Source organism: Notolabrus celidotus, chromosome 21 (assembly GCF_009762535.1).
Source record: "Notolabrus celidotus isolate fNotCel1 chromosome 21, fNotCel1.pri, whole genome shotgun sequence".
Classification (NCBI taxonomy): domain Eukaryota; kingdom Metazoa; phylum Chordata; class Actinopteri; order Labriformes; family Labridae; genus Notolabrus; species Notolabrus celidotus.
In genome coordinates this window covers 28855766-28991891 of record NC_048292.1, presented here as the reverse complement: position 1 = coordinate 28991891, position 136126 = coordinate 28855766, and the positions used below count along the sequence as shown (strand labels likewise).

The window sequence follows — 136126 nt, the reverse complement described above, 5'->3', positions numbered from 1 at the left end:
TAATTTTATTTTCTGTATAGCGCCAGATCAAAGCACAAGTAATTTAAGGTTACCTCTCTTATAGATCAGGGCTATACTTTATTCTTTTGTTTAACAGACTAAATAGCCTTATGTTATTTATCTTATTTACATGACTTATCTACATCGTTGTGCGTTCATATTTTCCACTGCTCTCTGTATCGCGCACAACAGAGTTCAGCCCCGATGCGCACACAGAAACACAAAAACGTGCATGCACACACACACACACACACACACACACACACACACACACACACACACACACACACACACACAGACAGACAGATGAGCACACTCCGTTTAGTGGATATAGAGTCAAGAAAATAATTTCACATCCAGCACAAGAAATGCAGAAAAAGATCTCTCGGTGAAACGACAACAGTGTCCGACAAGTCTGTCCTCATCGTTTATGATGTTGCTTCTGCTGTCATGGTCACAGAGTTTCAGAATTTACAGAGATGTGGTTACTAAATAGCGTCATATTTTATGTGAAAAAAATTTGGACAAAAATATATTTCTAAATGGGTTTATTAATATTTTATCTATTAATTGTGCTATTATGATTATTTTTTTTAATCTAACGTACAAATATAACAACCTCATAGCCTCAGATCATTCAAAGTCTGCCCTTTTCTTTTTCATGACATTCTTTCTTTTTTTTTTTTTTTTACTAAACCTGTATCACATGGAGAGGAAGACAGAGAGGCATGGGGAAATGAGGATTTGGGGGGCATAGACAGAGGGTAATAAAGAAGAATTATGAAATGGTAGTATCATCCAACTGTTCAGTAACCATAGAATTTATTTTCTGTAACTTTCATTATGTATTCTCAGGTTGCCATGGTTGGAGAAATTGGAGGTTCTTCGATAGATGACGCAACCCGAAGAATGATGGCGTTTATAATGTCACCTGACCTGGCACTGCAATACAACCTCTTTGGACGTCATGGGAAGAAACCCTTCAGGGAGCTACGTCTATTTGATCTTGTTTACGGTAGTTCTCTTTAAAATTAAGTATCTAATAGGATGGACACTTTATGTCCAAGGTTTGAAAAATGATTTAAATGTTAGGTTAAAAGTTTATATTCAAAATTTAATTGGCTTTCAGACTCCAGATATTGATTTTATAAATGCATTTGGCCATGTAAATTGGTTTGCTGTGTGATCAAGCAACTTGACCAAATTCAGTACTCTGCACAAGATTAGGTCCTTACAATGCTGATTTTGACAGCTATTAAAAATGTAGGTGGCTTTCACAATAGAGGCCTGGTCAGTTTATATCAAATGCATTTTTTTTCATGGATTTAATGACTTGAATGCATTGAATTAAACTTATAAAAATCCAAAATACAGGGCTTTATAGACTACCCTATGATGTCATTGTGATTTCAAATGGTAGTTATTGTATTTCATATTATGATGCATGTCATCTTTTAGTTGCCTTGAGTCTATTGCTCTGATTATCTAAGAGAAAATAGATAATTAATTGTTTGTCTGTCAGAATTACTAGGTTGATACTTTTTTCATTTATTTCTAGGAGCACTGAAGAAGAACATCCTTACAAAGGACATAAACCACAAGGATGCGGAGAAGGCTTTCTCAAAATGGTTTACAGGAGCTCGGGACAGAGGGGGCAAGCGGGCCGTCAGAGCACAGAGGGAGTTCAACAGAAGGGGTGAAACACAGGCTCTTCAGTCTCAAGATGAGACACAAATCCAATAGAGGTCAACGATCTGGTACTGGAGGTAAAAGTCTATATACGGACAATTGTTTGTATACGGATTTTTAAAAATGTCAGTTGAGGGTTTGATTGGCAAATTTATTTTCAAAAACTAGAGCTAAAAAAAATTGGGTGGGCAGCGTTGTGACTGTCCTCCTGTGTGAAGATTTGTGTGGGGTTTTTTTGTTCAAAGTTGGCAATGTTCATTTTCTGTTCAACCTTGTCACTCTTTTGTACCATCTGTTCTCAACATATGCAGTTTGTGTATTCACTAGTTACAGTGGGGTAGTTTAACTCAGACGGTGATGATGACACTGACTCATAGTCCGCAAGTTGTTCTGCCTATATAGCCCAAAACCTCTTATTCACACTGTTTTAAGTCAAACCAAAGCTCTACAAGGTTGAAATTTATACTTTTTTTAAAAGAACAGTGAAGACCTAACTATGGTAAAAGTAGTTAAAAATAGTTCCCATGCCTGCCATTGTGGTTTCTGTTATGTATTCCATGATATTTTGAGCAGTAAAGCGAAAGCAGCCATTTGCAATGCTTACAATGCCCAATGTTTATGCAGTAAAATGGCTAGTTTTTCATGATGGGACAGTTTATATTAAATTCAAGTTTGTTTTAAACACAGCTGTGTGTCATAGTTTTCTTGTGAATTTTAGCACCGTTTTTTTTAAAGTGCATTATTTTACATTTTTGCCATTGTTTCAGGCTAGGAATCTGCTGACCTGCACCTGATGCAGGTAGTGCTGAAAATTCTCATACAAACCAACTTTCTAGTCTGTACAAATATCTTTAGTTTTACACAAAAGTACAAAAAATGGGTATCTGTTACTGAATACTGACTTAATTAACATGAATTTGTATTGAAAAGAAAATCTTGTACTTAGCATTTTATGACCTGACTTAAATATTTTCTTTGGTGTTTAGGGACCCACATGTAGAGCAGTATGGGAAACCCTAGCCAAATCAACATGGAACCCATTTTGAAACTCTGTTGGCCCCCTCCTTGAGGCTCAGTGAGATCTTTATTTCCAGGCAGTATTTGGGGCCTATATGGGTCTTATATCAATTGCCCAGATAGGCCCCATGTAGAGCTCGGTTAGATCGCAGTTGAGGCCCGTATAGACAATCCTAGGTGGGGCCTCCGTGAAACCTGCAGAGAAACCCACTTAGAACCTATTTTTCAACCCACTTGAGCCCCACACAAGGCCCAGTGAGATATTTGTTCAGGCAGAGATGGGCCCTCTATGATTCCCATATGAATTGCACTGATAGGTCCCATGTCAAGCCCAAGTAGATCCCACTTTAGACCCATATGGGGGATTTAAAGGTGGGGCCTCTATGGAACCTGCGGACAAACCCACTCTATACCCATATTTGCAGCCCACTTGGGCACCACGCAAGGTCCAGTGAGATATTCCTTCAGATAGAGATGGGGCCTATATGGGACCCATATGAAATGCCCAGAGAGGCCCCATGTAAAGCCCGGATAGATTCCACTTGAAGCCCATATGGGCAATTACAGGTGGGGCTTCTATGGAACCCGCGGACAAACCCACTTGGGACCCTTATTTGCAGCCCACATATAATCCATCTGGGGCCCACATGGAAATGCTGGCTGGGTGGTGGTGAGAGGCTTTGTTCCATTTCTCTTTGCCCAACCTTCCTGAGACTGAGTGATGTCTTTTGGTGGCATGGGTTTGAGGAGCAACTGCTCTGAGAAGTTGTGACACATAATGTGTTCTCTGTATCTTCCCTGTAAAGAGCCATACATTTTTCGAACAAAAGTCCCTGCCCTTAGTCTTCTCTGATTTCTCAGAATTGACTGTTTAACGATCCCAAACCATCTCTCCACGTGACAGTTTGTGTCCCTTGTTTTACTTGGCCCAAAGGTGTCATCTTCCTTGTCAGATGCATACCTTTTCAAATTCCCAAGCAGCAGACCACTCCAAAGGGGGAAAATGCCAAGGTAGTTCTCGAAAAGGACATCAACAATGCCTGGGCAGAAGTATGGGTTTTCCTCATCATGTGGACTCCCAGCGTCCGCTTTTTCTAACTCTCCTTTTACCTCCTCCAACACCCTCTTGAATTCATATGTGAAGGGAGATCTGCCAACAATTGTGTGGGCATTTCTTCTTTCCTCATCGTCATCCTCCTGAACTAAGGGGCTGTCTTCTAATTTCTCCACCTCTTCACTGTCTGTCAGCCTATCCTTGGATTTTTTTACTAAGTCCTGCAAGGCCTTGAGATCTGTCTGGACATCATCGGTGTTGTGCCTGGAAGTGAATACACTGCACATTGAGCGGAAAATTTTGAGTGCTGCGGTCATGGAGGTTGTGTTTTGCAATCTGGCGAATGCAAATGTTGCAAAATCCCGATTGCCTGAGTGACAGCTTTGAGCACGTGTGCAGAGCATAGGTGTAGCACTGTAAATGTCTTGATGTCCTTCCATGTCTTGACTTTTGAGCAAATGGCAAAAGCCCGGTCCAAATAGCTGACAATGCTCTCCCTGTTGAATGAGAGAAGAACACTTTGGAGTAGTGCCCAGCTGTAATCTGTTTCAACTTGATGTATTCTTATTTTTGTGTACTGTGCCAGTTTGTGGAGGAACTGCATTAGCCAGAATGTGATGGGTGGTACAGAGTGTTCATTTGTAAGCAATTCACAGACTGGGAGAGGAGGTGTACTCTTACCTCCTCCAGGAAGAGTGAGAGCATAGTACAGCAGCCTTTTAGTTTGACCAGGAACTTTTGAGGCAACATTACCAGTAGCATCCAGGTACAAGGTCACTCGGGTCTTCTTTCTCAGGTGTTGCACAATTATGCTAACTCCTGTTTCAGTGTACATATGTACACCAAAGGGGTCAACTTGCAAGTGCTGTATGTACCCAGGCATCTTATGAAAATTGAAATCACTTTCCTTCATGATATTTTGTGTGAGGAACATCTCCATGAAGACATCATCATGAAGTCTTTTGCTTTTTTTAATTTCTGAACTAATGACTTTAAGAACATGTTTGTTTAGACTTGGAGTTATGTTTCCTGAAATCAGTTCAGCAACTGGTGTTTTCTTTAGTTTTTTGTAATAGAATTGGCTCACTCCTTTTCTCAGAGCTTTTCCAATTCTCCCTCTCCTTGTGTTTGCTGCTTGTCTGAATTTTTTTTCACTGGTTTTGTGTGCAATTTTTCCTCTTTGCAGTACAGAGATCTTCACGGGGGTCTCTCCAGCTGGCTCCCTTTTCCGTTGAAAAGAAAATTTTGCACCACAGGATGGGAATGTACAAATTGCAATGATATTTAGATATGGACTGTTTACTTTACGGCTGTGAGGAGTTTTAACATGTTGGCTCTTGAAAGCAAGGGTGCAACAGGGATTTCTTTTTCGGAAACTGTTGTACAATATGTTGGTCCATGGTTGCCTCAGTTTTGTTGAACCATGCAGTGGAACAATTGTTTTCCATTTTTTGCTCTTCACTGTAATTGTGAACTTCTTTGAAACTGCAGGCATCTTTCTCCATTGTTTTTTATTACATGCTTTCTTAGGTAGGGCTCCTCTCTGCATGGACACCTGTTCTTGTTCATTTTCTGCCTTCTTCTTTTTTATGTCCTCATCTGATGCTTGTTTGTCAGAAACTTCTGTCTGCAAAGACACATTTTCTTCTTCATCGTCTGATTTTTTCTTTTCTATGTCTTTGTCAGATACTTCTGTCTGCAAAGACACATTTTCTTCTTCGTCGTCTGATTTTTTCTTTTCTATGTCTTTGTCAGAAACTTCTGTCTGCAAAGACACATTTTCTTCTTCATCAACTGTCTTCTTCTTCTGTTTGTCCTCACCTGATGGCGCTTCTTGTTGTTTGGTAATCAAATCCCTCACTCCATGTCGATTTTTTGTCCAAATAACCCACAACCAGTGACGGTTTTTCTGATTATCGTCATCAAATAGACTTCCAGAAAGTTCAGACCAAAGTTCTGATGAATAACTTGTATCTCTGTTTGGAATGTTAGCATTCTTCATTGATTTCACTAAAGCTTCCAGTCCACCTGCCATTGCCCATAGGTCTTTCCTTTGAGCTCTGCCTCCTTTTTTAACTCTTCCCATTGTCTTTAAATTGTCACTAATCTATCAAAAAAGAGAAGAGCAAAAACTATATCATATTGTCAATCTGAAGTGAATTTGTGTGTAAAATTATTGATACACAAAATGACAGCCGGCAATTTAAACAAACATTGGGACAAACAAACATATGAACATATCTATACATAACTAAGCTCTGAAACATTCTGCAACACTTTAATAACAGTACACATATTAAACATTAACTAGTTGTACATTAGCATGTATATTAGTATAATATTGGCCATCATTAATTAGTCTCAGTGATTGCAATGCACGTACTAATAACTTATTCTGTATTAATACTCTATACAATATAGAACATCGTACAATAGCAAGCGCTTTCCATGGATAATTCTGTTTCATGTTGTACATGATTTGCAGTGTAAAACTGGTTTGCTCAGTGTAATACACAGATTAGAATAGAATAATCAATCTCCTTTTATGACAGTTTGTAATTATGGTCTAGGCTTATGTAACTGAACACAAAAATACCAGCGTTATTAGTGTCCATATAAATCTAAATTTAGTCTCTTTAGCTCTGAACATATTCCTTATTGTAAAGTGAGGTCTTACTCATAAGTATTTAGCCAGTACTGTGAAACTTATTAACCCTGAGATCGTTTCCTAGTGAATTATTCATGACCAAGACCTCACACAGGACATACTCAACATATTCAGAGTAAAACTGGGGGGGGGGGGGGGGGGGGGGGGGGGTCACACAATAATCGAGACCTTATTTATCATTATTGAGGGGAGAATGACTGTTCCACTGACCCACGAGGTGCAAAGCATATTGATATCAAAAACTACCATACTTAGTATCAATAAACAGTAATCATCAGATTATTGTGGGGAAACTCCTCACCAATACTGTGGAATATGATCATGCTTAATAAGGCATTTGTGCTTTGTAATATCTAATTAAGGCCAAATATGCTACTAACATACACACTATTAAGCATTAAAATTTGGAAAAATGTTAATAATTTCAATGAAAACACATTTAAAGAAAAGGTTACTTACATATAACGATGGAGTTGGACAGCAGACAAAACTTTAAGGTTATCCAAATGACTCTTGAGGATTGCTTAATCATTATAGTTGCTATGCAAAATGAAAAGGGATGGCTCAAGGAGTCAATTGAAAGGTGCTCCTGATTGGCCAGTCACCCAAGGTTTCGCTCATATGATTGGGTAAAGTTTTTGGAATCCAGATAAGTCTTAAGGATTGCTTTTTCATCATTGTTGCTATGCAAAATGAAAAAGGATGGCTCCGGGAGTCTGTTGAGCTAAACTGAAAGGTGCTCCTGATTGGCCCTAGTGGCTGACATGAATTCCATTGTTGAAACTAGACTGTAATAGTCAAATACTGTGGTTATTCCATGAAATATGTCTTATAGTAATAAAAGAGCCTTTGTAGGAAACTTGACTGTAAAACAGTGAAGTTACTGAATATTATTTGCAATAAGAATTCCCTAAAATTATGACAAACTGTTTATTCTCAAACCAACTGTTTTAGTACAATCAGGAAGACATGATGAAGGTTTACAATGACTTTCAGGACACTAACCTGTATAACAGTGAAGTTATTGAATATTATCTGCAATAAAAAATCCCCATAATTATTACAAACTGTTTATTCTCAACTTAACTGTTGTAGTACAATCAGGAGGACATGATGAAGGTATGCTGTGACTTTCATGAGTCTATACTGTATAACAGTGAAGTTATTGAATATTATCTTCAATAAAAATTCCCCCAAATTATGGACAAAGACATATTCTCAAACCTAATGTTGTAGTACAATCAGGAGGACATGATGAAGGTTTGCAGTGATTTTCAGGACACTAACCTGTATAACAGTGAAGTTATTGAATATTATCTGCAATAAAAATTCCCCAAAATTATTAAAAAAGACATATTCTCAACTTAACTGTTGTAGTACAATCAGGAGGACATGATGAAGGTATGCTGTGACTTTCATGAGTCTACACTGTATAACAGTGAAGTTATCGAATATTATCTGCAATAAAAGTTCCCCAAAAATATGACAAACTGTTTATTCTCAAACCTAATGTTGTAGTACAATCAGGAGGACATGATGAAGGTATGCAGTGACTTTCATGCGTCTACACTGTATAACAGTGAAGTTATCAAATATTATCTGCAATAAAAATTCCCCAAAATTATGAAAAAATACATATTCTCAACTTAACTGTTGTAGTACAATCAGGAGGACATGATGAAGGTTTGCAGTGACTTTCAGGACACTAGTCTGTATAACAGTGAACTTTTTGATTTTTTTTCATAGCTTAATTTTTCGGCAGTACACTTTGTAGACGGTCCCTGCCCACTCGCCTCACCACCGGCAGCGCATAGAGACCAATGTTATTTGCACAACACGAGAGACGGCCTATATTGATGAAAATTGTGTTGTAGCTCGTTGTCTGTCTTGCACTGATGGGAAAGAGGTATATTTTGTGCTTATACCTCCTTTCGTTAACAAGCTATTGATCCGAGAAGCTCGAATCTGTGAATATCTTTCTAACTTTACCCAACTCCGGCAGTATCGGTGTAACAACAAGAAAAAATGGAACAATGTAGAACTTCATCTTAACATATAGTTGTTTGATTGCGACAATCGGTTTTGATCTTATGAGTGAAAAACAATGTGTTTAGGCAATATATATCTTATTCTTCTTGTAATGGTAGCAAGTAGCACTGTTACCGCAGCAGTACTGTCCCATTCATAGGCCCCGTTACCACCGCAGTTCTCTGACAGTTCTGCCTTGTTTAACATAATAAAGGCATCAGTGTATCATTTGTCTTCATAAACATCAGGTTAATGTTTGGAAACTGTCCATTGTACTGTGTTCCCTCTGTTATATTGATAGAAAGTCGATTACCGTCCAACATTTCTCTGTACTAGACATTTCACAGCGTTACTTTCAATAAAGAAGTCAGTGCACCATTTACGACCAGCTTTAGAATTGAAGAAATATATCACCCAACACTATGAGAATGTATACATAGTGCAAATAGCCTACTGTAAATGAATGAGCTTTGAGTCCTAATTAAACGTCGAATAAGTTGCAGTGTTTTCTGTTACACTGACAACCATTTTAAGACTCCCCGACGTAAGTGGGCTACTACCATTTTATACAGTCAATGCCTACTACACAAGATAGTGGTCCAGTCTATGAGTTACCCAGCTTTCTATTACTACCTTTCTAACTCCTGAAAGAGTTCACCCAACATTGTAATGTTACATACATATATACATACATGTTATAAATCCTGTTAATTCATGTGTTTAAAACTCTACCAATATGTAGTTTGTGACTTAGTTAAGTTTTTTTTCTAATTGTTGTATTACAACAGTACAAAGCCAATGCACCCGATTTAATATAAAGCAATTACTGTATATTACTGTTTTTATGTATTAATATCTGCATTCATGTTAAAAATAGGCAATGTCTTCCAAGACAAAATCGCACAAGGCAATGTCCGACTCAGAGTGGATGTCCCGTCTGAGAAGGTTTGCCAGCACTGGGTCCTGGCCTGCAGGTGAAGGCAACAGGCCTGCTCCCAGGCAGAAGAAATGGTTTGAGCTGTATCAGAGGGTATGAGTTTATTTATGGACCAGTATACAATTTACTCTTCCTATACATTTTACCCATAACTTGTAACAAATACAAAATAAGGTTCATTAGTTAACTAATATAAAATTGGCAAACTTTCTATCAGATCCATAAGCTATACACTGTGATGATTATTCCATAGTCAATCAAATGTGTGATTATTGCTTGTAGATTGAGAAATGTCCGATGCAGACTCATGGACAGAGGTCATTGTTTGGGCAAGAGAGGAAGTGCCAATGTGGATTTCATCAACCAAAGGTAAAACTATTGAGAGTGTTTATCTGAGACAGTGTTTGTTTATGTATGTCGCTACAACAATTAAAACTGTGTCTACTCTGTCTTGGAATAACAGCCATCCACACCAAGTGTTGCTCCGCGGACTGGAGGGCAACCAGCTGCAGCTGTGGGTCAAGTCCAAGGCCCTGTGGGGCAACAGATTGCAGCAGCAGGGGACCCTGTCCAGAGGGTAGCAGCTGGTCCTCTGGTGGGTTCCGTAGCTGTTCAACAGGCTCCACCATCCAGTCCAGCCCAGAGTGCTCCAGTAGTACCAGGACTGAGACCTGAGGGCCAAAAGACACGACCCATTTTGAGTTTGGCAATGGTAATCAGACAATTAATACAATGCATAAACTGACCCCTGCTATGAACACAATATTTACCTTTATGTATATTGGACGATAGTTTGACTATAAAGTCCTCAACTTAGCCCTGACAAAGCCCTCTGCTTTGTTGTCTTTCAGTTTACTAAGCCAAGATTTGGTGGAGCGCATGTTGCTGCTGCAAAACCAAATCTTAGCAAAGCCAGAAGAGTAACCAAGGTAAATAAAGATTTTATGCAACGTTTAAGCTTGAGACATAATTGTGGTAAGTAACTAATACTGAATGCTTTACAGACCCAAATCACAGTCACAGACCCTGCTGAGGAAAGTACCAGTGCTCCTTCCAGCACTCCTGTCTCAGTGAGTAATAAAGATTATACTTACTGTTGTAAAGGTGTTATTATACAAACTTTTTATAAAGATATTAAAAACCTTTAAATCCACTTGAGCCGAAATTACATTTTAAAGCAGTAACAATATCATTATAGTTTTTTATATGGAGTGCTTGTATAATTTCACAGATTTAATGCTGTGGTGAATTGCTTGTAGTTTTTACTAATCTGAATATAACTCCTGCTGTGTGTCTCAAGGCTTCAACTTCTCAAGCAGAGAGCCAGGCGCCAGCACCTGTCCCCAGTCCAGCACCTGTCCCCAGTCCAGCAGCTGTGGTTGCCACTGTGTCTGTAAGTAATTTAACATTTTTACATCATAGTGTGCCAAAGCTCAGGAGTCTCTTAAACCAATATAAACTATATTCTGCTTTTTTTATTTTAAAGTCTGCTGCTGACACTAGGACAGAAGCACCAGCTTCAACCTCCCCCCTGCCCCGTTTGTGGTCAGAAGGTTTGCCGCCCGAAGACCACAAATGGATTGAAAAATCTATCCTGAGGACGGGGCCAAAAGGGAGACTGCAGCTTCAGGACCATCTGAAGCTGTGGCACTTTCCACCTCAGCCGAGTCACCTGTACAACCAGGCTCCAGCACCAGACCGCTTCTTTGCCCATCCACTGTTTGTATGGATGCCATACAAGTTGTGGAAGGTGAAAGTGGTCTGTCCTAATGCAGCCTGTCAACAGCACCAACTCACAGGAGCAGGGCTGCATAAGAGGGCACGGCGGGTCCTTGACGTGGACAGGACCTACAATATGGTGACAGAGACACTGACCTGCACCAAATGTAGAGCCACCCACGTGTCTTGGAGCCAAACTGTCCTCAGGCAGCTGGACTTGGCTCACAGGTCTGAATTCCGGGTGATCCTGACCCAGAAGTAAGTATTAAATCTTTTCTCTCTTGCCTTGTCAACAGAATTATGTAAAACAATTCCACTGATACACCTGTCTTTGACTTAGATATGCCTGTGACATCCGGGTGATCCGCTTCCTGCGGGAGAGAGGTCTGGGTAACAGTCCAACACGGGTTGTTAAGCAGCTGATGGAAAACCACTCTGAGGAGTGGCTGCATCGGGTTGCCAGGTACACCACAGAGTGTGTGGACTTTCAGCAGCGCCCCGGACTGCTGCCCATGACTTTCCCTGAGCCCCCTGAGCCTTCTGTGGTGCCAAGCTGCAAGTGGCTCCTGTCTGTCTACAGCCAGGACATCTTGACAAGGCTCGAGGACATCAAGGCCAGGATAACATCCACCTTTGGCACAATTTTAAAGATGGACTCGACCAAAAAGGTTTAAATTGTTTTCACATTCTTTAATACAGAAACTGATATTATTAACTACTCACAGTAAATTAATATTCATGAAAATAATCACTTTTTTACTTCTTTTTTTCCCTTCAGATCACCAAGAAGCTTGCCGGCATGGCTAAAGGGACAGCTCTCTGGCTCACCTCCGTGGGGAATGAGCATGGTCAGATTCTGATCAGTGTGCTGACCGCTCAGGAGGGAGCTGGCCTGGACATGATGGCAGCAGACCTGGTACAGCGTTACCAGAAAGCTGGTGTCCATCCCCCTGTTGCCCTGTATGTGGACTGTGGCTGCTGCTCCAACGCTGGGGAGACCAAGCTGGAGGCCAGATTCGGTGGGTGGCCTGACCTCATCGTCAGGCTCGATATCTGGCACTTCATGCGCAGAATTGCCCTGGGATGCGCAACAGATGCTCATCAGTTGTACCCGGTCTTTATGTCACGCCTGTCAGCGTGCATATTTGAGTGGGATGCAGCTGATTTAGCTCTGTTGCGTGAAGCAAAAAAACAGCAGCTTCAGTCCCAGGGCATGGCAGTCACAGATCAGGACATCAACAGGCATCTGTCCAGGGGGGAGCTGGCCCTCCATTGTCGGAGGAGAACCCGGGGTGAAGAGGCCACCACCCAGATGCTGGAGGAGCTGCTGCAGGGGCTGACGGGGACCAGTGGCAACGACTCTCTTGGAGTTCCCCTGTTTGACATGGACAGGATGGAGCACATCTGGCATGTCCAAAGCAAGCACATCAAATGCATCCAGGACCCGCCAGGTGTGTCTCTCTACACAAAAACAGGGGAGCTCACTAAGGGAGGTGTGCGGTTGCCCACATTCAGGTGCGCCAGGGGCTCTACATCTTTGGAGTCCTTTCATTTGCACCTCAACCGCTTCATCCCAGGTTTGTGTCTGTAATATACAGTATGTTTGTTAATGTGTTATTTAGTCCAGCAATAGCACAAATTGTAATAGTCATTAATGTATTTTATTACCAAGTGTTTTAAGAAGTGCTGTTTAAACAAAATGTTACTTACTTACTTACTTACCTACTTACTTACTTATTTACTTCTAGGAACCAGTGCCAACAGCCTGAATTTTCAGGTTTACTTGCTTGAAGGACTCCATAGGTGGAACCAGGACCGTGGTAGTGCTGCCCTGTCGGCTGGACCATCTGCTTTCCGCAGCTACTCGGGTGACCTGCTTCACTGTGTGAACAGGAACTATGAGAAGCTGTTTGGCAGGAAGGTGGTCCCAGAGTTCTGTCCACCCTCCCCTTACACTGGTTAGCATTATTTTAATAAATTCAAAATTCAACTCATTATGAAAAAAATAATTTGCACAACTTTGTTAATGATCCATCTTACCTCTGTTGTTTCAGGAGAGCTCATAGGGCTGCAGTATCTGTTCCGGCAGACTGGTCAGGCACTGCAGGATATGCACCCTGATTCGGAGGAGACTGCTCAGATGGTGGAGGAGCATAATGTGGAGGACAATGAGGAGGAAGATGAGGGGTTTGCCGAAGCAGCAGAGGACCCAACAGTGCTGGACCAGGAAGCTCTCCATGCCCCTGCCACTCTGACTCCTGGCCTGAGCTCTAGTGTGTCCACAGCTCAGCTCACCTCCTCCACAACAGCTCCTTGCAGTTCCTCCAGCCAAGCTTCGAGCACCTCCTTCATCCCAGCTCCTAGCACCTCCTTCGGGACAGCTCCCAGCCCACTGGCCATAGCTCCCTGTAAGGCTTAAAAAATAAATCTTAGTATTATTGAAATTATGATATGGCTAGGTGCAGTGCAGTGAAAATAAGAATTATGTTGCAATCATGATAATGATTCCTCACTATTTTTGCAGCATATCGCAGTTGTTAAATTTGTAATATTGATGGCTGTTTTTTTCATATTGTGCATCACTAGCTCCTGGCCCATCTGCAGTAGCCTCTGCTTCGTCATCTCTGGTCTCAACTTCATCCTCTGAGACTGGAGTTGATATGCAGCCTCATGATGATGATGTGGTAAGTGTCAGTGTGTTAAAAGTTATGCACCTATATTTCATCCAATGAAGAACAACATAAATGTGTCGGTAAAGGTCCCTGTAATTTAAGGATTTACATTAATACTTTCAAAAATATTTCATATTTTGAACAGGCTGTGGACGAGCAGAATGTCCCTGGCTACCAGAACGTGGACAGACTCGCTGAGTTTTTGGTGGAGCTTCGGAGTCAGACGTCCCTGTGTCTCACCAACCAGCAGGCCAGCACCATCAAAGGCCTGTGGGACAGCCTCAACGAGCGGGACAGGCAGCGGGTGGTATATGCTGCTCGACACCAGGACAGGCTCCTGACTGGAAGGTTTAGAACACCGAAGAAGCCCTCAACCACGCCTGGTGTGGAGAGCACTGCCCGCTGCCTGTTAGGTGCAAGTAGCGCGCCTGCTCAGTGGCCTAACTGCTGTCGGTTGGTGGAGAACATTTTCATTCGACTCTGCAGCATTCACCAAGGCCCAGTGAGGAGAGGGAAGACAGCTGTCTCGAGGTGGTCCCTTATCTTGAGGGATTACCACAGGATAAGGCAGCTGGTGCTAGGTAACTCTCTGGTGATGCAGCAGACAGCCATTCAGCTGGTGGAGGTCAACCAGAACACCCTGATCCAGTGGTTCAACTCCAGGCAGAAGAGACAGGAACTGTCTGTGCTGCTTCAGGGTGCCGTCCTACCTCCAGCCATCTCTGAATCTGCAGAGCCTCTTCAGGAGGCAAGAGTGCTAGCTGCTCAGCCTGCACCAGCGCAGCAGGAGCACCAGTACTGGCTGCCAGAGAGCACAGCTGGTCAGGCACAGCAGAGGCAGAGGGGTCCTAGTCAGGTCCCCCGCACCATCTTACCGAAAACACCGGGCAAGAGGCCTCTGTTTGCCGGCCCCCCAGCACCAGCACCCAGTCTGACAACCCAGTTTGTCTCTCCACCTGGACAAAATGTCAGACTAATACAAGTGCCAGTTATATATCCTGTGGCAGTTTTCCCTCAGACAGGTGCAGCTACAAGCCAAGAAGAAGCCCCACCCAAGAGGCCATACAGGAGGACGGTGGAGGCTAACACCTGCAAAAAGTGTGGCCAGTTCAGGAATGCCGAAACTGGCCACAGCCAGTACTATGGCAAAGTGTACTGCCCTGAGTTTGAGACCCTCACCAAACAGCAGTGGCTGGAGGAAATGAGGAAGAAATTCCAGAAATAGGCTGATCTTGTAAATAATAACTAAAATGGCACACTAAATTAAAACTGTAAAAATTGTATATAGTTGTAAGTATTTATGTTTATTTTTGTTGTTTTGTAAGTTATGATAGTGTGCAATAAATTGTTATATTTTCTACAAACAAACACAACTACAGAAAATGTGTCTTTATTGAAAATTGAAGTAAACAACACAAAAAAACATTGACAATGATGTTTACAACAATCACCAACAGTAACATGGTGCATAATTTACGGGTAAATAGTCTGAAGATAAAACATGCAAAATAATCTGCTTTGACACAGAAAAATAAAGATGCTAAGAGGAGGCATTTTCAGTTCCATGTTGAAGGTGGTCTCCAGCAGACATGAGAAAAAGTCCTCTATGAAGGTCTAGGGTTGGGGAACTGCTATTCAAGTCTTGTGATGAGGCAGCTTCCATTCCTGCAGAAAGAGGAAAGAAGTAAAAATGAATTATTTACTGTAATGAAAATATTCAGAATTTTAAAAAGTATTCACAATTGTATTCACAGTTCAGAAGAGGATTAGGGCCACTGAAAAAAAAAATTAAGTTCAATATTTTTTTTTAAATTCTTCTTTTAAATTAAAGTCAGAATTCTGAGATTAAAGTCAGAATTCTGACTTTAATCTCAGAATAATAATTTTTTCAGTGGCTCTAATCCTCTTCCGTATCACAGTGATACATAATAATGCTTTCTAAAACATCAGCTTATTTACACTCATTTAATGAGGTTTCCTTGCGCGCACTCAGTGACCTATTTTCTGAATGGGGGAACCCCTTTGCCCTTCGACCCGAAAGCAAGGTCCATATAAGGCAATGTGCGTCACACAGCAGAGAGTCATACTGCGGTCTCAGCTTCCTTCAGGTTCGCCGGTTCGTATCCCGCACGCGGCGCATACAAAGTATCAAAGTTTACTAGTTTTCGAGGAAATCACTTTTTAACACTTTAATTGCGGGGAAACGGCCGAATTTTTCGTTCCTTTCTCTTTTTCTCGTTTTTCTTCTCTTTTCTTCCCTTTTTCTTCCCCCCCCTCCTCCCCCCTTCTCCCCCTTCTTAGATGGCCGATTGTTCCCCAGCTTGAACGCAGCGCCTTAGACCGCTCGGCCATCCTGACTAGATGGACATCGCGGTCACAGGGCGAGGGCGCGGCACGCCGACACGGTCACGTAACAAACCTTTTGGCTCCATTCAGGGTGCAGACTGCTACTGTTTTCACCTGGCAACAACAAGAACAACCTTTTGGGCTGGAGGACGAAGACATCGCTCCTTGCAGTGGGGAGGAAGACTAATGGAAGGCCAAAGCAGTTTCTACAAAAATCCAGTTGCAGGTACCTGGCTTTGCTCATGTGTACAACTTGAGTACCAATTGCTCTGCTGATATTACTAGTCCTTTAGTTTGTGAACACAGCTTTGGCTTTGCTGAGGTTTCTGGTCGCTTGGACTTAAGCTCAGTCCTGTTACAGGGCAGTATCTGTCGCAACAGTAGGTAGGCTGAAGTCAAGTGAGAAACATGTTCACAACTGCGTGCGCACCCTTCAAGCTGGTTCCATGGTGTAATGGTGAGCACTCTGGACTTTGAATCCAGTGATCCGAGTTCAAATCTCGGTGGGACTGCGAAGATGTTAGATGTTTGTACAGCACACTGTCTTGTTTGAGTGGCAGTTGCAATATTGCCTCCTCTTTGTCATACACTAAATTGAGACTTCAGAAATGCTTTGTTTCGGACTTGGTTCCAGAATGCGTTCCTGCAGCTTCACGACCGTCCCACACCTACTCCTTACGACTGGCCACTTTCTGATAAGTGCGGCAATCTCCACTGGAAACAACAGCAACGCATCAAAGTGTTTCCGCCCAGTTTCGAACTGGGGACCTTTCGCGTGTTAGGCGAACGTGATAACCACTACACTACGGAAACCGGTGTTTTTGTTACAGTTGGTCGATGATTCATGTCATGCGCTCGATCCCCGGTGAGTCTTGATGCTGCGCAGCGGTGTAGTCCAGTTTCCTGTTGTGGCTATTTTCAGATTTTTCCCCCACCCAGCTTTGTGCACAGCCATCCTGAAGGAAGCCCCCGTAAGCGCCACCGCCCTCATCAACACATACAGTCTGCTCACACAGATATTTGAGAGCATCGTGAAAGACTGCGTATGTGTTTCATACACAACGAAGGCACGAAAAGCCATCAAGAGGAGACGAATGCACCAGCCCTCAGTTGCTCTTATTATGTGACAACGATCAATATCTAACACAAGAAAGAGTTCAACCCAACTGCTTGGCACCGGCTGCGACCCTGCCTCCCACAATGCGCTTTTGTGGGCTCTTCAGTAAAGGGGGAACTAAGGCTCCGGACCTGCTGTGTGTCGTATATTGGACCCCATAGTTGGCCATGCCTCCCTCGGAATGTCTGCACTGTCCTGGTAAAGACAGGAAGACCGCGGTCGTGTGCCAGGGGCCACAAGGGCACGCGTCCTCGTTAGTATAGTGGCCAGTATCTCCGCCTGTCACGCGGAAGACCGGGGTTCGATTCCCCGACGGGGAGACTTATGCTTCCTACCAGCAGCTAATTGTTTTACCCACAAGGACAGGGGCTTCAAGCTCGTGCTGCTCTCCAGCCGAGGTGAGCTGAGGAAGGGTTAACCTTCCCTACTACAATGGAGGCAATCTAAATCAAATTGCCAACCAAGCAGTCATCAATGTACCGTAAGTAAAGCAGGATGAGTTCATTGGTTCATCCCTGCCTTTTGCCTTCATCAGCAAATTCCAGTCCAATGTGTACACTATGCTTTACATCAGTAGGGAATGCATGTGCTGTTAAGAGCGACTACAGTTCCATTTGATGGTTAGTACGAGCCGGAATTTACAGTGGCCTCTGAACCTTTCAGGAGGATCGGCTGACCCGATAACCCTTGGATTGTTCAAGGGCTCACTGGTGCTGGGCACCTGTGTTGCTTGCCGTCCGAACAGTCGCAAGGCACCTGCGACACCTAAAAAGCAGGTCCCACCGAGATTTGAACTCGGATCGCTGGATTCAGAGTCCAGAGTGCTAACCATTACACCATGGAACCATCGCATGGCTTCCAGAGACAGCTGTCGAACACGGTCTTACATGCCATCAACATGTATGGTTGTTACTGTGCACACAAGAGACGGTAGGCACTAAGAAATACCAGTGAAACAGAGGACCGCATGAAAAAGCAACTTTAACTGGCTGTCTAAAGTAACGTGGTCAGCTACGAGGGCTGAGGCTGAGAGCAGCATGTTCATTCTTTGCTGAGAGCAACACGTGCAAAAAGCAGGAGTCAGAGGCCACACAAACGGCACCGTCTGAATTTAGCGTGTCAGGCACGCCCGCCGTACTACAAGCACAGTGTTTTATTGTCTTCATGCCGCCTGCCGTGTAAAGACTTGATGAGTAATCTCTGTCAGCATCATGTGGCAGACAACAGTGGCAGGGAAAAGCACGTCATGTCAGAAGTGGGATTCGAACCCACGCCTCCAGGGGAAACTGCGACCTGATCGCAGCGCCTTAGACCGCTCGGCCATCCTGACTAGATGGGCAGCACGGTCACAGGGCGCGGCACGCCGACACGGTCACGTAACAAACCTTTTGGCTCCATTCAGGGTGCAGACTGCTACTGTTTTCACCTGGCAACAACAAGAACAACCTTTTGGGCTGGAGGACGAAGACATCGCTCCATGCAGTGGGGAGGAAGACTAATGGAAGGCCAAAGCAGTTTCTACAAAAATCCAGTTGCAGGTACCTGGCTTTGCTCATGTGTACAACTTGAGTACCAATTGCTCTGCTGATATTACTAGTCCTTTAGATTGTGAACACAGCTTTGGCTTAGCTGAGGTTTCTGGTCGCTTGGACTTGAGCTCAGTCCTGTTACAGGGCAGTATCTGTCGCAACAGTAGGTAGGCTGAAGTCAAGTGAGAAACATGTTCACAACTGCGTGCGCAACCTTCAAGCTGGTTCCATGGTGTACAGGGAAATTACTAAAATAGTAACAAACTTCCCAACATGAACCCCTGAAGAGAAACTGTCAGTTCTCCTGGGGGAAGGGTCAGCAGCTCCTCTGGCTGCTAAATATGCGTCTGCCTGTCACAGCCTGAGGGACGCACCATCCCATAATATTTGATTTCAGGTGAAGGTTTTATGAGCGTGCAGCATCAAGTGAGGGCATTGAGATATGCTGTATGGGTGACACCATCGTTCATTAATGCATATAAAATATGTAATGAATATATATGTAATGTATGTGTATGAATCGTATGTTCTTTGGCAACAACATATCTTTGTTAATGCCAATAAAGCAAGTTGAATTGAATTGAATTGACCCAGTTTCTTACCGTTTTGAGTGACAGGCTGCATCAGTAGCAGTTTATCAACATTAACTGTGTTTTTTTCTCACATCACTCTGTGAAAAGAGGCAGGAAATAGAAACTGCTCAAACAGAATAAAAAGAAAACAAGAACATCTTTATTTTAGTTTCAACTCTGACTAATACTCATAAAATCAGTGAGGAGATAACTCTGTCACAGTCAGAGTGAAAAACACAAAACATGTTTCCGCCCGGTTTCGAACCGGGGACCTTTCGCGTGTGAGGCGAACGTGATAACCACTACACTACGGAAACTGGTGCCACATGCTCTGACGTCACACCACCCAGTGCTTGACCTGAAACAACAAACAAACACAAAACCACCTCAGACAGGTATTCCTTACTTTAGAGAAGCTTCAATAATGGACCCAGTCACAAAACATGCTTCTGCCCGGTTTCGAACCGAGGACCCCCGGACGGGTCCCCCTCATAGTAAAGCTTAACTTCCTTAACTTTTCCCATTCATTCTCTATGGTAGTTCTTATCACTACGGATGTAATATATTTTTGACCACATGTGAGATTTGGTGCTGTTTCCCCTTTCACAGATGTAAAGAGACCCAGTCTCTCAATCCTGTGTGTTGTTAATTTAGAACCCTGAAATAGAATAACACATGAAAAAAAAACAAATAAAAGTGACAGGTCAACATTTAATGTGCCTTTTCTCACAGCCTCTGTGATGTGAGGCTGAACATAGAAACTGGTCAAAGGGAATAAAATGAAAACACAAAGACAGAGCTTTGTTTTTGTTTCACTGATGCCTCATACATTTAAAACAGGTAAGAACATAACCTTTAACATTTAGAGTAAGAAACACAAAACATGTTTCCGCCCGGTCTCGAACCGGGGACCTTTCGCCGTGTTAGGCGAATGAGCGTACGCCAGTTTTCTCGCCAAGTTTGTGATTTATAAAAAACAAACTTGACGTGAAAATGTGACTTCTGATAAGCAAACTCTGACCCAGGCGTACGTACATTTTAGAGGCAGGGGGAATTGGTGACGCAGTTGGTGAGAGGGAGAACTGAAGTCAGATTATATTCTAATGCCTTTCACACATTTCATTCATTGAATAAGAACATATTTACAGACCCGCGTCACCATCATCACTAAAATCTACATATTCTATTTGAACGTGTGTTTGTTGTGAGTCCTTTCCAATAAGCTGTCATTAAAAGATAAAAGCGTGACTTACAGTTCATCAAATATTTCATCAGCTTTGTCTCACCGTCACATTCCTCTGAGGTGTAGAGGAAACACACGGCCGTATCCTAACGTGTTCGTCGGGAGGTAAAACCAAAGTAACATCAGAGGACGTAAATCAGCCGCGGAGCAAAGTGACAGTCATGTTTTCAATGTTTCTAACGCTGTACAGAGTCACTGAGTGTAGTTATACTTTAATAAAGACTGCTGTGCAGAGTCACTGAGTGTAGTTATACTTTAATAAAGACTGCTGTACAGAGTCACTGAGTGTAGTTATACTTTAATAAAGACTGCTGTACAGAGTCACTGAGTGTAGTTATACTTTAATAAAGACTGCTGTACAGAGTCACTGAGTGTAGTTATACTTTAATAAAGACTGCTGTACAGAGTCACTGAGTGTAGTTATACTTTAATAAAGACTGCTGTACAGAGTCACTGAGTGTAGTTATACTTTTAATAAAGACTGCTGTACAGAGTCACTGAGTGTAGTTATACTTTAATAAAGACTGCTGTACAGAGTCACTGAGTGTAGTTATACTTTAATAAAGACTGCTGTACAGAGTCACTGAGTGTAGTTATACTTTAATAAAGACTGCTGTACAGAGTCACTGAGTGTAGTTATACTTTAATAAAGACTGCTGTACAGAGTCACTGAGTGTAGTTATACTTTAATAAAGACTGCTGTACAGAGTCACTGAGTGTAGTTATACTTTAATAAAGACTGCTGTACAGAGTCACTGAGTGTAGTTATACTTTAATAAAGACTGCTGTACGACGCACACGGAGCGCAGAGACACGTCCCCGGCTGCCTCACACACTGATCACATCTTCATCACCTGCATGTGTTTACTGTGTTACTGAGAACAGTGTGAGTAAAGACATGACCAGTTCTCACAGTTATTATCTTACATATCATCATAATCAGTCAGAGCGCAGGCCAAGCTGCCCGTGATGAAACCAGCACATTAAACCTTATATCCACAGATCAAACTTCTGTCAGATAATATCAGAGAGGAGATCTCTGAAGGACGTGAGCTCTCTGTAATGTGAAATAAAAAGTCTGTTTCCTGTAAACATGAAACACTGCAGTGAGACCTGTGCGTAATGATAAATGATGGATGCTCTGGCACTGCTGACGGATACACGCTGCAGCGACGTGCAGTCACTCCATATTTTTATTTGTATTTCTTTTGTGTCCCTCCTGCAGTAAGAAGCAAACAATGCGTGCTCTCTGAACTCCGCTTCATTCACGAGGATCACGGTTTGTGTGTCAGAAACTTTATTCTCTCTGTCTTCCTCTCTGTTGTTGCCGTGATTCACCGTGAGAACCTTTGATCTTCCGGCTCATTTGTCTGCATCTTCATTCATAACGTGCTTTGCATTGACCTTATATGGTTGAATGTTGGCGTGAAAAGGGCGGAATACGAGGCTGATCTACGTGCGCAATTCCCAAGGTGGTTTGGGATTTATAAACGAAACATTGTGTAAAGTTTGCGTGCGAACGGTTTTATAAATCAGAATTATTTTTGGCGCACGCCATTTCCGGGTTTTTGGAGTACGTACTCTTTTAGTAGAGATTCTACGCACTCTTTTATAAATGAGACCCCTGATTGTGGTTCTTAATGAACACTCAGGTACAAACTGGGTCTCTTTAATCGGCCAAAGGGGGAAACAGCGCCAAATCTCACCTGTGGTCAAAAATATATTACATCCGTAGTGATAAGAACTACCATAGAGAATGAATGGGAAAAGTTAAGGAAGTTAAGCTTTACTATGAGGGGGACCTGCCGCGAAAGGTCCTTGGTTCGAAACCGGGCAGAAGCATGTTTTGTGACTGGGTCCATTATTGAAGCTTCTCTAAAGTAAGGAATACCTGTCTGAGGTGGTTTTGTGTTTGTTTGTTGTTTCAGGTCAAGAACTGGGTGGTGTGACGTCAGAGTATCTGGCACCAGTTTCCGTAGTGTAGTGGTTATCACGTTCGCCTCACACGCGAAAGGTCCCCGGTTCGAAACCGGGCGGAAACATGTTTTGTTTTATTCACTCTGACTGTGACAGAGTTATCTCCTCACTGGTTTTATGAGTATTAGTCAGAGTTGAAACTAAAATAAAGATTTTCTTGTTTTCTTTTTATTCTGTTTGAGCAGTTTCTATTTCCTGCCTCTTTTCACAGAGTGATGTGAGAAAAAAACACAGTTAATGTTGATAAACTGCTACTGATGCAGCCTGTCACTCAAAACTGTAAGAAACTGGGTCAATTCAATTCAATTCAACTTGCTTTATTGGCATTAACAAAGATATGTTGTTGCCAAAGAACATACGATTCATACACATACATTACATATATATTCATTACATATTTTATATGCATTAATGGACAATGGTGTCACCCATACAGCATATCTCAATGTCCTCACTTGATGCTGCACGCTCATAAAACCTTCACCTGAAATCAAATATTATGGGATGGTGCGTCCCTCAGGCTGTGACAGGCAGACACATATTTAGCAGCCAGAGGAGCTGCTGACCCTTCCCCCAGGAGAACTGACAGTTTCTCTTCTGGGGTTCATGTTGGGAAGTTTGGTACTATTTTAGTAATTTCCCTGTAGTGGGAATCACTTAGTAAAAAGAACTTACTCTCTATCTGTCAAAGGGGGAAACAGCTCCACATCTCACATGTGGTCAAAAATATATTACATCCGTAGTGATAAGAACTACCATAGAGAATGAGTGGGAAAAGTTAAGGAACTTAAGCTTTACTATTGTGCTGTTTAATCTGACTGTAGTAGAGTAATATCAGCACTTGTTTATTTTTTTAAAACACTGTGAGAACAAAATAAACAAAAAAACAGCTTTAAATGTATCTTCAAATCTACATAATGAGCTTGACCAGTTTTCATCTTCTTGTTAATCTCTCAGAGTCTTCTCTGCAGAAAAAGCGGCCTGACTGAAAAGAGGCAAAGAGACAGACGTGCGCCAGATTTCAGAATGTGGCGGGGCCTCGTGCCCCGCCACATTCTGGCTGCAGGCTGCCTATAAGTGGCTGTTTTGCACCTGATACTCTCGCTTACGGCCATACCACCCTGAACACGCCCGAGTGCGCATGTGCGGAGCGGGAGCGGAGGAGTCTGTGTGTGTGTGTGTGGGAGGGCCGTGCAGAAAGGAGAACGGAAAAAAGGACAGTTGCTTTTTTTTCAATTAACGTCTTTACTGAGGAGTTTGTGTATTTTCCACCCCCCTGGCACCAGTTGGTGTTAGGGGTGGTTATTTGTCTTGTTTCTGTGTAAACACCATGGAAGGGAGGAGGACGGGAGAAAGCCATGGGGGGCGCACTGGGAATGCTGACGTGGCGGACTTCCAGAAAGTTTTGACAGTCTTTGCCACGGTGGAGGGTGAGGACACGCTCACAACGATGGAGGTCCTAGGGGCAATCCAGAAGGACTGTGGTGTGGTGGTCGGTTGTCGCCAGAGAGGGCCAGGGAGACTGGAGATAACGATGGGGACGGAGGAGGGGAAAAATCGACTCCTGGACGGAATTAAACTGGGGGACACCATGATTGCGGCAAGAGAAATCAACAATGATGAGCTGGTGGTGTCATTTCTGAGTCTGCCTGTCTATGTCTCCGACCAGGAAATTTTTGACAGGTTGGCAGAGTGGGGTGTGAGGCCGGTGTCCAGTGTGAGGAGGAGAATGTGGCCGGGGACGGAGGTGGCGGATGGGACGCGCTTCCTGAAAGTGAGGTTTAATGAGGAGGTGAAGTCGCTCCCTTACTCAACAAGATTCTCGACCCTGGAGGGCATGGAGCACTTTAGGGTCATTCATGACAGGCAGGTCAGGGTCTGTCGGCTCTGCATCAGGCCGGGACACATCCGCAGAGACTGCCCGGACTTTCTTTGCTTCCGCTGCGGAGGGCAGGGACATTACGCGCGGGAGTGCGTTCAGGAGGAGAGGAGGGAGCGCAGGGAGGATGGCGCAGCAGCTGCTGGAGACGGAGACGGAGAGGTGCAGAGTGATGGTGGTGACCAGCCCGGAGCGGAGGAGACCGGAGAGGCAGGAGGCGTGGAGCCGATGGAGGATGACGGGGACGGGAGCGTGGAGGGAGGTGGAGGTGTAGCAGAGCACGGAGAAAAGGCGTGCGAGGAGCGCAGCGGCACGGCGGAGACGGAGGAGCGCAGCGGCGCGGCGGAGACGGAGCAGCGGGGCGCCGGAGAGGAGGAGGGGGGACAGGGAGAAGGACAGAGACTGGGGCACGGAAAGACTGACACAAGGGGTACAGGTAAGACAGGGGAGGGAAAGGGGACACTCGGGGATTCTGTATTGTGTGATACCTCTGACAGCGAGGGGGGTGACATCCATGATGTCATAAAGAATAGGAAGAGACCCCTCGGGAGCAAAGGTAAGAGAGGGGCCAAGGTCAAATTTAAGCCGGCATAATAATGTTGTTTGTCTTTTTGTTTCTGTATGTAATGGTGTCGATCTCCTCTTTCAATGGAAATGGGCTGAGGGGACGGGAGAGGTGGGAGCAGGCGCTGAACATATGTGGAACGGACATTGTGTGCATTCAGGAGACACATTGGGATGGGGAGTGTGTGAGGGAGGTGGAACGGGTATGGATGGGACAAGTGTTTGTGAACAATGGTGGGATGAGAGCAAGAGGGGTGGCTATTTTAGTGAAGAGGGGAGTGATTGAGAGAGTGCAGACGTGTGTGGATGATGGTGATGGGAGAATGATTGGGATTAGTTTTGAGTACATGGGGAGAGAATACAGACTACCTTATTCAGGTCAACATGTTACTGCAGATTTGAAGACTGCAATGTAACCATTAACGTAGAGGTCAGGGATGAAAAAAGTCTTACGGCAGGTGTGACTTTCACAGGAGAGGTGTGGCATAGCAGAGAAGAAATAAAAAGACGGCCAGTAAGAGCACATGCTTGAAAATCTTCAGCAGAACAGCTTGAATCCAAATGACCAAGGACCCTGTATTTGGAGTCCTTGCTAAAAAATTCCAGACGAAGTGATGGAATCTGGTTGCAGAGACAATGCAACTTCAAAAGAAGTTTTGAAAAACATTGCTTGGGCCCAAAGGACAATTACACGACCACATTCAAATGAATTAACAAGCCTTCAAGAGATGCTGAAGGAGCAAACTGGAAAAGATGAGGTTCTACAAAAGGTGTTGATGGAGCCAAAAGGGATAATGCTGTGGTCCAAAAAACAGTGTCTGTGTTTTTAGACAGATCCAAGGGGAACATTGTTTATTTGGATGCCACAGGCAGTTTAGTTCAGTGAGAAAGTGCAAGCAGCAAGTCATACTGTGTGTATGGGCTGGTTGTCAGAAATTCAATAAAAGGAGCCTCAACACTTGCTGTTGCAACATATATCCCACTTGATCACACCACAGCATCTATAACTTACTTCCTTCAAGCATTTCAAACAGACCTCATCAGAATGTATGGGAGCCGGGCCAACAGAAGGCCTGTGATGATCATATGTGATGGCTCCATCGTGCTAATGCGGTCCATTTCAATAACCTTCTGCAGAGCAAGTCTTGAAGATCTCTTGCAGAAGTATTTATGTCTTATCACAGGACAGCATCCCAACTCCAAATTTGACCTCCCAATTCTGCACAGATGTCTCAGTCACGTTATGAAGAACGCAAAGGATCTGTGCAAAGAGCAGTATGTTTTATTTTTTAAAGTATGATTGTTTTTTTTTATATGTCTTTCAGAAATTCAACTTATAATCAAAATGAAAAAAGAACAACAACTAAAATAACTGTGTTTGTGATTGCTTTCTTTCCAGAATACCAAAACACTACAAGCTGGGGATGCATACATTTGGACTCCTTGCGTGTTGCTCCAGTCTAAAAGAGATGGATGATGTCCTTTAAAAGTGCAGTTGTAGTTTTTTGTGGTCCTTGCAGTGAGGAAAATGTTGAGAAGCACTACAAAAATCTACACATGCTTTTCAAACAGAAGGGGGCCTTTGATGTTGTAAATGACAAAAACATAATTGCTGAAGACTACAAGGTAATTCAGAGAGTGAAATCATGCAATTTATATAAATATGTATTAGTAAATATAGTCAAATCAATATAAGTACATGTTGAATACTAACTTAACCCATAAATCTGTAACTATTACCGTTTGATAATATCAATAACTTACAATGCTTGTCTTAGACAGGCAGATAAGCTCTATTGTTAAAACAAGCTTCTTTAAGCTAAGACTACTAGCTGACTTTGATTTGATTACTCCTAATAAGGTAAGCTAAATCTAACATTATTTCAGGTGTATTAGGTTTGCTTTTAAGAACTGTATTTTTCACTGTTTCTTATTTAATTCAAAGGTGAGGTGTTTATTGTGTTCCAAGGAGTTGGGGTACAATAACAACACCTCATCCATGCTAAGGCATTACCGTGCCTTGCATGAGAATAAGGAGGAAACTAGAGCTTTACCCAGCCAAGGTAAGTCATTACAATATTACAAACGCACTATCACAATTTTTCCATGTTGACTTTTGTTTATTGTGCAAAAAAAGACAGGTAACAGACACTGTATTTATTCTCTTTTAACCAGCCACCAGAAAACCAGAGCTGGATGAAGCCCTCGTCTCCATGATAGTGAAGGACACACAGCCCTTCAGTGTTGTGGATGACGTTGGATTTCGGACATTTGTGTCCAAACTGGATCCCAATTATATTCTCCCTACAAGGCAGGTATGTATGGGTGCATGCATGAAACAAATGAGTACTTTATTGTATGTCTCACAATTCAGCACTGTATATGTTTTCTTTTAGGCTCTGAAGGCCATGGTGGAGGCCAAGTATGAGTCAGCTAAGGAGAAGGCTAAGGCTAAAGTGGAAAAGGCGGCTGCTGTTAGCCTTACATCAGACATGTGGACATCCATCCACATGGATGCCTACCTGGCTGTGACATGTCATTTTGTGGGAGAGAACACCAGGCTGGATTCAGTGCTGTTGGGAGTGCAGGCATTCCCCCAATCGCACACTGCTGAAAATATAGCTCGTGTGAAAGCCTCCATGATGGAGGAATGGGGAATTTCTAATAAGGTGACATGTATGGTCGCTGACGGTGCTCCCAATATGGTTGCGTGTGTGAAAGAGCTGAAGCTTCGGCACCATATTTGCATAGCACACACACTGAATCTGGTGGGGAAGAAGGCGCTTGACCAGCACCCTGTGGTCTCTGGCATTCGGGCCAAAGCAAGGAAGCTGGTTGGCTACTTTAGAAGCAGCACCACTGCTAAGGTATGCTCCTCCCCTTTATTACAATTTATAATAACGCTAATAGTGTGTCTGTGTTCCTACTGCAGTGATTTCATGGCCTTCTCATCTGTATCTTTAAAGGAGAAGCTTACACAAGTGCAGTTCCATCTGGGGATGGAACAAAAGAAGCTGATGCAAGAAGTGGAGACCAGGTGGAACAGCACTTATTTGATGCTGCAACGTTTGGTGGAGCTGAGGGAGCCAGTAGGAGCAGCGTTAGCTGGGCTACAACATGACCTGGCCTTTTTCACATCAGATGAATTTAACATTGTTACAGGGTGTCTGGCTTTGCTGTCTCCCTTTTATGATGCCACTGTAGAGTTGTCAGCAGAAGAAAACGTGTCTGCCTCCAAAATCGTACCCCTCTTGAAAATGTTGGAGCAAATGCTTCAGGAGGAGGTGATAAAGCCAGCACCTGCAGTGGTAGTCCAGATGGGAGAGCAGCTCATCAGGCTACTCCGGGAGAGGCTTTACACTTTGCAGTCGATGAGCATCATGTCCCTTGCAACACTCCTGGACCCCCGATTTAAGGTCATAGGATTCTTCAGTCAGACAAAAGCTGCTGAAGCAATAAAACGTCTAACCTCTGAGTGTGCCATCATTAGACGCTCGGTACACAGCAGAGAGGAAACCCCCCAGGCTTCTACCTCTCATGATGTCACTGGAGGTAATCTATTATTTGACATTTTGAGATCAATTATTCATATTAGAACACTTACTAACATGATCTGTGGTTTCCTCTTAGGTAGCAAACTGTGGCATCGTTTGGACGCCAGTGTCATGGAGGCAAGAAGTTCTCAAAATGTCACAGCAGATGCCACTGTGGAGGTTCAGCGCTACCTTGCAGAGCCCAATATAAGCAGGATGGAAAACCCTCTTGAATACTGGGAGAGGCAAAAAATGTTGTACCCAAATTGATATAGTCTTGCTCATTCATTTTTGTGCACACCAGCATCATCCGTACCCTGTGAAAGGGTATTTTCCAAGGCAGGAGAAGTTGTGTCCAAAAAAAGGAACAGGTTAAAACCCCAAACTGTTGAGAAAATGTTATTTCTAAATAACAATGAATAAAATCTCCCCTGTACATCATTGTCCAAGTTACACAAGCATATTCAGTGCCTTCTTCCTAGTTCCACAAGCACTTTCACTATCCTCTGACTAAAGTGACAGAAAAACATTATTACACAACCTGCCATATCATATGATACTACCATTTGTGGTACATTTACACACAGCATACATTCAAAATATATTTTATCATACACATATATGATCATTTATGTAGATGAATTATTTGGTCATACATTTTTTGTAATTCATAGTAATTCCCATAACAGACACACAAATTCAATGCATCACACATGTGGTTAAGATCCAGCTGCCTGTGATTATACGCTTGGCCAGTAGGTGGTGTCGTGTGCACATGAAGCTTCGAGTAATGAACCCTTTCTCGAACCAATTGGCTCAAGTGGTTCCATGCCTCATGAGGCTTCATCTCGCCATCACTAGTAGCAGGCAGTTTCAGAAACAGCCTTAGTGTCCTTTTATTGAGGCCAGCCTAAGGCTCACCTGTGCACTCATCATGCTGTCTAATCAGCATCTTGATATGCCACACCTGTGAGGTGGATGGATTCTCTGGGCAGAGGAGAAGTGCTCACTAACACAGATTTAGACACATTAGTGAAGAATATTTGAGAGAAATAGTCCTTCAGTGTACGTAGAAAAAGTCTGAGATCTTTGAGTTCAGCTCATGAAACATGGGAGCAGAAACTAAAGTGTTAAGTTTAGATTTTAGTTCAGTGTATTTATATTTTCAGATAAAATGGGAAATAAGGGGAGTTTGTATTAGTGTTATTGATTTGATGTTTTGAAGGGTGACTTGTTGTATAGGAGGGTGGTTCAGGGTTTGCTTTACTCTCTTTGTAGGATCTGTTAGAAGTAGAGCTTCTTTTTATTTTTCAGGGGGTTTTTGTCCGGGGTTGTATGTGAAATGTTTTTCTGTTTGTTAATGTAAGTAAGATTATTAATATTGTTGAGTGACTATATGTTGAAATGTTATTTTTGATAATAAAAGATAAATAAAAACACGGCCCTTTGGAGGAGAGTGAGGCGTGGTAGCAGCAGACAATGAGATGCTACGGCTCGGAGTGTTGTGAGATTGAACAGTGTGAAAGTGAGTTTTTTTTGGGGGGGGGTCTTGATGGCTTTAAACAAAGAGAACAGATGGATTAACAAATGAACACAGGAAGACTTGATAAAGACAGCTTCTGTTCATCTGTTTATTGAATGATCACTGTTAGCCTCTATAGCATTGGTCAAGGTAGCGCCTTGTGCTCCTTTGATTCTGCCAGCGTCTGATGTCAGACTGCACAGGTGAGGACATGATGCTGTTCTTCATGCTTCCTGTAGATCTGGACCATGTGTTTTTGTTCACAGAGCAGAGACAGCAGGTGTTCCCAGCAGGGGAACCAGCGTGGGGCTCAGGATATCAGCACACATGAGTCTGATTTTTTAAGAGTCAGAGGGTACAGCTTCAGTCTCCATTCATCACTGCCTCTCTGAGATCAGCTTCCCCCTGTACTCACTCACAGAGACAGAGAGAGAGAGAGAGAGAGAGAGAGAGAGAGAGAAAATCCACCAGACCTTTATTAAACGGTCTGTTTGGACCAGTGTTGTAGTACTCGAGTCCAGGACTCGGACTCGAGTCCGAGTCGAGTCACGTTTTGCAGGACTCGTGACTTGGACTTGGACTAGAGCACTGATGACTCGTGACTTGACTCGGACTAGAGCACTGATGACTCTTGACTTGACTCGGACTAGAGCACTGATGACTCGTGACTTGGACTTGGACTAGAGCACTGATGACTCGGACTTGACTTGGACTAGAGCACTGATGACTCATGACTTGACTTGGACTAGAGCACTGATGACTCGGACTTGACTCGGACTCGAGCACTGATGACTCATGACTTGACTTGGACTAGAGCACTGATGACTCGTGACTTGGACTTGGACTCGAGCGCTGATGACTCGGACTTGGGGTCGGACTCGAGCATCGACTGCAAAAGGACCCGGATGATAGAGAGGAGGACTCGGGCTTATATATTGATCCAGACTGTTTTAATGTTCATGTTAGATTTTGTATGTTTCATAAAATGTATTCCGTTCAGAGCGAGGGTTGGCATTAGTGTTCGCCTGCATGTTCACGTGACGTCTGCCAGGATTAAAAGACGCTACCAGCCGTGCATTTTACTTTCAAAGATTTCACAGTAAATGCAGCGAGAGCAGAGAGACATGTTGGAGATTTAAGAGACCCATCAAGGAAAGAGACCAGCTCAAACTTTAACAGACATCTGTACAGGATGAACCCAGAGAAGTGAGAGAGATGTTAAAGTTACTGAGACCGTTCATCACTTTACTGTGTTAGTGTAACGGTAATATTAGAGACTAAAATAACTAAACCAAAGTTATTAAGTTGTTTGATTTATTGTTAGTTTATTGGACACCAGCAGTGATCCCAGTGCAGCAGAATCTCTGAGCGCGTCCCCTCATCAACTGAAGCGCGGCGCGCAATTACGCACGTCACACAGCGCTGTGACTTCATTCATAAATTAATCTCCACACACACCGGCTGGATGTCATTAGAATCTCACTGCAGTGGCAGTCAGACCTCGTCAATTTACTAAAATAGAAACTGAAAATCAAACCGGCCACAGCGCTGGAGGAGAGCGGATCGTACAGGATCAGACACATTTTAAATGTCCAGTAAAAACTTCAGATTCTCTGAAGTCTTATTAAACAAGATAGATCCTCATTAAACAGTCTGTAGTGTCCTCGTGCTCTAACGTCTTCTGGTGAAAAAAACAACAACATTCACCTCTCCCTGTGTCCGCCCCTCCTATCTTACCTGCCCATCCAGGTGAAAACCATCAAACTATCAAAATGAGACTAAAATAAAATAATTATAATTCACATGACATTGTAATGAATTCATGTCATTCGTGCGACTAACACCAATTGCTCAATTTCTGTGATTTGTGCTGCCAGACCACTACTCGCGTCTATTCCTGTCTCTCCATTTATTTGTGTTTGGTGTGAACACACCATAACAGACTCTCTGAGAGTGAGCCAACATGTTCATGAGGTTCTTAAACATAAGACATGCAGTAAAAGGTTGACACAGCCACCTCAGCCTCTGACACTTCATCAGGTCTGAAGAGTCTGATAAAAGAGGTTGATGACAGCACATGTGGCCCGACACAATAATCTACAACGTCTGAGAGATGGTGTTATTCTGCCTTCTAGCTTTGGGCAGAGAGTGCAGGACCTCTGAAGGTGAGCTAATGAGTCAGCACAGTGCACAGGAGCCCAGGGTTAATATAAGCTTCTCACACCTGGTTCCAATCAGAACCAATCACACAGACACACACACACACACACACACACACACACACACCTGAGGATGATCCTCTCACTGAACTCAGAAGCTGTGTCTCAATTCAGGGTCTGCATCCTCCTGAGGCTGCATTTTGAAGGCCGATTACGTCACAACGCTGCGCGAAGGCTGTCCCATTTGGAAGGCTCCTTCAAAAACACCCGGATGCAGCCCACAAATGCGGCCTTCTTTTCCCTGTTCTAGAAGGACACATCGCTACTATCCTTCGCGGCCTCATATATCCCAAGATCCTTTGCGCGCTGCTCATTCATGAACATTACTATCCAATATGGCGGCACCTAGCGGGGAAGAGAGAGACTGAGTGGAATTCACTTTTAAATGTAAGTATTTGGATTTTACTCTTTTGAACATCCAACGCCAGATATGTGAAGCTTCAAGGGACCTTAACACTTTAATGTTTCTGTTAAAATACGTGACGTTAGTAATGCTTACATGTAGCCACGGGACTAGACTGTTATACTTCATATTACATATAAATGGACTAAGATGACCAACTTTAGATGAGGGTGTGAGCCCTGCGTTATTTCCAGACTGTTAAACTGTAGGTAAAGGTTTGCATTGAATACTGAGCTGACTTCAGGATTATTACAATTTTTATTATTATTGTTATTTGGCCATATAAGAATCCTTGTGTCTGTTGACATGACAAAACGTGCTTTACATTTCTTTTGTTTTTAGGGAGCAAGGATCAAACTGAGAGATTCATAAACCTGAGGGATCAGAACGATCATTACGGGTGTAAAACATTCAGCCACTGTTAGATGGAGGTTAGTCAATAATTATGGAAACACTTTATAATAATGGATCAGTTTTCTTAGTGAAATAATGCTGAAGTCATGTTGAAGTAATGCATGACTCATGATGAACTTCTGTATGAATTAATAAGTAACTCCTGTTGTTCACCATGAACTAATGATCCTGTCTGACTTCATGTAATGACAACGTGTTTAATACATCATTAGTTAAGGTATGGTAATTAACAGTTACTTCATACATCAGTTCAGATTTCACCAAATTTGCTGGACATACAAGTTTTTATTTTTAGGATGATTGAATATGAACAGCCTCTCAGGCAGAATTTTAAAATGTCATAGTTCTGAGAACATACTGAATGGTGTGTGTATATATATATATATATATATATATATATATATATATATGTACACAATATATGTATATATACAGTATTTACACGCATATGTGTGTTTATTTAACAACATGTGTCTTGGCCAGCAGGCCAAAACAAATGGGAAAACCTGAAAATAAAATACAAAGTGTATACAGACATGGATGATGATATTGAAGCTACTATGTTTTTTAAGATGTTTTTTTTTTTCAGAGCTGGCAAAGAGAAAATCAACAGAACACTTCTGAAAAGGTGTATGACAACATTCACATCACATAGTCATATTTTCAAATCTCCTGTCAGCTTTTAGCACTGACTTAATGTAGCATCTACGGACAGCAGAAACCTTGACGTAAAGGTGAGGGCGCGAACAATTGGTGACGCAACCCGGAAATCCTCCGAAGGCCAGACCGTCTCATTTCACAACGGTTAATGTGGCCCTCGAACGTGCCTCCGAAGGACTCACCTCCGAAGACCGCGTAGGCTGCGTCCTCCGAAGGATGCAGCCCCTGAATTGAGACACAGCTTGTGTCTACTCTGTCTTGGAATAACAGCCATCCACACCAAGTGTTGCTCCGCGGACTGGAGGGCAACCAGCTGCAGCTGTGGGTCAAGTCCAAGGCCCTGTGGGGCAACAGACTGCAGCAGCAGGGGACCCTGTCCAGAGGGTAGCAGCTGGTCCTCTGGTGGGTTCCGTAGCTGTTCAACAGGCTCCACCATCCAGTACAGCCCAGAGTGCTCCAGTAGTACCAGGACTGAGACCTGAGGGCCAAAAGACACGACCCATTTTGAGTTTGGCAATGGTAATCAGACAATTAATACAATGCATAAACTGACCCCTGCTATGACCACAATATTTACCTTTATGTATATTGGACGTTAGTTTGACTATAAAGTCCTCAACTTAGCCCTGACAAAGCCCTCTGCTTTGTTGTCTTTCAGTTTACTAAGCCAAGATTTGGTGGAGCGCATGTTGCTGCTGCAAAACCAAATCTTAGCAAAGCCAGAAGAGTAACCAAGGTAAATAAAGATTTTATGCAACGTTTAAGCTTGAGACATAATTGTGGTAAGTAACTAATACTGAATGCTTTACAGACCCAAATCACAGTCACAGACCCTGCTGAGGAAAGTACCAGTGCTCCTTCCAGCACTCCTGTCTCAGTGAGTAATAAAGATTATACTTACTGTTGTAAAGGTGTTATTATACAAACTTTTTATAAAGATATTAAAAACCTTTAAATCCACTTGAGCGGAAATTACATTTTAAAGCAGTAACAATATCATTATAGTTTTTTATATGGAGTGCTTGTATAATTTCACAGATTTAATGCTGTGGTGAATTGCTTGTAGTTTTTACTAATCTGAATATAACTCCTGCTGTGTGTCTCAAGGCTTCAACTTCTCAAGCAGAGAGCCAGGCGCCAGCACCTGTCCCCAGTCCAGCACCTGTCCCCAGTCCAGCACCTGTCCCCAGTCCAGCAGCTGTGGTTGCCACTGTGTCTGTAAGTAATTTAACATTTTTACATCATAGTGTGCCAAAGCTCAGGAGTCTCTTAAACCAATATAAACTATATTCTGCTTTTTTTATTTTAAAGTCTGCTGCTGACACTAGGACAGAAGCACCAGCTTCAACCTCCCCCCTGCCCCGTTTGTGGTCAGAAGGTTTGCCGCCCGAAGACCACAAATGGATTGAAAAATCTATCCTGAGGACGGGGCCAAAAGGGAGACTGCAGCTTCAGGACCATCTGAAGCTGTGGCACTTTCCACCTCAGCCGAGTCACCTGTACAACCAGGCTCCAGCACCAGACCGCTTCTTTGCCCATCCACTGTTTGTATGGATGCCATACAAGTTGTGGAAGGTGAAAGTGGTCTGTCCTAATGCAGCCTGTCAACAGCACCAACTCACAGGAGCAGGGCTGCATAAGAGGGCACGGCGGGTCCTTGGCGTGGACAGGACCTACAATATGGTGACAGAGACACTGACCTGCACCAAATGTAGAGCCACCCACGTGTCTTGGAGCCAAACTGTCCTCAGGCAGCTGGACTTGGCTCACAGGTCTGAATTCCGGGTGATCCTGACCCAGAAGTAAGTATTAAATCTTTTCTCTCTTGCCTTGTCAACAGAATTATGTAAAACAATTCCACTGATACACCTGTCTTTGACTTAGATATGCCTGTGACATCCGGGTGATCCGCTTCCTGCGGGAGAGAGGTCTGGGTAACAGTCCAACACGGGTTGTTAAGCAGCTGATGGAAAACCACTCTGAGGAGTGGCTGCATCGGGTTGCCAGGTACACCACAGAGTGTGTGGACTTTCAGCAGCGCCCCGGACTGCTGCCCATGACTTTCCCTGAGCCCCCTGAGCCTTCTGTGGTGCCAAGCTGCAAGTGGCTCCTGTCTGTCTACAGCCAGGACATCTTGACAAGGCTCGAGGACATCAAGGCCAGGATAACATCCACCTTTGGCACAATTTTAAAGATGGACTCGACCAAAAAGGTTTAAATTGTTTTCACATTCTTTAATACAGAAACTGATATTATTAACTACTCACAGTAAATTAATATTCATGAAAATAATCACTTTTTTACTTCTTTTTTTTCCTTCAGATCACCAAGAAGCTTGCCGGCACGGCTAAAGGGACAGCTCTCTGGCTCACCTCCGTGGGGAATGAGCATGGTCAGATTCTGATCAGCGTGCTGACCGCTCAGGAGGGAGCTGGCCTGGACATGATGGCAGCAGACCTGGTACAGCGTTACCAGAAAGCTGGTGTCCATCCCCCTGTTGCCCTGTATGTGGACTGTGGCTGCTGCTCCAACGCTGGGGAGACCAAGCTGGAGGCCAGATTCGGTGGGTGGCCTGACCTCATCGTCAGGCTCGATATCTGGCACTTCATGCGCAGAATTGCCCTGGGATGCGCAACAGATGCTCATCAGTTGTACCCGGTCTTTATGTCACGCCTGTCAGCGTGCATATTTGAGTGGGATGCAGCTGATTTAGCTCTGTTGCGCGAAGCAAAAAAACAGCAGCTTCAGTCCCAGGGCATGGCAGTCACAGATCAGGACATCAACAGGCATCTGTCCAGGGGGGAGCTGGCCCTCCATTGTCGGAGGAGAACCCGGGGTGAAGAGGCCACCACCCAGATGCTGGAGGAGCTGCTGCAGGGGCTGACGGGGACCAGTGGCAACGACTCTCTTGGAGTTCCCCTGTTTGACATGGACAGGATGGAGCACATCTGGCATGTCCAAAGCAAGCACATCAAATGCATCCAGGACCCGCCAGGTGTGTCTCTCTACACAAAAACAGGGGAGCTCACTAAGGGAGGTGTGCGGTTGCCCACATTCAGGTGCGCCAGGGGCTCTACATCTTTGGAGTCCTTTCATTTGCACCTCAACCGCTTCATCCCAGGTTTGTGTCTGTAATATACAGTATGTTTGTTAATGTGTTATTTAGTCCAGCAATAGCACAAATTGTAATAGTCATTAATGTATTTTATTACCAAGTGTTTTAAGAAGTGCTGTTTAAACAAAATGTTACTTACTTACTTACTTACCTACTTACTTACTTATTTACTTCTAGGAACCAGTGCCAACAGCCTGAATTTTCAGGTTTACTTGCTTGAAGGACTCCATAGGTGGAACCAGGACCGTGGTAGTGCTGCCCTGTCGGCTGGACCATCTGCTTTCCGCAGCTACTCGGGTGACCTGCTTCACTGTGTGAACAGGAACTATGAGAAGCTGTTTGGCAGGAAGGTGGTCCCAGAGTTCTGTCCACCGTCCCCTTACACTGGTTAGCATTATTTTAATAAATTCAAAATTCAAGTCATTATGAAAAAAATAATTTGCACAACTTTGTTAATGATCCATCTTACCTCTGTTGTTTCAGGAGAGCTCATAGGGCTGCAGTATCTGTTCCGGCAGACTGGTCAGGCACTGCAGGATATGCACCCTGATTCGGAGGAGACTGCTCAGATGGTGGAGGAGCATAATGTGGAGGACAATGAGGAGGAAGATGAGGGGTTTGCCGAAGCAGCAGAGGACCCAACAGTGCTGGACCAGGAAGCTCTCCATGCCCCTGCCACTCTGACTCCTGGCCTGAGCTCTAGTGTGTCCACAGCTCAGCTCACCTCCTCCACAACAGCTCCTTGCAGTTCCTCCAGCCAAGCTTCGAGCACCTCCTTCATCCCAGCTCCTAGCACCTCCTTCGGGACAGCTCCCAGCCCACTGGCCATAGCTCCCTGTAAGGCTTAAAAAATAAATCTTAGTATTATTGAAATTATGATATGGCTAGGTGCAGTGCAGTGAAAATAAGAATTATGTTGCAATCATGATAATGATTCCTCACTATTTTTGCAGCATATCACAGTTGTTAAATTTGTAATATTGATGGCTGTTTTTTTCATATTGTGCATCACTAGCTCCTGGCCCATCTGCAGTAGCCTCTGCTTCGTCATCTCTGGTCTCAACTTCATCCTCTGAGACTGGAGTTGATATGCAGCCTCATGATGATGATGTGGTAAGTGTCAGTGTGTTAAAAGTTATGCACCTATATTTCATTCAATGAAGAACAACATAAATGTGTCGGTAAAGGTCCCTGTAATTGAAGGATTTACATTAATACTTTCAAAAATATTTCATATTTTGAACAGGCTGTGGACGAGCAGAATGTCCCTGGCTACCAGAACGTGGACAGACTCGCTGAGTTTTTGGTGGAGCTTCGGAGTCAGACGTCCCTGTGTCTCACCAACCAGCAGGCCAGCACCATCAAAGGCCTGTGGGACAGCCTCAACGAGCGGGACAGGCAGCGGGTGGTATATGCTGCTCGACACCAGGACAGGCTCCTGACTGGAAGGTTCAGAACACCGAAGAAGCCCTCAACCACGCCTGGTGTGGAGAGCACTGCCCGCTGCCTGTTAGGTGCAAGTAGCGCGCCTGCTCAGTGGCCTAACTGCTGTCGGTTGGTGGAGAACATTTTCATTCGACTCTGCAGCATTCACCAAGGCCCAGTGAGGAGAGGGAAGACAGCTGTCTCGAGGTGGTCCCTTATCTTGAGGGATTACCACAGGATAAGGCAGCTGGTGCTAGGGAACTCTCTGGTGATGCAGCAGACAGCCATTCAGCTGGTGGAGGTCAACCAGAACACCCTGATCCAGTGGTTCAACTCCAGGCAGAAGAGACAGGAACTGTCTGTGCTGCTTCAGGGTGCCGTCCTACCTCCAGCCATCTCTGAATCTGCAGAGCCTCTTCAGGAGGCAAGAGTGCTAGCTGCTCAGCCTGCACCAGCGCAGCAGGAGCACCAGTACTGGCTGCCAGAGAGCACAGCTGGTCAGGCACAGCAGAGGCAGAGGGGTCCTAGTCAGGTCCCCCGCACCATCTTACCGAAAACACCGGGCAAGAGGCCTCTGTTTGCCGGCCCCCCAGCACCAGCACCCAGTCTGACAACCCAGTTTGTCTCTCCACCTGGACAAAATGTCAGACTAATACAAGTGCCAGTTATATATCCTGTGGCAGTTTTCCCTCAGACAGGTGCAGCTACAAGCCAAGAAGAAGCCCCACCCAAGAGGCCATACAGGAGGACGGTGGAGGCTAACACCTGCAAAAAGTGTGGCCAGTTCAGGAATGCCGAAACTGGCCACAGCCAGTACTATGGCAAAGTGTACTGCCCTGAGTTTGAGACCCTCACCAAACAGCAGTGGCTGGAGGAAATGAGGAAGAAATTCCAGAAATAGGCTGATCTTGTAAATAATAACTAAAATGGCACACTAAATTAAAACTGTAAAAATTGTATATAGTTGTAAGTATTTATGTTTATTTTTGTTGTTTTGTAAGTTATGATAGTGTGCAATAAATTGTTATATTTTCTACAAACAAACACAACTACAGAAAATGTGTCTTTATTGAAAATTGAAGTAAACAACACAAAAAAACATTGACAATGATGTTTACAACAATCACCAACAGTAACATGGTGCATAATTTACGGGTAAATAGTCTGAAGATAAAACATGCAAAATAATCTGCTTTGACACAGAAAAATAAAGATGCTAAGAGGAGGCATTTTCAGTTCCATGTTGAAGGTGGTCTCCAGCAGACATGAGAAAAAGTCCTCTATGAAGGTGTAGGGTTGGGGAACTGCTATTCAAGTCTTGTGATGAGGCAGCTTCCATTCCTGCAGAAAGAGGAAAGAAGTAAAATGAATTATTTACTGTAATGAAAATATTCAGAATTTTAAAAAGTATTCACAATTGTATTCACAGTTAAGAAGAGGATTAGGGCCACTGAAAAAAAAAATTAAGTTCAACATTTTTTTTTAAATTCTTCTTTTAAATTAAAGTCAGAATTCTGAGATTAAAGTCAGAATTCTGACTTTAATCTCAGAATAATAATTTTTTCAGTGCCTCTAATCCTCTTCCGTATCACAGTGATACATAATAATGCTTTCTAAAACATCAGCTGTACGTAATTATTTAATGAGGTTTCCTTGCGCGCACTCAGTGACCTATTTTCTGAATGGGGGAACCCCTTTGCCCTTCGACCCGAAAGCAAGGTCCATATAAGGCAATGTGCGTCACACAGCAGAGAGTCATACTGCGGTCTCAGCTTCCTTCAGGTTCGTCGGTTCGTATCCCGCACGCGGCGCATACAAAGTATCAAAGTTTACTAGTTTTCGAGGAAATCACTTTTTAACACTTTAATTGCGGGGAAACGGCCGAATTTTTCGTTCCTTTCTCTTTTTCTCGTTTTTCTTCTCTTTTCTTCCCTTTTTCTTCTCCCCCCTCCTCCCCCCTTCTCCCCCTTCTTAGATGGCCGATTGTTCCCCAGCTTGAACGCAGCGCCTTAGACCGCTCGGCCATCCTGACTAGATGGGCAGCGCGGTCACAGGGCGCGGCACGCCGACACGGTCACGTAACAAACCTTTTGGCTCCATTCAGGGTGCAGACTGCTACTGTTTTCACCTGGCAACAACAAGAACAACCTTTTGGGCTGGAGGACGAAGACATCGCTCCTTGCAGTGGGGAGGAAGACTAATGGAAGGCCAAAGCAGTTTCTACAAAAATCCAGTTGCAGGTACCTGGCTTTGCTCATGTGTACAACTTGAGTATCAATTGCTCTGCTGATATTACTAGTCCTTTAGTTTGTGAACACAGCTTTGGCTTAGCTGAGGTTTCTGGTCGCTTGGACTTAAGCTCAGTCCTGTTACAGGGCAGTATCTATCGCAACAGTAGGTAGGCTGAAGTCAAGTGAGAAACATGTTCACAACTGCGTGCGCAACCTTCAAGCTGGTTCCATGGTGTAATGGTGAGCACTCTGGACTTTGAATCCAGTGATCCGAGTTCAAATCTCGGTGGGACTGCGAAGATGTTAGATGTTTGTACAGCACACTGTCTTGTTTGAGTGGCAGTTGCAATATTGCCTCCTCTTTGTCATACGCTAAATTGAGAGTTCTGAAATGCTTTGTTTCGGACTTGGTTCCAGAATGCGTTCCTGCAGCTTCACGACCGTCCCACACCTACTCCTTACGACTGGCCACTTTCTGATAAGTGCGGCAATCTCCACTGGAAACAACAGCAACGCATCAAAGTGTTTCCGCCCAGTTTCGAACTGGGGACCTTTCGCGTGTGAGGCGAACGTGATAACCACTACACTACGGAAACCGGTGCTTTCGTCACAGTTGGTCGATGATTCATGTCATGCGCTCGATCCCCGGTGAGTCTTGATGCTGCGCAGCGGTGTAGTCCAGTTTCCTGTTGTGGCTATTTTCAGATTTTTCCCCCACCCAGCTTTGTGCACAGCCATCCTGAAGGAAGCGCCCGTAAGCGCCACCGCCCTCATCAACACATACAGTCTGCTCACACAGATATTTGAGAGCATCGTGAAAGACTGCGTATGTGTTTAATACACAACGAAGGCACGAAAAGCCATCAAGAGGAGACGAATGCACCAGCCCTCAGTTACTCTTATGTGACAACGATCAATATCTAACACAAGAAAGAGTTCAACCCAACTGCTTGGCACCGGCTGCGACCCTGCCTCCCACAATGCGCTTTTGTGGGCTCTTCAGTAAAGGGGGAACTAAGGCTCCGGACCTGCTGTGTGTCGTATATTGGACCCCATAGTTGGCCATGCCTCCCTCGGAATGTCTGCACTGTCCTGGTAAAGACAGGAAGACCGCGGTCGTGTGCCAGGGACCACAAGGGCACACGTCCTCGTTAGTATAGTGGACAGTATCTCCGCCTGTCACGCGGAAGACCGGGGTTCGATTCCCCGACGGGGAGACTTATGCTTCCTACCAGCAGCTAATTGTTTTACCCACAAGGACAGGGGCTTCAAGCTCGTGCTGCTCTCCAGCCGAGGTGAGCTGAGGAAGGGTTAACCTTCCCTACTACAATGGAGGCAATCTAAATCAAATTGCCAACCAAGCAGTCATCAATGTACCGTAAGTAAAGCAGGATGAGTTCATTGGTTCATCCCTGCCTTTTGCCTTCATCAGCAAATTCCAGTCCAATGTGTACACTATGCTTTACATCAGTAGGGCATGCATGTGCTGTTAAGAGCGACTACAGTTCCATTTGATGGTTAGTACGAGCCGGAATTTACAGTGGCCTCTGAACCCTTCAGGAGGATCGGCTGACCCGATAACCCGATAACCCTTGGATTGTTCAAGGGCTCACTGGTGCTGGGCACCTGTGTTGCTTGCCGTCCGACCAGTCGCAAGGCACCTGCGACACCTCAAAAGCAGGTCCCACCGAGATCTGAACTCGGATCGCTGGATTCAGAGTCCAGAGTGCTAACCATTACACCATGGCACCGTCGCATGGCTTCCAGAGACAGCTGTCGAACACGGTCTTACATGCCATCAACATGTATGGTTGTTACTGTGCACACAACAAGAGACGGTAGGCACTAAGAAATACCAGTGAAACAGACGACCGCATGAAAAAGCAACTTTAACTGGCTGTCTAAAGTAACGTGGTCAGCTACGAGGGCTGAGGCTGAGAGCAGCATGTTCATTCTTTGCTGAGAGCAACACGTGCAAAAAGCAGGAGTCAGAGGCCACACAAACGGCACCGTCTCAGTTTAGCGTGTCAGGCACGCCCGCCGTACTACGAGCACAGTGTTTTATTGTCTTCATGCCGCCTGCCGTGTAAAGACTTGATGAGTAATCTCTGTCAGCATCATGTGGCAGACAACAGTGGCAGGGAAAAGCACGTCATGTCAGAAGTGGGATTCGAACCCACGCCTCCAGGGGAGACTGCGACCTGAACGCAGCGCCTTAGACCGCTCGGCCATCCTGACTAGATGGGCAGCACGGTCACAGGGCGCGGCACGCCGACACGGTCACGTAACAAACCTTTTGGCTCCATTCAGGGTGCAGACTGCTACTGTTTTCACCTGGCAACAACAAGAACAACCTTTTGGGCTGGAGGACGAAGACATCGCTCCTTGCAGTGGGGAGGAAGACTAATGGAAGGCCAAAGCAGTTTCTACAAAAATCCAGTTGCAGGTACCTGGCTTTGCTCATGTGTACAACTTGAGTACCAATTGCTCTGCTGATATTACTAGTCCTTTAGTTTGTGAACACAGCTTTGGCTTAGCTGAGGTTTCTGGTCGCTTGGACTTAAGCTCAGTCCTGTTACAGGGCAGTATCTATCGCAACAGTAGGTAGGCTGAAGTCAAGTGAGAAACATGTTCACAACTGCGTGCGCAACCTTCAAGCTGGTTCCATGGTGTAATGGTGAGCACTCTGGACTTTGAATCCAGTGATCCGAGTTCAAATCTCGGTGGGACTGCGAAGATGTTAGATGTTTGTACAGCACACTGTCTTGTTTGAGTGGCAGTTGCAATATTGCCTCCTCTTTGTCATACGCTAAATTGAGACTTCTGAAATGCTTTGTTTCGGACTTGGTTCCAGAATGCGTTCCTGCAGCTTCACGACCGTCCCACACCTACTCCTTACGACTGGCCACTTTCTGATAAGTGCGGCAATCTCCACTGGAAACAACAGCAACGCATCAAAGTGTTTCCGCCCAGTTTCGAACTGGGGACCTTTCGCGTGTGAGGCGAACGTGATAACCACTACACTACGGAAACCGGTGCTTTGGTCACAGTTGGTCGATGATTCATGTCATGCGCTCGATCCCCGGTGAGTCTTGATGCTGCGCAGCGGTGTAGTCCAGTTTCCTGTTGTGGCTATTTTCAGATTTTTCCCCCACCCAGCTTTGTGCACAGCCATCCTGAAGGAAGCGCCCGTAAGCGCCACCGCCCTCATCAACACATACAGTCTGCTCACACAGATATTTGAGAGCATCGTGAAAGACTGCGTATGTGTTTAATACACAACGAAGGCACGAAAAGCCATCAAGAGGAGACGAATGCACCAGCCCTCAGTTGCTCTTATTATGTGACAACGATCAATATCTAACACAAGAAAGAGTTCAACCCAACTGCTTGGCACCGGCTGCGACCCTGCCTCCCACAATGCGCTTTTGTGGGCTCTTCAGTAAAGGGGGAACTAAGGCTCCGGACCTGCTGTGTGTCGTATATTGGACCCCATAGTTGGCCATGCCTCCCTCGGAATGTCTGCACTGTCCTGGTAAAGACAGGAAGACCGCGGTCGTGTGCCAGGGACCACAAGGGCACACGTCCTCGTTAGTATAGTGGACAGTATCTCCGCCTGTCACGCGGAAGACCGGGGTTCGATTCCCCGACGGGGAGACTTATGCTTCCTACCAGCAGCTAATTGTTTTACCCACAAGGACAGGGGCTTCAAGCTCGTGCTGCTCTCCAGCCGAGGTGAGCTGAGGAAGGGTTAACCTTCCCTACTACAATGGAGGCAATCTAAATCAAATTGCCAACCAAGCAGTCATCAATGTACCGTAAGTAAAGCAGGATGAGTTCATTGGTTCATCCCTGCCTTTTGCCTTCATCAGCAAATTCCAGTCCAATGTGTACACTATGCTTTACATCAGTAGGGCATGCATGCGCTGTTAAGAGCGACTACAGTTCCATTTGATGGTTAGTACGAGCCGGAATTTACAGTGGCCTCTGAACCTTCAGGAGGATCGGCTGACCCGATAACCCGATAACCCTTGGATTGTTCAAGGGCTCACTGGTGCTGGGCACCTGTGTTGCTTGCCGTCCGACCAGTCGCAAGGCACCTGCGACACCTCAAAAGCAGGTCCCACCGAGATTTGAACTCGGATCGCTGGATTCAGAGTCCAGAGTGCTAACCATTACACCATGGCACCGTCGCATGGCTTCCAGAGACAGCTGTCGAACACGGTCTTACATGCCATCAACATGTATGGTTGTTACTGTGCACACAACAAGAGACGGTAGGCACTAAGAAATACCAGTGAAACAGACGACCGCATGAAAAAGCAACTTTAACTGGCTGTCTAAAGTAACGTGGTCAGCTACGAGGGCTGAGGCTGAGAGCAGCATGTTCATTCTTTGCTGAGAGCAACACGTGCAAAAAGCAGGAGTCAGAGGCCACACAAACGGCACCGTCTCAGTTTAGCGTGTCAGGCACGCCCGCCGTACTACGAGCACAGTGTTTTATTGTCTTCATGCCGCCTGCCGTGTAAAGACTTGATGAGTAATCTCTGTCAGCATCATGTGGCAGACAACAGTGGCAGGGAAAAGCACGTCATGTCAGAAGTGGGATTCGAACCCACGCCTCCAGGGGAGACTGCGACCTGAACGCAGCGCCTTAGACCGCTCGGCCATCCTGACTAGATGGGCAGTGCGGTCACAGGGCGCGGCACGTCGACACGGTCACGTTACAAACCTTTTGGCTCCATTCAGGGTGCAGACTGCTACTGTTTTCACCTGGCAACAACAAGAACAACCTTTTGGGCTGGAGGACGAAGACATCGCTCCTTGCAGTGGGGAGGAAGACTAATGGAAGGCCAAAGCAGTTTCTACAAAAATCCAGTTGCAGGTACCTGGCTTTGCTCATGTGTACAACTTGAGTACCAATTGCTCTGCTGATATAACTAGTCCTTTAGTTTGTGAACACAGCTTTGGCTTTGCTGAGGTTTCTGGTCACTTGGACTTGAGCTCAGTCCTGTTACAGGGCAGTATCTGTCGCAACAGTAGGTAGGCTGAAGTCAAGTGAGAAACATGTTCACAACTGCGTGCGCAACCTTCAAGCTGGTTCCATGGTGTAATGGTGAGCACTCTGGACTTTGAATCCAGTGATCCGAGTTCAAATCTCGGTGGGACTGCGAAGATGTTAGATGTTTGTACAGCACACTGTCTTGTTTGAGTGGCAGTTGCAATATTGCCTCCTCTTTGTCATACGCTAAATTGAGAGTTCTGAAATGCTTTGTTTCGGACTTGGTTCCAGAATGCGTTCCTGCAGCTTCACGACCGTCCCACACCTACTCCTTACGACTGGCCACTTTCTGATAAGTGCGGCAATCTCCACTGGAAACAACAGCAACGCATCAAAGTGTTTCCGCCCAGTTTCGAACTGGGGACCTTTCGCGTGTGAGGCGAACGTGATAACCACTACACTACGGAAACCGGTGCTTTCGTCACAGTTGGTCGATGATTCATGTCATGCGCTCGATCCCCGGTGAGTCTTGATGCTGTGCAGCGGTGTAGTCCAGTTTCCTGTTGTGGCTATTTTCAGATTTTTCCCCCACCCAGCTTTGTGCACAGCCATCCTGAAGGAAGCCCCCGTAAGCGCCACCGCCCTCATCAACACATACAGTCTGCTCACACAGATATTTGAGAGCATCGTGAAAGACTGCGTATGTGTTTAATACACAACGAAGGCACGAAAAGCCATCAAGAGGAGACGAATGCACCAGCCCTCAGTTGCTCTTATTATGTGACAACGATCAATATCTAACACAAGAAAGAGTTCAACCCAACTGCTTGGCACCGGCTGCGACCCTGCCTCCCACAATGCGCTTTTGTGGGCTCTTCAGTAAAGGGGGAACTAAGGCTCCGGACCTGCTGTGTGTCGTATATTGGACCCCATAGTTGGCCATGCCTCCCTCGGAATGTCTGCACTGTCCTGGTAAAGACAGGAAGACCGCGGCCGTGTGCCAGGGACCACAAGGGCACACGTCCTCGTTAGTATAGTGGACAGTATCTCCACCTGTCACGCGGAAGACCGGGGTTCGATTCCCCGACGGGGAGACTTATGCTTCCTACCAGCAGCTAATTGTTTTACCCACAAGGACAGGGGCTTCAAGCTCGTGCTGCTCTCCAGCCGAGGTGAGCTGAGGAAGGGTTAACCTTCCCTACTACAATGGAGGCAATCTAAATCAAATTGCCAACCAAGCAGTCATCAATGTACCGTAAGTAAAGCAGGATGAGTTCATTGGTTCATCCCTGCCTTTTGCCTTCATCAGCAAATTCCAGTCCAATGTGTACACTATGCTTTACATCAGTAGGGCATTATGCATACCCCTGCCTTCAGCTATCACCAGCCTGGCTCTAGCTTTCTGACCCTCAGCTGCAATGTCCACATATAGCACACCCAAATGAGGTATTGGCTGTCCTGTGTACGTCCTGAGTCTGATCTTTGACTTGCTGATAGGAGGTAAGTTAGATCCCCATGTCTTTCTGTAGGTCTCTTCACTGATGACAGATGCAGTCGCCCCTGAATCAATCTCAAACTTAATGTCCTGCCCCTCCACAGTGATCGTAGCATAATATGGTTCAGGCGCTTCCTCATCTGTTTCCACTCCGAACATGTTGTAGGAGCACACTGCGTCCTCAATGTCTCCCTCCAGGTGATGCGTGGCTGCCTGAGCCTGTGGAGCTTTTCCTTGCCCCGGCCTTGACTTTCCCTTTGAGCTTCTGCACTTTTTAGCTAAATGTCCTTTCTTATTACATGCATGACAGACAGCCTCTTTAAATTTACAGTCATTTGCATAGTGTGCACCTCCACACCGAAAACATTCCACCCGTTTGGCATATTTACCAGGCTCTTTCCTGATGTGATGCACTGCTGCTGACTGTGATCCAACATGTCCTTTTTTTATCCTTAGCGTCATTAGCAGCCATTTCCATGCCCTGGGAAATTTCTAGGGCTTTCTTAAAAGTCAAAGGTGGGGTTTCCCCCAGCAGGCGGCGTTGAATGGCGTCATTATTTATGCCGCACACCAGTCTATCACGGAGCATGTCATCCAACACTGCTCCGAAATGACAATGTTCAGACAGCTGCCGCAGCTCTGCTACAAAATTTGCAACAGACTGACCTGGCTTCCTGAAGTGGCTGTGGAATTTAAACCTTTGTAATATCTCAGAAGGCCTTGGGTTGTGGTGGTTTCCCACGAGCTGGACCAGTTCATCGTATGGAATGTCCCCTGGTTTCCGCGGTGTCGCCAAGTTCCTTATCAGCTTATAAGTCTTTGCTCCACACGCACTCAGAAGAATAGAGCGCCTCTTAGCCTCTTCTGTAATTCCATTTGCAGAGAAAAAGTGTCCCAACCTCTCCTCATACTCAGTCCAGTCTTCGTCCCCCTCCACGAATTCACAGACTGTCCCAAAAGTAGCCATCTGAACGCGAGGCTCCTCACCGTCCTCGTCACTCATGTAGCCGCCTAGCTAACTAGCACTATTTAGCCTAGCTCCTGCTAAAAACACAACAAAACGGGGTGCCGGGACGCACAACACCGGTTTACCTCGTCGCCAAAAATATGTGGTAACTTATGTTAAGGAAGGAACCACAACAAGGTCTTGTTGTAATATGGATTCTTTATCCATGAAAACAGCAGAGTAATAATACAGACGGTAACATTGAGCTGCATAAGGTGAACGGAGGAATTCTGCGATGCCTTCAGGTACTCCACATGAAAATAGGAAAAACTTACTCTTCTGAACAATACTATGGAACAACAGCTCCATCTAGTGGGTGCAACACCATGGAGCAGGTTTAACATACTAATATTTTGTTCCATGTTACAACAATGTGGTTTCACAAACTCCTGAGGACCAATTAAAAAAATCTAAGGACCTTGCTCCATGATGAATGGCACAGGTGCATTTATGATGTGTCAAACTCCATTATGCTAGTTAAATGATGGTACATATGGGTTCAAGCAAAATGATAAAAAAAAAGGGTGGTATTTATAATCCTCACAACTTATTGAAATGTTTTTGAAAAACATTGACATTGTTAAGAGTATTATCTCCCATTCCCCTCCTGTATCACTGGCATACTGTAAACGCTGAAGGACAGGTTATGGTCCTGGGCATGCCTCCATATCCAAATATTTGTCCAATCAACAGCTCATTTTTGACAACTAAATGTTAAAACATTTAAATTTGAACTGAGGAGGTAAATAATACTGTTGAAAGTCTGTGCGTATAAGGTGGACAAAATGTTGCGAAATGAAAAAATGATCAATAATGTTAAGAAAATTAAGTAATAGCTTAATGAAATTACCTGCTGTGACCTGCTGAAAGCAAAAGGACAAACCTTAATCTTCATGAGAGATAATGTGCATATTTACAAAACAGATTTTAAGATTAAAATCATTAATTAATGAAACCTCCTGACTGCTTGACAGGATGGATCAGGTGTTCCTCATACAGATAGCTTAGGTTTATATAGGGACAAAGTTTTTAATAAAGCCTGTTCAATTTTGACCTATTACATATTGGCTTAGCACGGTAAAACTACATACAATTCAATTAAGAAAAAGTTTTTGTTGGTTTGTTAGTGCAGTCCCTTTTTACTGCCTCGTGATATCAACAGTTCTTTATTGGATTAGACCATGCCCTTTCCTACCAGCAAGAGCAAGGGCACACAGAGAAGCACAAGCAGATATACTACTTACACAACATAGACGCTTGGCCTGAACATTTAAATAAGTGTATTTAAAAACAAAATAACACTTGTGCGGCAATTCCATGGGTTGGATATTAGTCTATTAGACCTATTTCACAGGAAAATAAATCTGAAATAACCCCAAAAAATCGAACAATCTATCTAATCTGACATCACTTACCATGCTGACAATAACACCACAGCTACAGCTGTCCTGCTGCGTTGGATGGGTCAGGACTCCTCCCTTGCATTTTATGTCCACCCAGTCTGTTTTGCCATGGCATGTTCTCCTCATTTTCAGGTAGTCACTGAATGAAGTTGAACATGGAAGATATGAAGTTGTTTAGCCCAAAAATAAGTACTTTTGATACATAAAAATTAGAAGTGTTTGAACAACGGATATTCTTATTTATGTTAAGTTATGAATGTCATTTCTAAACCATAAAACTACACAGAAAGTACATATAATTATATCTTATATTATAAATATAACTACTTACACTTAATTTAAATCATTACAAAATAATAAAGGTCAGCGGGGAAATAATAAGCCTCTTGTCTGTTCACAAGCACAGACGTCGAACCCTGTGATTATTTTCTATGCCAAGTGTGAGCTCTTGCCCTCTGGCAGAAGACATGTAATGTTGTAATGTGAATTTGACCATAACAATACATAATTTCTTTATGGTAAATTATTTTGCAAAATGCTACTTAAGGCTTCAGGAACTGTGTGATAGCTTATTTTTATTCAAACTGTTGCAGTGTAATAAACATAATATGTATAGTAGTGAAATCTGTGTAATGGTGTAGGTATGTGCTGATTTGTTATATTTTGGAAATCACTGCACTGTAAAGGCTGCATTGGAGTCCAAGAAGTGTTTGTTTAAGCAACAGACATCTGAGTGTGTTCTATTCTATTCTACTTTAACTGTGAGATCTTTGTGTAACCCTAAAGGAATGAGTAATAGCAGAGATCCATCCAACAGATAACATGGAGAATTACAATGGGGCAAGTAAAAGATGCTCTTCTGTTCATATAGTCCATACTGACAATCCTCTCCCAAGATCCTTGCCATTTAACAGTCACTCAGCTGGAGTAACTGACACCACTACATTTTCTCAGCCTACTGCAACATACACATTTGTGATTAAGCTAAACAATACAAGTAGCATACAAAAGTCTTGTATGTGTATGTTGAAAAAATACCTCCATCTCTTTGCTGCATATTTGGATTCTTCCTCCTCTTTTGCACTTGGGCAAGGATCCACCAGAAAGACAGTCTGGTTGACTGCATTTATGTACTGAAAATGATAAATAAGTGAGGAAGTTCTTGACAGTAATTACAGATTTTCCAAAAAGACAAACACATTAATTTTAGATACAGTAATAGATCAATAACTCACCAGAAGCTTCCAGTGGTTATTGTTGACATTTACAAAAGAAATAATTCCCTGGTAATTGTCCATGTTGATCTTACAAAAAGGAGAGATTTTAATGTTATTGAAATGTTGAAAATTTCTACAGTACAGAACAGTTGGCAAACTACAGCTTAAGTATTGCTCACACACACTGGGGCATCTTAACTCTATGGTCCAGTCACTCCTATTACCTTGCGCAAACTTTGCCGGGCCACTTGGTCTCTTGGACCAAACAGAATGACACCCGCCACATAGTGGTGAAGAAGGTATATGGTGTTCCCCAGCCCCAGCTCCTGAGTATACACTTGGAACAAGCTTTCAATAACCTTGAAAAGGGAATATGGGAAAAAGAAAGTATTCATCATTGCATAGTATTAGAAGATATGCATTACAATGTTTGTTTATGTATCTATGTATGTATGTATGTACTGTATAAATATATATGTGCATATATACACACACACGTGTGTATATAAAGTACATACATTCATACACTTTTTGTAAGAGGTCATTTTTCAAAAATGGTAAACATACCTCTCCTGCCAACCACTGGTGAGGTCTCAATGTCAACAGCTGGCTGTGTCTGATGAGAACTGAGTTTCCTTTTGTTTGTGTAGGGAGCAAAGCAACCACAACCTCAGAGCTTTTGTTTTTCCAAACTGAGGAGAGCTGTGTCATAATCAAAAAGAAAAGCAAAAAAGGATTAACCATACTGTTAAAGAGAAGTACAAATATTTGAAAATAGTCTTTATAATATACCAAATAATTTCTTAATATAAATTCCAATTTTTTTATGAATTATGCTGTTTTTAATGTATAAATGAGAGTTCACAGGCCTACCACTTGCTCTGGAGTTTGGTGTGTTTCCTGGTATAGAGTTTTCAGGAGTTTCTTTGGTGGAACACTGGATGAAGTACTGTCAACTTTTGAGAGAAGCTTTAAACATGCTCTCTCAATTGCCTTCACAGTTGGTGTGTCATTATTCACAAGATGTATTGTGAGTGGTGTCATGGATGACTTGCGCAGATCATGGAACTCTTTCACATTTCTGACGATGATTTCTGCACATAGTTTCAGGGGAAAGTTGAAGATGCCAGAACTCACGGCAGGAATAGCAACGGACTGAAAGTTGTGGTGATCCACTGTTTTTAAAATGTTCCGCATAGCCAATGTCAAATCTTTTTCAGCAGCGGAAACCATGTCTGATGTTGGCTTTTTCATCAAACATGGGCCCACTACATGTATTATTTTTTGGCATGGCAGACTTCCAGCATTTGTTATAATGGCCTGTCCAGTTTGCAATGTGCCAAAGTTAGCAATGAAATTATTGCACTCTTCTTGTATTTCAGGCCCCCCAGCCTTGCTCAGGGCGAGTGCAAGACCTCCGAAATGTTGAAGGTGACCATTGGCAGCATTTACAACAGCATCAACGCTGAAGTTAGTCAGGTCTGCTCTCCAAACACATACTTCCATGTCATTAGACAACTTCCTCGAAAGTACCCTTTCTTGAAGTGGAAGTTGTGCAATAGCAGTAGCTCCCACTTCAGCTGATTCAGCCTGTGTTACTGAATCCCAGCCCTTGTACCCCTGCAGGGTTGATCTGGGCTCTTCTGTTTCTGCATGTGTGTGACCTTCAGTCACAGAGGCATCACCCTGTTGAAAGTGTGAAACAATTCTTTTCTTTTTCTCAAAATTTAGTTCTAAACTTATACATTATTTTCATGTGAGTACACATAGTGTATTTGAGAAAGGCAAAGCTTTTGTGTCTATAGTTGTCATACAGACAAGATGCACAGCACTCTGGAGCAACAGGCCAGCTCTTTTCTGCAGAGATAATGGGCATTGTTAGAGTAATTGCAAAGGGAAAACCACTTTTATTGATGGTATACCTTCTTATCAGATTTTCTGAAGGGGAACGGCTTTCGTATCGCTGTCACATATCGTCCCCGTTTCCTCTGCTGGCGTTCCTTCCATTTTTCAATTTCAACTCTGAATTTCTACATGAAGAAAAAACATTTATTAATAGAGGTAATAATTTATCGTGAGTTTTGGAGCCCACATCGACTAAAAAAAGGAGTGGGATAGAAGAAAATAAAGCGTCATTGAAATTTTTTGTAACCTTTTTTACCATGTTCCATTGTATCAAAAAAAGTAAAACTAAAACCCTGTATAGGTGAAACATTACTTTATTGATTAGTCATTGGCTAGATTCTGATTGTGAAAAATGTTTTGCATTTCATGACTTCATATCCTACATTTCACTTTTCATGTGCATTTCAAATTTGGCCAGGGTGTTAATATGGAAGGTGGCAAATATTTGTAGAGCACTGATGCACAGATGTGAGAGTGCGATACAAAGACAATTTGCTGAAAGTACGTAGTCCTTTGCTCAACATCTGAACAGCTTTAAACATTTTTAGCTATATGTTTGATTTAACATTCTGACAAAAACTCACTTTTTTGTTCAATTAGAATGATATGTGAATATTATAGCCTTACACTTAAAAAATAAACATGCTTTCAAGTTTGTTTTATATGTAATGATGAGACTCCAGAGAATTGATGTTAAGGAATGATTTCAATATTCCACCAAAATCTATAAAATAGTCATTACATCTTTTATAACATTAACAATTAAATGTTCAAACCTTGTGTTTTTGCACTCTGTTGGAGTCCTCAAACTCCAATAGGAGGGCGTTGTGGGACTTCTGGTACTGGACAACAAAATCGTCCAGTCTTGTGAGCCTGTGGGAACTGACTGAAACGTATCTGTTTCAGGTCTCACTGGCTCTTCTCCATTACTCCCTGAGTATTGTTGTCCTGTGTAATGTTCTGGGAAGATAATTACACTTTCAGAGTTATTTGGAATCTTAAGAAACAGTAAAGCACTATAAGAACATAAAAAACTACACTTAGGAATCAAAAATTCCAATTACTTGTCTTGTGAGCTTTCTCAGGGCATCATGTTTGCGTGTACTCTCTTTGTACACCTTTCCTTTGCCATGTCGTCCAAGGTTCCCTAAGTATTGGAATAATTATTGATCTATCTTAGTAATTTTTCATGAGACACGCATGTCATTTTGGTAATGCTGAAAAAAGATGTTCTGCTTTTTCAAATACTACTTACCAAGCATTATCCCGCTCCACAGGGCTGCGTAGGGCAGAAGGTAGTTTGTCATGTGAGCCACAAGTCCTTCACAATAGTAGACATTAGGCTCACCAGTGACGTCAAGAGGGGCTGTTCTTACAACTTTGCAGTAATGTTTTGCAAAGTTGTTCGATCCCTTGATTGTTTCCTAAATTCAAGAATGAAGTTTCATTAGTTGTTTGTTTGGAATTGTTAAGTCTCAGAGAGCTAATACACAGAAAACAATGGACAATATGTTATCAACTTGTTCTCTATGATGGATAATTGAAGTAACAATAATATTACAAAATCTGCCATATTATGAATGTAAAAAAAAAAATTAAAAAAATGACAAGCAAAATTAAACTTAACACATTAGACACTGATCATGTCACAGTATTTTCAGTGAGTGCAATTAACTAAATAAATAAGGTGTAATATTAAATAAATTAAGTGTTGTTGTATCTTTACTTATGCATTGTGCAGTTATTCTAAAATATAATGCACAACATTATAGCTGCATTCGTTTTTATCATGCATAATTAGAAATATAAATATTACTGTACTATCACTACCTCAAAAAGCATTTACCTTTAGGTCTTCAGTGCTTTTTTCTGACTCCTCCACTGGCAAGGTAGCTCTCTGAAGCCACAACTGAAGGTTATGAAAATGTTTTTCAACATTTTCCCCACTTGATGGACTAGAAAACACGACTGTCGTGCTTTCTACTAGTCCATCAAGTACCTCCAAGGAGGTGGCAGTAGTTAGGAGCCCAAGAACATGCATCGCGAGATGGTAGTGTTTTGGTGCACTGGGGGTTTTAACACAAGAAAATAATGTTAGATGATTCAGAAATGTTCTATTTGAATAGCAATGCTAATAATTCCTTAGTGTCTTTTTAATACCTGTTAATATACTAATACTAATTAAACTATGTAAGGGTTTTAATACATACTTTATCAAGGTAAATAAATTTGCCCTGTTAATCAGTGCTTTTGTTGCAGTGACTTAATACAAAGTAGGAACACTTTCTTGTACAGTTTTATGGTATATTTGGGGTACTGTGACCAAAGATATATATTTTTCACAACTTGTAATATATGAAGCCACCCACATGCAAATACACACACGAGTTGAGCTGTTATTACTATTTATTGATTTTTGTTAATTTTCCTGTGTAAATTAGTAGTATGATATCGTAAGTGTTTTTAATTTGACAAAAAAATAATCTTTCAATAATAGTAATAATTGGGATAATAATTTAAGCTTAAAAGTGTCTTTTCAGCAGTCATAGATGATTTCATTATTTGTATATGTACACAAATCTAGTGTGATTAATTTTAATTAGGCTCTTGGAGAGCCTTATTAGTGCCTTTCTAACATTAATAAGATTTTATTGCAAGGCCCTACTATAAGGTGCTCCTATTAAATAATCAGCACATACATGATAATAATTCATGAAGATAAGGCTTTATAAAACACATCTATGTCTACTACGAATTCAAATGCAAAGTCTTTTAAAGGCAGAGGGGGGATCGGACTACTCTGTGTTATTCAAATGCTGTTCTCTACAATTCCCACATTACTTGATTTCAACTGTGCTCTCTGCATAATCATTTCATGCAGTGTGAGAGATAGATTATCTGGCTTTTTTTCTCTGGTACATCTAAAAAGTGTGTATTCATTACATCTCCTGTCAATAGCTGATTTTGCAGCTTGGAAATGTCACTATATGTGTTATACCATGCACAGCACACTGTTAATTAATGGAGCCTAAAATGCTGTATTAATAGAGAGTTATACTTACTAGTTCCTACACATGTCCTTCACATTCTTCATGAAGTGGATCAGGCAACGATGAAGAATGGGCACCTCGAAATCCTCCTTTGTTGCCTTCCCACTTGCAATCCTGTAGTAATGGTTGATGGTGTCATTTAGATTTTTTTTGGCAAATGACAAACATATTGCCTTCATCAGCACCATCGAGCCATCGCACATCACCACAAGTGGAGGCCGCATGCCTTTTCTACCACAGGACCTGACCACATCAGTCAGGAAGGCCTCCAAAAAGTATGTGACTGAGGCAGTCGTGTGGTCACAAGTTAGATATGTGGCAACCGGCAACGGTGATGAGTCTTTCTTTGGATTCCTGACAACAAGCTCGTATCCATAATATGGAGGAGAGACCTTTTCCTTCTTCAGAATGCTGCCAGTTGCAACCAGATAGATGATGTCCTCCCGGCATCTCTCAAGGTACACGATGATGCTCCGCAAAGACCATAACATCACACCTTTGGGGTGTAAAGCACTTTTTGAAGCACATCTTCTTTTTTTTTTTTTTTTTTTAAAGCATTATTTGCAAACTTATCACTTCATTACTGTGCTGTCGGCTTTTCTGGCGTGTCTCCCATGAGATGGTCTTGAGCACCTGGGGGGTAGGAGCCTCATCTCTGCAGCCAGATTTGATGACCTCTTCATCTAAGGTGGTCAGTTTCTCCAAGTACAAAGAGCGAGGCAACAGGTGTTGTAGGTTTTTCCCTATTTTGGGCCTTTCATCTGCTCTTACTGGTCTTCTCTTCAGCTCTGTACTGTTGTGGATACTATGACCACCTTGAAATTCCACCTTAGCCTTGAGGTCCAGTGTACTGTCCACAGTTACTGTTACGCACACCGGACAGTCATCAAATCGACAGTATGCCAGACACCAAAAATAAGGACCAGGTTTTTTGGATCCCACAGTCTTCAGCCTGTGCCGTTTAAAAGCATATGAACAATAAGGATGGATGGTCCTTAATCCCTTTGATATTATGTTTGTCCACTGCAGTCCTTTAGAAAGTCTTTTTTTTGCCTTTGTGTGATGGTGTGCCAGTCTTTTCTACTTATCATGAAGTATGATGGCTTACTGGGGACTTTAATTCTGATGAACCCAGAGTCATCCGATTCAGTTCCCTGAAATAAAAAAAAATGTAGATTTGTATTGCTGTACTGTACTGACTTTGCTACAGTGTAAGCAAAATAACTATTTTTTTTACATTAGTTTGTGTGTGTGTATTTCCTCATGCATAATTTTTTTGTGGAGATGTGAATTCAGTGGTAGCAATACATTTATTTATTTTTTTACTTTATTTTTCAAGTGTGTTACACCAATGTGACATACAGCAAGGTAATCTCTTTGTACATAACAGTTACAAAGTAGACACCTAAACAGAACAAAACAAACGGAACAACAAAAAACAAACAGACAGACACATAGGTACAAAACCAATTTCCCCACAGAAGTATTTATATATGTAGTACAGTTGGCAGTGAAGAACTAATTAATCGCTATCCCAAATTGAGGATATGCATATATATCCATATACATACATATATACATACATGTACACATACATATACACATACACTCACATACTCACATACTCACATACACACACATACATACATACATACATACATACATACATACATACATACATACATACATACATACATACATACATACATACGCACATACATACACATCTGATATAAGTAGGTGGAATTTGATTTCATAGACAAAATGCAGTGTGAGTGAGAAATAATACATTGAGATAGCTTGTTTAAGAATACCAAGATCTAATACTTTTTAATGAGTTGCCAACTGTTGGAGACGAAAACACTTACAGAGATATAAAAAAAATAATAAAATAAAATATATACATAAAACAATGATATTAATAGTAGTAATAGTAATAGTAATAATAACAACATTGATAATAAAGAAATAAAATAAAAAAACAAAAATAAAAAGGAAAAAAACGAGGAAAATTGTGCTCCCCGTGTTTGGTTGTTCACTCTTCTTAATATTTATGACATATGTAGATGAGTTTACTGTACGAAAGTTTAAGAAAACAATTTATTTTTATCTACTTATTTTTTAAATCATTTTACAATAATAATGAAGAAATTTTATGATTTTATATGTTAACTGTTCCATCACTTTCACATTCTCAATTAAGTCCCTCCATTTCTCTACACTTGGACTTATCCTCTGGAGCCAATTCCTAGTGATGAGTTTAAGAGCCGTTATCCTTAAAATTCTAGCGAGATACTTGTCTTTAGTTGTGACTATTCCCTCTGGCATTCTTCCCAACAATATAAAGTCACCATTGATTTTAGTGTCTTTTTTCAGAACGCAAGTCATTTCTGTGCAGATATTCTCCCAGTACTCTTTTAAAACAGGACAAAACCAGAAGATATGGCTAAAGTTGGCATGATCTTCTCCACAGTCCCTCCAGCATTTTGGTGTTACTGAGTTTTGAAATTTGGCTTGTTGAATGGGGGTTATGAAAAAACGCATCTGGAGTTGCCATGCAAATTCTCGCCAAAACTGTGAAGCTATTGTCTTATGTGTTGATAGACTTATATGTTCCCAGTCAGTATTTGGTAGGTTCACGGTAGCAATAAATTAAAGAGACATGGTTTCATTTTTATGCATGTCCTACAAGCTCGGCTGGTATATAATTTCACACTTTTGGTAGTCTAAATATTTTGTCAAATACTCACTGTACATCCTGTAAGCAAGTGTGTGAGCTGTGAAATGTTGGAAAGAGTCTGTCATTGATGTTCTTGAGCCAATCTTGTCAATGTTAATTATTAATGTAACAACGTAACAAAAGAGCTATGTTTATTTTAAATTGTAACTAGTCTATGCTGTTTGACTATAAAATTTTAGAATTAGGTACAGTGCCCTACAGGTTAAAAAAAGTGTTAATCAACCAGTTAACTACCTGCACGGAAAAATATAGGTATATACTGTGATCACAATAAAAATAAAAATAATAATAGAAGCACAATTGTCAGTAAAAGTAAGTAACTGATGAGACTGAGATGTAAGAAGAAGACAACAAAGAGGAGTTGTTAGGCTCGAGATCTTTAATTGAAACATAGTCATGATACACAGAGCAAAGACTCACCTGCTCAGGTGTTTGCAGGAGATCATCATCATCTGTGCTGCTCTTACTGTGTAGTAAGGACTGTGGGACTGGGAACTGATGAGATTGAGGATGTGAGAAGAAGACAACCAAGTTGAGTTGTTAGGATTGAGATTTCTATCTGAATCATAGTCAGGATACACGGAGCAAAGACTCACCTGCTCAGGTGTTTGCAGGACATCATCTTGGTTCCTCTTACTGTGTAGTAAGGGCTGTGTAGCTGGGAACTGATGAGATTGAGGGTGTGAGAGGAAAACAACCAGCAATCTTCATTGTAAGCAAGTAGTGACCAAATACAATCAGAAAATACATTTTGAATGATTAAAATGTGCATAGGAATGGTAAATGCCCATCAAATATATGGGTTATTTAATCAAATTCATAATTACTGCTATAATAGTTCCTTATATGTACAGTTATGTAGAATGTATGTAAGTCAATTCTTTTTTCCTCTAACCATGGTCTATTTGTTTGATTCTGTCAGGTGTATGACCATGTTACTCACCTACTGTAGTGACAGCACTAATCTAAATTAAGATTAGACAGACTGATTTCCATCCAATAGAATGATTCACAAGTCATGCAACACTTTTTTGAAATAAAGCTTATCTGTTTCTCTTATCAATACCCAGACAAATAAGACATAACTTTGCTGAGAGGGAAGTGCATTCTCTAGATTGTCTACAGCAAATTCAGTGCTAAAAGTGATGATACATTTTTTTTTTGTTGTTGATAGTGAGAACATGTGTAGGCCTACTTATTTCCAATTTGAAAACTGATAAGGAATTGATAAAGACTGTCACCAATAAGCAGAATCTGCAATGTCAAATAAAATGTTATTACCTAAAAGGCATTTAGTTTTGCATCTCATTTGAAAGAATGGTTTTAATTGAAAAAATAATCAGATAGTATTGTCCAACTTGTGTTTATGTGTATAGTTTAACTGTATGTTACAATGTCCCACTTGCCTTAGAAATTATTTTTATTTTTCTTACAAATTAATAAAATATGTGTAATACCAAAATTTCAATTTAGCCACTTTCTGCCAAAACAACAGACACGAAATCTAAAGTAAAATTAAGCTAATCCCCATTATTGATCTATCTTTGTAACTTAAAATTGACATTAAAAATGTTTAAATACACACCTTATGGGATCCATATGACTTGAGAAGTCTGTACCGATTATTTTTGGTATTAGGAATCAAAACTTCGGTACAAACTTGACCCCAGATGCCGTTGGGGTTTGTGGCATGTTCATCTAATTTTAGACGTTTCTTTTGCAGATTTTCCACCTTTTCATTGATTTCTTCATTTGAAATTCTCTTACTCTTGTTCTGTAAAAAAATGAAAGAAGTCAATATAAATAACATATCTGGATGTTAATTCTTACACTGGGTTATTGCTTTGAGGTACTATAATTACATTACTCACCCCAAATAACTTGAATACAAAAAGTCTGTGTAAAAGAAAAAAAAAGGGGGGGGAGGAGATATTAGGATGTAAGCATAGGTGATCTTACTGTACTATGAAAAGAGTTTCCTTGGTAGCAAAGTTCTTTTGCCACCAAGTTCTTGCAAACTACTAAAACATACTTAAAGAGCTGACATTAATTCTGAAGTACTTGATGTTGTGCAGTACAATGGTAATATTGTTGCACCAATGGCATATCTGTGTAATCAATATAAACATTGTAAAGTCATAGCCCTTGATGTTTCATGTACATTAATTATGCAGTGGTGGACCGCTGCATTTAAAAAATATAGGAAAAAATTATCATTTCATTTTGGATTAAAACCCACACAAACCCACAGACAGACAGGCGGACAGGCGGACAGACAGACAGACAGACAGGCAGACAGACAGACAGACAGACAGACAGACAGACAGACAGACAGATAGATAGATAGATAGATAGATAGATAGATAGATAGATAGATAGATCAAGACCAGATATGACTTTTTTTGTCAAGGCAACGTTATGTATTATTGATTACTTGACCATATATTAACATGTGATGACACCAATTAATGCTTAGTATGGAAACTAAAACAACAACGTACAGTGATAAAAAAGTTAATATATAGCCCCTGCCACAACCTCAACCAAAGAAAAAAAAAATCATACCATAAATAGACATATTTCATCCTTTTTATTCTTTAAAGTGTGGCCTGAAAATCAATCTTAAGCCTTAAAAAAAATCGAAACGCATACTTGTGAGGAAGCTAAATAAACTAAGCCTATTACAACTACCGGCATAAATGATTCGAATAATTAGAATTTTAGAAGTGTGTATTCACAAAACCATACGATCAAAAGGAACAGTCTACATCCATTAGGCTACTGGCGTTACAATGCTACAGGATCACTTTTAGAAAAGTGTTGTTTTATCAAGAATCCATGGAACTGACGTTTACCTGGGCCTACCCCTCCCCCACCCTGGCTATAACTTTAATGTATTTAATGGTGTTAAATTATAAATATCGGTTGATAATGATCGAAATATTACTAATAAACATAGGACAGCAGCATGTGTAACAAATACATTAAAAGCCAATAGTTTCAGGCCTAATTTTAAAATCAGTGCACTCACCCTTGCTGTCTCTTCGCCATCATTGAAATCCATCTGAAATTCTAAACTTTGGTCATACCACACAATTGCTCAATATGAACAAAACATTCTGACATCATCCTAGGGTTTGTTTGTTTTTTATTGGTTTATTTTATTTTTGTTTGTTTAAACAATACATTTTGCATACTGTTCAAAAACAGGATGACAGCGGACTGGGTCACCCAGAAAGGGTTATATTGGATTAAGAAGAGAAAAATAACCCAGTAAGGTTGTCTGCTATCAGTCTGAACCGAAATGAGTCAGTGAAAACTTGAATTTTTTCAATTACCTAACTTTGAAAATATCCCAAATAGTCGCTAATATGTAGTGTTTCAAGTGTGTTTTATTTTGAAATGACACATGAGATCGAGCTGTGACAGGAGGGATTAAACCATGACGTTGTTTACTATCAGTCTGAATTGTATGGAAGCCCGTTTCCGCCAGTTAAACATTTTTTTTAGGAAAAGTAAACAACATTTTTTTAATTATGAGATACTTAGTAATAACAATGAGACACTAAGTCATATTTATCAGATGGTGTCTCGTAATTACGACTTAGGCCAACCACCAATAACAAAGCTTATGGTTGTTTTGCTTGTGTGAAAGTGACACTTTACCATGTTGTTGGTCTTGTATCATCTATCATTACAACCATTGCCATATTCTGCGTAGTCATTTTTCTTTATTGAGAAGGTTTCGAAAAATGTAGTACTGTACTGCTACTGTGTGTATGGTTCACAAACATGTGCTTCATGAAGCAGAAAGTTAATTAAACGCCTCACATTACTGTCACCTTTAAGTAAAAAAGATTCTAAGGCCTGATCAGCCTTAGACCTTTCTACAGGAAAAAACACACAAAATAACATACCCATAATGAATCAGTCATATATGTACTCAAACATAAGGCCTATTTCAATGTTTCTGATCTTCCCTTATAGGTACAATTATTAATCTATAGTAAATACACCTATAAATCCATTAACATAAAATTATCAGTGAAGATACAAGAAGGGGAAAATTTAGACCTATCTCATAATTATGACTCAGCATCTCATAATTATGACTAAGTATCTCATAATTTTGACTTTTTTCTTTTACTTTTCTTTAAAAAAAATCTTCTAAATGGCAGAAACGGACTTCCATAGAAATTGAAATTAGTCAAGAGAAACTGAGATCTTTTTTTTTTTCTTTTTACTTTATTGTCACAGTTTCCAAATAACAGGCTATTTACAAATACAAAAGAAAAGCTTCACCATTAGGTTGGGCCCCGTCCAACACACAGAATGACATTAGCAATGCAGTTCCACACAGGGTGGAACATGCACACATCAGCCATACAGTGCCACTAACAATCATCCTCATTTACATACAGGTATAAACAGGTAAACATACGCATGTACACATAACAATGCATACCCACATACACATACCTGTATTTCTTTTGTCAATATAATTTATCAATATATTTTCGATTTTACAAAGTCAAATGTGTTGAAAACAGAGCACCATACAACGCTTATTGAAAGACACTTGCAACAAACAAATGGTACACATTAGTATTACAGTTTTTCTCAGTCGCTTTGGTACATTTCTCAAATCATCCTCGGCATTTGCAAAACAGTAAGTGCATTTCTCAAAACAAGTCTTACAAATAGCAAAACACCATGGATTACCTACAAAAGCCAGTATCTTGCTCAAACTCCTTAGTTCATCTCTCAAAAGTAAATATGTGTGTCAATGAACATGTCAGTGCCATCAGAATGACTAGTCCCTGTGTCATTGTGTACGGATAAGACAGTCAAACTGCTGAGTCATGTTGTCAATATAACAGTGTACTCTGGAGGGATGTTCTGATGTAAACTATGGCTAAAGTTTTGGTGACAGTTATATATATATATATATATAAAATATATATATACACTTGTCAGTTGATGGTACAAATGCTTGCTGAGGGGATCTCACATTGCCTCATGTTCCCTTTCTTGATGTATGACATACAGTACATGCATTGTGCTTTCAAACATGACACTAGTCTGTACCTCATGCATTCATCACTGTGGGCCTTTATGCTCGAAAAAGGAAACTCTTCTTCACATCGGACACATTTCTGGGGTGGTCCAGCCAGCTCATTACTGCTTCCTGGTTGACCTATCTGTAGAGGACAACAAAACAGCATTAAGTATAACAATTGAACTGTCACTCAAAGACTACAAGAGCACTTTTAAATTGAAAAACATACAGGCTCCAGGTTCAGGGTCCTTTGAAGTGGGCGAATGAAAATGGTAGCATGTCCAATCTGAGTTTGTGGATCTTTTAGATGGCGAACATGGTAGCCTTCATTGGGACAGGGGATGAGGACCAGTTGACGACTTCTGGTTGTTCCCGAAATTTTGAGAAGTTCAAATCCCCCTCCCTGTCTAAGTGGAGGGAATGCTTCAAATAGAAAGTCTCTGAATTTGTCTGGATTCTCCTGACTACCTGAAATAAAAATACAGAGAATATAGTAGCAAGTGCAATCAGAAGAAGTAATATTTGTATTAAATAGGACTATTTCATTCAAATAACAAATAATAATAATAATAATAATACCTAAGTTTTATATAGCGCTTTTAAATAACTCAAAGACGCTTTACAAATAAATAAATAAATACAAATAAAGACATACAAGACAGGCAGACGACAAGGGAAGAGGTGGAAAAAATGAATGTGAGGGGAATGCCTGTTTGAAAAGGTAAGTTTTTAACTGTTTCTTAAATGAATGAAGTGAGTCAGAAGCACGGATGTGTGGGGGGAGAGAGTTCCAGAGGGTGGGGGCGGCTATGGCAAAGGCCCGGTCCCCCAAGGTACGATGCTTGGATTTAGTGATGGGAGTGAGGAGGTTGGAGTCAGAGGATCGGAGACGGTGAAAGGGGTGGTAGTACTGGAGAAGGTCAGTGAGGTATGGGGGGGCCAGGTTATTGAGGGATTTGTACGTGGTGAGCAGGATCTTGAAATGGATGCGCTGTTTTACATATAAATTTACATATGTACAAGACATCCTCCAAAATACAATGTACATTTTTTGTCATAATACTGCACAAACCTTGAAATGTCAGACGCTTGTCTCCTAAACCTGCAGCTGCAAGCCTCTGTTCGGCAAATTTGGTTGGGACAAGCATTGCATTTTTGTCACTCAGACAGCAGAAGTTGTGCGTGTAGGAATGAATTTGTGAAGCAACAGCAATGGAGCGCCTTGTTGTTGACAACCTTCTCCCTCCTTGGGTATATGGACCAAACAATCTCAAAACTTCAGCTAGGATTAAGTGAAGACAACAGGCATTAATTACTGTGAGTACATTTTAATAACTGCACAATATTAATGAAAACCATGAGGTGACCAGATTTCAGAAATGAAAATTGGTAGGCACATTTCAGTAGTCAAAATATTGGCAAGATATCCAGTTTCATTATCTTGGAGAGACAAAGGGAGACACTTTTCTTTTTAAGTATTTTTTATCAAGGTAACTGTAAGGTAAAAAAAACTGTGGTTAAGGCTGCCTGATACAATTGAGTATTTCTTGATTATCTTAAAAAATTGTCAGAAAATAATAGTTCCATGTCATGGTGCCATAAATGCCTCATTCCATGAAAAAGTAAAAAAAAAAAAATCTGATTATTGGACACAACTGAGCAAACAAAAATACAGGTTCATAAGAAATGTGCTAAATGTCAAAAGTTTTAAAATGTACCTTTTCTTGTCTTCCAAGGTTTAAGGTGAATTTAAGAAGGCCAGTATTACAACACTAGTTTGAGATTTTGTGAAATGGTAAAACATGTTGTCTCAGGTAGGTATCCTTTATTATAGGGTATTTATAGGGTATAATAATGCAAACTTCAATACCATCGTCGTATTACTCCAGCCATATAACGACAGATATCATGGACCTTCATCTGATTGAGACATCCTATTATTTTTGGTTATCACACGCATTCACCGATATTTAAGACTTTAGCCAGTTACTACCAGCTAGGGCACGACACGACATCCCGTAGTTAGCTCTAAAAAGGCGGGGGAATCTGCATCACTACATCAACAATGTTGCATATTACCCAACAGATCTATAATATTATATTCAACACAATATTCAAAACACAATACACGCATTCTTCAGTTTAGAAGAAGCTTAGTTTATGACTTTATATTACAGATGTGTTAAAGTTCAAAAACCCACCGTCCAGAGGGTGTCTATGTGAGGGTGAAGGGGAGGACTGACGGGTACTTTCAACGTTTGTGGCTCCTGGTGCTGCACAAAAATACAGTGAGTGTCACATGGTTGACAAAGTCCATTCAGTTGACTTTATATTCAACATATGCAATGACCTCTAAACTTATTTGACTGAGCAACAAAGTTGTTACTTACTGTTTTCAAGCTGGTTGGCTAGCTCCCGCAGCACCTCTGGAAGCGTCCTGTCACTCGCCATTGCTAATGCGAAAGTCTGAAGGCAGTTGAGTTGAATCGATTGCTTCTGTCTGGTTTGCCCAGTAAACCAATCCTGCTTCAGAGTGGAGTAAGGACCGCAAACTTAATTTTCATATATACTTTTCCTCTGACAAAATTGACCCAGAAATACATAAATGAATACATGTGGAAATACAGAAATACGTGAATGAATGAATCAATAAATAAATGAATGAATGTGGAAATGCAATGATAGAAAAATGAATAAAATAAAAAAAATCTAACATATATATTGAGAAATAAATGTGTTGTGTATGTGCATGCGTAATTGAGAAAATAAATAAAAAAATTAATATAAAATATGGTAACAATGAGAAAGAATATAAGCATTAAATTATTTATTTATTCATTTAGGTATTTATTTCGGAATTCATTTATTTATTCAAGTATTTATTCAATTATTAATACATTTATTTCTGCATTTATTTATTCATTCACTTATTTATTTATTTCTAATTATGTCATTTTTTTTCCCTCATATGAATCCAGCGATCCGAGTTCAAATCTCGGTGGGACCTGCTTTTGAGGTGTCGCAGGTGCCTTGCGACTGGTCGGACGGCAAGCAACACAGGTGCCCAGCACCAGTGAGCCCTTGAACAATCCAAGGGTTATCGGGTCAGCCGATCCTCCTGAAAGGTTCAGAGGCCACTGTAAATTCCGGCTCGTACTAACCATCAAATGGAACTGTAGTCGCTCTTAACAGCGCATGCATGCCCTACTGATGTAAAGCATAGTGTACACATTGGACTGGAATTTGCTGATGAAGGCAAAAGGCAGGGATGAACCAATGAACTCATCCTGCTTTACTTACGGTACATTGATGACTGCTTGGTTGGCAATTTGATTTAGATTGCCTCCATTGTTGTAGGGAAGGTTAACCCTTCCTCAGCTCACCTCGGCTGGAGAGCAGCACAAGCTTGAAGCCCCTGTCCTTGTGGGTAAAACAATTAGCTGCTGGTGGGAAGCATAAGTCTCCCCGTCGGGGAATCGAACCCCGGTCTTCCGCGTGACAGGCGGAGATACTGTCCACTATACTAACGAGGACGCGTGCCCTTGTGGTCCCTGGCACACGGCCGCGGTCTTCCTGTCTTTACCAGGACAGTGCAGACATTCCGAGGGAGGCATCGCCAACTATGGGGTCCAATATACGACACACAGCAGGTCCGGAGCCTTAGTTCCCCCTTTACTGAAGAGCCCACAAAAGCGCATTGTGGGAGGCAGGGTCGCAGCCGGTGCCAAGCAGTTGGGTTGAACTCTTTCTTGTGTTAGATATTGATCGTTGTCACATAATAAGAGCAACTGAGGGCTGGTGCATTCGTCTCCTCTTGATGGCTTTTCGTGCCTTCGTTGTGTATGAAACACATGAGCAGTCTTTCACGATGCTCTCAAATATCTGTGTGAGCAGACTGTATGTGTTGATGAGGGCGGTGGCGCTTACGGGCGCTTCCTTCAGGATGGCTGTGCACAAAGCTGGGTGGGGGAAAAATCTGAAAATAGCCACAACAGGAAACTGGACTACACCGCTGCGCAGCATCAAGACTCACCGGGGATCGAGCGCATGACATGAATCATCGACCAACTGTGACGAAAGCACCGGTTTCCGTAGTGTAGTGGTTATCACGTTCGCCTCACACGCGAAAGATCCCCAGTTGGAAACTGGGCGGAAACACTTTGATGCGTTGCTGTTGTTTCCAGTGGAGATTGCCGCACTTATCAGAAAGTGGCCAGTCGTAAGGAGTAGGTGTGGGACGGTCGTGAAGCTGCAGGAACGCATTCTGGAACCAAGTCCGAAACAAAGCATTTCAGAACTCTCAATTTAGTGTATGACAAAGAGGAGGCAATATTGCAACTGCCACTCAAACAAGACAGTGTGCTGTACAAACATCTAACATCTTCGCAGTCCCACGGAGATTTGAACTCGGATCCCTGGATTCAAAGTCCAGAGTCCTCACCATTACACCATGGAACCAGCTTGAAGGTTGCGCACACAGTTGTGAACACGTTTCTCACTTGACTTCAGCCTACCTACTGTTGCGATAGATACTGCCCTGTAACAGGACTGAGCTTAAGTCCAAGTGACCAGAAACCTCAGCTAAGCCAAAGCTGTGTTCACAAACTAAAGGACTAGTAATATCAGCAGAGCAATTGGTACTCAAGTTGTACACATGAGCAAAGCCAGGTACCTGCAACTGGATTTTTGTAGAAACTGCTTTGGCCTTCCATTAGTCTTCCTCCCCACTGCAAGGAGCGATGTCTTCGTCCTCCAGCCCAAAAGGTTGTTCTTGTTGTTGCCAGGTGAAAACAGTAGCAGTCTGCACCCTGAATGGAGCCAAAAGGTTTGTTACGTGATCGTGTCGGCGTGCCGCGCCCTGTGACCGCGCTGCCCATCTAGTCAGGATGGCCGAGCGGTCTAAGGCGCTGCGTTCAGGTCGCAGTCTCCCCTGGAGGCGTGGGTTCGAATCCCACTTCTGACATGACGTGCTTTTCCCTGCCACTGTTGTCTGCCACATGATGCTGACAGAGATTACTCATCAAGTCTTTACACGGCAGGCGGCATGAAGACAATAAAACACTGTGCTCGTAGTACGGCGGGCGTGCCTGACACGCTAAACTGAGACGGTGCCGTTTGTGTGGCCTCTGACTCCTGCTTTTTGCACGTGTTGCTCTCAGCAAAGAATGAACATGCTGCTCTCAGCCTCAGCCCTCGTAGCTGACCACGTTACTTTAGACAGCCAGTTAAAGTTGCTTTTTCATGCGGTCGTCTGTTTCACTGGTATTTCTTAGTGCCTACCGTCTCTTGTTGTGTGCACAGTAACAACCATACATGTTGATGGCATGTAAGACCGTGTTCGACAGCTGTCTCTGGAAGCCATGCGACGGTGCCATGGTGTAATGGTTAGCACTCTGGACTCTGAATCCAGCGATCTGAGTTCAAATCTCGGTGGGACCTGCTTTCGAGGTGTCGCAGGTGCCTTGCGACTGGTCGGACGGCAAGCAACACAGGTGCCCAGCACCAGTGAGCCCTTGAACAATCCAAGGGTTATCGGGTCAGCCGATCCTCCTGAAAGGTTCAGAGGCCACTGTAAATTCCGGCTCGTACTAACCATCAAATGGAACTGTAGTCGCTCTTAACAGCGCATGCATGCCCTACTGATGTAAAGCATAGTGTACACATTGGACTGGAATTTGCTGATGAAGGCAAAAGGCAGGGATGAACCAATGAACTCATCCTGCTTTACTTACGGTACATTGATGACTGCTTGGTTGGCAATTTGATTTAGATTGCCTCCATTGTAGTAGGGAAGGTTAACCCTTCCTCAGCTCACCTCGGCTGGAGAGCAGCACGAGCTTGAAGCCCCTGTCCTTGTGGGTAAAACAATTAGCTGCTGGTAGGAAGCATGAGTCTCCCCGTCGGGGAATCGAACCCCGGTCTTCCGCGCGGGGGCCGCAAATAGTAAAGCTTAACTTCCTTAACTTTTCCCATTCATTCTCTATGGTAGTTCTTATCACTACGGATGTAATATATTTCTGACCACTATGGAGATTTGGGGGGCGCTGTTTCCCCCTTTTGGTACAGTTAAGAGAACCCCGTTTCTTAAGGTTTTGAGTGAGTGACGGGTCACAGCATCAGCGGTAAACAACAACACTGTTATACAGCATTTATTGTGGCTTTTTCTCACGACTTTGACAACGAGTTCAAACAATCAAACGTAAGTGTGGCTCACTTTTACAGTACTTATAGGCCCCAAGTGATGTTGACAAACCAGTTTTATGATAGTTTAATGAAGTAGTTTTGACAGGTACGAACCGGGGGGGCTGTTAGCTCAGGTAGCGGGCTAGTAGTTTAAAGATGGAGAATGTTAAGGTAAAGTTTACAGTATGTCAGCTTTAATGCTAATGTAAGCTCATTTTATCAATGAGAGAGAGAGGCGGGAATAACTGTTCATTCATTCTTTATGAATGTCTCTCCTCCTGACTGTAAAATCATACCTTATTGACTCTTTTACCGTGATTCATTAAAAAACAGAATAACGTTTGAAGCCTTTGTGCGATCATTGTGTTAGCTCATTACTTGTCAATGGGAATGTTTAGATCCAGTTATATTTCAGGAGGCGTTAGTGTACATGTAGGATGAGGTTGAATGAGCATGAAATACTTTTAATTATATTTATTAGGTATCACACTTTCCATTATCTGTTCGTGTATGTATATCTATGAATCAATCTTTCTATCTTAGGCCTGTATCTGTCTGTCTATAACGTTTGTTAGATCAGGTGTTGTTATTTAGTGTTGTTACTTAGTAATTGAATATGCTGGTTATTTTCAGTTTTGATAAAGATGATTCAACAGTATGATCATTGTTACTTCATATGACTTGTGTGTTGCTGTGAACAGAATATGAAGAGGATGGTTGACTTCTTCCCTGGAAGAGTCAGAGTGTCCTTCAGGAAGGGTCCGTCAGGTCATCTCCGTCAGGACCCCTCTGATGAGGCCATGAAAATAAAAAAACATCCTGCCCTTCAGGACAAGTCCCCCCCTCAGAAGCACGACCTAGTGAGGACGAATGCCCTTACTGTGGTTTTTCAGAGGGGAGGGGATGTGTCCGACAAACTGGAGGTGATGGGGGAGTACGTTCTCCAGTTTGGAAAATACAAGGGGAAATCCTACAGGTGGCTCCTTGAAAATGATGTAGGCTACACCGTCTACCTCTTTAACAAGGTAGAAGAGGAGGAGCAGGCAGGGACCTTCTGCGCTCAGGGCCACAGCAAGGACAGCCTGTTGTCGTTCCTCGAATATGCCAGGAGCTTCCGGGAAGTTGAGGATCTCAGGGAGTACCTACTTTCCAGGAAGCCCGTACCACCAGCGGCGTCAGAGGATGACAACACTGTTGGCTTTGGAACCAGGGCCAGGGATACCTGGAGGCAGATCTGGGAGAGCAGAGCAGATGGTTACGCTGCCTTTATTTTAGGTCGTAGCTGTGTAAACAACAGCAAAATGCACCATCTGCAGACCTATCTCCAGAAGCAGAAGAAAGCCGAGTCCTGCCGAACACCTCCAGCAGTCTCTGCTGCCTCCACACCACCATGCAGCAGTCTGGGTCAGTTCACAAATATGTAAACACTCATTTTATTCAAACATTTCAAGATTCTAACACAGCTTTAATGTTGTTGATCTTTTAGTGATGGAGCAGGATGAGGACCTGGAGAGGGAAATGCTCACTCTGTCCCCATCTAAGGATTTCACTGAGCCACGTAGGTGGAGCTAAATTATAGCAGAATTATTTTGTTCTCTCACCATACATGATACAAGTTTAATGCCACCTTTACTTTCAGGGCCACTAGCAGAAGTCCCAAGGGCCACAGCTGTGCCTCCAGCAACAGGTTTCCTTCGTCTGATGAAGGGAGAATTCTGTATTCAACAGGATTCTCCTGACATCACTTTGTCCTTACAACTAGTTTGTTATTTTGGCCGTGTTCTGGTCTGTTTTGATGATTGTGTTCTTTTGCTCTCCCACTAACCAAAGGACTTAACATTTCAGCAATGATGGTAAGTGTTTTCTTTATTGCATGTTTTGAATGAGGTCATTCAAGGATGTGGCATGTAAAAAAAACCATCAGGCTTTGAGATGTAGCTTGGATACAGGTTTACAAGCCAAATCCTTGATTGACAGGTGTTACAGTGACTGAACTTTGATAGTGTTTCTGTTCTCTACCTGTTTTCACCTACAATGTTTAAAAGCATCATGTTTCTCCGTTTCTAATAAATAAGAATTCGGTTTACAGTAGTGTATTTTCAATCTGTAATGTCAGTTAGTGACACAGGAAACAGGTAAAGACAGAACATGAAGTTAAACAAGCTTGACTTTGTGAATAAAATAACACAGACTTGTTCCAACAGCACGCAGGACTCAGCCAGAGGCCACAGTCTCCAGAGCTGCTCAGGCCAGTTACTCCCCTAAAGATGTCACCCCGGTAAAAGGTATTTACATTGCTTTTCTTCTCATTTTTAAATGCAGATGTGTGAATTGCTTTTGATTTGAGTGACAATCCCTTTTCTTTTAATCCCATGAATACAGCCAAGGTCCCATTACCAGTGCCGCCCCAGCTGCTTGCCATTGCTCCACAGCTCGGGATTAAAGAGTCTCTTCCTGGAGGTAAAAACTCTAATGTCTCATATGCTTTATGATTAAAAACCTGAAGCACTTATTTGTTTTTAATTATTACACCTCACATGTCCTACCTGTTTTGTTCCACTATTGTAGAGTCATCTTTACAGAACGTGGCTCCTGTTGGAGCACAGGGAGACACCGTCCATGACCCAGGTATGATTTTCTTAGTCTCAGTATAAATCATTGTAGTAATTAACACAGAGCTCTCTTTATTTTTCTTTTATTGAGGATGTCCTGTGGTATCTTATTGTGGGTTTTACAGCTCTGTCCTGTCCAGAACCTCCAGTCCAGCAGCCTGAAGCGCCCGTCCCCTCCTATGATCAGGATGTTGCTAGGTGGAACTGCTCCCAACAGCAGAAAATATGGATGAAGGCTGAGATGGAATTACTTGGGCTCTGGCCAGGTTCACGTCCAGTGCGGCATGCCATGAACATGCTGTCTCTGTGGCGTCATCCACCTCAGCCTGAGCTCATAGATTCAGTCTATGAGCTGCCGTCGCCCAAGTACTTTCAGCTGCATCCATTTTTCATCTGGAAGCCGGAGCACCAGATCATGGAGAGGCTGAGGAACAACTATCAGCTGCCTTGTCTCCATGGTTGTTCCACTCCGCAGGTAGCTTCCTCTGGCGTTGGGCGGCCAAGAGTGATCATCGGCGTCAGCGGCCAGTACTACATCCTAGCTTCGCGGCTCACCTGCAAAGCTTGCAAAAAGTACTGGTACGCTGACAAGCCCCAATGGCTGGAGAAGCTACCGAAGCGCATCAGCAACATCGTGCCAGCTCTCCTCACCTTCAAAAAGGCCATCTGCAAGTCTGTGATGGACGAGATGAGGCGCAGCGGCAGATCACCAGAGGACATGGCGAAGCAGCTGACGGAGGCGCTCCACCTGAAGTTTGAGAGAGCTCACCTGGCCTACCTGCACAGCGTCCAGAACATCAGGGACGCTGAAGCAGGAGTCTACGGTCAGAAGACCATCTCTGGGCTCCTCAGACAGGCGGACACTCCCGCTCCATTCGGTGGGTACTCCGACATCGACGGCTGGAACGGAGTGTCCCTCTCATCTCACTACCTGGTGGACTGCCTGGTCAGTGAGTATGAGCGGCAGGAGGAGCTCCTCACTCTGCTGCTTCAGGGGACCTTTGGACAGGCGCTCAGGGCGGATCACACCCGCAAGGTGGCTAGGAAGGTCGCCCTCTCCACCGGCACAATGTCTTCCTACGCCATCATGAATGAGAACTGGATGATCCTGAGCTGGGTGATGCTGCAGTCAGAGTGCGACCAGTCACTTCACCCGATGTATGAGGGTCTGGCTCGTCGCTACGCTGCAGCTGGAGTGGACAAGGCCCAGTACCAGTGGGTGGACAGGTATGAAGAACGAGCTGGAATCATGAGTTTAAACAGTGACTTGTGTTCTGTGGTCTGTTTCATTGTTATTAGTTCAATTTACTCACTTTACAACTTAGTTTATTTACAGTAACAATGATGTTAACAGTTTGAGTTAACTGACCCTTTTTTAGTCTAAAGCACAGAACAAATGTTTAATAGAGAACATGTCCAGTAACACACTTCAAAACCAGTATGAGACTCATTTTTTATTAAAAAAATACTGAAAGATATTTTTCACACAATGTCATTTCTTTTTAATGTTTTAGGGACTGCTGTGCAGCCTTTAAGGTCCTGGATCCTGGGGCTCGGGAGCACCTCTCGTGGGACAGCTGGAGGACAACAGAGGCTACAGTGGCAGAGGCAACCTCAGGAAACCTGGCTAATGTCTGTGCTGCGAGGAGCAAGTTTAACACTGGCATTACTGTCAAGTTAGACTTGTTTCACTGCATGCGGCGTTTTACCAGGGAGTGTGTCTCTGAGCACCATCCTCTGTACAGCTCCTTTTGCCAGTTCCTCTCTGCAGCTTTCATCGTTGTGGACCAGGAGGATCTTCAACGGCTGAAGGAGGCGTACACGTTCTGCAGAATCTCTCCTGCTAACCCCACCAAGCAGCACATCAGAGAGCACTGCAGGACGAAGGTGCCACAGCCCCGAGAGCTGCTGCAGAGGGTTGAAGACGTCCTTCAACACTTCTTCCTGGCAAAGGATCCCAACGATGTGCTCCTCTTCAAAGCCTCCATGCTGAAAGTGTGGAGGATTCAGCGGATCCACATCCTCAGAGGCTGCCTGAGTGATCCAGAGGCTGGGGAGGGAATCCTTTACAGGTATGGTGGCACTCTGCAGCTCAACTACACCAAGGGTGAGGGAGCTGCTGTACCTGTTTGGATCCCTGTAAGAGGCACGTCTCAGCAGGAGGGGTTCCACTTTCACCAGGCACAGTGGGTGACAGGCAACCGGGTGTCCAGTGAGCTGTTTCAGGCCCAAGCCATGACGGGAGTGGCGCGCTGGAACTTCCAGAGGCTGGTGGACCTGAAACTACCTGGTGTGGAGCTCCCTGCTGTGTTCGACCCTCTGTTACTTGCCCAGCTGAACACAGCATCTTTGCAGGTGACAGGGAGGGCGAAATACCCAGTCCTCCAGGTGACCTCCAGGGACACAGGGGAGAGGTTTGGGCTGCGCTATGTGGAGCCAGGCTGCCGTCCTGTTGTTCTGAGCTTTGACAAGGAGCCTCAGAACATTTTAGCTCCGGTAGCCGTGGAGCCGCCGCAGCAGCAGCAGCAGCAGCAGCAGCAGCAGCAGCAGCAGCAGCAGCAGCAGCAGCAGCAGCAGCAGACTTCTTCCCAGGATGAAGTGCATCCCTCCTCTGCTGCTGAAGCCTCCACAGAGTCTCAGGTAATCTAGATGACTCACTCACTTTCAGTTAATGACTAATATTTAGACTTCTTTACTCAACTTTGCTCTGTTTAATGCCACAATGCAGGAAACCAGTAGCACCGTGCAGGAGGATCCAGTGGGAGCTGTGCCGGTCCTGTCATCTCAGCTGAGCTCTGGCGCAGTGTCCCACACCCTGCCTTCACCCTCGTCTGCCTCAGTCAAAGCAGAAACACTGGCTTTGATGGACACAGGTCATTCAAACTACCACCTACTACTCCTCCTCACATAAACCTGATAGTTAAAATCAGCTGTGAACAGTTTGGTTGAATTCATTTCCTAAATGTATTTTTAGGAAATACAAAGAATAACTGTTAAAGCTTCTGTATTACGGTTATAAAACCTCAAGAATCTTTGAGTTCAGAAATGTAACATGTTTAACTTTTCATACATTATAATAATCACTTTGAACAACAGTACTCTGCTGTAACATATTAACAAACTAATGCTTTATTTTTTAGGCTTGCCGTTGCTACCCGTTTCCTCCTCTCCTCGGGCCACCCGCACTGGTCCCATCAAGACAGGTGGTCTGGTTCAGGTCCTGGACCACAGCCGGTGGACTGGGCCCATGAGAGCGGCCATCGATGAGCTCCTGATAAAGCACCACGGGGAAAAAGGCCTGTTGAAGCAGGTGGATGCAGACTATGCTGCCATGGTGCACAGGGCATGCACTGACCCCAACAGCCTTCTGCATCCTACCACCTGCCAGCATATCTCCAGATATGTGAAGCATCTGGCCAAACTAAAAAACACCAGCTCCTCTCTCAACACCAGCCCAGAGAAAGTCCTGGAGACTCAGAGGCTGTGGCAGAGTTTGACCTCCGGCAGCCAAACAGTCAGTGTTCCTGTCACAATCCTTCCTCCAGCTACTCTCAATCCTCCACCTGTGACTTCCCCCCAGGAGGAGTCAATGAGCCGGGCTGCAGTGGAGAAGATTGTGACAGAGATTCTGGACAAGCAGCAGCATCATCAACAACAACAACAACAACAACAACAACAACAACAACAGCAGCAGAAGAAGAAGTTGACCAGGAACTGTTTGGCATGTGGTCAGCCAAAGTCCAGATATCTTGGCGATGGCTCTTCAGTCCACTTCTTCTATCAAGGCAGCAATGTGAAATATTTCTATTGCTCCACAAAGGTCTATATGACCTACAGGGATCAGGGCCTAAACAATCCCAGAATGCCTTTTGAGGACTTTGCTGCCTCTCCATTTTTTCAGCGGGAGCTGGAGGCTGCCAAACAGAGGGGGGCAGAATGGAAGAAGGTGGCAGAGGAGAGGGCAAAGAGGAAGGCCGCAGTGCAGCTGCCAGTGGGTCGCCTGTGCAGGGCCTGTCACCAGCCATTAAAGCAGGGTCCAGACAGCCCTCATGTACATACATACTTCCCGGGGGTGCCAGGGAAGTACATCTACTGCCCCTCCAAAGTTTTCTCCTTGTACAAGGCACAGGGTATGGTCAAGGAGATGAACTGGACAGAGTTTCAGCAGTCTGGCTTTTTTGACGCTGAAAAGAACAGATGGCTCACAGAAAAGCCAAAGTGACTGCCTGAGCCCTATTGTTGTAAATATGTATATATATAAATATGTAAATATGTAAATATATAAATATGTAAATACAGAAAAATATGTTTAGACATTCATTCTGTTAATATACTTTGTATTTCTCTTAATGTTATATTTCACCTGTTTGGGGTTTTATGAGTGATTTTGTGTGTTTAATAATTCAGAGCTCTGCTGTTCTTTATTGATCTTTATTGTTATTTTTGTTTATCTATATAGTTGTTGTTGTTATAGGATACAATGTGTGCATTGAGCTGTGTGAGGTAAACAGAGGCTACAATAATTCAATAGAAGTTTTCTTTCAGTTCATCAGTGTAGTCTCTAGTTGTCTTGCATGCTGAGGGGCCTTTAAATGTTCAGGGTAGTAATGATGCAAAACTAAATTGACCCTTGGGGACAGTAAAGATTTTCCAAATCGAAATGACACAGCTGGCCATCTTGTGTTGTAGTCAGCCGATGTAAAGGTCTTCAGAGTTGGTAGTGTGGTCCACGACTCACTGAGCACAATCACCATCCGAGTCCTTTCCCAGCTCCGTTTCCACACCGTCACCATGGCATGTAAAGACAAGATCAGCAGAGAGATACAATTTATATCTTTGCCCACAGTGGGTTACCAAAATCAACACAACATGAAAGTTCCTCACAGCGGCTGTGAAGCACTTGTTTATATTTATAATACATTGAATTTGTGTTGTATTGGTCAGACTTGTCTTATTGTGCTAAAATAAAACTTCTTGAAGGTGTTTCTGTTTTTCTGTCATTACTTGATATAATCATTTTCTTAGCTTACACTTGCACATAATAATTAATAAACATCTGCTTATTATTCTCACTGACTTCATGGACTTTGGTAAGTGACACTGTAGCAGTGTATTTGGTAAACCGGTCATTTTCTAGTTATCTTTAAAAGGTCATCGTTTTGGTGTGCACTGAAACATACAGTTATTGTTATCATTAAATTCAATTAAATCAGTAATTAGCAACATTATTGTCTAATCTTTATTTCCATCATGTGGGATTACTATTTCCCAAAACCAGTTTGTACATTTCGCCTGAAATGTAGAAATCTAGCTGTTTCAGATCATAGGAATACAATGTAGCGACACAGTCTGAGTTGATTGTGGGACATTATGTTATCCCCGTGCTGGATTCGAACCTACCTCTCTTCCGCGGCGCTCCTCTCCGGCTGGTTTGTCCTCTACAGCTATACGCGGCTGGCCTCCGCGTGTGAGGCGAACGTGATAACCACTACACTATGGAAACTGATGGTGCAGACAGTGACGTCATTTATTTCAGTTCTTGACCTGAAACCACAAACAAGGTTAGAAACCACTTGACTTAAGGTGCTAATCACAACCAAAACTGATGTTAGATGGACTTAATCTGACAGATAAGAGATGTAACAATGAGCGTAGTACAGATATTTCAAAGGAACAATCAGTTTGTTCAAAGAGGATTTTTTTTTCTGGAGATCTAAGATTGAGAACATAAACTGGAGCTGTCGAGCTATCAGGAACACAGTTTTAACTCAAACACAAGCCGTCGTTCATTATTTACACGTGTTCTGTTTTTAAAGTTTATTTTCTTTATCTTATTCAGGGTTTAATGACAGGACAGCTCATAAATATTGTGCTACCTAAATATAATTATTTATAATGTACTTTTATATCATTATTGTTATTCTAGACACTACGACATATCACTCATGTGAGTTAAACCTACTTAGCATAGACCTGATTGTGTTTCTGAATTAACACTCCGGTAGAAACTGGGTCTCTTTACATCTGTCAAAGGGGGAAACAGCGCCAAATCTCACCTGTGGTCAAAAATATATTACATCTGTAGTGATAAGAACTACCATAGAGAATGAATGGGAAAAGTTAAGGAAGTTAAGCTTTACTATTTGCGGCCCCCGCGCGAAAGATCCCCGGTTCGAGACCGGGCGGAAACATGTTTTGTGTTTCTTACTCTAAATGTTAAATGTTATGTTCTTACCTGTTTTAAATGAATTAGTCATCAGTGAAACAAAAACAAAGCTCTGTCTTTGTGTTTTCATTTTATTCCCTTTGACCAGTTTCTATGTTCAGCCTCACATCACAGAGGCTGTGAGAAAAGGCACATTAAATGTTGACCTGTCACTTTTATTTGGTTTTTTAATATTTTATTCTATTTCAGGGTTCTAAATTAACAACACACAGGATTGAGAAACTGGGTATCTATCTGTCAAAGAAGGAAACAGCGCCAAATCTCACCTGCGATCAAAACTATATTACATCCGTAGTGATAAGAACTACCATAGAGAATGAATGGGAAAAGTTAAGCAAGTCAAGCTTTACTATTGTGCTGATTAATCTGACTGTTATAGAGTAATATCAGCAACTGATTATTTTTTAAATCACTGTGAGAACAAACAAACCAAAAAACAGCTTTAAATGTAGAGGATGAATGGGAAAGTTAAGGAAAAATAAAAAAAAACAGCATGATGAAATAATACACTAAGGCTGCAAAGAGATTTGAGACGAAGAGTGTATGATCATGTGACTCATCTGAAGTTGTCACCTTCCTCGTTAGTATAGTGGACAGTATCTCCGCCTGTCACAGAAATATATTACATCCGTAGTGATAAGAACTACCATAGAGAATGAATGGGAAAAGTTAAGGAAGTTAAGCTTTACTATTTGCGGCCCCCGCGCGAAAGGTCCCCGGTTCGAGACCGGGCGGAAACATGTTTTGTGTTTCTTACTCTAAATGTTAAAGGTTATGTTCTTACCTGTTTTAAATGTATGAGGCATCAGTGAAACAAAAAAAACAACTCTGTCTTTGTGTTTCCATTTTATTCCCTTTGACCAGTTTCTATGTTCAGCCTCACATCACAGAGGCTGTGAGAGGCTGTCACTTTTATTTGTTTTTTTTTCATGTGTTATTCTATTTCAGGGTTCTAAATTAACAACACACAGGATTGAGAGACAAGGTCTCTTTACATCTGTGAAAGGGGAAACAGCGCCAAATCTCACATGTGGTCAAAAATATATTACATCCGTAGTGATAAGAACTACCATAGAGAATGAATGGGAAAATTTAAGGAAGTTAAGCTTTACTATGAGGGGGACCCGCGTGGGAGACAAAGGTTCGATTCCCCGACGGGGAGACTTATGCTTCCTACCAGCAGCTAATTGTTTTACCCACAAGGACAGGGGCTTCAAGCTCGTGCTGCTCTCCAGCCGAGGTGAGCTGAGGAAGGGTTAACCTTCCCTACTACAATGGAGGCAATCTAAATCAAATTGCCAACCAAGCAGTCATCAATGTACCGTAAGTAAAGCAGGATGAGTTCATTGGTTCATCCCTGCCTTTTGCCTTCATCAGCAAATTCCAGTCCAATGTGTACACTATGCTTTACATCAGTAGGGCATGCATGCGCTGTTAAGAGCGACTACAGTTCCATTTGATGGTTAGTACGAGCCGGAATTTACAGTGGCCTCTGAACCTTTCAGGAGGATCGGCTGACCCGATAACCCTTGGATTGTTCAAGGGCTCACTGGTGCTGGGCACCTGTGTTGCTTGCCGTCCGACCAGTCGCAAGGCACCTGCGACACCTCAAAAGCAGGTCCCACCGAGATTTGAACTCGGATCGCTGGATTCAGAGTCCAGAGTGCTAACCATTACACCATGGCACCGTCGCATGGCTTCCAGAGACAGCTGTCGAACACGGTCTTACATGCCATCAACATGTATGGTTGTTACTGTGCACACAACAAGAGACGGTAGGCACTAAGAAATACCAGTGAAACAGACGACCGCATGAAAAAGCAACTTTAACTGGCTGTCTAAAGTAACGTGGTCAGCTACGAGGGCTGAGGCTGAGAGCAGCATGTTCATTCTTTGCTGAGAGCAACACGTGCAAAAAGCAGGAGTCAGAGGCCACACAAACGGCACCGTCTCAGTTTAGCGTGTCAGGCACGCCCGCCGTACTACGAGCACAGTGTTTTATTGTCTTCATGCCGCCTGCCGTGTAAAGACTTGATGAGTAATCTCTGTCAGCATCATGTGGCAGACAACAGTGGCAGGGAAAAGCACGTCATGTCAGAAGTGGGATTCGAACCCACGCCTCCAGGGGAGACTGCGACCTGAACGCAGCGCCTTAGACCGCTCGGCCATCCTGACTAGATGGGCAGCGTGGTCACAGGGCGCGGCACGACGACACGGTCACGTAACAAACCTTTTGGCTCCATTCAGGGTGCAGACTGCTACTGTTTTCACCTGGCAACAACAAGAACAACCTTTTGGGCTGGAGGACGAAGACATCGCTCCTTGCAGTGGGGAGGAAGACTAATGGAAGGCCAAAGCAGTTTCTACAAAAATCCAGTTGCAGGTACCTGGCTTTGCTCATGTGTACAACTTGAGTACCAATTGCTCTGCTGATATTACTAGTCCTTTAGTTTGTGAACACAGCTTTGGCTTAGCTGAGGTTTCTGGTCACTTGGACTTAAGCTCAGTCCTGTTACAGGGCAGTATCTGTCGCAACAGTAGGTAGGCTGAAGTCAAGTGAGAAACATGTTCACAACTGCGTGCGCAACCTTCAAGCTGCTTCCATGGTGTAATGGTGAGCACTCTGGACTTTGAATCCAGTGATCCGAGTTCAAATCTCGGTGGGACTGCGAAGATGTTAGATGTTTGTACAGCACACTGTCTTGTTTGAGTGGCAGTTGCAATATTGCCTCCTCTTTGTCATACGCTAAATTGAGAGTTCTGAAATGCTTTGTTTCGGACTTGGTTCCAGAATGCATTCCTGCAGCTTCACGACCGTCCCACACCTACTCCTTACGACTGGCCACTTTCTGATAAGTGCGGCAATCTCCACTGGAAACAACAGCAACGCATCAAAGTGTTTCCGCCCAGTTTCCAACTGGGGACCTTTCGAGTGTGAGGCGAACGTGATAACCACTACACTACGGAAACCGGTGCTTTCGTCACAGTTGGTCGATGATTCATGTCATGCGCTCGATCCCCGGTGAGTCTTGATGCTGCGCAGCGGTGTAGTCCAGTTTCCTGTTGTGGCTATTTTCAGATTTTTCCCCCACCCAGCTTTGTGCACAGCCATCCTGAAGGAAGCGCCCGTAAGCGCCACCGCCCTCATCAACACATACAGTCTGCTCACACAGATATTTGAGAGCATCGTGAAAGACTGCGTATGTGTTTCATATACAACGAAGGCACGAAAAGCCATCAAGAGGAGACGAATGCACCAGCCCTCAGTTGCTCTTATTATGTGACAACGATCAATATCTAACACAAGAAAGAGTTCAACCCAACTGCTTGGCACCGGCTGCGACCCTGCCTCCCACAATGCGCTTTTGTGGGCTCTTCAGTAAAGGGGGAACTAAGGCTCCGGACCTGCTGTGTGTCGTATATTGGACCCCATAGTTGGCCATGCCTCCCTCGGAATGTCTGCACTGTCCTGGTAAAGACAGGAAGACGCCGGTCGTGTGCCAGGGGCCACAAGGGCACAGGTCCTCGTTAGTATAGTGGACAGTATCTCCGCCTGTCACGCGGAAGACCGGGGTTCGATTCCCCGACGGGGAGACTTATGCTTCCTACCAGCAGCTAATTGTTTTACCCACAAGGACAGGGGCTTCAAGCTCGTGCTGCTCTCCAGCCGAGGTGAGCTGAGGAAGGGTTAACCTTCCCTACTACAATGGAGGCAATCTAAATCAAATTGCCAACCAAGCAGTCATCAATGTACCGTAAGTAAAGCAGGATGAGTTCATTGGTTCATCCCTGCCTTTTGCCTTCATCAGCAAATTCCAGTCCAATGTGTACACTATGCTTTACATCAGTAGGGCATGCATGCGCTGTTAAGAGCGACTACAGTTCCATTTGATGGTTAGTACGAGCCGGAATTTACAGTGGCCTCTGAACCTTTCAGGAGGATCGGCTGACCCGATAACCCTTGGATTGTTCAAGGGCTCACTGGTGCTGGGCACCTGTGTTGCTTGCCGTCCGACCAGTCGCAAGGCACCTGCGACACCTCAAAAGCAGGTCCCACCGAGATTTGAACTCGGATCGCTGGATTCAGAGTCCAGAGTGCTAACCATTACACCATGGCACCGTCGCATGGCTTCCAGAGACAGCTGTCGAACACGGTCTTACATGCCATCAACATGTATGGTTGTTACTGTGCACACAACAAGAGACGGTAGGCACTAAGAAATACCAGTGAAACAGACGACTGCATGAAAAAGCAACTTTAACTGGCTGTCTAAAGTAACGTGGTCAGCTACGAGGGCTGAGGCTGAGAGCAGCATGTTCATTCTTTGCTGAGAGCAACACGTGCAAAAAGCAGGAGTCAGAGGCCACACAAACGGCACCGTCTCAGTTTAGCGTGTCAGGCACGCCCGCCATACTACGAGCACAGTGTTTTATTGTCTTCATGCCGCCTGCCATGTAAAGACTTGATGAGTAATCTCTGTCAGCATCATGTGGCAGACAACAGTGGCAGGGAAAAGCACGTCATGTCAGAAGTGGGATTCGAACCCACGCCTCCAGTGGAGACTGCGACCTGAACGCAGCGCCTTAGACCGCTCGGCCATCCTGACTAGATGGGCAGCACGGTCACAGGGCGCGGCACGCCGACGCGGTCACGTAACAAACCTTTTGGCTCCATTCAGGGTGCAGACTGCTACTGTTTTCACCTGGCAACAACAAGAACAACCTTTTGGGCTGGAGGACGAAGACATCGCTCCTTGCAGTGGGGAGGAAGACTAATGGAAGGCCAAAGCAGTTTCTACAAAAATCCAGTTGCAGGTACCTGGCTTTGCTCATGTGTACAACTTGAGTACCAATTGCTCTGCTGATATTACTAGTCCTTTAGTTTGTGAACACAGCTTTGGCTTAGCTGAGGTTTCTGGTCGCTTGGACCTAAGCTCAGTCCTGTTACAGGGCAGTATCTGTCGCAACAGTAGGTAGGCTGAAGTCAAGTGAGAAACATGTTCCCAACTGCGTGCGCAACCTTCAAGCTGGTTCCATGGTGTAATGGTGAGCACTCTGGACTTTGAATCCAGTGATCCGAGTTCAAATCTCGGTGGGACTGCGAAGATGTTAGATGTTTGTACAGCACACTGTCTTGTTTGAGTGGCAGTTGCAATATTGCCTCCTCTTTGTCATACGCTAAATTGAGACTTCTGAAATGCTTTGTTTCGGACTTGGTTCCAGAATGCGTTCCTGCAGCTTCACGACCGTCCCACACCTACTCCTTACGACAGGGCACTTTCTGATAAGTGCGGCAATCTCCACTGGAAACAACAGCAACGCATCAAAGTGTTTCCGCCCAGTTTCCAACTGGGGACCTTTCGCGTGTGAAGCGAACGTGATAACCACTACACTACGGAAACCGGTGCTTTCGTCACAGTTGGTCGATGATTCATGTCATGCGCTCGATCCCCGGTGAGTCTTGATGCTGCGCAGCGGTGTAGTCCAGTTTCCTGTTGTGGCTATTTTCAGATTTTTCCCCCACCCAGCTTTGTGCACAGCCATCCTGAAGGAAGCCCCCGTAAGCGCCACCGCCCTCATCAACACATACAGTCTGCTCACACAGATATTTGAGAGCATCGTGAAAGACTGCGTATGTGTTTCATACACAACGAAGGCACGAAAAGCCATCAAGAGGAGACGAATGCACCAGCCCTCAGTTGCTCTTATTATGTGACAACGATCAATATCTAACACAAGAAAGAGTTCAACCCAACTGCTTGGCACCGGCTGCGACCCTGCCTCCCACAATGCGCTTTTGTGGGCTCTTCAGTAAAGGGGGAACTAAGGCTCCGGACCTGCTGTGTTTCGTATATTGGACCCCATAGTTGGCCATGCCTCCCTCGGAATGTCTGCACTGTCCTGGTAAAGACAGGAAGACCGCGGTCGTGTGCCAGGGACCACAAGGGCACACGTCCTCGTTAGTATAGTGGACAGTATCTCCGCCTGTCACGCGGAGGCCAGCCGCGTATAGCTGTAGAGGACAAACCAGCCGGAGAGGAGCGCCGCGGAAGAGAGGTAGGTTCGAATCCAGCACGGGGATAACATAATGTCCCGCAATCAACTCAGACTGTGTCGCTACATTGTATTCCTATGATCTGAAACAGCTAGATTTCTACATTTCAGGCGAAATGTACAAACTGGTTTTGGGAAATAGTAATCCCACATGATGGAAATAAAGATTAGACAATAATGTTGCTAATTACTGATTTAATTGAATTTAATGATAACAATAACTGTATGTTTCAGTGCACACCAAAACGATGACCTTTTAAAGATAACTAGAAAATGACCGGTTTACCAAATACACTGCTACAGTGTCACTTACCAAAGTCCATGAAGTCAGTGAGAATAATAAGCAGATGTTTATTAATTATTATGTGCAAGTGTAAGCTAAGAAAATCAGTCCCTCCAGGATTTCGCGGGATTTGTTTGTGATTGTTGCGGCCCAAAAAGCTTGAATTTGCGACAGCTTTTTGAAAAAATTGCGGTGAAAGTTGCGATTATTATTTTTTGCTTTTTTCCCCCAATAACATATCAGGGGCAAGTAAATACGCTAAATTACAGTTGTTTTTAGAAAGCATTCTTGATGTGGCCACTGACTGTATTTTGATTCTCTTGATTCACATGAAAGGACTGTATTGTACATTTACGACGGTTCCTGAATGCACCTCGCAGCGACTGATGCACAGTCAGTTCACGGCACTCTGAAATGAATCTGCATCTTTGATGACAAGGAGTTGATCAAAACTTACTGAATGTGTCTGATGTTTCACCAAACTGGATTAAATCAAGCTGTAGATGCAGAGCTTTTTACGGTAACCACGGCAACAACGTCAAAATATCAAATAGTAAACAGACGCCCCTCAGTTGTGTCTTTGTCACTAACGCACACCGGGGGTAAAAATCATCAATGAAGATGAGACAGATGCATGGAGGTGAGGAGAGCTGGTTCATAAAGCACACCTGCTGCAGGTAGAGACCAAGCTAACACTGAGCCCCTCAATCTATAAATAATAACGTTGTCATCCTCACTTGTCCTGCCTGCTGTCTCCTCTTTTCACCCGTTCTCTGTGCGTGTTTTGTTGTTGAAAAGTGCCGATCAAGTGAGGACTTACGTTCATGTTCCAAGGAAGTCAAATTGATGACAAAACCGATGATATGCAGGGGCTGAGATTGAGGTAATTGGTCAAATTTTCGGGAAAGTTGCGGTGATTGTAAAAAATTGCAGGGCCGCGAAAAAATCCCACTGATTGGTTGAATTTGCGTTGATAGTTGCGATCGCGAAATCGCAACTTCCTGGAGGGACTGGAAAATGATTATATCAAGTAATGACAGAAAAACAGAAACACCTTCAAGAAGTTTTATTTTAGCACAATAAAGACAAGTCTGACCAATACAACACATTTTCAATGTATTATAAATATAAACAAGTGCTTCACAGCCGCTGTGAGGAACTTTCATGTTGTGTTGATTTTGGTAACCCACTGTGGGCAAAGATATAAATTGTATCTCTCTGCTGATCTTGTCTTTACATGCCATGGTGACGGTGTGGAAACGGAGCTGGGAAAGGACTCGGATGGTGATTGTGCTCAGTGAGTCGTGGACCACACTACCAACTCTGAAGACCTTTACATCGGCTGACTACAACACAAGATGGCCAGCTGTCATTTCGATTTGGAAAAAAAGGGTCAATTTGGTTTTGCATCATTACTACCCTGAACATTTAAAGGCCCCTCAGCATGCAAGACAACTAGAGACTACACTGATGAACTGAAAGAAAACTTCTATTGAATTATTGTAGCCTCTGTTTAACTCACACAGCTCAATGCACACATTGTATCCTATAACAACAACAACTATATAGATAAACAAAAATAACAATAAAGATCAATAAAGAACAGCAGAGCTCTGAGTTATTAAACACACAAAATCACTCATAAAACCCCAAACAGGTGAAATATAACATTAAGATAAATACAAAGTATATAAACAGAATGAATGTCTAAACATATTTTTCTGTATTTACATATTTATATATTTACATATTTACATATTTATATATTTACATATTTACAACAATAGGGCTCAGGCAGTCACTTTGGCTTTTCTGTGAGCCATCTGTTCTTTTCAGCGTCAAAAAAGCCAGACTGCTGAAACTCTGTCCAGTTCATCTCCTTGACCATACCCTGTGCCTTGTACAAGGAGAAAACTTTGGAGGGGCAGTAGATGTACTTCCCTGGCACCCCCGGGAAGTATGTATGTACATGAGGGCTGTCTGGACCCTGCTTTAATGGCTGGTGACAGGCCCTGCACAGGCGACCCACTGGCAGCTGCACTGCAGCCTTCCTCTTTGCCCTCTCCTCTGCCACCTTCTTCCATTCTGCCCCCCTCTGTTTGGCAGCCTCCAACTCCCGCTGAAAAAATGGAGAGGCAGCAAAGTCCTCAAAAGGCATTCTGGGATTATTTAGGCCCTGATCCCTGTAGGTCATATAGACCTTTGTGGAGCAATAGAAATATTTCACATTGCTGCCTTGGTAGAAGAAGTGGACTGAAGAGCCATCGCCAAGATATCTGGACTTTGGCTGACCACATGCCAAACAGTTCCTGGTCAACTTCTTCTTCTGCTGCTGTTGTTGTTGTTGTTGTTGTTGTTGTTGTTGTTGTTGTTGTTGTTGTTGATGCTGCTGCTGCTTGTCCAGAATCTCTGTCACTATCTTCTCCACTGCAGCCCGGCTCATTGACTCCTCCTGGGGGGAAGTCACAGGTGGAGGATTGAGAGTAGCTGGAGGAAGGATTGTGACAGGAACACTGACTGTTTGGCTGCCAGAGGTCAAACTCTGCCACAGCCTCTGAGTCTCCAGGACTTTCTCTGGGCTGGTGTTGAGAGAGGAGCTGGTGTTTTTTAGTTTGGCCAGATGCTTCACATATCTGGAGATATGCTGGCAGGTGGTAGGATGCAGAAGGCTGTTGGGGTCAGTGCATGCCCTGTGCACCATGGCAGCATAGTCTGCATCCACCTGCTTCAACAGGCCTTTTTCCCCGTGGTGCTTTATCAGGAGCTCATCGATGGCCGCTCTCATGGGCCCTGTCCACCGGCTGTGGTCCAGGACCTGAACCAGACCACCTGTCTTGATGGGACCAGTGCGGGTGGCCCGAGGAGAGGAGGAAACGGGTAGCAACGGCAAGCCTAAAAAATAAAGCATTAGTTTGTTAATATGTTACAGCAGAGTACTGTTGTTCAAAGTGATTATTATAATGTATGAAAAGTTAAACATGTTACATTTCTGAACTCAAAGATTCTTGAGGTTTTATAACCGTAATACAGAAGCTTTAACAGTTATTCTTTGTATTTCCTAAAAATACATTTAGGAAATGAATTCAACCAAACTGTTCACAGCTGATTTTAACTATCAGGTTTATGTGAGGAGGAGTAGTAGGTGGTAGTTTGAATGACCTGTGTCCATCAAAGCCAGTGTTTCTGCTTTGACTGAGGCAGACGAGGGTGAAGGCAGGGTGTGGGACACTGCGCCAGAGCTCAGCTGAGATGACAGGACCGGCACAGCTCCCACTGGATCCTCCTGCACGGTGCTACTGGTTTCCTGCATTGTGGCATTAAACAGAGCAAAGTTGAGTAAAGAAGTCTAAATATTAGTCATTAACTGAAAGTGAGTGAGTCATCTAGATTACCTGAGACTCTGTGGAGGCTTCAGCAGCAGAGGAGGGATGCACTTCATCCTGGGAAGAAGTCTGCTGCTGCTGCTGCTGCTGCTGCTGCTGCTGCTGCTGCTGCTGCTGCTGCTGCTGCGGCGGCTCCACGGCTACCGGAGCTAAAATGTTCTGAGGCTCCTTGTCAAAGCTCAGAACAACAGGACGGCAGCCTGGCTCCACATAGCGCAGCCCAAACCTCTCCCCTGTGTCCCTGGAGGTCACCTGGAGGACTGGGTATTTCGCCCTCCCTGTCACCTGCAAAGATGCTGTGTTCAGCTGGGCAAGTAACAGAGGGTCGAACACAGCAGGGAGCTCCACACCGGGTAGTTTCAGGTCCACCAGCCTCTGGAAGTTCCAGCGCGCCACTCCCGTCATGGCTTGGGCCTGAAACAGCTCACTGGACACCCGGTTGCCTGTCACCCACTGTGCCTGGTGAAAGTGGAACCCCTCCTGCTGAGACGTGCCTCTTACGGGGATCCAAACAGGTACAGCAGCTCCCTCACCCTTGGTGTAGTTGAGCTGCAGAGTGCCACCATACCTGTAAAGGATTCCCTCCCCAGCCTCTGGATCACTCAGGCAGCCTCTGAGGATGTGGATCCGCTGAATCCTCCACACTTTCAGCATGGAGGCTTTGAAGAGGAGCACATCGTTGGGATCCTTTGCCAGGAAGAAGTGTTGAAGGACGTCTTCAACCCTCTGCAGCAGCTCTCGGGGCTGTGGCACCTTCGTCCTGCAGTGCTCTCTGATGTGCTGCTTGGTGGGGTTAGCAGGAGAGATTCTGCAGAACGTGTACGCCTCCTTCAGCCGTTGAAGATCCTCCTGGTCCACAACGATGAAAGCTGCAGAGAGGAACTGGCAAAAGGAGCTGTACAGAGGATGGTGCTCAGAGACACACTCCCTGGTAAAACGCCGCATGCAGTGAAACAAGTCTAACTTGACAGTAATGCCAGTGTTAAACTTGCTCCTCGCAGCACAGACATTAGCCAGGTTTCCTGAGGTTGCCTCTGCCACTGTAGCCTCTGTTGTCCTCCAGCTGTCCCACGAGAGGTGCTCCCGAGCCCCAGAATCCAGGACCTTAAAGGCTGCACAGCAGTCCCTAAAACATTAAAAAGAAATGACATTGTGTGAAAAATATCTTTCGGTATTTTTTTAATAAAAAATGAGTCTCATACCGGTTTTGAAGTGTGTTACTGGACATGTTCTCTATTAAACATTTGTTCTGTGCTTTAGACTAAAAAAGGGTCAGTTAACTCAAACTGTTAACATCATTGTTACTGTAAATAAACTAAGTTGTAAAGTGAGTAAATTGAACTAATAACAATGAAACAGACCACAGAACACAAGTCACTGTTTAAACTCATGATTCCAGCTCGTTCTTCATACCTGTCCACCCACTGGTACTGGGCCTTGTCCACTCCAGCTGCAGCGTAGCGACGAGCCAGACCCTCATACATCGGGTGAAGTGACTGGTCGCACTCTGACTGCAGCATCACCCAGCTCAGGATCATCCAGTTCTCATTCATGATGGCGTAGGAAGACATTGTGCCGGTGGAGAGGGCGACCTTCCTAGCCACCTTGCGGGTGTGATCCGCCCTGAGCGCCTGTCCAAAGGTCCCCTGAAGCAGCAGAGTGAGGAGCTCCTCCTGCCGCTCATACTCGCTGACCAGGCAGTCCACCAGGTAGTGAGATGAGAGGGACACTCCGTTCCAGCCGTCGATGTCGGAGTACCCACCGAATGGAGCGGGAGTGTCCGCCTGTCTGAGGAGCCCAGAGATGGTCTTCTGACCGTAGACTCCTGCTTCAGCGTCCCTGATGTTCTGGACGCTGTGCAGGTAGGCCAGGTGAGCTCTCTCAAACTTCAGGTGGAGCGCCTCCGTCAGCTGCTTCGCCATGTCCTCTGGTGATCTGCCGCTGCGCCTCATCTCGTCCATCACAGACTTGCAGATGGCCTTTTTGAAGGTGAGGAGAGCTGGCACGATGTTGCTGATGCGCTTCGGTAGCTTCTCCAGCCATTGGGGCTTGTCAGCGTACCAGTACTTTTTGCAAGCTTTGCAGGTGAGCCGCGAAGCTAGGATGTAGTACTGGCCGCTGACGCCGATGATCACTCTTGGCCGCCCAACGCCAGAGGAAGCTACCTGCGGAGTGGAACAACCATGGAGACAAGGCAGCTGATAGTTGTTCCTCAGCCTCTCCATGATCTGGTGCTCCGGCTTCCAGATGAAAAATGGATGCAGCTGAAAGTACTTGGGCGACGGCAGCTCATAGACTGAATCTATGAGCTCAGGCTGAGGTGGATGACGCCACAGAGACAGCATGTTCATGGCGTGCCGCACTGGACGTGAACCTGGCCAGAGCCCAAGTAATTCCATCTCAGCCTTCATCCATATTTTCTGCTGTTGGGAGCAGTTCCACCTAGCAACATCCTGATCATAGGAGGGGACGGGCGCTTCAGGCTGCTGGACTGGAGGTTCTGGACAGGACAGAGCTGTAAAACCCACAATAAGATACCACAGGACATCCTCAATAAAAGAAAAATAAAGAGAGCTCTGTGTTAATTACTACAATGATTTATACTGAGACTAAGAAAATCATACCTGGGTCATGGACGGTGTCTCCCTGTGCTCCAACAGGAGCCACGTTCTGTAAAGATGACTCTACAATAGTGGAACAAAACAGGTAGGACATGTGAGGTGTAATAATTAAAAACAAATAAGTGCTTCAGGTTTTTAATCATGAAGCATATGAGACATTAGAGTTTTTACCTCCAGGAAGAGACTCTTTAATCCCGAGCTGTGGAGCAATGGCAAGCAGCTGGGGCGGCACTGGTAATGGGACCTTGGCTGTATTCATGGGATTAAAAGAAAAGGGATCGTCACTCAAATCAAAAGCAATTCACACATCTGCATTTAAAAATGAGAAGAAAAGCAATGTAAATACCTTTTACCGGGGTGACATCTTTAGGGGAGTAACTGGCCTGAGCAGCTCTGGAGACTGTGGCCTCTGGCTGAGTCCTGCGTGCTGTTGGAACAAGTCTGTGTTATTTTATTCACAAAGTCAAGCTTGTTTAACTTCATGTTCTGTCTTTACCTGTTTCCTGTGTCACTAACTGACATTACAGATTGAAAATACACTATTGTAAACCGAATTCTTATTTATTAGAAACGGAGAAACATGATGCTTTTAAACATTGTAGGTGAAAACAGGTAGAGAACAGAAACACTATCAAAGTTCAGTCACTGTAACACCTCTCAATCAAGGATTTGGCTTGTAAACCTGTATCCAAGCTACATCTCAAAGCCTGATGGGTTTTTTTACATGCCACATCCTTGAATGACCTCATTCAAAACATGCAATAAAGAAAACACTTACCATCATTGCTGAAATGTTAAGTCCTTTGGTTAGTGGGAGAGCAAAAGAACACAATCATCATAACAGACCAGAACACGGCCAAAATAACAAACTAGTTGTAAGGACAAAGTGATGTCAGGAGAATCCTGTTGAATACAGAATTCTCCCTTCATTAGACAAAGGAAACCTGTTGCTGGAGGCACAGCTGTGGCCCTTGGGACTTCTGCTTGTGGCCCTGAAAGTAAAGGTGGCATTAAACTTGTATCATGTATGGTGAGAGAACAAAATAATTCTGCTATAATTTAGCTCCACCTACGTGGCTCAGTGAAATCCTTAGATGGGGACAGAGTGAGCATTTCCCTCTCCAGGTCCTCATCCTGCTCCATCACTAAAAGATCAACAACATTAAAGCTGTGTTAGAATCTTGAAATGTTTGAATAAAATTAGTGTTTACATATTTGTGAACTGACCCAGACTGCTGCATGGTGGTGTGGAGGCAGCAGAGACTGCTGGAGGTGTTCGGCAGGACTCGGCTTTCTTCTGCTTCTGGAGATAGGTCTGCAGATGGTGCATTTTGCTGTTGTTTACACAGCTACGACCTAAAATAAAGGCAGCGTAACCATCTGCTCTGCTCTCCCAGATCTGCCTCCAGGTATCCCTGGCCCTGGTTCCAAAGCCAACAGTGTTGTCATCCTCTGACGCCGCTGGTGGTACGGGCTTCCTGGAAAGTAGGTACTCCCTGAGATCCTCAACTTCCCGGAAGCTCCTGGCATATTCGAGGAACGACAACAGGCTGTCCTTGCTGTGGCCCTGAGCGCAGAAGGTCCCTGCCTGCTCCTCCTCTTCTACCTTGTTAAAGAGGTAGACGGTGTAGCCTACATCATTTTCAAGGAGCCACCTGTAGGATTTCCCCTTGTATTTTCCAAACTGGAGAACGTACTCCCCCATCACCTCCAGTTTGTCGGACACATCCCCTCCCCTCTGAAAAACCACAGTAAGGGCATTCGTCCTCACTAGGTCGTGCTTCTGAGGGGGGGACTTGTCCTGAAGGGCAGGATGTTTTTTTATTTTCATGGCCTCATCAGAGGGGTCCTGACGGAGATGACCTGATGGACCCTTCCTGAAGGACACTCTGACTCTTCCAGGGAAGAAGTCAACCATCCTCTTCATATTCTGTTCACAGCAACACACAAGTCATATGAAGTAACAATGATCATACTGTTGAATCATCTTGATCAAAACTGAAAATAACCAGCATATTCAATTACTAAGTAACAACACTAAATAACAACACCTGATCTAACAAACGTTATAGACAGACAGATACAGGCCTAAGATAGAAAGATTGATTCATAGATATACATACACAAACAGATAATGGAAAGTGTGATACCTAATAAATATAATTAAAAGTATTTCATGCTCATTCAACCTCATCCTACATGTACACTAACGCCTCCTGAAATATAACTGGATCTAAACATTCCCATTGACAAGTAATGAGCTAACACAATGATCGCACAAAGGCTTCAAACGTTATTCTGTTTTTTAATGAATCACGGTAAAAGAGTCAATAAGGTATGATTTTACAGTCAGGAGGAGAGACATTCATAAAGAATGAATGAACAGTTATTCCCGCCTCTCTCTCTCATTGATAAAATGAGCTTACATTAGCATTAAAGCTGACATACTGTAAACTTTACCTTAACATTCTCCATCTTTAAACTACTAGCCCGCTACCTGAGCTAACAGCCCCCCCGGTTCGTACCTGTCAAAACTACTTCATTAAACTATCATAAAACTGGTTTGTCAACATCACTCGGGGCCTATAAGTACTGTAAAAGTGAGCCACACTTACGTTTGATTGTTTGAACTCGTTGTCAAAGTCGTGAGAAAAAGCCACAATAAATGCTGTATAACAGTGTTGTTGTTTACCGCTGATGCTGTGACCCGTCACTCACTCAAAACCTTAAGAAACGGGGTTCTCTTAACTCTACCAAAAGGGGGAAACAGCGCCCCCCAAATCTCCATAGTGGTCAGAAATATATTACATCCGTAGTGATAAGAACTACCATAGAGAATGAATGGGAAAAGTTAAGGAAGTTAAGCTTTACTATTTGCGGCCCCCGCGCGAAAGGTCCCCGGTTCGAGACCGGGCGGAAACATGTTTTGTGTTTCTTACTCTAAATGTTAAAGGTTATGTTCTTACCTGTTTTAAATGTATGAGGCATCAGTGAAACAAAAAAAAACTCTCTCTTTGTGTTTTCATTTTATTCCCTTTGACCAGTTTCTATGTTCAGCCTCACATCACAGAGGCTGTGAGAAAAGGCACATTAAATGTTGACCTGTCACTTTTATTTGTTTTTTTTTCATGTGTTATTCTATTTCAGGGTTCTAAATTAACAACACACAGGATTGAGAGACTGGGTCTCTTTACATCTGTCAAAGGGGGAAACAGCGCCAAATCTCACATGTGGTCAAAAATATATTACATCCATAGTGATAAGAACTACCATAGAGAATGCATGGGAAAAGTTAAGGAAGTTAAGCTTTACTATGAGGGGGACCCGTCCGGTCCCCAGTTCGAAACAAAGCTGTGTTCACAAACTAAAGGACTAGTAATATCAGCAGAGCAATTGGTACTCAAGTTGTACACATGAGCAAAGCCAGGTACCTGCAACTGGATATTTGTAGAAACTGCTTTGGCCTTCCATTAGTCTTCCTCCCCACTGCAAGGAGCGATGTCTTCGTCCTCCAGCCCAAAAGGTTGTTCTTGTTGTTGCCAGGTGAAAACAGTAGCAGTCTGCACCCTGAATGGAGCCAAAAGGTTTGTTACGTGACCGTGTCGGGGTGCCGCGCCCTGTGACCGCACTGCCCATCTAGTCAGGATGGCCGAGCGGTCTAAGGCGCTGCGTTCAAGCTGGGGAACAATCGGCCATCTAAGAAGGGGGAGAAGGGGGGAGGAGGGGGGAGAAGAAAAAGGGAAGAAAAGAGAAGAAAAACGAGAAAAAGAGAAAGGAACGAAAAATTCGGCCGTTTCCCCGCAATTAAAGTGTTAAAAAGTGATTTCCTCGAAAACTAGTAAACTTTGATACTTTGTATGCGCCGCGTGCGGGATACGAACCGACGAACCTGAAGGAAGCTGAGACCGCAGTATGACTCTCTGCTGTGTGACGCACATTGCCTTATATGGACCTTGCTTTCGGGTCGAAGGGCAAAGGGGTTCCCCCATTCAGAAAATAGGTCACTGAGTGCGCGCAAGGAAACCTCATTAAATAATTACGTACAGCTGATGTTTTAGAAAGCATTATTATGTATCACTGTGATACGGAAGAGGATTAGAGGCACTGAAAAAATTATTAGTCAGAATTCTGACTTTAATCTCAGAATTCTGACTTTAATCTCAGAATTCTGACTTTAATTTAAAAGAAGAATTTAAAAAAAAATGTTGAACTTAATTTTTTTTTTCAGTGGCCCTAATCCTCTTCTTAACTGTGAATACAATTGTGAATACTTTTTAAAATTCTGAATATTTTCATTACAGTAAATAATTCATTTTTACTTCTTTCCTCTTTCTGCAGGAATGGAAGCTGCCTCATCACAAGACTTGAATAGCAGTTCCCCAACCCTAGACCTTCATAGAGGACTTTTTCTCATGTCTGCTGGAGACCACCTTCAACATGGAACTGAAAATGCCTCCTCTTAGCATCTTTATTTTTCTGTGTCAAAGCAGATTATTTTGCATGTTTTATCTTCAGACTATTTACCCGTAAATTATGCACCATGTTACTGTTGGTGATTGTTGTAAACATCATTGTCAATGTTTTTTTGTGTTGTTTACTTCAATTTTCAATAAAGACACATTTTCTGTAGTTGTGTTTGTTTGTAGAAAATATAACAATTTATTGCACACTATCATAACTTACAAAACAACAAAAATAAACATAAATACTTACAACTATATACAATTTTTACAGTTTTAATTTAGTGTGCCATTTTAGTTATTATTTACAAGATCAGCCTACTTCTGGAATTTCTTCCTCATTTCCTCCAGCCACTGCTGTTTGGTGAGGGTCTCAAACTCAGGGCAGTACACTTTGCCATAGTACTGGCTGTGGCCAGTTTCGGCATTCCTGAACTGGCCACACTTATTGCAGGTGTTAGCCTCCACCGTCCTCCTGTATGGCCTCTTGGGTGGGGCTTCTTCTTGGCTTGTAGCTGCACCTGTCTGAGGGAAAACTGCCACAGGATATATAACTGGCACTTGTATTAGTCTGACATTTTGTCCAGGTGGAGAGACAAACTGGGTTGTCAGACTGGGTGCTGGTGCTGGGGGGCCGGCAAACAGAGGCCTCTTGCCCGGTGTTTTCGGTAAGATGGTGCGGGGGACCTGACTAGGACCCCTCTGCCTCTGCTGTGCCTGACCAGCTGTGCTCTCTGGCAGCCAGTACTGGTGCTCCTGCTGCGCTGGTGCAGGCTGAGCAGCTAGCACTCTTGCCTCCTGAAGAGGCTCTGCAGATTCAGAGATGGCTGGAGGTAGGACGGCACCCTGAAGCAGCACAGACAGTTCCTGTCTCTTCTGCCTGGAGTTGAACCACTGGATCAGGGTGTTCTGGTTGACCTCCACCAGCTGAATGGCTGTCTGCTGCATCACCAGAGAGTTCCCTAGCACCAGCTGCCTTATCCTGTGGTAATCCCTCAAGATAAGGGACCACCTCGAGACAGCTGTCTTCCCTCTCCTCACTGGGCCTTGGTGAATGCTGCAGAGTCGAATGAAAATGTTCTCCACCAACCGACAGCAGTTAGGCCACTGAGCAGGCGCGCTACTTGCACCTAACAGGCAGCGGGCAGTGCTCTCCACACCAGGCGTGGTTGAGGGCTTCTTCGGTGTTCTGAACCTTCCAGTCAGGAGCCTGTCCTGGTGTCGAGCAGCATATACCACCCGCTGCCTGTCCCGCTCGTTGAGGCTGTCCCACAGGCCTTTGATGGTGCTGGCCTGCTGGTTGGTGAGACACAGGGACGTCTGACTCCGAAGCTCCACCAAAAACTCAGCGAGTCTGTCCACGTTCTGGTAGCCAGGGACATTCTGCTCGTCCACAGCCTGTTCAAAATATGAAATATTTTTGAAAGTATTAATGTAAATCCTTCAATTACAGGGACCTTTACCGACACATTTATGTTGTTCTTCATTGAATGAAATATAGGTGCATAACTTTTAACACACTGACACTTACCACATCATCATCATGAGGCTGCATATCAACTCCAGTCTCAGAGGATGAAGTTGAGACCAGAGATGACGAAGCAGAGGCTACTGCAGATGGGCCAGGAGCTAGTGATGCACAATATGAAAAAAACAGCCATCAATATTACAAATTTAACAACTGTGATATGCTGCAAAAATAGTGAGGAATCATTATCATGATTGCAACATAATTCTTATTTTCACTGCACTGCACCTAGCCATATCATAATTTCAATAATACTAAGATTTATTTTTTAAGCCTTACAGGGAGCTATGGCCAGTGGGCTGGGAGCTGTCCCGAAGGAGGTGCTAGGAGCTGGGATGAAGGAGGTGCTCGAAGCTTGGCTGGAGGAACTGCAAGGAGCTGTTGTGGAGGAGGTGAGCTGAGCTGTGGACACACTAGAGCTCAGGCCAGGAGTCAGAGTGGCAGGGGCATGGAGAGCTTCCTGGTCCAGCACTGTTGGGTCCTCTGCTGCTTCGGCAAACCCCTCATCTTCCTCCTCATTGTCCTCCACATTATGCTCCTCCACCATCTGAGCAGTCTCCTCCGAATCAGGGTGCATATCCTGCAGTGCCTGACCAGTCTGCCGGAACAGATACTGCAGCCCTATGAGCTCTCCTGAAACAACAGAGGTAAGATGGATCATTAACAAAGTTGTGCAAATTATTTTTTTCATAATGAGTTGAATTTTGAATTTATTAAAATAATGCTAACCAGTGTAAGGGGAGGGTGGACAGAACTCTGGGACCACCTTCCTGCCAAACAGCTTCTCATAGTTCCTGTTCACACAGTGAAGCAGGTCACCCGAGTAGCTGCGGAAAGCAGATGGTCCAGCCGACAGGGCAGCACTACCACGGTCCTGGTTCCACCTATGGAGTCCTTCAAGCAAGTAAACCTGAAAATTCAGGCTGTTGGCACTGGTTCCTAGAAGTAAATAAGTAAGTAAGTAGGTAAGTAAGTAAGTAAGTAACATTTTGTTTAAACAGCACTTCTTAAAACACTTGGTAATAAAATACATTAATGACTATTACAATTTGTGCTATTGCTGGACTAAATAACACATTAACAAACATACTGTATATTACAGACACAAACCTGGGATGAAGCGGTTGAGGTGCAAATGAAAGGACTCCAAAGATGTAGAGCCCCTGGCGCACCTGAATGTGGGCAACCGCACACCTCCCTTAGTGAGCTCCCCTGTTTTTGTGTAGAGAGACACACCTGGCGGGTCCTGGATGCATTTGATGTGCTTGCTTTGGACATGCCAGATGTGCTCCATCCTGTCCATGTCAAACAGGGGAACTCCAAGAGAGTCGTTGCCACTGGTCCCCGTCAGCCCCTGCAGCAGCTCCTCCAGCATCTGGGTGGTGGCCTCTTCACCCCGGGTTCTCCTCCGACAATGGAGGGCCAGCTCCCCCCTGGACAGATGCCTGTTGATGTCCTGATCTGTGACTGCCATGCCCTGGGACTGAAGCTGCTGTTTTTTTGCTTCGCGCAACAGAGCTAAATCAGCTGCATCCCACTCAAATATGCACGCTGACAGGCGTGACATAAAGACCGGGTACAACTGATGAGCATCTGTTGCGCATCCCAGGGCAATTCTGCGCATGAAGTGCCAGATATCGAGCCTGACGATGAGGTCAGGCCACCCACCGAATCTGGCCTCCAGCTTGGTCTCCCCAGCGTTGGAGCAGCAGCCACAGTCCACATACAGGGCAACAGGGGGATGGACACCAGCTTTCTGGTAACGCTGTACCAGGTCTGCTGCCATCATGTCCAGGCCAGCTCCCTCCTGAGCGGTCAGCACACTGATCAGAATCTGACCATGCTCATTCCCCACGGAGGTGAGCCAGAGAGCTGTCCCTTTAGCCGTGCCGGCAAGCTTCTTGGTGATCTGAAGGAAAAAAAAGAAGTAAAAAAGTGATTATTTTCATGAATATTAATTTACTGTGAGTAGTTAATAATATCAGTTTCTGTATTAAAGAATGTGAAAACAATTTAAACCTTTTTGGTCGAGTCCATCTTTAAAATTGTGCCAAAGGTGGATGTTATCCTGGCCTTGATGTCCTCGAGCCTTGTCAAGATGTCCTGGCTGTAGACAGACAGGAGCCACTTGCAGCTTGGCACCACAGAAGGCTCAGGGGGCTCAGGGAAAGTCATGGGCAGCAGTCCGGGGCGCTGCTGAAAGTCCACACACTCTGTGGTGTACCTGGCAACCCGATGCAGCCACTCCTCAGAGTGGTTTTCCATCAGCTGCTTAACAACCCGTGTTGGACTGTTACCCAGACCTCTCTCCCGCAGGAAGCGGATCACCCGGATGTCACAGGCATATCTAAGTCAAAGACAGGTGTATCAGTGGAATTGTTTTACATAATTCTGTTGACAAGGCAAGAGAGAAAAGATTTAATACTTACTTCTGGGTCAGGATCACCCGGAATTCAGACCTGTGAGCCAAGTCCAGCTGCCTGAGGACAGTTTGGCTCCAAGACACGTGGGTGGCTCTACATTTGGTGCAGGTCAGTGTCTCTGTCACCATGTTGTAGGTCCTGTCCACGTCAAGGACCCGCCGTGCCCTCTTATGCAGCCCTGCTCCTGTGAGTTGGTGCTGTTGACAGGCTGCATTAGGACAGACCACTTTCACCTTCCACAACTTGTATGGCATCCATACAAACAGTGGATGGGCAAAGAAGCGGTCTGGTGCTGGAGCCTGGTTGTACAGGTGACTCGGCTGAGGTGGAAAGTGCCACAGCTTCAGATGGTCCTGAAGCTGCAGTCTCCCTTTTGGCCCCGTCCTCAGGATAGATTTTTCAATCCATTTGTGGTCTTCGGGCGGCAAACCTTCTGACCACAAACGGGGCAGGGGGGAGGTTGAAGCTGGTGCTTCTGTCCTAGTGTCAGCAGCAGACTTTAAAATAAAAAAAGCAGAATATAGTTTATATTGGTTTAAGAGACTCCTGATGTAAATGATGTAAAAATGTTAAATTACTTACAGACACAGTGGCAACCACAGCTGCTGGACTGGGGACAGGTGCTGGACTGGGGACAGGTGCTGGACTGGGGACAGGTGCTGGACTGGGGACAGGTGCTGGCGCCTGGCTCTCTGCTTGAGAAGTTGAAGCCTTGAGACACACAGCAGGAGTTATATTCAGATTAGTAAAAACTACAAGCAATTCACCACAGCATTAAATCTGTGAAATTATACAAGCACTCCATATAAAAAACTATAATGATATTGTTACTGCTTTAAAATGTAATTTCCGCTCAAGTGGATTTAAAGGTTTTTAATATCTTTATAAAAAGTTTGTATAATAACACCTTTACAACAGTAAGTATAATCTTTATTACTCACTGAGACAGGAGTGCTGGAAGGAGCACTGGTACTTTCCTCAGCAGGGTCTGTGACTGTGATTTGGGTCTGTAAAGCATTCAGTATTAGTTACTTACCACAATTATGTCTCAAGCTTAAACGTTGCATAAAATCTTTATTTACCTTGGTTACTCTTCTGGCTTTGCTAAGATTTGGTTTTGCAGCAGCAACATGCGCTCCACCAAATCTTGGCTTAGTAAACTGAAAGACAACAAAGCAGAGGGCTTTGTCAGGGCTAAGTTGAGGACTTTATAGTCAAACTATCGTCCAATATACATAAAGGTAAATATTGTGTTCATAGCAGGGGTCAGTTTATGCATTGTATTAATTGTCTGATTACCATTGCCAAACTCAAAATGGGTCGTGTCTTTTGGCCCTCAGGTCTCAGTCCTGGTACTACTGGAGCACTCTGGGCTGGACTGGATGGTGGAGCCTGTTGAACAGCTACGGAACCCACCAGAGGACCAGCTGCTACCCTCTGGACAGGGTCCCCTGCTGCTGCAATCTGTTGCCCCACAGGGCCTTGGACTTGACCCACAGCTGCAGCTGGTTGCCCTCCAGTCCGCGGAGCAACACTTGGTGTGGATGGCTGTTATTCCAAGACAGAGTAGACACAGTTTTAATTGTTGTAGCGACATACATAAACAAACACTGTCTCAGATAAACACTCTCAATAGTTTTACCTTTGGTTGATGAAATCTACATTGGCACTTCCTCTCTTGCCCAAACAATGACCTCTGTCCATGAGTCTGCATCGGACATTTCTCAATCTACAAGCAATAATCACACATTTGATTGACTATGGAATAATCATCACAGTGTATAGCTTATGGATCTGATAGAAAGTTTGCCAATTTTATATTAGTTAACTAATGAACCTTATTTTGTATTTGTTACAAGTTATGGGTAAAATGTATAGGAAGAGTAAATTGTATACTGGTCCATAAATAAACTCATACCCTCTGATACAGCTCAAACCATTTCTTCTGCCTGGGAGCAGGTCTGTTGCCTTCACCTGCAGGCCAGGACCCAGTGCTGGCAAACCTTCTCAGACGGGACATCCACTCTGAGTCGGACATTGCCTTGTGCGATTTTGTCTTGGAAGACATTGCCTATTTTTAACATGAATGCAGATATTAAAACATAAAAACAGTAATATACAGTAATTGCTTTATATTAAATCGGGTGCATTGGCTTTGTACTGTTGTAATACAACAATTAGAAAAAAACTTAACTAAGTCACATAATACATATTGGTAGAGTTTTAAACACATGAATTAACAGGATTTATAACATGTATGTATATATGTATGTAACATTACAATGTTGGGTGAACTCTTTCAGGAGTTAGAAAGGTAGTAATAGAAAGCTGGGTAACTCATAGACTGGACCACTATCTTGTGTAGTAGGCATTGACTGTATAAAATGGTAGTAGCCCACTTACGTCGGGGAGTCTTAAAATGGTTGTCAGTGTAACAGAAAACACTGCAACTTATTCGACGTTTAATTAAGACTCAAAGCTCATTCATTTACAGTAGGCTATTTGCACTATGTATACATTCTCATAGTGTTGGGTGATATATTTCTTCAATTCTAAAGCTGGTCGTAAATGGTGCACTGACTTCTTTATTGAAAGTAACGCTGTGAAATGTCTAGTACAGAGAAATGTTGGACGGTAATCGACTTTCTATCAATATAACAGAGGGAACACAGTACAATGGACAGTTTCCAAACATTAACCTGATGTTTATGAAGACAAATGATACACTGATGCCTTTATTATGTTAAACAAGGCAGAACTGTCAGAGAACTGCGGTGGTAACGGGGCCTATGAATGGGACAGTACTGCTGCGGTAACAGTGCTACTTGCTACCATTACAAGAAGAATAAGATATATATTGCCTAAACACATTGTTTTTCACTCATAAGATCAAAACCGATTGTCGCAATCAAACAACTATATGTTAAGATGAAGTTCTACATTGTTCCATTTTTTCTTGTTGTTACACCGATACAGCCGGCTAATGACAACACTAATAAATGTCGGCCGCTGGATCGATTAAACTTCCAGTCAAAGTTCGCTAAATAAGTCAATGTGACGGTGGGTATACATACAAGAGGTACAATCATTTATTTTTCCTCTTAAAATGTGTTACACGACACTTTGTTGACGGATACTCACCATTTCGATACATGTAGCGAGTGGAAAATTTCGGACGTAATGACAGTGACCCGAAATGGCGAAAGGATACCCTCGCCCCGCCTCCCTCGGCTCTAACATTGCTGCGCTGTCATTGGTCAAATGTTGAACGCTGGGAAGAATTCGCCAACGCGATTGGTCCAGAATGTTGGAGAATGTTGGAGAATGTTGGAATAGCGAGATGCCATTGGCCGTAATCTTCAACATTACAGAATTCTAAACAGACGATCCAGCGGCTGCTGGCGTTCAGGTCGCAGTCTCCCCTGGAGGCGTGGGTTCGAATCCCACTTCTGACAAGGCGTGCTTTTCCCTGCCACTGTTGTCTGCCACATGATGCTGACAGAGATTACTCATCAAGTCTTTACACGGCAGGCGGCATGAAGACAATAAAACACTGTGCTCGTAGTACGGCGGGCGTGCCTGACACGCTAAACTGAGACGGTGCCGTTTGTGTGGCCTCTGACTCCTGCTTTTTGCACGTGTTGCTCTCAGCAAAGAATGAACATGCTGCTCTCAGCCTCAGCCCTCGTAGCTGACCACGTTACTTTAGACAGCCAGTTAAAGTTGCTTTTTCATGCGGTCGTCTGTTTCACTGGTATTTCTTAGTGCCTACCGTCTCTTGTTGTGTGCACAGTAACAACCATACATGTTGATGGCATGTAAGACCGTGTTCGACAGCTGTCTCTGGAAGCCATGCGACGGTGCCATGGTGTAATGGTTAGCACTCTGGACTCTGAATCCAGCGATCCGAGTTCAAATCTCGGTGGGACCTGCTTTTGAGGTGTCGCAGGTGCCTTGCGACTGGTCGGACGGCAAGCAACACAGGTGCCCAGCACCAGTGAGCCCTTGAACAATCCAAGGGTTATCGGGTCAGCCGATCCTCCTGAAAGGTTCAGAGGCCACTGTAAATTCCGGCTCGTACTAACCATCAAATGGAACTGTAGTCGCTCTTAACAGCGCATGCATGCCCTACTGATGTAAAGCATAGTGTACACATTGGACTGGAATTTGCTGATGAAGGCAAAAGGCAGGGATGAACCAATGAACTCATCCTGCTTTACTTACGGTACATTGATGACTGCTTGGTTGGCAATTTGATTTAGATTGCCTCCATTGTAGTAGGGAAGGTTAACCCTTCCTCAGCTCACCTCGGCTGGAGAGCAGCACGAGCTTGAAGCCCCTGTCCTTGTGGGTAAAACAATTAGCTGCTGGTAGGAAGCATAAGTCTCCCCGTCGGGGAATCGAACCTTTGTCTCCCACGCGGGTCCCCCTCATAGTAAAGCTTAACTTCCTTAACTTTTCCCATTCATTCTCTATGGTAGTTCTTATCACTACGGATGTAATATATTTTTGACCACATGTGAGATTTGGCGCTGTTTCCCCTTTCACAGATGTAAAGAGACCTAGTCTCTCAATCCTGTGTGTTGTCAATTTAGAACCCTGAAATAGAATAACACATGAAACTGGTCAAAGGGAATAAAATGAAAACACAAAGACAGAGGGTTTTTTTTTGTTTCACTGATGCCTCATACATTTAAAACAGGTAAGAACATAACCTTTAACATTTAGAGTAAGAAACACAAAACATGTTTCCGCCCGGTCTCGAACCGGGGACCTTTCGCGTGTTAGGCGAACGTGATAACCACTACACTACGGAAACTGATGGTGCAGACAGTGACGTCATTTATTTCAGTTCTTGACCTGAAACCACAAACAAGGTTAGAAACCACTTGACTTAAGGTGCTAATCACAACCGAAACTGATGTTAGATGGACTTAATCTGACAGATAAGAGATGTAACAATGAGCGTAGTACAGATATTTCAAAGGAACAATCAGTTTGTTCAAAGAGGATTTTTTTTTCTGGAGATCTAAGATTGAGAACATAAAGTGGAGCTGTCGAGCTATCAGGAACACAGTTTTAACTCAAACACAAGCCGTCGTTCATTATTTATACGTGTTCTGTTTTTAAAGTTTATTTTCTTTATCTTATTCAGGGTTTAATGACAGGACAGCTCATAAATATTGTGCTACCTAAATATAATTATTTCTAATGTACTTTTATATCATTATTGTTATTCTAGACACCACGACATATCACTCATGTGAGTTAAACCTACTTAGCATAGACCTGATTGTGTTTCTGAATTAACACTCAGGTAGAAACTGGGTCTCTTTACATCTGTCAAAGGGGGAAACAGCACCAAATCTCACCTGTGGTCAAAAATATATTACATCTGTAGTGATAAGAACTACCATAGAGAATGAATGGGAAAAGTTAAGGGAGTTAAGCTTTACTATGAGGGGGACCCGCGCGGGAGGTCCACGGTTCGAAACTGGGCGGAAACATGTTTTGTGTTTTTCACTCTGACTGTGACAGAGTTATCTCCTCACTGATTTTATGAGTATTAGTCAGAGTTGAAACTAAAATAAAGATTTTCTTGTTTTCTTTTTATTCTGTTTGAGCAGTTTCTATTTCCTGCCTCTTTTCACAGAGTGATGTGAGAAAAAAACACAGTTAATGTTGATAAACTGCTACTGATGCAGCCTGTCACTCAAAACGGTAAGAAACTGGGTCAATTCAATTCAATTCAACTTGCTTTATTGGCATTAACAAAGATATGTTGTTGCCAAAGAACATACGATTCATACACATACATTACATATATATTCATTACATATTTTATATGCATTAATGAACGATGGTGTCACCCATACAGCATATCTCAATGTCTTCACTTGATGCTGCACGCTCATAAAACCTTCACCTGAAATCAAATATTTTGGGATGGTGCGTCCCTCAGGCTGTGACAGGCAGACACATATTTAGCAGCCAGAGGAGCTGCTGACCCTTCCCCCAGGAGAACTGACAGTTTCTCTTCTGGGGTTCATGTTGGGAAGTTTGTTACTATTTTAGTAATTTCCCTGTAGTGGGAATCACTTAGTAAAAAGAACTTACTCTCTATCTGTCAAAGGGGGAAACAGCACCCCCCAAATCTCCATAGTGGTCAGAAATATATTACATCCGTAGTGATAAGAACTACCATAGAGAATGAATGGGAAAAGTTAAGGAAGTTAAGCTTTACTATTGTGCTGTTTAATCTAAACACGCCCGATCTCGTCCGATCTCGGAAGCTAAGCAGGGTTGGGCCTGGTTAGTACTTGGATGGGAGACCGCCTGGGAATACCAGGTGCTGTAAGCTTTTTTCTTTTTTCAAATTTCTCTGCAGAAAAAGCAGCCTGACTGAAAAGAGGCAAAGAGACAGAGACAGACGTGCGCCAGATTTCAGAACACATTCTGGCTGCAGGCTGCCCCACCGCCTATAAGTGGCTGTTTTGCACCTGATACTCTCGCTTACGGCCATACCACCCTGAACACGCCCGATCTCGGAAGCTAAGCAGGGTCGGGCCTGGTTAGTACTTGGATGGGAGACCGCCTGGGAATACCAGGTGCTGTAAGCTTTTTTCTTTTTTTCAAATTTCTCTGCAGAAAAAGCGGCCTGACTGAAAAGAGGCAAAGAGACAGACGTGCGCCAGATTTCAGAATGTGGCGGGGCCTCGTGCCCCGCCACATTCTGGCTGCAGGCTGCCACAGCCTATAAGTGGCTGTTTTGCACGTGATACTTTCGCTTACGGCCATACCACCCTGAACACGCCCGATCTCGTCCGATCTCGAAAGCTAAGCAGGGTCGGGCCTGGTTAGTACTTGGATGGGAGACCGCCTGGGAATGGCTCATGACCCCCCCAAGTCCCTATCCTGGATCCTGGGACCTGGGAACATGAACCCCATTGACAATGCATTACAGGTGAACAGGGTCAAAAAAACTTCAATAGATATCGCCATGAGACTTCTATAGATTACTGCTTGCCCTGAGACAACAAAAAATTGAATCACAAGATATGAGAAATTGTATGTTTTCACATCCAAATTAGGTGTTACATTATTAATTATGCACTAATTTGCATACACTTCAAAAATGACAGAAAATATTGTTCATAAGGAACAAGCGAGGGAGGTTTCATGTAGATATTTGATACTTAGATTTTCTATCCTATTCACCTGTAATACATTGCCTATGATGTTAGGCCTATGTTATTGTGGTAGTTAGGAGGCTTAAAACTCTTTTTGGAGCCTGCCATACAGCAGATTTGTGTTCAGAAACCTGAAATACCCCTTAAAATGTTGTATAAGCCCATTTTCTGAAATCCTGCCTAGTCTATTGGGAGAAAGTGAAAACTTGCAGTAACATCTTATACAGATATGCAAACACCAGCCAATAAGTGTAAAACAATGAATTTTATTAAAGGCAGCAACAGACTGCATAGAGTCAGATAAAGCACTGGATGTCTTTCTGCTCACAATGTAAACATCCATCCATCCATTATCGTGACCGCTTATCCCGTTAGGGGTCACGGTGGGCTGGAGCCTATCCCAGCTGGCTTCGGGCGGAAGGCAGGGTACACCCTGGACAGGTCACCAACCTATCACAGGGCTAATACAGAGAGACAGACAACCATTCACACCCACACTCACACCTACAGGCAATTTAGAGTGACCAATTAATCTGGTAAGCACGTTTTTGAACTGTTGGAGGAAGCCGGAGTACCCAGAGAGAACCCAAGCATGCACGGGGAGAACATGCAAACTCCACACAGAAAGGTACCAGCCCGGCCAGGGACTACGAACCAGGAACCTTCTAGCTGTGAGGCAACAGCGCTACCCACTGCACCACCGTGCAGCCCACAATGTAAACAAAACAACATATTATTTTCATCGAACATCGAACAAACCACTGTGCAGTCCACAATGTAAACAAAACATGTTATTCTCATCAAACATAGAACAAACCAAGGTGCAGCTCACAATGTAAACAAAACAACATATTATTCTCATCAAACAAAAATGCAATAGTGCAGGAAAATATTACACATTATATTATATTATATTATATTATATTACATTATATTACATTATTATTACAATTACAATTTACAGTGCTGGAACAGTAAATGTTGGGCATGAGGGAGGATCTGAATCTGCTCACAGATGCTGCCTTCCTAATTGCCTTTCCTCTTTGCTAATTCCTCATCAACCACATTTTTGAAATGTTCAAAACTGTCATAAACAACCCCATCAAAACCAGAAGTGGTTGATTTCCTAGTTGCCGGGCAGTAGGTGAACATTTTCTGGCTGCTTCCAGCAGCTTTGTCCTTGGAGGGTGTGTACCTCTTACGCTGCCCACCACATTGAGGTACTTGGCAGGCCCCACATGGCTTCGAAGATTTATGAGGCATGCTCGGTTTGGATGGCGGTGCAGGGGGCGGTGCTACAGGTATGAAGCTGCATGATGGCCTGTGAAGTACCATGGAGGGAGCCTGTGGTTGTGCAGGAACCACCAGGAGCACAGGTGCTGCCGACAATCTGGGCGCTATGTGCGTGGCCGCAGCAGGCTTAGGCTGAATGGGCCGGTTCACCAGCTCCGGTTCTTCACCATATAACCTGTGAATATTAAACATACATGTGATGATGTCAGTATGATTTATGTCCACACACTACAAAAGTGCTGTAAATTTCCACCTTTCTAGCAGGTGTAATGAAGTGCTGAAACAACTTACCTCCGCTTCTCACCACGCCTTTTACCAGCAACGTGATGAACGTCCTGGTACTGCACCTGAGGTCGAGCTGGTGGTGGTAGGGATGTTGGCAGAGTTGGAGCTGCTGGCATTTGCTCGTGTGAGAGCACTGTACGGTGAGGCTTTGACGTCGGTGTTACTGTAGCCCTGTAGTTGGCCTTCTTCTCTTCTCTCGAGATGAAATTAGAGATGGATTTGGCATTTAGATTGGGCAGAGGAATGGAGAGAGTGCAGAGGATGGGGTCGTCTCTAACTCTGTCAACAATCCTTTTGTACTGTCCCTTTATGGATGTTGTTATTTTACTAGGGGAAGAGAGGTGACTGGTTGGAGGCTGATTTTTCAGCATTTTGATAACGAGGTACAGCAGACGACTATCCTCTGTCACCTGTGCTGCCTGGGGGTACCTCATCCACCCAAACTTTGTCTTCTGGGCTGCTCTGGTCTCGGGTGTGTCAGCCCCAAGACACCGGCCAAACAGGGTGTAGCCCCACCTGGACTCGTACCTCTTCACAAAGTTGACAGCAGTCTTGTCATGCTCCTGAAGAGAACTGGCAGCAGTGATGATCTTCTGCCTGAGGTCGGCTGGCACAAGGTGGAGGTGACTGTTGTCTGCCAGTTCAAGCATCAGCAAGGCTAACGCCTCCACTTCCTCTATTCCTGGCAGATGCAGATGTCTCCGGGTCATCAGCACATCCTGCAGAGCAGGGCTATCCTCCTCCTCCACCTGTTCTGCTTGTGTTGGGATAGCATGTTTCCTACAGATGACATCAATGGGATCATCCTCTGCAGGCATGTCAATACCCTCATCTGCCATCTCCTCCTCGCTTTGCTCAGCCGGTTCCTCCTCGTCACAAGCCTGCTCTTCCTCAACTGCAAATATGTAATTGTACTAATCACAAATGTGCCTGGCCAGTTGTAGATTCATGCATACACAGACATGCCAATAATATGCACGGTTTGTTTGCTTCATATTAATATGAAATTTAAGTTTATATCATGTTTAATGTCATTGCTAGAATATGCATGAAGAATAAAGGGATAGTCTGCCTCATATGTATGTATATGGTAGAAGTGTGTGATTAAATACTTTACCTCTCTGAGCATAGTAATGCCTCGCAGAGTAGCTTGTTGACTGGCACATGGCATACTCAACACCAAGGAGCTCCTCCTCTTCCGGGGCCCTGTATTGATCAGGGTATGGCATAGGAGCAGCAAAGTTGGGCTCCAGGACATGATCTTTGCCGAAGAGCACCTCAGCCTGCCGATTCATGCGCTGGATCTGCCGCGCGTCCATGCATGATGTCTGCCGACCCTGACCACCAGCAACCCAGAGTGACTCCATCCGACTGTTCCACTGCACAGCAAACGCAACCAGATATACCTGAAACACAAGACCAATAGATGTATTACTGTACATGCTGAGCACACATGAGTTATTAAAGCTATGAAATAAAATGCATTATTGATAGACATTTTGCTCTATTGAAGTGTCCTTTTTTTTTAAAACACATTTTTTTGTTTCAAAACACAAACATTACAAAACACTAAAACAAGACCCCGCACCCCAACCCATCAGACAGCATGTTATACAGAGTTAGACAAGAAGAGATACAAAAAAGTTAAAATGACCAAGACAATGATAATGACAACATGATGATAAATAATAATTAAAAAAATAAAATAATATGTGTATATATATATATCTATATATCTATATATCTATATATATATATATATCTATATATATATAGATATATATATATACACATATATATATATATATATATATATATATATATATATATATATATATATATATATACACACATATATACTCATATATGTATATAACATATAAATCAAATAAAAACAGCTCTGTTTTGTTTCCAGTCTGCAGTATTTACAAATGAATAAAGGTTAACCAGTCATCAGCCGCCTATTATCCTCTGCGTCCCTGCACAGAGGAGGTTTTGTTCCTATCAGAAAACTGTCTGCCCATCAATAGCAGGTTTTTCAGATCTGCAGGTATGTAATTTAGGGAGAGTGTCCAAACTTTTAAAAATAACTCATCCTTAACCTTTACAGCAGCCTCCAACCTTTCATGAGGGAGGACATTAAAGATCTCCCTGTACCAAAGGGTGACACTAGGCGGGATAGTTTTGATCCAGTTCTGCAGTATAAACTTTCGAGCAACTAGAAGGAGTTTTTCAAGGAGCTTATTATGTGATGCAGTGAGATGCAGGTCTCTAGAGGCAAGGCCCAGGAGGAAAACCCCAATTTCCTTCTTAATTTTCATTTTAAACATCCCACTGACCACCTTTGAAATAAGTGTCCAAAATCTGAGAATCAGTTTACATTCCCAAAAGTAATGGAAATATGTCCCCCTTTCTACGTTGCATTTGGTACACAGAGGAGAGATGGAATGGTCAAAATTGTTTAAAATAACAGGAGTAATATGCAGCCTGTGGAGTATCTTGTACTGAGTTTCTATCAGCTGGTTACAAGTAGATGTGGACCTGATCAGGCATATAGTTGCCTGCCAATCATCCTCAATATATTCATTGTTCAAGTCTTTTTCCCATCTATGAGAGATGTTTGGCAAATGTGAAGTGTCATTTTATTACTTACTTGGAATTGCATAACACCACATCTATGGGAAGGAATGGCATTGTACAGGTGTGCGTGCAACCCCTCCAAGGAATTACTGCCTCGTCGGCACCTGTACTTGTTCAGCTGAACACCATGCAGCACCACCACCTTCACAATGACGTACAGCTGTATGCCAGGGGGATCCTGTAAAACACACGACAAATTGCAAGTTTCTTGGTTATTCGGGTGTCCTTTGAAATATTGCAATATTGGTTTAGATGGTTTTACAATGACACATGATTACGTGATAACAAAGACATTAACCCACCTGCATAAAACTAAGATGCTTGCTTGAAATTGCCCAGTGAGCATCAACTGCCTCTGTTGACTTGAACAGGTGGATGCCATCAATATCAAGGCCTGCTGGTCCCTTGAACTCGGCAATGATGGACTCAATCACTGAAGCTGTCTCCTGTAACATATATTCAACATAAAATGAGGGCTCATCTTGTAGTGTGATGCTTCTAATTCATGAAATTAATATGTGGATTAATTTTGCACTTACGTCAACACCACGGGTAATGCGCCTGACGTAAGACCTGATCTGGTGAGGCTTGAGGAAGGCTATCATTTCCTCGTCAGAATATGAGGCGTACAATTCTTTGTTGCCACTCCTGACAGCCTGGACTAAGAGCATCATGTCGTCCTTGTTGTAGGCCAGCAGTGCACCTGCTAAGGCACTCATGAACCCCCCATACTTGGCATGGCTCTGCTTGATCACAACAGTATCCCAGCGGTGCAGCCAGTGTCGGATGTCCAGTCTGACCACGGTACCCTTCTGCACCCAGTCACTGAACAGAGTCTCCAGGAAGGATGAGCCACTGTCACTGAAATGATATCAACATTTGATACAGCATGTGTTCCTTTTAAAAATATGCTATTTAGTGTTAACTGTTTCATCTATCAATTGAATTATTAATTTCATTATCAGTTATATGGAGGTATTATTTAACTTACCGACAACAGTTGTTGTCTGCATATATGACCTTTGGTGCAGGAGCGTTTGCACGTTGGAACCGGGCAATCAGACCGCTCGCCATACGCCTGTAGCACCCCTCAGACTCAGCTGCCACCACCACCGTCGTCAAGAACTGGCCCCATTCATTCAGAACACTGGTGACATACTGCATGGTGCCCTGGCCATCACCATATATCTTCTTAAGGACCTAAAAAACAAAGCAGAAAATTCATATTATTGTGTTTCTTAACATTTTTTACAGTCTGTCTACATCATGTCTATGAATTACTAAGTATTCTCACTCAACTTGATTATCAAGAGCTGAGCTTCATTAGCATAACATAATACTGATCAAAGTGACATTTTATACATACCTTTTTGGTACCATCAATGCAGAGGATTTCTCCAGTCACACTGAGGATGGCAGCTCGGTACACAGGCATCCTTTCCATTTCCATGATCATGTGTGCACGCCTCAGCACACGGGCAAATGGAAGGGGAGACTGGGGGAGGGGAGGGGTGTATGTACCAGGGGCTTTCACAAAAGACAGGATGCCAGTCTGAGACGATGAAGATCCAGCTGTGTGGGCCTCGTACAGGAGAGTCTGGTAAAGGTCACGCCGCTGGACATACCACTCATCATGGCCCTGCTGCAGCAGTCTCTGTACCTTACTCATGGACACAGCATTGAGCCGGTCACTCAGCAGGGTGACGACACCTCTGTCAATAGCACGCTTCCCACACAGAATGGCAGGAAACATGCTTCTGATGGCTGGGGCAAGGTTCATCAGAATCTTGGGACTGTGTGCCAACCACATGTACTGTTGCATGTGATGTGAATTCTCCTCCTCCTCCTCCTCGTCACAGTCTGCATCACCGTGCGTCTTGCTCACTGCCTGCCTCATCTTTTCACAGTGAGAACATTTTAGTTTCTCTGTCAACAGGGTGTAATTATACATCATCCCACACACTTGCCTAGCGTAACTGCCAAAGCCTTTCTTCTCCAGGTATTCCCCTGGCGGTGCAGGGCAGTTGGTGTTGGGGCAGCAGATCTTGGCTTTCATCACACCAACTGGCCGCCAGAAGAAGGCAGGGGTGGTAAAAAAGGCCATCATGTTGGGTACTGCTCCCTTGACAGATACAGGATGAGGAGGCGGGTGGAACTCCATCTTCTCCTTTAAGAGCTTCCTCTCCACTATCTCACCCTTTATGTTTTTATACTTAGATGAGCCATCAAAGAGACCATACCTCTCATCGTATTTTAGCCACCTGATGTTAGGAGGGGCTATACCAAGGGCTTGGGCAGATGCAAGTGGCTGCTCCCAGTATTTCTGCCAACCCTCCAGCACGATGCCACTGGATTCTGAAGCAGAGCTCTCTGCTGTGGATGAGGGCCATCCCTGAGATGTGCTGGGCCTGTTGGAAGAGTCCTGAGTCACAGCTGGAGCAAGCTCTCCCCAGGTGGTAAGCTGTGTAGAGACGGGCACCTCAGACTCGTCAAGGACTTGTTCTGAAGAAGAAAAGCCACAAAAATGTATTAACTACATGGCTTCATATGTAGTAATGAATTTCACAAAACACAAACATTCCTGAGATTAAACATGGCTGTAATGTTCTAAAGAAGCTTTCTTAATCTGCATTATTTTACATGAAAATGGTCTATTTTTACTAAACTCAGATTACGGCTTTCATTCCTTTCGTGTAAGTATACATATACAGTGCATGTGTTGTAATACCTCTGTCCTAAAAAGGTTATTTGATTTTCATTTTAGCATAATATTACCAGCAGCAGCCAACAGTTCAGCATCACTCGCATAGCCAGGTTCCTGCTGTAACTCGGAAACAGAAGATTCAGCCACCTTTTGTTTTGTTGATTCCTGTTTCTGCAGAAAATAAAATACACCTGTTTTACTCAACACCTCCCATGAGTTCTTACTATGTCTAAAGCTTCTGTTTTCAATTGAAGGTGCTAAATGTGTCCTGTCCATAAACAAAACAGTAATTACAATGTAATGTTAGGTAAAGGAGAAATAACCCAGTTATCTTACCTCCAGCCTCTTGTCAAGATGACATGTGACAGAAGGGAACCCTCGAACAAACTCCAGCATTCGCTCCTTTTGCCATTTAAGAAGCTCATTCTTCTCACCCTTCTGGCAATATTCAGAGAGCAACCATACCACCCAGCCGACATCGTTTTCAAGCAGCCATCTGAATGACTGTCCAGCATACTTGCCGAATGTGATGACGAACTGCCCTTTCCACATTTCCCCTCCAGATTTCTTGGCAGCCACCTCTGCCTTTTCGGGATCCAGCCATCCAGGGTCTACTGCTTTGCTGGGGGCCTTTGCCACAATCTTAGCTGCATCTGAACACAGCAGCCTGGCCTCTCCCTGTCTATACAGAGGAATGTGTGGGTACAGATGCTGCTTCAGGTGGGAGTCCAGCTGTTGTTTGAAGGTGAAGCTTTTACCACACACATCACACTCAATTTCCTTTGGAGCATGAAGCTTCATATGCCTGGTCAGGTTAGACTTCTCAGTGAAAGTCTTGTTGCACAAACTGCACTCGTGTGTCTTCTTCTCCATGTTTAACCTTTACAACATAAACAAATATTTATTAATCAGGTTTTCCAATATGGAGCTGTACAAAAATCGTGTTTTGTCCTGTTTTAGATAACTAAATAGCTCATGTGTTAATAGTAAGTCGGGTTATTTACTGATGAGGTAACTGAGGTAACATATACCTTATGATAATTAGGGTGACCATTGAAATTATACGGCATCTTTGAGTCAACTTCGAGTATCATTTGAGTATTTCATTGCCGGGCCGAGTGTCCTGGTTTTCAGTAATCAAAATATGGTCACCCTAACATAATAGATTGACAATCATTTGTTTCACATTTACTACAACAGTTTATGAATTTGGTAACATGCTGTCATGATGATACAAGTGATACAATGTGCAGAAATTCTCACAATAATAAGATGCCGAACTACGGGCAGGTTAGCGATAGCCTACATTGTCAATACAAACAATGATGCCATTGAACATTCTAATTCGTGAATATGTAAACAATGGGATTTTTAACACAGAAAGTTCCCGATTATCAGGGAATCTTTTCATTCATTCAAACCAGCTCCAAGCTAGTTTAATGTACGCTAAAATATGTACAAAAAAGATGGAGAGAAGATTAGACTTACCGAAGCGTAATGACGGCTGTCATTATGGCTGTCTCGTCGTTCGCGTTCGACATGACGCTGATTGGTCCGTTGAGGAAAATCCTCGCTCAATGATTGGTGGGTTGAGCGCTCAATTCTGCTCAACAGCGCTCAACCATTGGTCGAGATAGGGACTTAGTGGGGAGATAGCTTGGGAATACCAGGTGCTGTAAGCTTTTTTCTTTTTTTCAAATTTCTCTGCAGAAAAAGCGGCCTGACTGAAAAGAGGCAAAGAGACAGACGTGCGCCAGATTTTAAAAGAATGTGGCGGGGCCTCGTTCCCCGCCACATTCTGGCTGCAGGCTGCAGGCTGCCTATAAGTGGCTGTTTTGCACCTGATACTCTCGCTTACGGCCATACCACCCTGAACACGCCCGATCTCGTCCGATCTCGGAAGCTAAGCAGGGTCGGGCCTGGTTAGTACTTGGATGGGAGACCGCCTGGGAATACCAGGTGCTGTAAGCTTTTTTCTTTTTTTCAAATTTCTCTGCAGAAAAAGCGAGCGGCCTGACTGAAAAGAGGCAAAGAGACAGACGTGCGCCAGATTTTAAAAGAATGTGGCGGGGCCTCGTGCCCCGCCACATTCTGGCTGCAGGCTGCCCCACCGCCTATAAGTGGCTGTTTTGCACCTGATACTCTGGCTTACGGCCATACCACCCTGAACACGCCCGATCTCGTCCGATCTCGGAAGCTAAGCAGGGTCGGGCCTGGTTAGTACTTGGATGGGAGACCGCCTGGGAATACCAGGTGCTGTAAGCTTTTTTCTTTTTTTCAAATTTCTCTGCAGAAAAAGCGGCCTGACTGAAAAGAGGCAAAGAGACAGACGTGCGCCAGATTTTAAAAGAATGTGGCGGGGCCTCGTTCCCCGCCACATTCTGGCTGCCGGCTGCCACAGCCTATAAGTGGCTGTTTTGCACCTGATACTCTCGCTTACGGCCATACCACCCTGAACACGCCCGAGTGCGCATGTGCGGAGCGGGAGCGGAGGAGTCTGTGTGTGTGTGTGTGTGGGAGGGCCGTGCAGAAAGGAGAACGGAAAAAAGGACAGTTGCTTTTTTTCAATTACCTTGTTTACTGAGGGGTTTGTGTACTTTCCACCCCCCTGGCACCAGTTGGTGTTAGGGGTGGTTATTTGTATTGTTTCTGTGTAACACCATGGAAGGGAGGAGGACGGGAGAAAGCCGTGGGGAGCGCACTGGAAATGCTGACGTGGCGGACTTCCAGAAAGTTTTGACAGTCTTTGCCACGGTGGAGGGTGAGGACACGCTCACAACGATGGAGGTCCTAGGGGCAATCCAGAAGGACTGTGGTGTGGTGGTCGGTTGTCGCCAGAGAGGGCCAGGGAGGCTGGAGATAACGATGGGGACGGAGGAGGGGAAAAATCGACTCCTGGACGGAATAAAACTGGGGGACACCATGATTGCGGCTAGAGAAATCAACAATGATGAGCTGGTGGTGTCATTTCTGAGTCTGCCTGTCTATGTCTCCGACCAGGACATATTTGACAGGTTGGCAGAGTGGGGTGTGAGGCCGGTGTCGAGTGTGAGGAGGAGAATGTGGCCTGGTACGGAGGTGGCGGATGGGACGCGCTTCCTGAAAGTCAGGTTTAATGAGGAGGTGAAGTCTCTCCCTTACTCGACAAGATTCTCGACCCTGGAGGGCATGGAGCACTTCAGGGTCATTCATGACAGGCAGGTCAGGGTCTGTCGGCTCTGCATCAGGCCGGGACACATCCGCAGAGACTGCCCGGACTTTCTTTGCTTCCGCTGCGGAGGGCAGGGACATTACGTGTGGGAGTGCGTTCAGGAGGAGAGGAGGGAGCGCAGGGAGGAAGGCGCAGCAACTGATGGAGACGGAGACGGTGAGGAGGTGCAGAGTGATGGTGGTGACCAGCCCGGAGCGGAGGAGACCGGAGAGGCGGGAGGCGTGGAGCCGATGGAGGATGACGGGGACGGGAGCGTGGAGGGAGGTGGAGGTGAAGCAGAGCGAGGAGAAAAAGCGCACGAGGAGCGCAGCGGCGCGGCGGAGAGGGAGCAGCGGGGCGCCGGAGAGGAGGAGGGAGGACAGAGACTGGGACACAGAAAGACTGACACAAGGGGTACAGGTAAGACAGGGGAGGGAAAGGGGACACTCGGGGAGTCTGTATTGTGTGATACCTCTGACAGCGAGGGGGGAGATATCAATGATGTCATCAAGAATAGGAAGAGACCCCTCGGGAGCAAAGATAAGAGAGGGGCCAAGGTCAAATTTAAGCCGGCATAATAATGTTGTTTGTCTTTTTGTTTCTGTATGTGATGGTGTCGATCTCCTCTTTCAATGGAAATGGGCTGAGGGGACGGGAGAGGTGGACGCAGGCGCTGACCATGTGTGGGACTTACATTGTTTGTATTCAGGAGACACATTGGGATGGGGAGTGTGTGAGGGAGGTTGAAAGAGTATGGATGGGACAAGTGTTTGTGAATAATGGTGGGATGAGAGCAAGAGGGGTGGCTACTTTAGTGAAGAGGGGAGTGATTGAGAGAGTGAAGACGTGTGTGGATGATGGTGATGGGAGAATGATTGGGATTAGTTTTGAGTACATGGGGAGAGAATACAGACTACCTTATTCAGGTCAACATGTTACTGCAGATTTGAAGTCTGCAATGTAACCATTAACGTAGAGGTCAGGGATGAAAAAAGTCTTACGGCAGGTGTGACTTTCACAGGAGAGGTGTGGCATAGCAGAGAAGAAATAAAAAGACGGCCAGTAAGAGCACATGCTTGAAAATCTTCAGCAGAACAGCTTGAATCCAAATGACCAAGGACCCTGTATTTGGAGTCCTTGCTAAAAATTCCAGACGAAGTGATGGAATCTGGCTGCAGAGACAATGCACCTTCAAAAGAAGTTTTGAAAAACTTTGCTTGGGCCCAAAGGACAATTACACGACCACATTCAAATGAATTAACAAGCCTTCAAGAGATGCTGAAGGAGCAAACTGGAAAAGATGATGAGGTTCTACAAAAGGTGTTGATGGAGTCAAAAGGGATAATGCTGTGGTCCAAAAAACACTGTCTGTGTTTTTTGACAGATCCAAGGGGAACATTGTTTATTTGGATGCCACAGGCAGTTTAGTTCAGTGAGAAAGTGCAAGCAGCAAGCCATACTGTGTGATGGGCTGGTTGTCAGAAATTCAATAAAAGGAGCCTCACCACTTGCTGTTGCAACATATATCCCACTTGATCACACCACAGCATCTATAACTCACTTCCTTCAAGCATTTCAAACAGACCTCATCAGAATGTATGGGAGCCGGGCCAACAGAAGGCCTGTGATGATCATATGTGATGGCTCCATCGTGCTAATGCGGTCCATTTCAATAACCTTCTGCAGAGCAAGTCTTGAAGATCTCTTACAGAAGTATTTATGTCTTATCACAGGACAGCATCCCAACTCCAAATTTGACCTCCTGATTCTGCACAGATGTCTCAGTCACGTTATGAAGAACGCAAAGGATCTGTGCAAAAAGCAGTATGTTTTATTTTTTAAAGTATGATTGTTTTTTTTTAGATGTCTTTCAGAAATTCAACTTATAATCAAAATGAAAAAAGAACAACAACTAAAATAACTGTTTGTGATTGCTTTCTTTCCAGAATACCAAAACACTACAAGCTGGGGATGCATACATTTGGACTCCTTGCGTGTTGCTCCAGTCTAAAAGAGATGGATGATGTCCTTTAAAAGTGCATTTGTAGTTTTTTGTGGTCCTTGCAGTGAGGAAAATGTTGAGAAGCACTACAAAAATCTACAAATGCTTTTCAAACAGAAGGGGGCCTTTGATGTTGTAAATGACAAAAACATAATTGCTGAAGACTACAAGGTAATTCAGAGAGTGAAATCATGCAATTTATATAAATATGTATTAGTAAATATAGTCAAATCAATATAAGTACATGTTGAATACTAACTTAACCCATAAATCTGTAACTATTACCGTTTGATAATATCAATAACTTACAATGCTTGTCTTAGACAGGCAGATAAGCTCTATTGTTAAAACAAGCTTCTTTAAGCTAAGACTACTAGTGAAAGTGAAGCCTCATCTTCCCAGAAACGATTTCTAGAGAGTGATTCACACCTTTATTACATCACGCTTGGATTACTGTGACTCTTTGTTTGTTGGTCTTGAACAGTCAACATTGCGTCGCCTACAAGTCGTCCAAAATGCAGCCGCCCGCCTGCTGACTGGAAAGAAACGGCGGGATCACATCAGTCCTGTCCTTGAGTCTTTGCACTGGTTGCCTGTTAACTTTAGGATCCAGTTCAAGGTGTCGTTAATTGTTTTTAAGTGTTTAAATGGTCTGGCACCGTCCTATTTATTAGACCTTGTACAGCCTCACAGTACTTGCAGAGCACTTAGGTCGTCAAACCAGCTGCTCCTGGCAGAACCTCGGTCCAGACTCTCTACTCGTGGGGACAGAGCCTTCTCAGTGGCGGCCCCAAAGCTGTGGAACAGCCTACCTTTCCAGGTTAGAGCTGCACAGTCTGTTGAGCACTTTAAAACACTCCTGAAAACCCATCTTTTCTCCTTGGTGTTCAGTCCCAGCTAAACAAGAATCCTTGTTTTTTTTACTTTTTTACTCTTTTATTTCCTGAATTGGGCTCTTACTATTCTTTTATTGTTTTTATTTATTGTTATATTGTGAATGATTATATTGTATTTTAATATCTGTACTGCACTTTGGTCAAGTTAGGTTGTTTTAAATGTGCTCTATAAATAAAGCTTGACTTGATTTAGTTTATTACCTACTAAAATGCTAAATGAAATAGATAAGCATTGAAGTATCTCACAATGCAACCATATAAGACAAAGCCTATGTTATTTAGAAGAACTCCAGGAGGCCTCAGTTATATGTAAAAGTGGCTCCAGGAGTCTACAGGAATTTGCAAGAGAGGAGCCCTTAGCTAATAAATACGATTGATTGTGACAGGCATCCTTGACCGTTGTCATTCGATCATGGTCAACAGTCCATACTCAATACGAGGTCTTTAGAGTTGAGATCTAAAAATACTGTTAAACAAGTGCTTGAGGAGTCCTTATATGAATGCAGAAACATGCAGCTAATAAATCACTTCACACAGCTCCACACAGAGAACCAACACTGAGCAGAAGACCCTTTTCTCCTCACTTTTTACTTCTAGATCCTTTATTCATGTTTGTGTTAACAGGACGTCCTTTGCTGATCTCTCCACTCCAGCAAAAGGCTGATTATAAATATACAAAGTCCTCTTATGCTAGGAGGCTGACTTTATTGGATTTAAAAACTTCGTCTTATCCTCCAGGCTCAGATAATTTAGACACTGAAGAGGTAAAAATGTTGTTCTTCGTGAGTTACTCAATCTCCTATATCTATATACAGTGGCTACGGAAAGTATTCAAACCCCTTCACATTTTCTACATTTTGTTGTGTTACAGCCTTATTCCAAAATTGATTACATTATTTTTTCCCCTCAATATTCTACACACAACACTCCATAATGACGAAGTGAAAAATGTTTTGTAGACATTTTTGCAAATGAATTAAAAATAAAACCCTCAAATATTGCATGTACAGAAGTATTCAGACCCTTTGCCTTTAAACTCAAAACTGAGCTCAGGTTCATCCTGTTTCCTCTGACCATCCTTGAAATGTTTCTACAACTTGATTGGAGTCCACCTGTGGTAAATTCAATTGATTGGACATGATTTGGAAAGGCACACACCTGTCTATATAAGATCCTACAGTTAGCAGTGCATGTCTGAGCACAAACCAAGACTTGAAGTCAAAGGAAGTGTCTGTAGACCTCCAAGACAGGATTGTATCAACGCACAGTTCTGGGGAAGGGCACAGACAATATTTCTGCTGCATTGAAGGTCCCAAAGAGCTCAGTGGTGTCCATCATACATAAATGAAAGAAGTTGAAATCACCAGGGATCTCATTTATAAACGTTGCTCACGCACAAAACGGGGCCTGAAATTGGCGTACACCAGTTGCACACCAAGTTTGTGATTTATGAAAAACAAACATGACGGTAAAATGTGACTACCGGTAAGCAAACTCTGACCCAGGCGTACGTACATTTTAGAGGCAGGGGGAAATTGGTGACGCAGTTGGTGAGAGGGAGAACTGAAGTTAGATTATATTTGAATGCCTTTTACACATTTCATTTCATTGACTAACATATTAACAGACGTGCGTCACCATCATCACTAAAATCTACATGTTCTATTTGAACGTGTGTCTGTGGTGAGTCCTTTCCAATAAGCTGTCAGAACAGTCATGTTTTCAATGATTCTAACACTGTGCAGAGTCACTGAGTGTAGTTATACTTTAATAAAGACTGCTGTACAGAGTCACTGAGTGTAGTTATACTTTTAATAAAGACTGCTGTGCAGAGTCACTGAGTGTAGTTATACTTTAATAAAGACTGCTGTACAGAGTCACTGAGTGTAGTTATACTTTAATAAAGACTGCTGTACAGAGTCACTGAGTGTAGTTATACTTTAATAAAGACTGCTGTACAGAGTCACTGAGTGTAGTTATACTTTTAATAAAGACTGCTGTATAGAGTCACTGAGTGTAGTTATACTTTAATAAAGACTGCTGTATAGAGTCACTGAGTGTAGTTATACTTTAATAAAGACTGCTGTACAGAGTCACTGAGTGTAGTTATACTTTTAATAAAGACTGCTGTACGACGCACACGGAGCGCAGAGACACCGGCTGCCTCACACACTGATCACATCTCCCTCACCTGCATGTGTTTACTGTGTTAATGAGAACAGTGTGAGTAAAGACATGACCGGTTCTCTTATTATCCTACATATCATCATAATCAGTCAGAGCGCAGGCCAAGCTGTCCATGATGAAACCAGCACATTAAAACTTATATTCAAAGATCAAACTTCTGTCAGATAATATCAGAGAGGAGATCTCTGAAGGACGTGAGCTCTCTGTAATGTGAAATAAAAGTGTGTGTAAACATGAAACACTGCAGTGAGACATGTGCGTAATGATAAATGATGGATGCTCTGGCTCTGCTGAGAGATACATGAATGCTGCAGCGACGTGCAGTCACTCTATATATATTTTTTTTTTATTGTGTCCCTCCTGCAGTAAGAAACAAACACTAAGTGCTCTCTGAACTCCGCTTCATTCATGAGGACCACGGTTTGTGTCAGAAACTTTATTTCCTCAGTCTTCCTCTCTGTTGTTGCCGTGATTCACCGTGAGAACTAGGGGTGAGCCCGACTAAGGATTTGCTTAGTTGAATCTGATTCATCAGATTTTGCCCATAGTCGACGATTGTCGATTGTTTGTTGTTTTTCCTTATTGACCCAAAGTCTGCATGATGGTGACCGCATGACAATGTTACACATAACCATTTACAATTAAGAGACTCATAGCTTAAAGTAAAAGGGACAACAGAATATTATAAATATAAAACTTAGATTTTTTAAATCTATATTGCAAAAACAACGAGGTGATGAAGGAGAGAAAACTCAAATAAGACCACCATCAGTTAAACATGGAACAACACGCCACTATAGAGTAAGGAACCAGGAGATATTTAAACAGTGTTCACACAGAGGAGAGTAGCACTGCAGAGGGTAGTTTGTCCAACTTAAGGCTAAACATTTGTATAATGTTCAAAATCAAACCTGAACCAGCTAAAGGGTTTTTAGATCTCTTAACAGAACCTTTTAAAACAGTCTTTCATCTCGTCTTTGTCCTCTTGAGTCTTTTCAAACTGTACGTGAGGAAAACCATCGTGTGTACGGGCAGAAGTGCGCTCCTGTCTTTGTTGACTGTAAATCCTGTCTGTGAGAATATCCTCTCTGATGGTGTGGAGGTGGATGGGATGCTGTGGATTGTTTTTGAGGCTTCAGACAGCTTTGGGTATCCCTCCTCGTTCTTTTGGCCCCGTACAGTTTTTGTGTGGTCTGGTAATCCTTGATCTCACAGTCCTCTTCATGAAGCTGCTCCTCATCTTCATCACTATTTTTTAGAATCAACTGAAGTTTTATTTCCTGACATTTTGAGCTGCCATGAACGTAGAAAGATTTAAAGACCAGCTGAGGTACGTCTGCTCCACAGGTCCCCACTAAATGGGAGAGTCCACCTTTAATTACCACCTTAAGGAGATTTAATTACCACTTTAAGGAGATTTAACACTTCAAGAGCTGTTCTCAGAATTACATTGAATAAGTCTATACCTATATAAAAATAGGATAAATGAGACACTATTTTTACGTAATATTAGACATTGAGCACCCCCATGGTTTGAATGGAATGATCCAGGTTTCATATGCAAATATTCGACTATGAGATTGGCAGTCAACTAAGGCTCGTTAGAACGAATCGTCGAATATTCCACTATTTGGGGTCACCCCTAGTGAGATCCTTTGATCTTCCGGCTCATTTGTCTGCATGTTCATTCATAAAGCTCTGTGCATTGACCTTATATGGTTGAATGTGGGCGTGAAAAGGGCGGAATAAGAGGCTGAACTACGTGCGCATATCTCCAGGTGGTTTGTGATTTATAAACAGAACATTGCGTAAAGTTTTCGTGAGAACAGTTTTATAAATCAGAATTATTTTTGGCGCACGCCATTTCCGTTTTTTCGGAGTACGTACTCTTTTAGTAGGGATTCCTCTGTGGAGAAGTCCAGAAGGACAACCCTCTCTCTGGAGCACTCCACAGATCAGACCTTCATGGTAGAGAGGCCAAACAGGAGCCACTTTGTCATGATCCTCATCATGGCAGCCCTCTCCTCTCCCTCTTTGTGTGTGTTTTGTCATTTCCCTGTCTGTTGCTCCTCCTCCTGTGTCTCTTCCCCTTGTTTGTGTCTTGTGGGTGAATGTGGGCGGGGTTTCCATTCTGCAGGCAACACCAGGTGAAGCCACTCAATAATCAACCCTCTACTATAAAGACTCCGGATTCTCTCCTACTCGTTGCCAGATCGTACTTCAGTTTTTCAGTGGTATACTGAGTCCGTGGCTCCTCAAACATGTTTTTGTTCTGCTTGTCTTTGTGTGTGTCAAGCTGACGTCCTTGTGTATTTTCATTTAGATTCAGAGTTTGCCGTGCATGCTTCCTGCTCTGGTGCTGATCGCTTCCCTGTCTGCTGCTGAACCTGCCTGCCTTTGTCTGAGCTCCAGTTACCCTCTGTGGAAGGACTCTGGAAAGAGGGACTGCTCCGCTCGTTACCCACGGCGCCATTACCACGGAGTTCACTCTGAATAAACACTTGTATTTTTCACAATCCAGCTTGCCTGAGTTTTGCATTTGGGTCCAGTCCTAGTGACAATCATAACAGAACGATCTGGCCAAAATATGGACTCAGCGGACTCAGAGGCAGGTCCACCTGTGACGGACCTTCGACACGCGGTGTCTGCTCAAGGAATCATGCTTGGGCATCACGACCAGACTCTGCGAGAGATAAAGGATTCCCTCGCCAACCTGGCTTCTGGATTCTCTCGTGTAGAGAACCAACTACAAATCAATAATCCTCCCGTGTCTCCTCTCTCCCCAGCAGTACTGAGTCAATTTCATCCCCGTGAGCCCTTCGTGCCAGCCCCTGAACGTCATGACGGTAACCTAGGTGACTGTAAGTCTTTTTTGTTTCAATGTTCACTTGTGTTTGAATTACAGCCTTTGACTTACCAGACTGACAGAGCTAAGATTGCCTACGTGTTAGGATTACTCACGGGGAGGACTAGGGCCTGGGGAACTGCTTTTTGGCACAGTCCATTGACCGCTAACGCAACTTTTGAGCTTTTTTCCAATGACATGACTTCAGTGTTTGACCATCCCATTACTAGCCATGACGCTAGCAATAAGCTACTCAGCTTGCGTCAGGGGACTCTCAGCACAGCCAATTACTCTGTTGAGTTCAGAACGCTAGCTGCAGAATTGGGGTGGGATGACCGTGCACTCCAGAGTATCTTTTTTAAGGGACTTAATGAATCAGTTAAAGACTGCTTAGTGGGGCGAGCAGAGACAGTCTCTTTACATGAGCTAATAGCTTTAGCAATAAAGATAGACAACAGGCTCAGGGAACGACGCAGGGAGAGGGCACATGTGGTCACGGGGAGCTCACTTGGTACTGCTGCTGCAGCCTCATCCGGGACCCCTGAAGCCAAACCACTCTACCCTGAGTATGGCATCCATAGGAGTCGACGAGCCCATGCAGCTGGGACGGACCCAGCTCACTCCAGCAGAGCGCAATCGGCGCTTTAAAGGAGGTCTTTGCATCTACTGTGGACAACCTGGTCACCAGCTTGCCACTTGCCCACACCGGTTAAACCCAAGTCCTCACCAGTCACAGTCGGGGTTCTGGTGAGTAGCACTGTGGTTCCAAGTTTACCCCGAAAACGCATCAATATTGATGCTTGTTTCCTGGTTAAAGGCAAAACTATAACTCTTGAAGCCCTAGTTGACTCCGGTTCAGATTCTAACTTGCTTGATTCTCAGTTTATTACTCACTCCCTGATTGAGACATTCCCCATTGACACCCCACTGGCAGTTAATGCATTGAATGGTGAATTACTGGCTCATATAACCCATCAAACTGAGCCGTTAGCACTCATGCTAGCTGGTAATCACCATGAACAGATAGCATTCCACGTCATGTCATCCCATGCTCCACTAGTTCTTGGTTTACCCTGGCTCCAAAAACATAACCCCGTGATTGATTGGGCAGCCGGTAAGGTCATTAGTTGGAGCTCATTTTGTCATTCGTCGTGTCTAAAATCTGCTGTTCCCCCGTGCTCCAGTGAACCCAGTGTTACTCCACCAGATCCCCCGGACCTCTCCTCCATACCTCCCGAGTACCATGACCTGGCGGAGGTTTTTAGCAAACAGCGGGCCCTGTCTTTACCACCCCACAGGCCTTATGACTGCGCTATAGAACTACTGCCTGGAGCTCCACTACCTACCAGTCGCCTCTTCAGCCTCTCCGCCCCTGAAAGAGTAAGCATGGAGACTTATATCACTGAGTCCCTGAACTCTGGCATAATCAGGTCCTCTTCCTCTCCTCTGGGTGCAGGATTCTTCTTCGTGGCCAAGAAGGATAAAACTCTCAGACCCTGCATTGACTTTCGTGGACTTAACAACATTACCGTCAAGAACAAATCCCCCTTGCCACTCATCAACTCGGCCTTTGATCCCTTGCATGGCGCTACCATCTTCACCAAATTGGACCTCAGGAATGCCTATCACCTGGTGCGCATAAGGGAGGGGGACGAATGGAAGACTGCTTTTAACACCCCTTTGGGCCATTTCGAATACCTAGTCATGCCATTCGGATTAACCAATGCCCCAGCCATATTTCAGACTATGGTAAATGATGTGTCAAGGGACTTCCTTAACCGCTCTGTCTTCGTCTACATTGACGATATTCTGATCTTTTCCCACAGCCTCGAGGAGCACATTGTGCATGTGCGCCAGGTCCTGCAGAGGTTGTGGGAGAACAAACTGTATGTCAAAGGAGAGAAAAGTGAGTTCCATGTTACGTCTGTTTCTTTCCTGGGGTACATCATAGAGAGCGGTAAGGTGCGGGCGGATCCGGCTAAGGTCCAGGCGGTGACTGAGTGGCCTCAACCAGACTCCCGCAAGCAGCTCCAGAGGTTCCTGGGTTTCGCCAACTTCTATCGGAGGTTCATCCGGAACTACAGCAAGGTAGTGGCACCTTTAACTCGACTGACCTCTCTGTCTGTGCCTTTTGTCTGGTCCCTTGAGGCAGGGAATGCTTTCAAGGACCTCAAGAGACGATTCTCTTCTGCTCCGGTGCTGATCCAGCCTGATTCCAGTCGACAATTCATTGTGGAGGTTGACGCATCAGACATCGGGGTTGGTGCTGTTCTGTCTCAAAGAGCGTCAGGGGATGACAAGCTACACCCCTGTGCCTTCTACTCGAAAAAACTGTCTCCTGCAGAGCAGAACTATGATGTCGGCAACCGGGAGTTACTGGCGGTCAAGTTGGCTTTGGAAGAGTGGAGACACTGGTTGGAGGGAGCGGAATCACCTTTCACTGTCTGGACGGACCATAAGAACCTTGCCTACATCCAGGGAGCCAAGCGCCTCAACTCTCGTCAAGCCAGGTGGGCTCTGTTCTTTGGAAGGTTCAACTTCAACCTCACCTACCGACCAGGTAGTAAAAATGTTAAACCGGATGCATTGTCCAGACAGTTCCACAATGACAATGAAAAGCCCTCTGAACCTGACACTATTCTCCCACCCTCGTGTCTAGTTGGGTCTCTCACATGGGCGATAGAGTCGGTGGTCAGAGAGGCCCTTCGTGCTAACCCCGATCCTGGTGGTGGTCCTCAGGGTCGGTTGTTTGTACCTGTTTGTGTCCGTCCTCAGGTGCTCGAGTGGGGACACACCTCTCGCTTTGCCTGCCACCCTGGGTCATTCCGCACCCTGACTGTAATAAAACGACACTTTTGGTGGCCCACCATGACCGCCGACACCAAGGAATATGTCAAGGCCTGCACTGTATGCGCCCGGAGTAAGGCATCCCATCGACCCCCTGTTGGGCTACTTCATCCGCTTCCAGTGCCTGGCCGTCCCTGGTCGCACATTGCCCTGGATTTCGTGACTGGTCTGCCTCTTTCACAAGGTAAAGACACTGTTCTAACGATTGTGGATCGTTTTTCCAAGGCAGTACACTTTGTGGCCCTCTCCAAACTACCGTCTGCGGCTGAGACGGCGAATCTTCTGGTGGACCACGTGTTCCGCATCCATGGAATTCCAGCGGATATAGTGTCGGATAGAGGTCCCCAGTTCACGTCCAGGGTGTGGAAAGAGTTTTGCCGGGCACTGGGAGCAACGGTCAGCCTCTCGTCTGGATACCATCCCCAGTCCAATGGCCAAACGGAACGGGCTAACCAAGACCTGGAAAGTGCTCTCCGCTGTGTATGTGCCCGGAACCCGTCTTCTTGGAGTGCTCATCTTGCCTGGGTCGAGTATTCTCACAACGCCTTGACGTCTGCAGCCACTGGTATTACGCCGTTTGAGGCCTCCATTGGCTATCTACCACCTCTGTTTCCTTCTAAGGAGCAGGAGATTGCCGTACCATCGGTCCAGTCCAACCTTCGCAGGATCCGTAGAGTCTGGAGGGAGACCAGAGCGGCTCTTCTGCGCACCCGGGACCAGAATAAGAGGTTGGCTGACCGGCGGCGTACTCCTGCTCCCACATACCGCCCAGGACAGAAGGTTTGGTTACATGCTAAAGACATTCCCCTTAGTGTGACTTCTAAGAAACTGTCTCCCCGATTCATCGGTCCCTTTGAGGTTGACACGGTCATTAACCCCTCTGCTGTTCGCCTTAAGCTCCCGGCGTCCTTGAAACTCCATCCCACATTCCATGTATCCCAACTCAAACCGGTTTCCAGCAGTGAGCTCTGCCCTCCGGCCGTCGCCCCTCCACCCCCCCGGCTCATCGGTGGGCACCCTGCCTACGTTGTTAGCCGCATTCTGGATGTTCGGAGGAGGGGCCGTGGTTATCAGTACCTGGCGGACTGGGTGGGTTATGGTCCCGAGGAGCGGAGTTGGATTGCCCGGGGGCTTGTTCTGGACCCCTCTCTTCTTACGGACTTCTACCGCCAGCACCCTGGCAAGCCTGGTGGACCGTCGGGGGTCGGTCGTTGAGGGGGGGGGTACTGTCATGATCCTCATCATGGCAGCCCTCTCCTCTCCCTCTTTGTGTGTGTTTTGTCATTTCTCTGTCTGTTGCTCCTCCTCCTGTGTCTCTTCCCCTTGTTTGTGTCTTGTGGGTGAATGTGGGCAGGGTTTCCATTCTGCAGGCAGCACCAGGTGAAGCCACTCAATAATCAACCCTCTACTATAAAGACTCCGGATTCTCTCCTACGCGTTGCCAGATCGTACTTCAGTTTTTCAGTGGTATACTGAGTCCGTGGCTCCTCAAACATGTTTTTGTTCTGCTTGTCTTTGTGTGTGTCAAGCTGACGTCCTTGTGTATTTTCATTTAGATTCAGAGTTTGCCGTGCATGCTTCCTGCTCTTGTGCTGATCGCTTCCCTGTCTGCTGCTGAACCTGCCTGCCTTTGTCTGAGCTCCAGTTACCCTCTGTGGAAGGACTCTGGAAAGAGGGACTGCTCCGCTCGTTACCCACGGCGCCATTACCACGGAGTTCACTCTGAATAAACACTTGTATTTTTCACAATCCAGCTTGCCTGAGTTTTGCATTTGGGTCCAGTCCTAGTGACAATCATAACACACTTCTTGGTACAAAGCACATGAAAGTTTGCCAAAAGGAACCTAAACGACTATCAGAACATGAGAAACAACATTCTCTGGTCTGATGAATCCAAGATTGATCTCTTTGGCCTGAATGCCAAGCGTCACGTCTGGAGGAAACCAGGCACCGCTCATCATCTGGACAATACCATCCCTACAGTGAAGCATGGTGGTGGCAGCATCATGCTGTGGGATGTTTTTCAGCGGCAGGAACTGGGAGACTAGTCAGGATATAGGGAAAGATGAACGCAGCAAAGTACAGAGGGATCCTTGATGAAAACCTGCTCCAGAGCGCTCTGGACCTCAGACTGCAGCAAAGGTTCACCTTCCAACAGGACAACGATCCTAAACACACAGCCAAGATAACAAAGGAGTGGCTTCAGGACAAGTCTCTAAATGTCCTTGAGTGGCCCATCCAGAACCCAGACTTAAACCCGACTGAACATATCTGGAAAGACCTGAAAATAGCTGTGCACTAACGCTTCCCATCCAACTTCATCAAGCTTGAGAGGATGTGCAAAGAAGAATGGGAGAAACTCCCTAAATCCAGGTGTGCTAAGCTTGTAGCATCATACCTGAGAAGACTGGAGCTCTAACCCCTTCCAAAAGGTGCTTCAACTAAGTATTGAGTAAAGGGTCTGAATACCTATGCACATGTGATACGAGTGTTTTATTTTTAATTAATTTGCAAACATTTCAACAAAACATTTTCACTTTGTCATTATGGAGTATTGTGTGTAGAATGTTGAGGGGAAAAATGAATTTAATCCATTTTAGAATAAGGCTGAAACACAACAAAATGTAGAAAAAGTGAAGGGGTCTGAATACTCTCCGTACCCACTGTATGTATGTTCATTTAATAAGACGTCTATGTATCAATTACTGTCACGGAGCGGGTCAGAGACTCAGCTGCTGAACAACAGAGAGACACAGCAGACCAGCAGATACCCAATAAAGATTTTAATAACAACAAAAGATCATAGTGAAGCACTGGCAGAAAAATGGTAACTAGGAGGTGGGCATAAGAAAATGGAAACAAAAGAGGCAGGGCAAAACAACTAAAAACTCTCTACACTACAAAACAGACCCAGAGAGAGAACAAGGAACCTGGGCTGACAGTCTGAAAAAGGGAAGCATCTTGAGGGAAGGCACGCTGAGGAGGTGTGCAGCATGGCTGAAGGACTTCCAGAGTATGTGCAGGATCAGGCGAAGCTTCCAACAGAGCAGGCAGAGTTGGTCTGAGATTGTGTTATACAACGGTCCGGCTCCGAGTTGTAGCTGAAGTTAGGCTTTTGTGGCAGATGAGATGAGTTTCTGGTGGAACACACTGGTGATTGCCAATCGCCTGCACCTGTCTGCATTCACACACCTCACTCACACTCACCTGGGGAAACAAGGAGGGAAAGGAGGGGGGAAGGGAGAGACTGCCACTAAGCAGAGCTGGAGGGCCTGACAATTACACCTACTCAAAAGACATTCCTCAGCATTTCTAAACAGCCAAAACATCCAGCACACACACAAAGAAACAAACTTTTCTGAAACGCCTACTCTTCAAATTATGAGTAAGAAAGGTGGTTCATTTAACCACTGAAGCCTTAAAGGTGACATATCATGCAAAATGGACTTTTTAATGGTTCTCTACCTGAAATATGTTTCCCTGGCATGTCTACAAACCCCCCGAGAATGAAAAAAATCCATTCTGCCCCTGTTCTGATTTCTCCACCTTTCTGTAAATGTGTGTGAAACCAGCCGTTTCAGACTTCAGTGTTTTTGTTACGTCACAACAATATCCGGTCTATAACAGGAAGTCAGAGCTTGGAGTTTGTTCAGCCCATAGACTGTATAAAATACAACTCAACCCCTCCTCTGTTTTTCATTCCCTGCACACATGTGTGCTAACAAGGAGCTTAGGAGGGAGGCATGCTAGTTGTAGGCTGTCTTAATAAACACAAAGGTCGGTTTTACTCCCCACGTCTGCAGATTTGAAGATCTAGTGGATGATTTTTATTTTCCATGGAAAAGTGCTAGCGCTAGTTAGCATAGCTACACAGCTACATGTCGTAGCTGTAGCTGTAGCTGTGTACCAAGACTAGCGTCTACATACTGACAAATAAAACAACAAGAAACACAGAATCTGTGACCAATCCTTCAGAAAGGTCCTGCTGCCTTTCTGGTAGAGGTCGGTTTTACTCCCCACGTCTGCAGATTTGAAGATCTAGTGGATGATTTTTATTTATCATGGATAAGTGCTAGCGCTAGTTAGCATAGCCACATAGCTACATGTTCGTAGCTGTGTACCAAGACACGTCTACATACTGATATATAAAACAACAAGAAACACTAAATCTGTGACCAATCCTTCAGAAAGGTCCTGCTACAGGCGCCTCTCCATCAGGATCAGATTCTGGATCAGATTCAGAGGGTTGAAGTAACGCTGGTCTGTGAGCAGCCGTGTATATTCAGCCAACATGTAAACATTAGATCAACGTACTGGACAGCCGAGGGCACACCCACTTCCTGAGGGGGCGTGGTCAGAGAGAAAACAGACTGTTCTGAGGAGGACTGAAGAAGAGGGTTTTTCAGGCAGACCAAAATCTGATTTCAAAGTGTTTTTTTGAGCATAAACTTTAAAGACATGTTTTGGGGACCTCTTAGACCAATATATATTGATGAAAAAAGCGTGATATGTCCCCTTTAAGAGCTTCAGCAGACCTGATTTATTGTCTTATTATGCAAGATTCCAGTTTCAATGATGTTCAAACCGTTTGTTCCTCAAAGGGTTAACAGACTTGCGTTGAAAAACAATTCAAATCTCCCTGGAATCCACGGACAATTTGCCAGTATGATGCTGCCGCCTGAATTCCAACATACAGTGAATAGTGAAAGTCTCCACCCCCCTGTTAAAATACCAGGTTTGTGATGTAAAAAAACGAGACCAAGATAAATCATGTCAGAACTTTTTCCACCTTTAATGTGACCTATAACATGAACAATTCAACTGAAAACAAAATTTAAATCTTTGACTGAACACAATGGAAGGAAAAAGGACGGGAGATGACACAGAGGAGCGCTCTGGAAATGCTGTCGGGACCGCCACTTTTCAAAAAGTCAATCAATCAGTGTGCAGATCCCCCGGTGACGTGTGTTGTGTGACGTATGGACCAGCGGAGATTCCCTCATCTGGAATATATGGGACACTTTGACTCTATCTCCGTGCAGCTTCCCCAAACTCTGTGAAATTGGTGGGAACCTCCATACCAACATTCTACTTAAACCTAGCCTAGGTTTCATATGTTTTACAATGAGTTTCTCTCCTTCACTAAAGCCCTTAAAATAATTGACAGCACACATGCTATGAAATTGTTCAACTTGATTAACAAGTATGATCTGCAAAGAAAGTCCTAGCATTGTGTTGTTTGCTTTTTTGTTCTTTTTTTTCTCCCTTTCTTTCTTATTTCATGATTGGATGTCATCTTCAGACTGCACTTTATACGGACTCTAGAGTTACTTTTTTCTAAGAGATATATTTGTTTAAATGCACTATTTGCACCTGTTCATTACAAAAGAGATTGTGAAGGATTTTTGCCACAATGTTTTGTAAATTGATTTTGTTAATACATTTATTTATTTTTAATAAAAAAAAAAAGAGGAGGATTAGAATTTCTTCACTTCCGTCCCACAGTGGAGGTGTCAGTAAACTTCCACTTCACAGTGGAGGAGCCGTTAAGCCGGCTGAGAGTGGAGGTCTGCAGCTGGACCCCTCTCGACACTACCTGTTTTTATGGGATCAGGAATAAACAGAAGCTCACTGTGAGGACAGAGAGTGAGGAGGATTATGTGGTGAGTTGTGAAAACTTTGTCTGTCACTTGAATCCAGCTATCGGTTGTTGTAGTAGGAAGTTAGCTCTGCCCCCTTTAGCTTAACCGACTTCCCCATTCAATGTCCTGGAGCTCAGCCTTGTTACTGCAGTCAAGCCAGCCTCCACTGTATTCTGTTTGATGACAACAGACAGCTGTGGTGTGGGAGCCCCCCCTCACTCTCAAGTATTGAGCACTCGTTTACACACGATTTTGACGTGCGAATCGATGGAGTCATGACTGTGGAGTTATTGTTGGTTGTCGACAGAGGGCCGGGAAGGCTTGAAATAACAATGGAGACGGAGGACGGGAAAAAACATCTGTTAGAAGGGATAAAATTGGGAGACACTTTGATCACGGCGAGGGAAATAAACTGTGATGAACTGGTGGATTCATTTTGAAGTCTGCCTGTTTATATAACTGATCAGCAGATTTTTGACAGGTTGGCAGAGTGGGGAGTGAGACCTGTGACAAGTGTGAGGAGGAGGATGTGGCCTGGAACGGAGGTGGCGGACGGGACGCGCTTCCTAAAAGTGAAGTTTAATGAGGAGGTGAAGTCGCTGCCGTATTCAACAAGATTCGCTACCCTGGAGGAAGTCGAACACTTCAGGGTGATACATGACAGACAGGTGAGGGTCTGTCGACTTTGCATAAAGCAGAGACATATCTACAGGGACTGCCCGGACTTTAGGTGCTTCCGCTGTGGTGAGCAGGGCCATTACGCAAAGGAGTGCGTCCAGGAGGAGAGGAGGGAGCGCAGAGAGGAAGGCGCAGCAGCTGAGGGAGAAGGAGAATGCGAGGAGCAGGGAGGTGGCCGTAGGGATGGGTACCCAATTCGGTACTTTTATAGGTACAGACCGAATTCCGTCGGTACTACCGAGTACCGACTCACGTAAAATCAAACGGTACCATGTTTCGGTACCTGAACGCATCCCTGTGACTGTGAGGGAGAGGAATAGGAGGCGAGTTTCCATACTTTCACCCTGTAATAAAGTCAGAGACTGACCGGGTGGACGTCTCTGCTCTCTGCATGGGAGCACGCCAAACGGAGCCTGCAGCTGACGGGCGCACGCACTCAACGCGAGGCAGAACTGTAGCAGGATTCAGTTTATTTTATACAGTCTATGGTTGAAACTGACCCTCTGGCTCAGACTACCTGCCCTGTTTATAACGGTTCCTGTGTGCGTGAATGCCCAACAAGTAAGTTGTGTGTCCTGTTATTATAAAGAGACAGAACTGACTGTTTCCCGTCTGCAGGCGTTCACGTGTGTTCATTGATAAACTCCTGAAACAGCAATCAGACGCCACGAGCACGTGTCAGCTAATATATCTAATCACCTATATAAACCTGTTTCTGTTCATTCATGTTAAATTAAATTAATATGTTCAATTCAACAAATATGAGATTTTTTTTAAAATTAATATTTATTACCACATAAAAACACAAAAGTACCAAAAATTGGTACCGTTGAGTACCGGTACCGATTCCCAGGTACCGGGTATCGGTTCAAATGTGAAAGGTACCCATCCCTAGGTGGTCGATACCAGCCCCGAGCAGAGGAGACCGGAGAGGCGGGAGGCGTGGAGCCGATAGAGGACAACGGGGACGGGAGCGTGGAGGGAGGTGGAGGCGAAGCAGAGAGAGGACAAAAAGGAGCCGGCGGAGCGCTGCGGCGGAGGGGAGGAGGGAAAGGACTGAAACACAGAAAGACTGTCATCAGGGGAAAACGGTAAGAAAGAGGGGGAATCTCTAGTGTCCGATGGAGAAGGCCTACGATCGTGTACCACGGGGGCTCTTGTGGGGGGTACTGCAGGAGTATGGGGTTCTGGGGCCGCTACTGCGAGCTATCCGGTCCCTGTACGACCAAAGTGAGAGTTGTGTCCGCATACTTGGCACAAAGTCGGACGCGTTCTCGGTGTGTGTTGGACTTCTTTGTATGTGGGCTTAGACATGGCGTCCATTCAGCGCCTGCAGCTTGTACAGAATGCGGCTGCTCGCCTCCTGACTGGCAGGAAAAAGAGGGAGCACATCACACCTGTGCTGCGTGCTCTCCACTGGCTCCCAGTCCGTCACAGAATTGATTTTAAAGTTGCACTTTTAACGTACAAGGCCCTAAATGGATTGGCACCATCCTACTTGGCTGATCTTCTCCATGTTCACAACCCAACCCGAGCACTGAGGTCAACAAACCAGCTGCTCCTGGATGTGCCTAAAAGTCGCCTTAAAACCCGGGGAGACCGAGCCTTTGCAGCAGCGGCCCCCAAGCTCTGGAATGGCTTGCCACTCCAATTAAGATCGGCCCCACTGTTGAATGTTTTAAATCTTTGTTGAAGACCCATCTCTTCTCTTTGGCCTTCTCCTCGTGAAGAGGACATTAATATCCTGTTATGTTGTTGTTTATTGTTGTCTTCATGTAATTTTTACTTTACCTTGTAAAGCACTTTGGACAACACTGGTTCTTTTTAAATGTGCTATAGAAATAAAGTTGACTTGACTTGGACTCCGCCAGGGTTGCCCCTTGTCACCGATCCTGTTTGCAATCTTTATGGACAGGATCTCAAGGCGCAGCCGGGGGGAGGAGGGTCTCCAGTTCGGGGAGCTTGGAATCTCAGAACAGTCATACTCAGTCACTCCAGGATTTCGCGGGAATTTATTGTGATTGTTGCGGCCCAAAAATCCTGAATTTGCGACAGCTTTTTGAAAAAATTGCGGTGAAAGTTGCGATTATTATTATTTATTTTTTTCCCCAATAACATCTCAGGGGAAAGTAAATACGCTAAATTACAGTTCTTTTTAGAAAGCATTCTTGATGTGGCCACTGACTGTATTTTGATTCTCTTGATTCACAGAAAAATGCCATGAAAGGACTGTATTGCACATTTACGACGGTCCCTGAATGCACCTCGCAGCGACTGATGCACAGTCAGTTCACGGCACTCTGAAATGAATCTGCATCTTTGATGACTAGGAGTTGATCAAAACTTACTGAATGTGTCTGATGTATCACCAAACTGGATTAAATCAAGCTGTAGATGCAGAGCTTTTTATGGTAACCACGGCAACAACGTCAAACATCAAATAGTAAACAGACGTCCCCCGGTTGTGTCTTTGTCACTAACGCACACCGGGGGTAAAAATCCTCAATGAAGATGAGACAGATGCATGGAGGTGAGGAGAGCTGG

General features: G+C 44.1%; 10 protein-coding genes, 5 long non-coding RNA genes, 37 other non-coding genes and 3 pseudogenes across 54 annotated transcripts; 28 read left to right on the top strand and 27 right to left on the bottom strand.

The window, feature by feature from the left end:
* Positions 1-710: 710 nt before the first annotated feature.
* Positions 711-3046, top strand: LOC117804852. 2 transcript variants are annotated; one of them, XR_004629268.1, is made up of 4 exons: positions 720-1015; positions 1559-1766; positions 2457-2488; positions 2676-3046. It is a non-coding gene; the product is annotated as an uncharacterized LOC117804852 (long non-coding RNA). The 2 variants fall into 2 exon arrangements; XR_004629269.1 differs by lacking the exons at positions 2457-2488; positions 2676-3046 and having other exon boundaries at positions 711-764; positions 856-1015; positions 1559-1797.
* A 6290-nt stretch (positions 3047-9336) lies between these two features.
* Positions 9337-12261, top strand: LOC117805467. The gene is made up of 10 exons (XM_034674196.1): positions 9337-9486; positions 9676-9762; positions 9857-10105; positions 10245-10322; positions 10398-10463; positions 10694-10786; positions 10880-11370; positions 11453-11780; positions 11891-12156; positions 12249-12261. Exons 1-10 carry the CDS (start codon positions 9337-9339, stop codon positions 12259-12261), a joined length of 1821 nt encoding a protein of 606 aa, XP_034530087.1.
* A 41-nt stretch (positions 12262-12302) lies between these two features.
* On the top strand, positions 12303-15157 carry LOC117804844. Its single transcript, XM_034673262.1, has 5 exons — positions 12303-12689; positions 12861-13070; positions 13167-13520; positions 13699-13796; positions 13930-15157. The coding sequence occupies exons 1-5, from the start codon at positions 12326-12328 to the stop codon at positions 15007-15009; spliced, it is 2106 nt and encodes a 701-aa protein (XP_034529153.1). The 5' UTR covers positions 12303-12325; the 3' UTR covers positions 15010-15157.
* A 1-nt stretch (position 15158) lies between these two features.
* LOC117804858 lies at positions 15159-16449 on the bottom strand. Its single transcript, XR_004629274.1, has 2 exons — positions 16204-16449; positions 15159-15449 (listed from the first exon to the last, which is right to left on the bottom strand). It is a non-coding gene; the product is annotated as an uncharacterized LOC117804858 (long non-coding RNA).
* Positions 16450-16570: 121 nt separating this feature from the next.
* On the top strand, positions 16571-16642 carry trnaq-uug. The gene has a single exon. It is a non-coding gene; the product is annotated as a tRNA-Gln (tRNA).
* A 228-nt stretch (positions 16643-16870) lies between these two features.
* trnav-aac lies at positions 16871-16943 on the bottom strand. The gene has a single exon. It is a non-coding gene; the product is annotated as a tRNA-Val (tRNA).
* Positions 16944-17495: 552 nt separating this feature from the next.
* Positions 17496-17567, top strand: trnad-guc. Its single transcript has one exon. It is a non-coding gene; the product is annotated as a tRNA-Asp (tRNA).
* A 454-nt stretch (positions 17568-18021) lies between these two features.
* trnaq-cug lies at positions 18022-18093 on the bottom strand. Its single transcript has one exon. It is a non-coding gene; the product is annotated as a tRNA-Gln (tRNA).
* A 401-nt stretch (positions 18094-18494) lies between these two features.
* On the bottom strand, positions 18495-18577 carry trnal-cag. Its single transcript has one exon. It is a non-coding gene; the product is annotated as a tRNA-Leu (tRNA).
* Positions 18578-19592: 1015 nt separating this feature from the next.
* On the bottom strand, positions 19593-19665 carry trnav-cac. The gene has a single exon. It is a non-coding gene; the product is annotated as a tRNA-Val (tRNA).
* A 2895-nt stretch (positions 19666-22560) lies between these two features.
* trnav-cac lies at positions 22561-22633 on the top strand. Its single transcript has one exon. It is a non-coding gene; the product is annotated as a tRNA-Val (tRNA).
* Positions 22634-26237: 3604 nt separating this feature from the next.
* On the top strand, positions 26238-28997 carry LOC117804846 (zinc finger BED domain-containing protein 1-like). 2 transcript variants are annotated; one of them, XM_034673265.1, is made up of 6 exons: positions 26238-26286; positions 26411-26637; positions 26981-27074; positions 27187-27878; positions 27978-28563; positions 28642-28997. In XM_034673265.1, the coding sequence occupies exons 4-6, from the start codon at positions 27420-27422 to the stop codon at positions 28812-28814; spliced, it is 1218 nt and encodes a 405-aa protein (XP_034529156.1). In that variant the 5' UTR covers positions 26238-26286; positions 26411-26637; positions 26981-27074; positions 27187-27419; the 3' UTR covers positions 28815-28997. The 2 variants fall into 2 exon arrangements, with proteins under 2 accessions (XP_034529156.1, XP_034529155.1); XM_034673264.1 differs by lacking the exons at positions 26238-26286; positions 26411-26637 and having other exon boundaries at positions 26901-27074.
* A 6444-nt stretch (positions 28998-35441) lies between these two features.
* On the top strand, positions 35442-39351 carry LOC117804843. Its single transcript, XM_034673261.1, has 7 exons — positions 35442-35564; positions 35647-35974; positions 36085-36883; positions 37055-37264; positions 37361-37714; positions 37893-37990; positions 38124-39351. Exons 1-7 carry the CDS (start codon positions 35443-35445, stop codon positions 39201-39203), a joined length of 2991 nt encoding a protein of 996 aa, XP_034529152.1. The 5' UTR covers position 35442; the 3' UTR covers positions 39204-39351.
* Position 39352: 1 nt separating this feature from the next.
* LOC117804861 lies at positions 39353-41403 on the bottom strand. Its single transcript, XR_004629277.1, has 2 exons — positions 40390-41403; positions 39353-39643 (listed from the first exon to the last, which is right to left on the bottom strand). It is a non-coding gene; the product is annotated as an uncharacterized LOC117804861 (long non-coding RNA).
* trnaq-uug lies at positions 40757-40828 on the top strand. Its single transcript has one exon. It is a non-coding gene; the product is annotated as a tRNA-Gln (tRNA).
* trnav-cac lies at positions 41057-41129 on the bottom strand. The gene has a single exon. It is a non-coding gene; the product is annotated as a tRNA-Val (tRNA).
* Positions 41404-41678: 275 nt separating the features above from the next.
* On the top strand, positions 41679-41750 carry trnad-guc. Its single transcript has one exon. It is a non-coding gene; the product is annotated as a tRNA-Asp (tRNA).
* A 462-nt stretch (positions 41751-42212) lies between these two features.
* On the bottom strand, positions 42213-42284 carry trnaq-cug. Its single transcript has one exon. It is a non-coding gene; the product is annotated as a tRNA-Gln (tRNA).
* A 404-nt stretch (positions 42285-42688) lies between these two features.
* On the bottom strand, positions 42689-42771 carry trnal-cag. The gene has a single exon. It is a non-coding gene; the product is annotated as a tRNA-Leu (tRNA).
* A 422-nt stretch (positions 42772-43193) lies between these two features.
* trnaq-uug lies at positions 43194-43265 on the top strand. The gene has a single exon. It is a non-coding gene; the product is annotated as a tRNA-Gln (tRNA).
* Positions 43266-43493: 228 nt separating this feature from the next.
* Positions 43494-43566, bottom strand: trnav-cac. Its single transcript has one exon. It is a non-coding gene; the product is annotated as a tRNA-Val (tRNA).
* A 552-nt stretch (positions 43567-44118) lies between these two features.
* On the top strand, positions 44119-44190 carry trnad-guc. The gene has a single exon. It is a non-coding gene; the product is annotated as a tRNA-Asp (tRNA).
* Positions 44191-44651: 461 nt separating this feature from the next.
* On the bottom strand, positions 44652-44723 carry trnaq-cug. The gene has a single exon. It is a non-coding gene; the product is annotated as a tRNA-Gln (tRNA).
* A 404-nt stretch (positions 44724-45127) lies between these two features.
* On the bottom strand, positions 45128-45210 carry trnal-cag. The gene has a single exon. It is a non-coding gene; the product is annotated as a tRNA-Leu (tRNA).
* Positions 45211-45632: 422 nt separating this feature from the next.
* Positions 45633-45704, top strand: trnaq-uug. The gene has a single exon. It is a non-coding gene; the product is annotated as a tRNA-Gln (tRNA).
* A 228-nt stretch (positions 45705-45932) lies between these two features.
* Positions 45933-46005, bottom strand: trnav-cac. The gene has a single exon. It is a non-coding gene; the product is annotated as a tRNA-Val (tRNA).
* A 552-nt stretch (positions 46006-46557) lies between these two features.
* trnad-guc lies at positions 46558-46629 on the top strand. The gene has a single exon. It is a non-coding gene; the product is annotated as a tRNA-Asp (tRNA).
* Positions 46630-49191: 2562 nt separating this feature from the next.
* LOC117805466 lies at positions 49192-56102 on the bottom strand. The gene is made up of 11 exons (XM_034674195.1): positions 55624-56102; positions 53817-53840; positions 53338-53434; positions 52579-52686; positions 51530-52342; positions 51224-51358; positions 50881-51015; positions 50675-50743; positions 50478-50572; positions 49452-49578; positions 49192-49227 (listed from the first exon to the last, which is right to left on the bottom strand). Exons 1-11 carry the CDS (start codon positions 56100-56102, stop codon positions 49192-49194), a joined length of 2118 nt encoding a protein of 705 aa, XP_034530086.1.
* A 10769-nt stretch (positions 56103-66871) lies between these two features.
* trnad-guc lies at positions 66872-66943 on the bottom strand. Its single transcript has one exon. It is a non-coding gene; the product is annotated as a tRNA-Asp (tRNA).
* A 552-nt stretch (positions 66944-67495) lies between these two features.
* Positions 67496-67568, top strand: trnav-cac. The gene has a single exon. It is a non-coding gene; the product is annotated as a tRNA-Val (tRNA).
* Positions 67569-68290: 722 nt separating this feature from the next.
* On the top strand, positions 68291-68373 carry trnal-cag. The gene has a single exon. It is a non-coding gene; the product is annotated as a tRNA-Leu (tRNA).
* A 404-nt stretch (positions 68374-68777) lies between these two features.
* trnaq-cug lies at positions 68778-68849 on the top strand. The gene has a single exon. It is a non-coding gene; the product is annotated as a tRNA-Gln (tRNA).
* A 646-nt stretch (positions 68850-69495) lies between these two features.
* Positions 69496-76446, top strand: LOC117805464. The gene is made up of 11 exons (XM_034674194.1): positions 69496-69609; positions 70295-70997; positions 71080-71151; positions 71233-71280; positions 71798-71878; positions 71976-72053; positions 72162-72221; positions 72331-73432; positions 73720-74845; positions 74934-75078; positions 75346-76446. The coding sequence occupies exons 2-11, from the start codon at positions 70298-70300 to the stop codon at positions 76425-76427; spliced, it is 4494 nt and encodes a 1497-aa protein (XP_034530085.1). The 5' UTR covers positions 69496-69609; positions 70295-70297; the 3' UTR covers positions 76428-76446.
* Positions 76447-80047: 3601 nt separating this feature from the next.
* On the bottom strand, positions 80048-80119 carry trnaq-cug. Its single transcript has one exon. It is a non-coding gene; the product is annotated as a tRNA-Gln (tRNA).
* A 404-nt stretch (positions 80120-80523) lies between these two features.
* trnal-cag lies at positions 80524-80606 on the bottom strand. Its single transcript has one exon. It is a non-coding gene; the product is annotated as a tRNA-Leu (tRNA).
* A 422-nt stretch (positions 80607-81028) lies between these two features.
* On the top strand, positions 81029-81100 carry trnaq-uug. The gene has a single exon. It is a non-coding gene; the product is annotated as a tRNA-Gln (tRNA).
* Positions 81101-81328: 228 nt separating this feature from the next.
* On the bottom strand, positions 81329-81401 carry trnav-cac. Its single transcript has one exon. It is a non-coding gene; the product is annotated as a tRNA-Val (tRNA).
* A 552-nt stretch (positions 81402-81953) lies between these two features.
* trnad-guc lies at positions 81954-82025 on the top strand. Its single transcript has one exon. It is a non-coding gene; the product is annotated as a tRNA-Asp (tRNA).
* Positions 82026-82479: 454 nt separating this feature from the next.
* trnaq-cug lies at positions 82480-82551 on the bottom strand. The gene has a single exon. It is a non-coding gene; the product is annotated as a tRNA-Gln (tRNA).
* A 404-nt stretch (positions 82552-82955) lies between these two features.
* trnal-cag lies at positions 82956-83038 on the bottom strand. The gene has a single exon. It is a non-coding gene; the product is annotated as a tRNA-Leu (tRNA).
* A 422-nt stretch (positions 83039-83460) lies between these two features.
* trnaq-uug lies at positions 83461-83532 on the top strand. The gene has a single exon. It is a non-coding gene; the product is annotated as a tRNA-Gln (tRNA).
* Positions 83533-83760: 228 nt separating this feature from the next.
* On the bottom strand, positions 83761-83833 carry trnav-cac. Its single transcript has one exon. It is a non-coding gene; the product is annotated as a tRNA-Val (tRNA).
* A 2588-nt stretch (positions 83834-86421) lies between these two features.
* LOC117805463 lies at positions 86422-93682 on the bottom strand. The gene is made up of 11 exons (XM_034674193.1): positions 93388-93682; positions 92000-92702; positions 91846-91917; positions 91717-91764; positions 91119-91199; positions 90944-91021; positions 90776-90835; positions 89565-90666; positions 88161-89277; positions 87928-88072; positions 86422-87660 (listed from the first exon to the last, which is right to left on the bottom strand). Exons 2-11 carry the CDS (start codon positions 92697-92699, stop codon positions 86567-86569), a joined length of 4497 nt encoding a protein of 1498 aa, XP_034530084.1. The 5' UTR covers positions 92700-92702; positions 93388-93682; the 3' UTR covers positions 86422-86566.
* Positions 93683-94226: 544 nt separating this feature from the next.
* On the top strand, positions 94227-95401 carry LOC117804859. The gene is made up of 2 exons (XR_004629275.1): positions 94227-94356; positions 95111-95401. It is a non-coding gene; the product is annotated as an uncharacterized LOC117804859 (long non-coding RNA).
* Position 95402: 1 nt separating this feature from the next.
* LOC117804842 lies at positions 95403-100727 on the bottom strand. The gene is made up of 11 exons (XM_034673259.1): positions 100483-100727; positions 100266-100343; positions 100125-100190; positions 99766-99894; positions 99190-99680; positions 98780-99107; positions 97871-98669; positions 97490-97699; positions 97040-97393; positions 96764-96861; positions 95403-96630 (listed from the first exon to the last, which is right to left on the bottom strand). The coding sequence occupies exons 1-11, from the start codon at positions 100483-100485 to the stop codon at positions 95551-95553; spliced, it is 3636 nt and encodes a 1211-aa protein (XP_034529150.1). The 5' UTR covers positions 100486-100727; the 3' UTR covers positions 95403-95550.
* A 120-nt stretch (positions 100728-100847) lies between these two features.
* On the bottom strand, positions 100848-103583 carry LOC117804853. Its single transcript, XR_004629270.1, has 3 exons — positions 102325-103583; positions 101102-101254; positions 100848-100912 (listed from the first exon to the last, which is right to left on the bottom strand). It is a non-coding gene; the product is annotated as an uncharacterized LOC117804853 (long non-coding RNA).
* On the top strand, positions 103043-103114 carry trnaq-cug. Its single transcript has one exon. It is a non-coding gene; the product is annotated as a tRNA-Gln (tRNA).
* A 346-nt stretch (positions 103584-103929) lies between the features above and the next one.
* Positions 103930-104002, bottom strand: trnav-aac. Its single transcript has one exon. It is a non-coding gene; the product is annotated as a tRNA-Val (tRNA).
* A 1419-nt stretch (positions 104003-105421) lies between these two features.
* LOC117805509 lies at positions 105422-105544 on the top strand (annotated as a pseudogene).
* Positions 105545-105694: 150 nt separating this feature from the next.
* Positions 105695-105803, top strand: LOC117805501 (annotated as a pseudogene).
* A 166-nt stretch (positions 105804-105969) lies between these two features.
* On the top strand, positions 105970-106092 carry LOC117805506 (annotated as a pseudogene).
* A 107-nt stretch (positions 106093-106199) lies between these two features.
* On the bottom strand, positions 106200-109278 carry LOC117805462. The gene is made up of 4 exons (XM_034674192.1): positions 109069-109278; positions 107958-108846; positions 107706-107841; positions 106200-106211 (listed from the first exon to the last, which is right to left on the bottom strand). Exons 1-4 carry the CDS (start codon positions 109268-109270, stop codon positions 106200-106202), a joined length of 1239 nt encoding a protein of 412 aa, XP_034530083.1. The 5' UTR covers positions 109271-109278.
* Positions 109279-110884: 1606 nt separating this feature from the next.
* On the bottom strand, positions 110885-114974 carry LOC117805461. Its single transcript, XM_034674191.1, has 7 exons — positions 114784-114974; positions 113632-114175; positions 113367-113466; positions 111958-113093; positions 111583-111791; positions 111131-111452; positions 110885-111037 (listed from the first exon to the last, which is right to left on the bottom strand). The coding sequence occupies exons 1-7, from the start codon at positions 114834-114836 to the stop codon at positions 110885-110887; spliced, it is 2517 nt and encodes an 838-aa protein (XP_034530082.1). The 5' UTR covers positions 114837-114974.
* Positions 114975-115147: 173 nt separating this feature from the next.
* Positions 115148-115266, top strand: LOC117805550. The gene has a single exon (XR_004629488.1). It is a non-coding gene; the product is annotated as a 5S ribosomal RNA (ribosomal RNA).
* Positions 115267-115441: 175 nt separating this feature from the next.
* On the top strand, positions 115442-115560 carry LOC117805548. The gene has a single exon (XR_004629487.1). It is a non-coding gene; the product is annotated as a 5S ribosomal RNA (ribosomal RNA).
* Positions 115561-136126: the final 20566 nt, after the last annotated feature.

What these genes read in the sequence shown, in the direction of transcription:
- LOC117805467 (XM_034674196.1), top strand. Translation starts at nt 9,337, where the DNA reads ATGTCTTCCAAGACAAAATCGCACAAGGCAATGTCCGACTCAGAGTGG. An exon ending in GGTTTGAGCTGTATCAGAGG is followed by an intron (nt 9,487 to 9,675) that starts GTATGAGTTTAT and finishes TATTGCTTGTAG; the next exon opens with ATTGAGAAATGTCCGATGCA. An exon ending in CCATTTTGAGTTTGGCAATG is followed by an intron (nt 10,106 to 10,244) that starts GTAATCAGACAA and finishes GTTGTCTTTCAG; the next exon opens with TTTACTAAGCCAAGATTTGG.
- LOC117804843 (XM_034673261.1), top strand. Translation starts at nt 35,443, where the DNA reads ATGGTGACAGAGACACTGACCTGCACCAAATGTAGAGCCACCCACGTG. An exon ending in AGATGGACTCGACCAAAAAG is followed by an intron (nt 35,975 to 36,084) that starts GTTTAAATTGTT and finishes TTTTTCCTTCAG; the next exon opens with ATCACCAAGAAGCTTGCCGG. An exon ending in AGCCTCATGATGATGATGTG is followed by an intron (nt 37,991 to 38,123) that starts GTAAGTGTCAGT and finishes TATTTTGAACAG; the next exon opens with GCTGTGGACGAGCAGAATGT.
- LOC117804846 (XM_034673265.1), top strand. Translation starts at nt 27,420, where the DNA reads ATGGTGGAGGCCAAGTATGAGTCAGCTAAGGAGAAGGCTAAGGCTAAA. An exon ending in GAAGCAGCACCACTGCTAAG is followed by an intron (nt 27,879 to 27,977) that starts GTATGCTCCTCC and finishes GTATCTTTAAAG; the next exon opens with GAGAAGCTTACACAAGTGCA. An exon ending in CTCTCATGATGTCACTGGAG is followed by an intron (nt 28,564 to 28,641) that starts GTAATCTATTAT and finishes GTTTCCTCTTAG; the next exon opens with GTAGCAAACTGTGGCATCGT.
- LOC117804844 (XM_034673262.1), top strand. Translation starts at nt 12,326, where the DNA reads ATGGCAGTCACAGATCAGGACATCAACAGGCATCTGTCCAGGGGGGAG. An exon ending in TCCACCCTCCCCTTACACTG is followed by an intron (nt 13,071 to 13,166) that starts GTTAGCATTATT and finishes CTGTTGTTTCAG; the next exon opens with GAGAGCTCATAGGGCTGCAG. An exon ending in AGCCTCATGATGATGATGTG is followed by an intron (nt 13,797 to 13,929) that starts GTAAGTGTCAGT and finishes TATTTTGAACAG; the next exon opens with GCTGTGGACGAGCAGAATGT.
- LOC117805462 (XM_034674192.1), bottom strand. Translation starts at nt 109,270, where the DNA reads ATGGACGCGCGGCAGATCCAGCGCATGAATCGGCAGGCTGAGGTGCTC. An exon ending in GCATTACTATGCTCAGAGAG is followed by an intron (nt 108,847 to 109,068) that starts GTAAAGTATTTA and finishes ACATATTTGCAG; the next exon opens with TTGAGGAAGAGCAGGCTTGT. An exon ending in AGGCGTGGTGAGAAGCGGAG is followed by an intron (nt 107,842 to 107,957) that starts GTAAGTTGTTTC and finishes TAATATTCACAG; the next exon opens with GTTATATGGTGAAGAACCGG.
- LOC117805463 (XM_034674193.1), bottom strand. Translation starts at nt 92,699, where the DNA reads ATGAAGAGGATGGTTGACTTCTTCCCTGGAAGAGTCAGAGTGTCCTTC. An exon ending in TAAAGAGTCTCTTCCTGGAG is followed by an intron (nt 90,836 to 90,943) that starts GTAAAAACTCTA and finishes CCACTATTGTAG; the next exon opens with AGTCATCTTTACAGAACGTG. An exon ending in AGACACCGTCCATGACCCAG is followed by an intron (nt 90,667 to 90,775) that starts GTATGATTTTCT and finishes TGGGTTTTACAG; the next exon opens with CTCTGTCCTGTCCAGAACCT.
- LOC117805464 (XM_034674194.1), top strand. Translation starts at nt 70,298, where the DNA reads ATGAAGAGGATGGTTGACTTCTTCCCTGGAAGAGTCAGAGTGTCCTTC. An exon ending in ACCACCATGCAGCAGTCTGG is followed by an intron (nt 70,998 to 71,079) that starts GTCAGTTCACAA and finishes TTGATCTTTTAG; the next exon opens with TGATGGAGCAGGATGAGGAC. An exon ending in ACTGGCTTTGATGGACACAG is followed by an intron (nt 75,079 to 75,345) that starts GTCATTCAAACT and finishes TTTATTTTTTAG; the next exon opens with GCTTGCCGTTGCTACCCGTT.
- LOC117805466 (XM_034674195.1), bottom strand. Translation starts at nt 56,102, where the DNA reads ATGTTATGGTCTTTGCGGAGCATCATCGTGTACCTTGAGAGATGCCGG. An exon ending in AAGGACATGTGTAGGAACTA is followed by an intron (nt 53,841 to 55,623) that starts GTAAGTATAACT and finishes TGCCCTACGCAG; the next exon opens with CCCTGTGGAGCGGGATAATG. An exon ending in TCAGAAAATCTGATAAGAAG is followed by an intron (nt 52,343 to 52,578) that starts GTATACCATCAA and finishes CACTTTCAACAG; the next exon opens with GGTGATGCCTCTGTGACTGA.
- LOC117804842 (XM_034673259.1), bottom strand. An exon ending in AAGCCAGAAGAGTAACCAAG is followed by an intron (nt 100,191 to 100,265) that starts GTAAATAAAGAT and finishes AATGCTTTACAG; the next exon opens with ACCCAAATCACAGTCACAGA. An exon ending in CGGGTGATCCTGACCCAGAA is followed by an intron (nt 99,108 to 99,189) that starts GTAAGTATTAAA and finishes TCTTTGACTTAG; the next exon opens with ATATGCCTGTGACATCCGGG.
- LOC117805461 (XM_034674191.1), bottom strand. Translation starts at nt 114,836, where the DNA reads ATGTCGAACGCGAACGACGAGACAGCCATAATGACAGCCGTCATTACG. An exon ending in ACAGCCGTCATTACGCTTCG is followed by an intron (nt 114,176 to 114,783) that starts GTAAGTCTAATC and finishes TATGTTGTAAAG; the next exon opens with GTTAAACATGGAGAAGAAGA. An exon ending in GCATTGATGGTACCAAAAAG is followed by an intron (nt 111,792 to 111,957) that starts GTATGTATAAAA and finishes TTTGTTTTTTAG; the next exon opens with GTCCTTAAGAAGATATATGG.